Genomic DNA, 116,831 nt, shown 5'->3' on the forward strand with positions numbered 1-116,831 from the left:
TCAAAAGAGAGACTAATAAAGGAAATAGAGGAAGTAACAGCGCAAGTAGATGGTAATGGAAACTGTACTATAGAGGCACAAAATAGGTTAGAGGAATAACAAAAAGAAATGGAGGTACTTATTCAAGAATGATCAAGTGTAATGTATTACAAAAATAAAGCGAATTGGATGGAAAATGGGGGGGGGGGGGGAATGGGGTGCATTATCCTTTACCAGATCTAATGTGTTATATTCTCCTACAATAATTTCACATTTCCACAAACTTCAAAGTGTTTCCTTTAAAATGGTATCAAGAATATGCATATCCTGGCTTCAGGTCCTTAGATTACGGGCAGTTCTTCTGTGGTAATTTCAGTACTTCAGCATGGCGTTTCCTACAGGTTTCCTCATGTTTCTATTTAGAGTCATGTTCTCAAATTTTTCCAAGAACGTTATTAAGAAAACTTTCCATGGAAACCACAAGAAAACTTTAGTAATGTTCATAGACCGTTCCAGTAATGTATATCCCGGTTTCAGTATCAACAAACTATCCTGTTATGTGTGTTCAGGTGTGTTGGCCTCACTCCCTAATTGGCCACAGCGGAAATTAGTGCTTGTTTCCTTTGAAATGGGGTCTGTTTGAATCATAGAAAATGATAGAGGCCTCTAGTGGCCCAAAGGACATTTTAGCATGGGCAACGCCATTGAGGGCTTCGACCATTTAAATATAGTCAACTGGGTGGGACTTCCAACTTCTTTGGCTGATCCCTCCTGGTGACCCTGTTGGTGTCAACCGGGTCATCAGGAGGGATCAGCCAATCGTGAAGAAAATTGACTGCTTCAAAATGGAGATAGACTCAATGGCGCTGCCCGTGCTGTTACAGACGCTATAAATGGCACAGATAAAGATTAGTCCTCTATCTAATCTCTATGGTTTGAATAAACTAAAATGAGCAGTTTTCTTATGAGTTTAAAAAACATGGCGTACTTGCTCCATCCTGGTGGCATATTGGACTAGTTCCATGGACAGATAACAGAATATCATAGGTTTGAATCTCACTGATGCAGTGTCACAATCCCCAAAACAATGTGTTTGTATGATTAATGCCTAAGCAAAGGAATTTCCATGTCTGCTTGGAGTTCAAAACAGTTAACCTAAGCTAGCAGTATTATTAAAAGTCTTGCTGAAACATGATGTTCACTTCCATTCTCAGAACATTTAAAAAAAAGTTATCAGTGAGGAAACTTACGGCTTCATTCACAGAACCAATGGGAAACCAAAAACATATGTTCCCACAACTTCCAAGGAACCAAATGTGTTAGCCGGGCTCTTAAATTAGTAGCAAATTACTCAAACTCTTCATATTGGGCTATTAAAAGCAATGGCAAATTTACATGTACGCAGGAGTTATACACACTCATCTCAAGTCAGAAAAACCATGCTGTTCATAAGTGTGACGCTCCATTCTTTAGCCAAAACTAAATGGTTTACAACAGCACAAGAATATAATTTTTATTTTATTTAACTAGGCAAGTCAGTTAAGAACAAATTCGTATTTACAACGACGGCCTACACCGGCCAAACCTGGACGATGCTGGGCCAATTGTGCGCTGCCCTATGGGACTCCCAATCACGGCCGGTTGTGATACAGCCTGGATTCTAACCAGTGTGTCTGTAGCGATGCCTCTAGCCTTCAACCGCTGCGCCACTTGGGAGCCCCAATACTGAATCACATCCTAGGTAAGCCATGAAAATGATCTGGAACTCCCTTTTGTGATTCTATCCAAAAGCACAGGCACAATACATACATTAACAATTTATTGCTGTTTAAGGGATACACAAAATTATTTTACAAATATCTTCTAAAGTACACATACCGTACCTTAATTTGACCCAGTTTTTCACAGCAGGAAATGGGAATTATTATGTGGATTATAATTCATGGATGTTTTTTGTAGGGGTTGATACATTTTTCGTTAGGGCAAATGATGTCTGAAATTTAAAGTGGAAATTACAAACCATAGAAGTCTTTTTAAACCTGGAATACACTACAAGTTTGCATTTCCTGGAACAAGGATCAAATTAATATACAGCATCTGTAATATCTGAACATTCGGCTTAGCTAATACTACTTTGCTACTGGGTCGTTCCATACTTGCGGGTAGTAGGGGTGCTGAGGGTGCAGCACCCCCTGAAAAAGTAGTGCACTAGGCCTTTACTAGTCCTGTATTAGCAGACCGATATAGCTGTCTTTAGCCCGGGCAAAACTCCCCCACCCCCAAACGTAAGTGTAGGTGAATGGATGATCTCCGCATGTGTGGTTCCCACCGTGAAGCATGGAGGCGGCGGTGTGATGGTGCTTTGCTGGTGACACCGTCTGATTTATTTAGAATTCAGGGCACACTTAACCAGCATGGCTACCATAGCATTTTGCAGCAATACGCCATCCCATCTGGTTTGCCCTCAATGGGACTATCATTTGTTTTTCAACAGGACAATTACCCAAAACACACCTTCAGGCTGTGTAAGGGCTTTTTTTTACCAAGGAGGAGAGTGATGAGTGCTGCATCAGATGACCTGGCCTCCACAATCACCCGACCTCAACCCTACATATGGTTTGGAATGAGTTGGACCGCAGGTACGAGGAAAAGCAGCCAACAAGTGCTCAGCATATGTGGGAACCCCTACAAGAATGTTGGAAAAGCATTCCTCATGAAGTTGGTTGAGAGAATGCCAAGTGTGTGCAAAGCTGTCAACAAGGCAAAGGGTGGCTACTTTGAAGAATCTCAAATACAAAATATATATTGGTATGTTTAACACTTTTGGTTACTACATGATTCCATATGTGTTATTTCATAGTTTTGATGCCTTCACTATTATTCTACAATCTAGAAAATAAAGAAAAACCCTTAAATGAGTAGGTGTGTCAAAACCTTTGACTGGTACTAATATATATAATCTCTCTCTCCTGACAATGGATACAATAAATTATACTTGGGGAAATTCAACAGAGCCACATTGACTAATCCCATCTATACAAATTCTGGTTATGGAAACAAAATGAACTCATCATCATACACTATATATTCAACCATCCCGGAATGTTAGCATTGCTGCTTACATTAGAGGAACTTCTTATATGACAACTCGGCATTAAAATATGCTCTCAGTCACAGGTTAACACGATTACTGATATATGAAGTCAATATCAAAAACCATTGTCTCCTTGTCTAAGAGCAATCAAACGTTTACATACAAACACACCTGAGAATAACTAATTTAAAATCTCTCACCACTACTACAATAATAAAGTACCTTTACATCTAAATCACAGGTTAACACTATTACTGTAATACAAACAGAAAGCAAACAACGCTTTATATAGAAACACACCAGAGCTCTACTTTAAACTGTGTCAGCACACTAGTCTAGAGTAGCTTTACCTCTACCTGTCTCACAAGCCCACAAGCCACCCATTTTCAATGTACCTGTATCAGAGCAGGTGTCCGCGGGCCTTCCTGACGGTGATCTGACTGTTGCGACTGTGTGTCTGTCGGTGTGTGTGAGACACAGTATGGGAACCTACTGTAGTATGGGAACCTACTGTCTTGCCTTACATGGCAGGGCGAGGCTCAGTCACCAGCCCAGCCCTGTTCCACCAGACTATGCAGCTCCCACCTACAACCCAGACAGGACTAGCTCCCCCTACAGGGAGAAGAATGACGGTGCACTGGTGAACACAGTAGATGGGAGAAGAAATAGCCAGCCTCTTAAGGATCGGTGTCCCACCCTCAGGACGGTTGAGCTAACGTGCACTTACGTGATTAGCATGAAGTAACAACAACATTTCCCAGGACATATACATCTTATTTGGGCAGAAAACTTACATTTCTAACTGCACTGTCCAATTTACAGTAGCTATTACAGTGAAAACATACCATGCGATTGTTTGAGGGGAGTGCACAGATATGTACTTAAATGTATATATTGACTAATTAGGCACATTTGGGAAGACTTGATACATTTTGAACAGAAATACAATGGTACTTTTTTTCATAATTGAAAAAAGGGTTCTATCCTTAAGAGGATTTAACGTGGTTATAGACTGGCCATATTCAGATAGGCCTGGTAAAGATAAAGGTCAGGGTTGGAAGGCCACTGTAAAGGCAAGGCTTTTCTTTTTTCTTTTACTGTCACGTTGTCAGCGGAGTTGAGTGTCAGAGGGACTAAAGGCACCTGTCAAATTATTTGAGTCCATGGTGTTTCTAAGTGTCCAATGTATTAATAATTCAAAAGGAGCTTTCATACTTGGTTTCGAACTTTATTGACGTGAGGAGTGCGTAGGTGCCTTTGTTTGAGAGCGTCTGTGTCTCTTAAAACATCCCTTGAAACAAGCTGTAAATTGGCTCGTTAGGCTGTTTTCAGTTTTTATACCTGCTAAAGGAAGAGTTAAAACGTGATCAAATCAAAGGCGTTCCATCGCTACATGGTGGCAGTGGTATCGCCATGGTGCAGAATGTGGTTCTGTCACATACGTGATTAATGAAGCATCTTTATATAATAGCCCTCTGTCGTGAGATGTGCAGTGTAAACAGGACTGTGCAAGCAAAACATGTCACGGTGTCCAAGAATGTGTGTGTACCAGTATGTGAATTTAGTCTCTCTATGCGTTTGCATGAGTTTCTTTGAGTCTGTGTTGAACTTTCCATTCTTGCATGTCTGTGTGTTTAAGCATTTTATCACTTGCTTTACATTTTAGCTGACTACACTCAACAACATACGTTGGAGTTTAGCAGCGACAAGTGTGGGCGGATTGCACCTCCGACTACATTGAGTCGCTGTCAGTCGATACTTGTAAATATTTCCATTCTTTATTAATTTCCTTGTACCTGTTTGTAAATAATGCAAGTCTACGGCAGAAGCACCGTTTAAATATTATCGAATGACCACGTACAGTAATCGTATCACGCAAAAGAATTCTAGGTAGAATGTTCATCTTGGCACGTGATAATATGCCACGTAGCAGTGTAGACCCAGCCACCCTAGTGTGGATGCAGGGACAGATAGAGAAGCCGTCAAAGCAGCGCCGATGCGAAATGAATGGCTGGGTATAGCTCAGGAGATACCCCGCAGCGTCAGCAGAGACCGAGCTGTGGCGAAAACCAGTATCGCGTCATTAGTGATGATTAGATGGATCGCCTGACGTGAACAGCGGTCGCCATTGCAGGTAGCTTAACATGGAAGACAGGACAGAAAGCAGCGCTAGTTTGAGCAAGGATACCTGGCCTACCATTACCCTTCCTATTAGTTTGGGAATGCTTTACCAACAATGAACATGCGAGTGGCCATAAATCAATGAAAATAAATCGTGAGATCATGCAATTATTAAAGAAATTAATATGAATTGTATTCCCCAACCGTAAAATACCAGGAGAAAGCCATAAGCAGCTGCTTCTAATTAAAATAATTGTACGAGCCAAAACGCCCTTCCCTCAACATTAATATTTTTTTTTGTTGCATAGAGTGGGTAACCTCTTGTCATTGCCCGAAGATTGCAATTTTGAAGCCCATGAGGTGGAAGAAGCCGTCATCTTGGTGTATGAGGATATTCTACCTATGCAAAGTAGCTAATGGTCCACTGGCTGACAGAATCATGATCATATAGCAATCCCGCAAGAACTCCGGTAGGTTTCGCAATCCTCAGAATAAATTGTAACACCAGAGGATCAGAGTGAAGCCAGGATCAATTGAGGAGCAGTAGCAGATGCAGAATTGGGCGCCAATAGCTCAGAGCTAGCCGTCAGCGCTGACGAAGGAACCAGAGCCGTGATCCAGTATCTTGTCATTGGTAACCAGCATCAATGATGGACAGAGGTTCGTCGAGTGCTGCCCGAGCTCAGCATGCAGGCAGCATAACATGAGGACAAATCAGTGTTAATTATGGTGATGATGACAATGTTCCACATGAGAGGCCATAATGCAAACAGAATTTAAGAGATCATGCAAAATAAAAAAAGGGAAAGAACATTTAGTGTATTCAGACTGAAGAACGCCTAAAGCCATCATATGGACCTCTGGAAAAGAGTAATGTAAACTCAACACCGTTGCCTTAAACATGCTCAAACTTGTGCTACCGAGAGAGAGAGAGAGAGATACTCTGAAGTGCATGTTTGTTCCTTCTCCGTAGGCCATGAAGAGTAGGCAGGCAGATGGATTCTTGAACAGACTGCATGCTGAAGGGTCCTGACGCCCAATATGAACTGAATCCCTGCTATTTGCGCCTGATAAGGCATCATTTGCCTGACTGAAATTGGAATAGAAAAGGCACGTGGTTCTATAACAGCCGGCATAGTAGAGAGAAGACCATACAGTAGACTGAAGCAGAGCGGCACAGCTCAGCCATGATATACCATCACATAGTAATAATGTATGTTTTATGCTAACAAACTGAAATTGCTTAACAGTAGCAGATGCATCTTCAGCATGCACTGTGAGAGTGACCTGATAATCCAAACCTAGACCTACAAATAGTCTACTTGAGCTAAAGGCTAATGTTTATTATTATATCCTGGCAAGCCATGAGAGAAGAATAAATTATAACCTGATAATGAAATAAATAGACCCCATAGAGTACTAGATAAGCTTGCATATAAGAGTGTCTGAATAAGCTCTAACAGATCTTTCCATAAGAGGCAATGAACGCTTGATCGCCAACACTGATTGCCATGTGAGTGTTTAGCAAGCGGGTGTAGGTAATGCTAGTATCAACAGCCCATCCAACACGCTGAAACTATAGTAAGCCTTGATTAGTCGTCGAACAGCCAAATGCGTCAGCTTCCCCACTAAGGTCCAGGGTGACAACTAAAATATGCTCGTCATAAAAAGACCCAGTAAATGTTTAGCCGACGACAGACTAACGCCATTTGAGAGTAGCACAAGATATCACGCAACTTGACTGCTGAACATTTCATGTAGCGCCCACACGTTTGGACCAGCACAAGTTGGTAGATTTGAGTCAGGCTCAGTGAGCTGCATCAGGATATAAGATGCCTGCACACGCACTGTACAAGCATGCATGATAAAATGCACATAAACTTGCTTTCCACTCTCCTAAAATGATGTGCTGTCGTACTGCAATGCTCCAGCATATGCTATGGAAGGAATAGCTAGTGTTGCCCTCTAAGTACCCACAACCTCACTGTGTGCTCTTGCAATAATAGCAACCATGCCATAACACTATGTGCAGATGATACAGAACATAGTCAGCCAATGCATGAATAACACAACATCCACCTAGGTGATGTATACGGAGCCTAACCACCATGTGCTCCCATGATGAAATATTGGCACCCATGCCAGAGGAATACTGAGTGCAGAAAATGAAACATGGAATATCATCTTACACCTGAATGTGCCAGCATTCACCACAACATTAAGAATTGCAGCCTAAACACATAACTAGTATTTAAGACATGAAAATAACAAAATTAATTAATACCAGTACTAATATATGATTAGAGTGAAGTGAATGCCCAGAGCGTACTCAAAGTGCACTCTAGATTGAATTTACAAACACACTTTTCGTCTTTGGCCTAACATCTGTGCCAATATCCTCCAAACACCGGCTTCTCAGGCGTTATCACTTAAAGGGAAACTGGTGACAGTTTTTCATGGTCATGGATAGCGTAGAAACTCTGATTCATTTTTTAAATTGTATTTATTTCACCTTTATTTAACCAGGTATGCTAGTTGAGAACAAGTTCTCGTTTACAACTGTGACACACAGAGTTACACATGGAATAAACAAGCGTACAGTCGTGGCCAAAAGTTTTGAGAATGACACAAATATTAATTTCCAAAGTTTGCTGCTTCAGTGTCTTTAGATATTTGTCAGATGTTACTATTGGATACTGAAGCATAATTATAAGCATTTCATAAGTGTCAAAGGCTTTTATTGACAATTACATGAAGTTGATGCAAAGAGTCAATATTTGCTGTGTTGACCCTCTGCAATCTGCCCTGGCATGCTGTCAATTAACTTCTGGGCCACATCCTGACTGATGGCAGCCCATTCTTGCATAATCAATGCTTGGAGTTTGTGGGGTTTTGTTTGTCCACCCGCCTCTTGAGGATTGACCACAAGTTCTCAATGGGATTAAGGTCTGGAGAGTTTCCTGGCTATGGACCCAAAATATCAATATTTTGTTTCAGAGCCACTTAGTTATCACTTTTGACTTATGGCAAGGTGCTCCATCATGCTGGAAAAGGCATTGTTCATCACCAAACTATTCCTGGATGGTTGGGAGAAGTTGCTCTCGGAGGATGTGTAGGTACATTCTTTATTCATGGCTGTGTTCTTAGGCAAAATTGTGAGTGAGCCCAATCCCTTGGCTGAGAAGCAACCCCACACATGAATGGTCTCAGGATGCTTTACTGTTGGCATGACGTTGGGGACAGAGAATAAAAGGAGCAGGTTTCTGGGCATGGTAGAATAGATTCAGGGCATAATGTACAGGAAGGGGTATGGTGGGGTGCGGGTACAGTGGAGGTAAACCCAGGCATTTTGTGACAATAGAAGTTGCATCTCTGGATGTACTAGTTATGCTGCGTCAGATCACCACATGTGTGGGAGGTGGGACAAAGGAGGTATCTGAGTCATGTTGAGTGGGACTAGGGGCTCCGCAGTAAACTAAAACAATATACAAGACATATTGTCATTTGAGAGACTTAAAGCGAGGCATAAAGCAATCACAGGTGTTGATTGGGAGAGCTAGCTAAGACAGCTGATTAGCTGTTGTCTTACCCGTTAAGACAACAACAGGTAAAATGGCGATGAATGGGCAGAGAGGGTCAGTTATCTACACACAGGGCCTGAGTTCGAGGCTGGGGCCGACAGATAAACAAAGAATAAACAAAACAGAGTACCGTGATTAATGAACAGTCCAGCAGGCATCAACTATGTAGCCAAGTGATCATAGGGTCCAGTGAACAGCAATAGATGAAACAGGGAAGCCGCTGGGTATTCGTTACTACCTAGCAAGCGGGAGATACAGCGTTTAAAGTTAGCAGGCTGGGGATAGTAGAAGCGCCTGCTCCGATGGCAAAGGCCGGTTGGTGGCACAGCGGATGGAGTTACGTCTGCAGACCAGTCATGGTGGAACGGTGGCGCTTCCTGTCGACAAAAGGGTCCAGGCCAGTTGGCAAAAGAGGTATTGCGGTTGTAGTAATTTCGTTTGCTAGCCGGGAGATGCGCCTGGCTCGCGGCTATCTTGGCGTAGCAGGGCAACCATCTCTATTAAATTAGTTACACTTTATGGAAAAATAACTTATGGTCACATCCACACAAGGTCCAACATTTATTTGAAATACCAAAGTGTCAAAATACTGGTAGAACTCGAGCAGATTTCTACCACATCAAGTGTTACAATAAACAGTAGAAACTTCATAACCTGGGCAAAGTTGCCCCAGAAAGACATCTGAAAACTACCACATTCAAAGTAAAAATCTCAGCAAATGTACTTAAGGGAGAAAAGTTCATTGTACATTCACTAAAAAGGCAGACATAATGAGAAGAAATGTACTATTGCACTTCCAATCATATGATTACTCTGTTGGTAGGAAAGCAGATTCAAGCACTGACAAGTTACTCTTGAAATAACCTTTAGCTGCATCTGAAGGAAACATACAAACGCTACAAACGACAATAGTAGCAATTACAGCATCAGTATTAATAAATAACCACAACAATTACGGTAATAATTTTAAGGCATTCGAGTGAAAACATTAGCACAGACCAGCGAGATAAATACTTAAAGGAACAGGATAGAGAAAGGCTATTAAGTGAGAGGTAATGGAAAGAATAGAGATGGAGTGGGATTCACCCACAATTCAAACCATTGTGCATGTAAGCAGATTGTCATAAATATCTGATGTATACAGCAGGAAGAGTAGGAAAGTGTAAGCCCCAGAAAAGTATACAGCTCTTTGTTACAGTAGTCAATAGTAAAAATAACCACAAAGAATACCAAAACCAAAGGAAGGTGAATGTGAGCACCTGCATCTACCACCTGAAGCCACTGTACGATAAAGTACAGCTTAACATGCCCATGTAAATACAACAACATTGTACAGAAAATATCTCAACGGTCATAACAGTGACCAATATGTTTGCCACCTTTTGGTTTGAGAGTAGCATGTATCTCTTTGGTCTATCTATGTGTTGTCTCTCGATTTATGTGTGTTTTGTCCTATATTTCTATTTTATTTTTAATCCCAGCCCCCGACCCCGCAGGAGGCCTTTTGCCATTTGGTAGGCCGTCATTGTAAATAAGACTTTGTTCTTAACTGACTTTCCTAGTTAAATAAAATAAAAAGTATCGAGAGAGTGCGTGTGAACACGCATGAGCATGTGAAAAAGCTTGCCTAGAATTTAAACTATGTACTGCATTGAAACACTATTATTTCTGCTGTGTTTAATATCCCACCACAAGTCATCAGTGTAAAGGTGCCGTAAAACACTCAAGCAAGTATTCTTATAAAACATCAAAGTCAAGTTGAGGCACAGCAAAACCCTGTGATTCCAAGTTCATGAGTGTGTCCCAAATGGCACCCTATTCCCTATACAGTGCACTACTTTTGACCAGAGTTCTTTTGGCCCTTGGCTTAGTCAATCTACAAAAGATCTCATATTTCATATTTTAACTGACAAAAGAAAATAAGAAATGATGGTGCCAGGATGACAGTTGATTGTACTGGCAACCAACCTCTGACACAGCAATCTAGTTCTCATAAAACCAGAAAAATAACTGCAAATCAATTTCGTAGTGCTTGGCATGTTAGCTACTTCATGTCGAGTCCTGAGTACCTCCCTCTAACCAGCTATATTTCAATCTATTAATTTACTATATGAAAAAATCTCTCTCCCTAGCAGTTGGTGGTATGTAATTGTCCCTCAGTGAGGATGGATGTGATGCTGTTGTCGAAAAAACCGTCCTCGTCCTCAGAACTGAGGTTGGAGGCTCCCAGGACAGGTCGACGCGTCTGATACACCTTCCGCCTGAGCGAGGAAACAAGACACGGTTGTCATTAGCTCATTGACTGTAGTTGTTACTTTTTTGTTGTTGTTCACTGAACCATTCCAATGTCTGCTAATGCATTTCAATAGAGGACTAAAACAAGAAATAGGTATTTCTAAATTTGAGCAAGTTTGAGCAGTGGGCTGAGTGACATTGAAGCACCACCTGCTGGCACCGAGGGGTTTGACAACACTGGTGAAGGTGTCTGTACAGGAGTGTGGATTATAATACACTGCTCAAAAAAATAAAGGGAACACTTAAACAACACAATGTAACTCCAAGTCAATCACACTTCTGTGAAATCAAACTGTCCACTTAGGAAGCAACACTGATTGACAATAAATTTCACATGCTGTTGTACAGGTGGAAATTATAGGCAATTAGCAAGACACCCCCAATAAAGGAGTGGTTCTGCAGGTGGTGACTACAGACCACTTCTCAGTTCCTATGCTTCCTGGCTGATGTTTTGGTCACTTTTGAATGCTGGCGGTGCTTTCACTCTAGTGGTAGCATGAGACGGAGTCTACAACCCACACAAGTGGCTCAGGTAGTGCAGCTCATCCAGGATGGCACATCAATGCGAGCTGTGGCAAGGAGGTTTGCTGTGTCTGTCAGTGTAGTGTCCAGAGCATGGAGGCGCTACCAGGAGACAGGCCAGTACAGCAGGAGACGTGGAGGAGGCCGTAGGAGGGCAACAACTCAGCAGCAGGACCGCTACCTCCGCCTTTGAGCAGGAGGAGCACTGCCAGAGCCCTGCAAAATGACCTCCAGCAGGCCACAAATGTGCACGTGTCTGCTCAAACGGTCAGAAACAGACTCCATGAGGGTGGTATGAGGGCCCAACGTCCACAGGTGGGGGTTGTGCTTACAGCCCAACACCGTGCAGGACGTTTGGCATTTGCCAGAGAACACCAAGATTGGCAAATTCGCCACTGGCGCCCTGTGCTCTTCACAGATGAAAGCAGGTTCACATTGAGCAGGTGACAGACGTGACAGAGTCTGGAGACGCCGTGGAGAACGTTCTGCTGCCTGCAACATCCTCCAGCATGACCGGTTTGGTGGTGGGTCAGTCATGGTGTGGGGTGGCATTTCTTTGGGGGGCCTCCTAATGCAAGACAATGCTAGACCTCATGTGGCTGGAGTGTGTCAGCAGTTCCTGCAAGAGGAAGGCATTGATGCTATGGACTGGCCCGCCCGTTCCCCAGACCTGAATCCAATTGAGCACATCTGGGACATCATGTCTCGCTCCATCCACCAACGCCACGTTGCACCACAGACTGTCCAGGAGTTGGCGGATACTTTAGTCCAGGTCTGGGAGGAGATGCCTCAGGAGACCATCCGCCACCTCATCAGGAGCATGCCCAGGCGTTGTAGGGAGGTCATACAGGCACGTGGAGGCCACACACACTACTGAGCCTCATTTTGACTTGTTTTAAGGACATTACATCAAAGTTGGATCAGCCTGTAGTGTGGTTTTCCACTTTAATTTTGAGTGTGACTCCAAATCCAGACCTCCATGGGTTGATAAATTTGATTTCCATTGATAATTTTTGTGTGATTTTGTTGTCAGCACATTCAACTATGTAAAGAAAAAAGTATTTAATAAGAATATTTCATTCATTCAGATCTAGGATGTGTTATTTTAGTGTTCCCTTTATTTTTTTGAGCAGTGTACATAATCATCTCTGGCATAACTGGTATGACAAGATGCAACGCTGTACAGAACAGCCATATAGAGGGTATGGGATACTAAAGAATGCATTTGGTGTATACTGCTTGTATGTACTGTAGATAGATATCTGTCAGGGAGGGAACTCACTTTAGCTCACTCTCCAGTGCTGTGACTTTTGCCTGCAGATACTAAGGAATTTGTTTGTGTGTATATATTTATCAGGGAACTCACTTCTCAGACTCCAGTGCTGTGACTTTGGCCTGCAGTGCTTCCTGCAGCTCCTGCTGCTCCTCCAGGTCCCTAAGAGCCTTCCTGCGGACCCCCTCTAGTCGTTCCACCTCGCCTTCGCTCTCGTCCAGCTGACGCTTCAGGGCCTTCACACGCAGGGACAGCTGGGGACAGAGGTGGACAGGTGGTTAGGATACTGTCACACAGCACAAGGGACCAAGGAAAGGTAAAAAGGGCAGCAGGACACAGCAAGTCCGCTATTAAATGCATAGAAAAGACAACGCCCTGAAGAAATGTGCGCCTGCTTGACTTGAAGTATTTATGGTATGTAGTTGTAGAGTGAGGAAACAATAGGAATCTCCACCAAAAACCACCTAGTTCTCTGTCATTACATTCATTTTCATGCTATAGTACACATACTGTATGTACATAGACATGAATGTACTAAGGGATAATCAACAAGGGGCTATGCGTTCCCTGGAAAAGAATGAACATGGAAGGTGTGCTCCATGACGCGCTAGCTTTCAAAAGCAACTCAAACATACAGTAGAACATGTAAGAACTATAGCCATTGAATTCTACCGTGTGTTATAGGGAAATAATGCACGTTCAAGAATGCCCTTCAAGCCAAGCAAAAACTAGTATTCAACAATGCCATGCTTTAAAATAATAATATTTTAAAAAAAATACCATTTAGCAGATACTTTCATCCAAAGCGACTTAGTCATGGGTGTATACATGTTACATAATGGTGGTCCCGGGAATCGAACCCACTATCCCGGCGTTGCAACCGCCATACTCTACCAACTGAGCTACAGAGGATCAACCATATCCATTAACATGTACCTGTTCTAGTTGCTCAGCATGCTGGTTCCTCTCAAACCGTTGTGCATGAAGCAGATTGTCATAAATATCTGATGTATACAGCAGGAAGAGTAGGAAAGTGTAAGCCCCAGATAAGTATATAGCTCTTTGTTACAGTCCAGTCAATAGTAAAAATAACCACAAAGAATACCAAAACCAAAGGAAGGTGAATGTGAGCACCTGCATCTACCACCTGAAGCCACTGTACGATAAAGTACAGCTTAACATGCCCAAGTAGATACAACATTGTACAGAAAATGACTAAACCGTTAAACGTAAGTCACCAATACATTTGTCACTTTTTGGTTTGAGAGTAGCATGTATCAGAAGGAAGAGTGCATGTGTGTGAACACATACAGTACCAGTCAAAAGTTTTCAATGTGTAGGTGTGTCCAGAGTTTTTATTTGTACTATTTTCTACATTGTAGAATAATAATGAAGACATCAAAACTATGAAATAACACACATGGAATCATGTAGTGACCAAAAAAAAAAAAAAACTTAAAATCAGAATATATTTTATATTGTTCAAAGTAGCCACCCTTTGCCTTGATGACAGCTTTGCACATTCTTGGCATTCTCTCAACCAGCTTCATTCATGTCTCCTGGAATGAATTTCAATTAACAGGTGTGCCTTGTTAATTTGTGGAATTTCTTTCCTTCTTAGTGTGTTTGAGCCAATCAGTTGTGTTGTGACAAGGTAGGGGTGGTATACAGAAGATGGCCCCTATTTGATAAAATACCAAGAACAGCTCTAATAAGCAAAGAGAAACAACAGTCCATCATTACTTTAAGACATGAAGGTCAGTCAATATGGAACATTTCTAAAACTTTGAATGTTTCTTCAAGTGCAGTCGCAAAAACCAAGCGCTATGATGAAACTGGCTCTCGTGAGGACTGTCATGGTCGAATTGCTGCAAAGAAACTACTACTAAAGGACACCAATAACAAGAAGACACTTGCTAGGGCCAAGAAACACGAGCAATGGACATTAGACCGGTGGAAATCTGTCCATTGGTCTGATGAGTTAGAATTCGAAGCACACTTAACCAGCATGGCTACCAGAACATTCTGAAGCGATACACCATCCCATTTGGTTTGTGCTTAGTGGGACTATCATTTTTTCCCCCAACAGGACAATGACCCAACACACCTCCAGGCTGTGTAGGGGCTATTTGACCAAGAAGAAGTGATGGAGTGCTGCATCATAAGACCTAGCCTCCACAATCACCCGACTTCAACCCAATTGAGATGGTTTGGGATGAGTTGGAAAAGCAGCCAACAAGTGCTCAGCATATGTGGGAACTCCTTCAAGATTGTTGGAAAAGCATTCCAGGTGAAGCTGGTTGAGAGAATGCCAATAGTGTGCAAAGCTGTCATCAAGGCAAATGGTGGCTACTTTGAACAATATAAAATATATTTTGATTTGTTTAACACTTTTTTGGTTACTACATGATTCCATATGTGTTATTTCATAGTTGATGTCTTAACACTATTATTCTACAATGTAGAAAATAGTCAAAATTAAGAAAAACTCTTGAATGAGTAGGTGTGTCCAAACTTCTGAGTGGTACTGTATGTGCATTTGAAGAACCTGGCCAAGAATTCAAACTATGTACTGCATTGAAAACACTATTCCTGCTGTGTTAATATCACACCAAAATTGTCATCAGTGTAAAGGTGCTGAAAATCGAATTCAACAATGATGTTTTCAATTCGACTTTTGCTTTCAAAAGCAGCTCAAACACAGAACATGTAAAAACTATAGCCATTGAATTTTACCATGTGCTATAGGGAAATAATGCACACTTACAATGCCCTTCAAGCCAATCAGAAACAAGTATTCAACAATGCCATGGTATAAAATAATAATATATGCCATTTAGACTATTTTCTCCAAAGCAACTTACAGTTATGCGTGTAAACATTTTACATACTGGTGGTCCCGGGAATCGAACCCACAATGCTGGCATTGCAAGTGCCATGCTCTACCAACTGAGCTAGACGACCACCAGTATATATTAACATGTACCTGGTCTCGTTGCTCAGCGTGCTGGTTCCTCTCCTGGTCCAGAGTGACGATTATTTCCTTCAGCTTTCTCTCTACTCTCCTCTGGGAGGCCTGGATACTCAGCTTCTCTCTGAACACGGAGACATATCATTACACACAATACTCATACTATTCAGATCAACTATAGTATCCACAAAGCCAGGACTACTGCTAGTCAATATTATGGTGCTTGGTATGTTAGTACTTCATGCAGTGTCCATAGTACTTGAGCAGTTACTGTACACAGTTACTGTACACACCTCTCTTCACTGTGTAGCCTCTCCTCCAGCTCCTGCACTTTACCCTCTAACAAAGTGATTCCAGCGGAGGGACGGGACTGTGTCTCCATGTCTGCCACACGGGACCTCAACTCCTTCACCTGGGGAGAGCGCGTTGGCATATCAAGATGTGTTTGAGCAAAAATGTTTGAGGGTGATGACACTTAGAATTAGGCATTTTCTGTTACATAAAATGTTGGATATGAAAAGTGAAATCTGTACCTGTCTCTCTAGGACACTCTTGTCCATCTCAAGGTCGTGTACGGTTGAGCGCTCCTTCATCAGTTCTCCACGCAGCTGGTCAATCTGAGAAAGAATGGAAGAAAGAGAATTAGCAAACATTCTGAGTGACTTAGTTTGTATGGAAATCAGTACCTGCTTGCTTGTGTGTGTGTGTATTAAAGTACAGTACCTGTTCTCGACTGCGTGCAACACGATCATTGAGAAGCTCCACGCTGCTCTTCTCCTCATCCAATTCAATTTCCATCGTCTTCACTTTGTCCTGACACGCATCCACCCAAGTTGTAAACAAATTAGTTTGACCATGTCTTTTCAAGCTCTCCTCTCCTCCCCAACATCATATACTCCATGCTGATAGTCCCAGGCTAGAAGTCTTTCACATACAATTCTCAAAGCTCCCAGAAGAACCCTTGACCTCTAACCTCCATTTCCCAGACATACAGTATTTCCACACCTATAATTCACCCCAAAATCTTTGACATTTAGAGGTAATGACCTTTGACCCCTCACCTCCAGGCCTCTGAGTTCCCTGTTGCGGTCCGTCTGAGAGCTCCTCCCAGAGTCCAGTTCGCTTTCCAGATGTTTGAGGCGGCTGCTGAGCAGGTCTCTCTCCAGCTGGGCGCTGTCCCTCTCCTCCCCACACACCAGCAGCTCCTTCTTCAAACGAGAAACCTGGACCACGGAACGGGGATGGAGTCAGTGGTTCAACATTTGGAAAGGGGACATAAAATTCCCAATATATTGATAAGCCACATAAGGATCACCTCAAGTTTGTCTAAACAACTGTAACTCACTTCATACCGTATCTTTATATTTTCTTCCTTCTCTTCCCTCAATCCTTTTACTCTCCTTCCTGCTTTCTCTCTAAAATACACCTGCAAACTCTCTCCACTGTTCTCACTCCTTTCTTTGTACCTGAACACCATCTTCCTGTCCTTTCCTTTGCTCTGCTCTCCCTCCCCTCATCCTGAAGTGTCCTTAGGTTGGCCTGGGGCATCTGCAGTTCAGCCAGTCTGTCCTTTCCCTCTCCCTACTCTCTCAGTCACCTCCTCCCCCTCGCTCTCCCTCACCTCTTCCTGCAGTGTCTTCAAGTTGGCCTGGGCCCTCTGCAGTTCAGCCAGTCGGTCTTTGCACTGCCGCTGGGCATCCTGTAGGTCTCTCCTGGAGCGCTCTCTGTATTCATCCATCTGGCTCTGCAGGGCCTGCACCGACTGACGGGAGTCCCCCAGCATCACCTCCATCTGACGGGTAGAGAAAGGGTGGGTGAAAAGGGCATGGATGGGAAATAAGGTTAGGGTGATCTTTGTTAATTCAGTTTTAAAGCAATCCAAAACCCATACCAGGGCAATAGGAAATAAATACATAAAAAAGCAGATGTGCGCACACACACGCGATGCCGCACCTCCTTGCTAATCTTCTCCAGGGCCCGGTCTAACAGTCTCTTCTGCTCCTCCAGGTCACTCTTGCCCTTGCGCAGCGCGTCTCTCTCCAGATCTCTCTCCTCCAGCCGTTGGCCCAGCTCATCCCTGTCCTTGCCCAGACGGGAGAATCCTCGCCTGGCTTCCTCCAGTTGGGACCTCAGGGAGCGGTTCTCATCTTCCAGTGCCTGCTCAGCCTCTGAGCTCTGGGGCACGCTGGAGTGAAGCCTCGTCTGTGGAACAGAAAAATACCCATTTATTTAGGAGTATGTGTATTTAGGTATACCTTAACGTAATAACAGATCAGAGTTTATGAATCCATGCATTACTGTGTAGAAATTATGTGTCCTTTTCTAAGATATAAAAGTCTCACACTTGCATTTGTGCCTAGTGGTGTAGCTTATGTTTGCCGAGTGTTACTCCTGTGTGTTTTTTCCATAGCTATACATGCATGCTGCGGTTTTGGTAAGTGTATTTTACCATGCGAGTCAGTCTTTCTCTCAGCCTTGTGTTGGCTTCCTGAAGCTCCAGACTCCCCTGATCCAATGGTGAGGACCCACCTGACGACTAGAGACCGCGAGAGAGAGGTAAAAGAGTTCAACCTCACATCCATCCCACACTCAGTCAAAGTTTAGATGTATCAAGTTGATGACACCTCACCTGCTTTGCCTTCTCAAGTGCCATCTCGAGCTCATCTTTCCCCTGCCGTGATTGGTCCTTCAGCCTGTCATTCTCTGACCTCAATTCAGACTCCCGTACTTGGCTAGCCCTCCTCAGGGCTTGAAGCTCCTCCTCCTTCTCATTTAGCTCAACCTTTTGTCTGTCGACCTCCGTGCGAGCCTGCTTGATATCATCATTACAACGCTGAAGATCCTTGGAAAAAGCAAATCGTGACCAAGATGAATAAAGAGGATGAGGAACAGAATGTGTGCAACTGCCTTTTGTGCGTGTGTGTGTGTGGGAGAGAATGAGTTAGAATGTGGGTGTATTTAATTGTGTACAAAAAAAAGTATTCATACCCCTTGACTTAATCCACATTTTGTTGTGTTACAGCCTGAATTCAAAATGGATTAAATATACACTGCTCAAAAAAATAAAGGGAACACTTAAACAACACAATGTAACTCCAAGTCAATCACACTTCTGTGAAATCAAACTGTCCACTTAGGAAGCAACAATGATTGACAGTAAATTTCACATGCTGTTGTGCAAATGGAATAGACAAAAGGTGGAAATTATAGGCAATTAGCAAGACACCCCCAATAAAGGAGTGATTCTGCAGGTGGTGACCACAGACCACTTCTCAGTTCCTATGCTTCCTGGCTGATGTTTTGGTCACTTTTGAATGCTGGCGGTGCTTTCACTCTAGTGGTAGCATGAGACGGAGTCTACAACCCACACAAGTGGCTCAGGTAGTGCAGCTCATCCAGGATGGCACATCAATGCGAGCTGTGGCAAGAAGGTTTGCTGTGTCTGTCAGCGTAGTGTCCAGAGCATGGAGGCGCTACCAGGAGACATGCCAGTACATCAGGAGACGTGGAGGAGGCCGTAGGAGGGCAACAACCCAGCAGCAGGACCGCTACCTCCGCCTTTGTGCAAGGAGGAGCACTGCCAGAGCCCTGCAAAATGACCTCCAGCAGGCCACAAATGTGCATGTGTCTGCTCAAATGGTCAGAAACAGACTCCATGAGGGTGGTATGAGGGCCCGACGTCCACAGGTGGGGGTTGTGCTTACAGCCCAACACCGTGCAGGATGTTTGGCATTTGCCAGAGAACACCAATATTGGCAAATTCGCCACTGGCGCCCTGTGCTCTTCACAGATGAAAGCAGGTTCACACTGAGCACGTGACAGACGTGACAGAGTCTGGAGACGCCGTGGATAACGTTCTGCTGCCTGCAACATCCTCCAGCATGACAGGTTTGGCGGTGGGTCAGTCATGGTGTGGGGTGGCATTTCTTTGTGGGGCCGCACAGCCCTCCGTGGGCTCGCCAGAGGTAGCCTGACTGCCATTAGGTACCGAGATGAGATCCTATGCTGACACATGCACATTTGTGGCCTGCTGGAGGTCATTTTGCAGGGCTCTGGCAGTGCTCCTCCTTGCACAAAGGCGGAGGTAGCGGTCCTGCTGCTGGGTTGTTGCCCTCCTACGGCCTCCTCCACATCTCCTGATGTACTGGCATGTCTCCTGGTAGCGCCTCCATGCTCTGGACACTACGCTGACAGACACAGCAAACCTTCTTGCCACAGCTCGCATTGATGTGCCATCCTGGATGAGCTACACTACCTGAGCCACTTGTGTGGGTTGTAGACTCCGTCTCATGCTACCACTAGAGTGAGAGCACCGCCAGCATTCAAAAGTGACCAAAACATCAGCCAGGAAGCATAGGAACAGAGAAGTGGTCTGTGGTCACCACCTGCAGAATCACTCCTGTATTGGGGGTGTCTTGCTAATTGCCTATAATTTCCACCTGTTTATCTATTCCATTTGCACAACAGCATGTGAAATGTACTGTCAATCAGTGTTGCTTCCTAAGTGGACAGTTTGATTTCACAGAAGTGTGATTGACTTGGAGTTACATTGTGTTGTTTAAGTGTTCCCTTTATTTTTTTGAGCAGTGTATATACATGTTTCTCACCCATCTACACACAATACCACATAATGACAGTGAAAACATGTTAGAAATTTCAGCAAATGTATGGAAAATGAAATATGTAAAATACATTTTGTATATCTATTCACACCCCAGAGTAAATACTTAAAAACATTTTTTTAAATTTAAATATTTTTTTTGCACCTTTGGTAACAATTTCTGGGTAAGTCTCGAAGAGCTTTACACACCTGGATTGTGCAACATTTGCCTATTATTCCTTTCAAAAGTCTTCAAGCTCTGTCAAATTTGATGTTGATCATTGCTAGACAACCATTCAGGTCTTGTAGATTTAAGTCAATTTTAACTCGCCCACTCAGGAACATTCACTGTGTTCTTGGTAAGCAACTCCAGTGTAGATTTGTCCTTGTGTTTCAGGTTATTGTCCTGCTGAAAGGTGAATTAATCTCCCGATGTCTTACGGGAAGTAGACTAAACCAGATTTTCCTCTAGGATTTTGCCTGTGCTTAGCTCCATTCAGTAAATGTTTTATCCTGAAACTCCAGTCCATAACGATTACAAGCATATCCATAACATAATGCAGCCACCACTATGCTTGAAAATATGGAGAGTGGTACTCAGTAATGTGTTGTATTTGCACCAAACATAACACTTAGTATTTAGGACAAAAATGTAATTGCTTTGCAACTGTAGTGCCTTGTTGCAAACAGGATGGATGTTTTGTAATATTTTTTTTCTGTACAGTCTTCCTTCTTTTCACTCTGTCAATTAGGTTAGTATTGTGGAGTAACTACAATGTTCCTGATCCATCCTCAGTTTTCTCCCATCAAGCCATTAAACTCCGTAACTTTTAAAGTCACCATTGGCCTCATGGTGAAATCCCTGAGTGGTTTCCTTCCTCTAGGGCAACGGAGTTAGGAAGGACACCTGTATCTTTGTAGTGACTGGGTGTATGCTCAAAGTTGTATTCAATGTCTGCCGTTTTTAGTTTTACCCATCTACCAATACCAATTCTTTGTGAGGCATTGGAAAACCTCCCGTCTTTGTGGTTGAATCTGTGTTTAAAATTCACTGCTCAACTGAGGGACCTTACAGATAATTGCATGTGTGGTACAGAGATGAGGTAGTCGTTCAAAAATCATGTTAAATACTATTATTGCACACAGATTGCATGCAAGTCATTATGTGACTTAAGCATTTTTTTTTACTCCTGAACTTACTTAGGCTCGCCATAAAAAGCATTCTACTTTGACATTATGGGGTATGGTGTGTAGGCCAGAGACAAAAAAAAAAGGTCAATTGAATCCATTTTAAAATTCCAGTGTCAACACAACAAAATGTGGAAAAAGTGTGGGGTGTGAATACTTTCGGAAGGCACTGTGTGTAAGAATATGTGTATGCTCGATCTGTGACATTTTGACCATGAAGAAGCTTACCTCTGCATAAGAGTCTGCCTCGTCAAAGCCAGGCATCTGCTTCTTCATGGACATCAGTGAATCCTGAAGCTCCTTCAGCTCCCCCTCAAACTCTTCCTTCTCCAAACGCGCTCTCATGAGCCTACACAAACACAGCCAATAATTATTAAGACACACAGCATGTACGATCATCATGTGAACACAACAGCTAATGCGCAGCAAACAATGAACACTTTTTTGAATCTTCACACCGTCACAAACCTGTTGCTATCTAGGAATCTAAACAAATCTCAATACATAGGAAGTTGTATCATGTTTCATTTCAATAGTTTAGATCATATGTCTGTTTATAACATCGTTGATATGATTACTTCGACGAATCATTTGTCAAGATGGCTTGATTAATAAAAATAGCTTGAGATTCATTTGAGAAGTTATAGAAATTGGTAAATAAATCTTGATTGATCATTTGCTCAGGAGATTGTAGTTAGTATTTCTTCTTCTAATGATCAGATCATTAGTCACATCAAAACTTCAGATACGAGCATGTTATTTGAGTGACGTGTTATTTGAGGAACAGAATTCAAGTTAAAGATTTGGCCCCATGAGACTAAACTATTCTACTCAAACCAAACAGAGTCCGTTTGAGTTTCTCGCTCACGTTGGTGTGTTGCTCTGCTCCCCGTTCCTGCCCAGTAAAAAAAAAAGTTGGGGATAAAAAAAAAAAAAGGTACATGCATTAAAGGGAGGGAATAGAATAACATTTAACATTTCAGGTCAGAACCAAAGCCACTGGTCACATTACAGTTTCAACAAAAAATTGAAGTATTCAAATGCAATCCAAAATAAATAAATAAAAAAGGTGTGACCATCGGCAAACATCTTAGGAAAGTGTGACAATGCAAACTCTCGTGTTCTGAAACTGAGACTCCTATTCAAATGAAAATACTCGGGAGCAAACGGTCTCCCTTTAGCAGGGCTGGGAATTGCCAGGGACCATACAGTATTATCACAATACATAGGTGCCAATACGATACGTATTGCGATTCGCATGACTCACGATTCTATATGTACTGCAATTCGATACTCCGATTTTGTTGCAATTTTATGCTACAGACATAGTGCTTACTATGTCTGCTGGAGAGAGAGCATGAAGAAATTTGTTTTGATCAGTCCTGGAAACAAAAGGTGCTGAAACATATGGGCTCACTACTTAGAAGACGGAGAACAAAGCTATAGGATGAACATTACAGGTGTTTTGGAGCAGGTACAGCAGACTAGCGCTAGCTGAAAAGATACTATCAAATCCAATTCTATTTGTCACATGCCCCGAATACAACAGTTATTCACCTTAGTGAAATGCTTACTTACAAGGCCTTAACCAGCAATGCACTTAAGAAAAAAAATAAGAAATATACAAATAATTAAAGCGCAGCAGTAGAATAACAATAGCGAGGCTATATACAGGGGGTACTGGTACAGAGTCAATGTACGGGGGCACCGGTTTGTCGAGGTAATATATACATGTGGGTAGAGTTACGAAAGAGGGGGGGGGGGGGGGGCAATATGGAAGTAGTCTGGGTAGCCATTTGATTAGATGTTCAGTAGTCTTATGGCTTGGGGGTAGAAGCTGTTTAGAAGCCTCTTGGACCTAGACTTGCCCTCTGGTACCACTTGCAGTGCGGCAGCGGAGAGAAAAGTCTATGACTAGGGTGGCTGGAGTCTGATAATTTTTAGGGCCTTCCTCTGACACCGCCTGGTATAGAGGTCCTGGATGGCAGGCAGCTTGGCCCCAGTGATGCACTGGGCCGCACGCACTACCCTCTGTAGTGCCTTGCGGTCGGAGGCCGAGCAGTTGCCATACCAGGCAGTGATGCAACCCGTCAGGATGCTCTCGATGGTGCAGCTGTAGAACCTTTTGAGGATCTGATGACCCATGCCAAATCTTTTCAGTCTCCTGAGGGGGATTAGGTTTTGTTGTGCCCTCTTCACGACTGTCTTGGTGTGTTTGGACCATGATAGTTTGTTGGTGATGTGGACACCAATGAACTTGAAGCTCTCAACCTGCTCCACTCTCAACCTCTCCGTTGATGAGAATGGGGACGTGCTCGGTCCTCTTTTTCCTGTAGTCCACAATAATCTCCTTTGTATTGATCACGTTGAGGGAGAGGTTGTTGTCCTGGCACCACATGGCCAGGTCTCTGACCTCCTCCTTATATGCTGTCTCATCGTTGTTGGTGATCAAACCTACCACTGTTGTGTCATCGGCAAACTTAATGATGGTGTTGGAGTCGTGCCTGGCCGCGCAGTCATGAGTGAACAGGGAGTACAGGAGGGGACTGAGCACGCACCCGAGGAACCCCCATGATAAGGATCTGCGTGGCGGAGGTGTTGTTACGTATCCTTACCACCTGGGGGCGGCCTTTCAGGAAGTCCAGGATCCAGTTGCAAAGGGAGGCGTTTAGTCCCAGGGTCCATAGCTTAGTGATGAGCTTTGAGGGCACTATGGTGTTGACCGCTGAGCTGTAGTCAATGAACAGCATTCTCACATAGGTGTTCCTTTTGTCCAGGTGTGAAAGTGCAGTGTGGAGTGCAATAGAGATTGTATCATCTGGGGCTCTGTTGGGATGGTATGCAAATTGGAGTGGGTCTAGGGTTTCTGGGATAATGGTGTTGATGTGACCCATGACCAGCCTTTCAAAGCACTTCATGGCTACAGACATGAGTGCTAGAGGTCGGTAGTCAATTAGGGAGGGCAGGGCAGGCCCCCCCAAAATCAGTACTCTTTAGCAATCATATGTGTAAGTTTGCCTTAGAACAGTGTTTCCCAACCCTGGTCCTCAAGTACCCCCAACATTACACATGTGTACTGTAACTCTGGACAAGCACACGTGATTCAACTTCTCAACTAATCATGAAGTTCTCAATGAGGTGTGTTTGTCAAGGGCTACAACGAAACTGTGTAATGTTGGGGGTATTTGAGGACCAGGGTTGGTAAACACTGCCTTAGAATACCAGGTAAGGAGCTGCCACTGATAAGGTGCCACAATATCTCTGGTATTTTGGATCATAGGGCAAGACAATATAAAACTGACCTGACAAAGACTACTAGTTTAAAGCTAATATGAAGACAACTTCACAGGTGTAGACATGTGTATGACGCACCATTGATATACTACAGCCAATGAAATAATTATATATTGAGGCACTCACTCCTGCTTGGTGCTATGAAGCTCCTCTGTGGTAGTTTCCAGCTGCTTCCTCCACTGGCCTCCCTGGTCCCTGCAGCTCTCTAGCTCCTCCTCCAGACAGAGCATGGCATCATTCACCCTCTGCCTCTCCTCCTCAATCTGCTGCTGGGACTAACACATAGCAGGGAGAGAGCAGACATATGGTACATACATGCAGCTGAAGTCGGAAGTTTACTCCTTAGCCAAATACATTTAAACTCAGTTTCCCACAATTTCTGACATTTAATCTTAGTAAAAATTCCCCGTCTTAGGTCAGTTAGGATCACCACTATTTTAAGAATGTGAAATGTCAGAATAATAGTAGAGAATGATTTATTTCAGCTTTTATTTCTTTCATCACATTCCCAGTGGGTCAGAATTTTACATTCATTCAATTAGTATTTGGTTGTAATGTCTTTAAATTGTTTAACTTGGGTTAAACATTTTGGGTAGCCTTCCACAAGCTTCCCACAATAAGTTCGGTGAATTTTGGCCCATTCCTCCTGACAGAGCTGGTGTAACCGAGTCAGGTGTGTAAGGCCTCCTTGCTCGCACATGCTTTTTCAGTTCTACCCACATATTTTCTATAGGATTGAGGTCAGGGCTTTGTGATGGCCACTCCAATAACTTGACTTTGTTGTCTTTAAGCCATTTTGCTACAACTTTGGAAGTATGCTTGGGGTCATTGTCCATTTGGAAGACCCATTTGCGACCAAGCTATAACTTCCTGACTGATGTCATGAGATGTTGCTTCAATATATCCACATAATATTCCTCCCTCATGATGCCATCTATTTTGTGAAGTGCACCAGTCCCTCCTGCAGCAAAGCACCCCCACAACATGATGCTGCCACCCCTGTGCTTCATGGTTGGGATGGTGTTCTTCGGCTTGCAAGCCTCACCCTTTTTCCTCAACACATAACGATGGTCATTGTGGCCAAACATTTCTATTTTTGTTTCATCAGACCAGAGGACATTTCTCAAAAAAGTATGATCTTTTGTACTTGTTTCCTCCAGCATCTTCACAAGGTCCTTTGCTGTTGTTCTGGAAATTATTTGCACTTTTCACACCAAAGTAGATTAATCTCTAGGAGACAGAACGCGTCGTTGTGAGCGGTATGATGACTGTGTGGTCCCATGGTGTTTATACTTCCATACTATTGTTTGTACAGATGAACATGGTACCTTCAGGCATTTGGAAATTGCTCCCAAGGATGAACCAGACTTGCGGAGGTCTACAATTGTTTTTCTGAGGTTTTGGCAGATTTTTTTTGATTTTCCCACGATGTCAAGCAAAGAGGCACTGAGTTTGAAGGTAGGCCTTGAGATACATCCACAGGTACACCTCCAATTGACTCAAATTCTGTCAATTAGCCTACCAGAAGCTTCTAAAGCCATTACATCCTTTTCTGGAATTTTACAAGCTGTTTAAAGGCACAGTCAACTTAATGTATGTAAACTTCTGACCCACTGGAATTGTGATACGATTATTTCACTTATAATTTACTGTAAGTAAACAATTGTTGGAAAAATTACTTGTGTCATGCACAAAGTAGACATCCTAACCGACTTGCCAAAACCATGGCTCGTTAACAAGAATTTTATGGAGTGGTTGAAAAACAAGTTACTGACTCCAAGTGTATGTACACTTCCGACTAACTGAACATACAGTGCATTCGGAAAGTATTCAGACCCCTTGACTTTTTCCACATTTTGTTACGTTACAGCCTTATTCTAAAATGGATTAAACTGTTTTAAATCCTGTCTCGGAGCTCTACAAACAATTCCTTCGACCTCATGGCTTCGTTTTTGCTCTGACAGAGTCTCTTTCCAAATCACGTCCAAGCAATTGAATTAACCACAGGTGGACTCCATTCAAGTTGTATAAAGACCTCAAGGATGATCAATGGAAAAAAGATGCGCCTGAGCTCAATTTTCAAGTTTCATAGCAAAGGGTCTGAATACTAAGTAAGGTATTTCTGTTTTTTATTTGTAATACATTTGCAAAATGTCATTATGGGGCATTCTGTGTAGATTGATGATTTTTTTTTTTAAATTAAATTTTAGATTAAGGCTGTAACGTAAATTTGTTTGGGAAAAAGTCAAGGGGCTGGGTCTTAATACTTTCCGAATGCACTGCACATACTACAGGAGGTTGGGGGCACCTTCATTGGGGAGGACGGGCTCGTGGTAATGGCTGGAGCAGTCAGTGGAATAGTATAAAATACGTCAAACATGGTTTCATGTGTTTGATGCCATTCCATTTGCTCCGTTCCAGCAATTATGAGCCGTCCTCCCCTGATACATACAGACTGAAATAAATAAACCAGTCCTTGTTTCTCAGGGACCTCCAACCAATGCATATACTGTGTTGTTCCATTTCAGCACTACCATACCGGATTTAACTAATGAAGGGGTAAATTGGGATTGGATAGCTTAACACTGAACATTTGACATATGAAGAGTTTATTTCCAAAATGCTATATCCACCAATTTCTCATGTGTTTCTTCATCAGAAATTATTTCTTATGGGTACCTTCATGTGTGTAAAATATTACTGTTCAGTTATTTTTTAATCCATAGATTTTAGATGTGTACACATTATTTTTGGGGGGCAAAACATTATATATCCTTTGTTTAGCTGGAATGTAATGTTTGTATCCTGTATATTCAGTGTGATATGTGGTTGTCTCACATAGCCATCTTAAGATGAATGCACTTTATGTAAATTGCTCTGGATAAGAGCATCTGCTAATGACTAACATTTCAAATGTAAATGTTTTACATACAGATCTCATATTACTGTATTGAAGAATTTTTAAAACAGTGATGTCACAAATGTATACTTTGTACAGTTCCTTAATTTCGTTGTTTGTTATATTTGACCGTGTAAAACCTAGCGTACAACTTATTTCTGAGAGTTAGGCGGATATGTCAAGTGATAGATTTGAAACAAGTGTCATTGAACAACCCCATGCCATGCTTAGATCGTTTTTTCACTCTCAATTTCTTTAAACAATAAAAGCTAATTTACCAACATTTCTGAAAATGGATATATAGCATTTTGGAATGAAACTTCCACACACACACACACACACACCAACGTATCTACCTGTGACACCTGTTCCATGGTGCTCCTCAGGGTTTCCATGTCCTGGCTGTACTGCTCCCTGAGGGCCTCCATCTCCTGGTCGTGGCTCCCCACCTCTTCCTTCAGCGCCCCCTTCAGGGCCGTCAGCTCTCTCTCCCTCTGACGCAGCACCTCCTCCTGACGCTGGCGCAACATTGCCGCCTCCGCCAGGTCCGCCTGCAACGACATCACATCCTGCAAGGGAGAGAGAGGAGAAGGGGAGAGAGAGTGTAGAGTGTGTGTAAATAGCACTGAATGTCTGCCGTTCATCACCTGGGAGTTCATAAAATGCCACCATACAATGTTAAGCACTTTGAATAGTGCTACATAAATGCAAGACATCATCATCATCAGAGGCGGCAGGTAGCCTAATGGTTAGAGTGCTGGGCCAGTAACGGAAAGGTTTCTAGATCGAATCCCCGAGCTGACAAGGTACAAATCTGTCATTCTGCCCCTGAACAAGGCAGTTAACCCACTGTTCCTAGGCCCTCATTGTAAATATGAATTTGTTCTTAACTGACTAGTTAAATAAACATTTTAAAATCATCCTTGTCGTACCGTCTGCAGTGACATGGAGTCTGTTTGTGGTGTGTTCTCTGAAATTCCCCTCAGCTCCTCCTGAAGCTCAGCCAGCTGGTCTTCCTGTTGACGCACCCGAAACTCTGCCCCCTCTCTGGCCATCCGCAGCTGGGTCAACCTGACAGGGAAGACACCAATCGATACCCCAATCAATATACTCATTAACGTGTCAGTCAATTAGACAATCAATCCATCAACCGAACAATTAAAGAAGCAGGAGATTAAGGACCCTTTAATGGGCTGCTTAAAGGTGCAATCCATAGGTTCTCTATATTCTGACAACAAAACATAGAATAAATACATACGGTGACATCCCTTTTGGGGGTCTTAACACACATACACTGCAAATGCACACAGATTCCAGACACAGATTAAACCTAATCTATTTAAAAGTGCTTTTTAGACCAGGGCTAGGCCTAATCTGTGTGTGAAGCCTAGCTTACTCTTCTTGGGCCATCTGTAGTTCGGTTTTGTTGCTGTCCAGTTGTTCCTGAAGCTGGTGGTTCTCATTCAGACGCTGCTCCAACTCCTTCTTCAGATTCCCATGAGACCCTTGTTTTGGAGGAACCTGACAGAGGAGACAAGTCAATATACAGTGGGGCAAAAAAGTATTTAGTCAGCCACCAATTGTGCAAGTTCTCCCACTTGAAAAGATGAGAGAGGCCTGTAATTTTCATCATAGGTACACTTCAACTATGACAGACAAAATGAGGACAAAAAAAAATCCAGAAAATCACATTGTAGGATTCATGAATTTATTTGCAAATTTTGGTGGAAAATAAGTATTTGGTCAATAACAAAAGTTTCTCTCAATACTTTGTTATATACCCTTTGTTGGCAATGACAGAGGTCAAACGTTTTCTGTAAGTCTTCACAAGGTTTTCACACACTGTTGCTTTCACACATACAACTGTACCTACTATATATTGTTCAGGTAGCCTAGTGGTTAGAACATTAGGCCAGTAACCGAAAAGGTTGCTGGATCGAATCCCCTGAGCTGACAAGGTATAAATCTGTCGTTCTGCCTCTGAGCAAGGCAGTTAACCCACTGTTCCCCGGGGAACTGTTCCCACTGTTCCCCCAGTTAACCCACTGTTCCCTCTCTGATTCAGAGACTGACTAGGTATCCCCCTTTCAATCTACAATTCACTATCCCATCAGAAATGCCTAGAAACCTGCATTCAACACTACATTGTTGGCAACAAATAAATTGATACAGATTGGCATCAATGTTATCGCCAAAGCGCAGTATCTACAATATACACCATCAAATAGTGCTAGGGGGTGTCATTCACAGGAGGTTGGTGGCACCTTAATTGGGGAGCCTGTGCTTGTGGTAATGGCTGGAGTGGAATAAGTGGAATGGTATCAGACATGGTTTCTATGCGTTTCATGCCATTTCATTAGCGCCTTTCCAGACATTATTATGAGCCAGCGTCCACTGGTGTCAACCAAATTATTTGAAGAAATGACAATATTTCTCACATTGCTCAGTATGGTAAACATCTATCAGCGTGTCCAACTATCTGAAAGGGTAAAAAGCACCCGTATGTCTTATCCAACACCCACCCCAGCCCACTGTTTGTCAGGAGAGGTTTTTAAAACCTTGAATAAATCTTAGTCCAGTCACGTTATACTGTATAAATGGCTATGCGTCCCAAATAGCACCCTATAAAATGCACTACTCTTGACCAGCGTCCACAGTAGGGTACTATGTAGGGAATAGGTTGGCATTTGGAACACAGCCTGGATGTAGCTCAGTGACAATACAGATGGAGGGTAAAGTTTTGCCCTGCGGAACTAACATTCCTCTGACAATTTCCTCTCACATGTTATCAGTGATAGATTATGGTCTGTGCTGCAGAGATTCTGCTCTCCTCAAGGCAACTGGCAAATCACTTTGTTTTGGTTTTATCTGTTTTTAAAAGAGGGGTAATGTAGAGTTGAATTGACTATGAACTGGACAGTAGAAATAATATAATTTAGCCAATGGACAGGCCAGTTAGCTGCTAGCTATACCCTTGAGGGAAATCTGAATAACCATCGGTATAAATGAATAGTACATGAAATACTGAATATCATACAAATTAGATAACAGGTGTTCCTTCTGGCCGTAGGAGGCGGGCAAGCACACCACCTGCTTCAAGTAACCCAACACACCAGCTTATGTTCCACCACACAGGCAGCAGAGAAACTCTATACGTCTGCTATTTCACACTGATACCAGTATACCATTTAACACTGCTCTAGAGCCAGCCAAAACAACCTACTGATGTTCAGAGAGCACTTAAACACGGAGTTGAACCAACAATAATATCTAGTAGAGTGAAGAGAACACGTTATACTAGGATTGTCAAATCTCTGGCTGCTTATACTGTATGCTTAAGCAGAATTAAACTATTACTAATGGTACCAAGCTATTAAGTAATGGTGATACACTACTTGATCAAAAGTATGTGGAGACCTGCTCCAACGAACATCTCATTCCAAAATCATTGGCATTACTATGGAGTAGGTCCCCCCTTTGCTGCTAGAAAAAGCCTCCACTCACTCAGTTGTTGGAACATTCCTTGATGGGGGGGGGGGGGGGGGGGGGGGGGGCACTTGCTTCCATTCAGCCACAAGAGCATTAGTGAGGTTGTGCACCAATGTTGGGCAATTAGGCCTGGTCTGGGTCTTCCACAAACTATTGCCGAAGTTGGAAGCACAGAATCATCTAGAATATCATTGTATGCTGTAGGATTAAGATTTCCCCTCACTGCAATTTAGGTGCCTAGCCCAAACCATGAAGAAACAACCCCAGACCATTATTCCTCCTCCACCAAACTTTGCAGTTGGCACTGTGCATTGGGGCAGGTAGCGTTCTACTGTCATCCACCGAAACCCAGGTTAGTCCGTCGGACTGCCAGATGGTGAAACTTGATTCAACACTCCACAGAACGCGTTTCCACTGCGTCCAATGGCAGCAAGCTTTACACCACTCCAGCCGACACTTGGCATTCAGATGTTGATCTTAGGCTTGTGTGCGGCTGCTCGGCCATGGATACCCATTTAATGAGGCTCCCGACGAACAGTTCTTGTGCTGACGTTGCTTCCGGAGGCAGTTTGGAACTCGGTAGTGAGTGTTGCAACTGAGGACAGACGATTTTTACGCGCTTCAGCACTCTGCGATCCCGTTCTGTGAGCTTGTGTGGCCTACCACTTCGTGGCTGAGCCGCGAAGTGTTGCTCCTGGACATTGCTCCTAGATTGCATGGCGGTGTACACCTGTCAACAAGGGGTACGGCTTAAATAGCAAAATCCACTAATTTGAAGTGGTGTCCATATACTTTTGTATATAAAGTGTATAGGTGTAGTATTTAGACCTAAACTGTGTTTGAATACTCATACTAACTGCATTATTTAAGACGTAAATTGAGTATGTAGTTTGCTTATTGGTCATAGTATGGATATAAAAGGGAAAGGAGGATACCTAGTCAGTTGCACAACTATGCATTCAACTGAGTGTGTCTTCCACATTTAACCCAACCCCTCTGAATCAGAGAGGTGCAGGAGGCTGCCTTAAATCGAAATCCACATCATCAGCATCTGGGTAACAGTGGGTTAACTGCCTTACTCAAGGGCAGAACGACAGATTTTTACCTTATCAGTCCGGGGATTCGATCCAGCAATCTTTCGGTTACTGGCCCAACACTCCTACCCGCCAGGCTACCTGCCGCCCCAATATAGTTAGTATGCCAAAATTTCACGGATGTCGTACTACATTCATCAAAATACAAAGTATACAAGCAGTAGACAGTATTTCCATGCTTTTAGGGTCCATAATGAAATTCTTCAGAAAATGGGCAGGCTTCATAAGATTTTCAGATTTGAAGAACATTTCGGAAAATATGCAGCCTAAATCCGACAAGAGCGGCTACGAATTCTTGCTTTAACTAATTATGACAAATGTTAAGCAATGTAATAAAGTAATGACTTTTCAATAAGTTATGTTGGCTGACAATTTGTAGGCTAAGCTAGCCTTACGAACCGCATAGCATATCATTACAGCAGTTGCTTGTATGTACTGTTATGTTAGCTACCTAACGTTAGTTAGCTACTAAGACATGAAAATTGCCAGTATATTAACTATATGCTATCTAACTAAGTACCAAACGTTTATTAACTTGATTATTCATGTCATTCTTAGCTTAGCTAAGTGGTATAGTTGTGCTTTCTCAATGGACATTGTTAATGAAGTCGTAAGATGTCTAGCTAGTATTTGTTATGGTAACAAGCTTGGAAGACGTTGCATAGCAACAGCATCAACTTTCGGTAGACAGGCAAAGCGCTAGTACACTCAACTGAAAGGATACTGTTCCTTTACAGTATACTAAAATGAACTAATAGTATATATCAAGTGTTATACAGTATGTTAGTATGGGTATTCAAACAAAGCACTAGTCTTGAACCAGAACTAGCCTTGGGGAACAGTGGTCTTAGAAAATGGCATCTCATTATTAGAACAGTCCTATTACGTGCCAGTCCATTTACCACCCCCTCAGCCACCACAGGCCAAAATGTCTCAAGAGCCACCACTTGTGGTGATGAGTTAAGATGGCCACCCTACACAGCATCACCATGGATACCACCGTAACACTGGGCCCCACACAATTATTGATAGATCCCAATGACTGAGCTCTTCAAACAAACACTGACTGGGCCCATCCTAATCAGCTTTTCTCTTCAGATGCTGTTGTCAAGATACCCCACAGATGATTTACATGGTTAGTAGCTACAATCACACTAAAGGCTATATAATGAGATATAGCCGGGAGCCTCCCGGGTGGCGCAGTGGTCTAGGGCACTGCATTGCAGTGCTAGCTGCGCCACCAGAGTCTCTGGGTTCGCGCCCAGGCTGGGCTGGGTTCGCGCCCAGGCTCTGTCGCTGCCGGCCGCAACCGGGAGGTCCGTGGGGCGACGCACAATTGGCATAGCGTCGTCCGGGTTAGGCCGGTAGGGATATCCTTGTCTCAGTATGTAAAATGTAATAAAATGTATGCACTCTACTGTAAGTCTCTCTGGATAAGAGCGTCTGCTAAATGACTAAAATGTAAAAATAAATAAATGACAGCTCATATACATAAGTGGTCATACCTAGAGGTTGCCATGTGCACACATAAAATGAATGTCTGCATAGAATTAATACTAGGCTGTGGGTCCGTAGGTAACTGCCCTGTCCTGCCCGCCTGTATCCCTTTTCCCTACAGCTAAATTCTGAATCAAGTTCTGTGCATGTGTTTTACAAAAAATGTTGGTCATCCTCCCTTCACATTTCTCACTGTCAATCATGAATGATACGTTTTACAGGTGCATACCAACCACTTGATCTCATTCAGTTTCATGGGGATATGATTTTAGACCTTGAGTCATAGTGTTGTTTCAAAGTAGTGTAGTTTTGAATTCTGTACAGTGTGCAAAATTTAGAGCAGATGGTGTTAAAGGCCCAGTGCAGTCAAAAACGTGATTTGTCTGTGTTTTATATACATTTCCACCCTACGAGGTTGGAATAATACTATGAAATTGTGAAAAGTATGCTAATACCATTTCCGTATGAGAGCTTTTGGGGAAAAAAACACTTGAAATTTCAGCTTGTGGGATGGAGTATGGCCTGCCTGGTGACATCACCAGAAGGTACATTTGTTAATAGACCAATAAGAGAGAGTTCCAAACCCCTCTGCCAATAACAGCTAGTTTTCAGTTTTCCCCTCCCCACTCAGACCACTCCCACAGTTCTATCTCTTCGCTAAGAAGCTATTTATATTTTTTTTTAAATACAGTTTTAATTGAAAACAATCACAGTAAGCTACTTAATTGTTCCCCGAAAATTTGATATTGAGATCAAAATGGCTGCATTGGACCTTAAACTGTAGAAATACCCGTTTTGAGTTTCAAATCAAAGAACAGACTGAACAAAACTATAAAACGCAACATGTAAAGTCCCATGTTTCATGAGCTGAAATAAAAGATCACAGAAATGCTCCATATGCACAAAAAGCTTATTGCCCACAAATCTGTTTACATCACTATTAGTGAGCATTTCTTCTTTTCAGTTGTCACACAACATATTGCCACACTTCTCTCAAGTTGAGGGAGCGTGCAATTGGCATGCTGACTGCAGGAATGTCCATCAGAGATGTTACCAGATAATTGAATGTTCATTTCTCTACCATAACCTGCCTTAAACTTTGTTTTAGAGAATTTGGCAGTACGTCCAACCGGCCTCAACCACAGACCACGTGTATGGCATTGTTTGGGCTAGCGTTTGCTGATGTCAACATTGTGAACAGAGTGCCCCATGGTGGCGGTGGTTATGGTATGGGCAGACATAAGCCACAGACAACGAACACAACTGCATTTTATCGACGTGCAATTTGAATGCACAGAGATACCGTGAACGAGATCCTGAGGCCTACTAAGGTATCTGACCAACAGATGCATATCTGTATTCCCAGACCTGTGAAATCCATTGATTAGGGCCTAATGCATTTATTTCAATTGACTGATTTCCTTATCTGAACCAGAACTCAGTAAAATTGTTGAAATTTTTGTTGCATTTATATTTTTTTCTAGTGGTGCGCGTTGTTAAGTTTTGGCAACATGTGAGAAATTTTACCATTTGCACAATCATCCTAAAATCTCATAAGAAATAAAGTGATGTTCTGTCTTACAGTAACGTTATACTATTATATTCAGTTATGTAGAATACCATCTTTGTGATCTTGCAGACATTGATTCAGCTTTGATCTAACTTTATTAAAACGAGCACCATTTGCCAGACTAGCCTGTTCTCTACGAGCAGAACAGAAACTGTGCGTGAAGTAGAAAATACAGACTTTTAGCTGTCAGGAAGAGGGGTTCAGAAAAACTTGAATCCACAGCCACTCTGTAAATACCATATGCATAAAGAAAATAGGCCTATACAAAGACCGCTGTACACAAATATAGGCTACTGACCGCAGGAACAAACTGTACAGAGGAGAATACAATTTTGACAGTGCAAAAATGCTGACTGTTGCCAAAACTGACCGTATCATTTTGAATACCCTGCGAGCCGCTTGATCTAATCTCCACATTTTTGGGGTGTCAAAACGGAGCTCTTGGAGACACAGAATATTACTATAAAGGTTATATAAACTCCCTCTTATATGTACAGAGAACACACACATCCTCAAGCTGTTACACTTACATAAAGATCAAACACGCACACACACATATTTATAAACAAAAACACTTTTTCTTTGATATGAGCACACTAAAAGGGGTCAATCTCGGCTGAATAAGCACACAGTAGTACAAACACTTTCACCCCTTTTTCGTGATTATCCAATTGGTAGGTAAAGTCCCATCGCTGCAACTCCCTTATGGACTTGGGAGAGGCGAAGGTCGAGAGCCAATGCGTCCTCCGAAACACGACCCTGCCAAGCTGCACTGCTCGCTTAACCCGGAAGCCAGTTGTACCAATGTGTCGGAGGAAAACCCATCCAACTGGCGACCGAGGTCAGCTTGCAGGCGCCAAGCCCGCCACAAGGAGTCGCTAGAGCGCGATGGGACAAGGAAATCCCCGGCCAGCCAAACCCTCATGTTGGGACCAATTGTGCAGCGCCTTATGGTCTCCCAGTCACAACACAGCCTGGGATCGAACCCGGGTCTGTAGTGATGCCTCAAGCATGGCAATGCAGTGCCTTAGACTGTTGCACAACTCGGGAGGCCATCCTTTCCTTAAAAAAAAATAAACTTTCATTCTTACCTTAGCACCACTGGTCGTCTCGTAGACAAGGTTGCCTTTACGTTTGATGGATACATCACTCTCACTGGTCCTAATGCAGAGGGCAGAAAATTACATGAAGTTGTGCTTTAGTAAGATAAGGATACCTATGAATGCAAGTGATCTCCAGTGGTAAACATTAGAATTAAGCAATAAGGCCCGAGGGGGTATGGCCAACATACCACGGCTAAGGGCTGTTCTTAGGCACGACGCAAAGGTATATTAGCCATATACCACAAACCCCAGAGGTGCCTTATTGCTATTATAAACTGGTTACCAACATAATTAGAGCAGGAAAAACAAATGTTTTGTCATACCGTGGTATACGGTCTGATATACTACGGCTGTCAGCCAATCAGCATTCAGGGTTCAAACCACCCAGTATATAATTACTGATATGAGTGTAATTGTTTTCTAAGAGTACAGGACATTTTGGTACAGGAGTAACAAAATAAATAGTTTACGGTGAAACATTGCCCAATTCAAGCTTCAGTGTAGGATCTCTTGGTTTTTACCACTACCACAATAACATCTATCACAATGTAACTGCAGAGACTCGGAAACAGCCTTCTAGGTCACATGTTTGTAACTTTCTTTACCCCTCTTTCAGGATGGTGTAGACAGCTTGTTTGGTTGGTGGTTCCTCTCCACTGATGACCTCGCCAATCTGATTCCTCAGAGGGTCCGGCATCCCCTTCAAATGGTAAAAGACATTGAGGGTCAGAACAGATACATTATACTGCTCACACACACAAAACTCAACTCTGTTACTTACTGTCTTCTTTGGTGGGATGGCAGGACGGGTTTCCTTGACTAACTTCCCAGGTGACTTTATGCAGCTCAGCTTGGGGCCAGGGAGGGCTGTCACCTTGGCAACTGAGGCAGTGCTCATCCTTAGGCTACTGTATGAAGGTGTGGATGACGTGGATGAGGAGGTGGAGGAGAAGAACAAGGAGGTAGTGTTGGGAGTTGGCGAAGGAGGGGAGACCTCGGGATGAACGTCTTTGCAAGCATCCAGACTTCTGGAGCGTCTGCGTTCGTCATACTTGAGCCGCAGCCTTGTTCCGGAGCGCCCCCTGGTCTCTCCAGTAGGAGTTCCAATGTTGAACTTGCTGATCAGCTTGTTGATAGGCGCCAGGGAGGTCTTGTCGATGGCAGGAACAATCGCCTCATTGAACGACACTGGAGGAGGGGGTTCTGGGATGGACAAATCAAGTCCATTTCTGCCCAGCAAACCACCGAGCCCCACCCCATTCTGCCTGGCCCCTCTGGGACAAACAGGTTTGAGCCCTGCCTCATTCAATTCCTCCCCATTGACCCAACCTCTCTCCTTCATATCCACTCTGTAGGGTTCTGCTGCTGTGGGACTGGGTTCTTCCTTGACCTTTACCTTCATCTGTCCTTCCCTCCGGGGCCCACCCTCACCCTCTCTCTGGCTCCCAGCCTGGCCATCCCCAGGAGGTCTCTTGAAAGGACTCCCAAAGTCCTCCCTGGCCTCGCCCTCTGGTGTGGACTTTGGAGAGACCGGAAAGCTGAGCCCTGCAGGGGCGTAAGGGTTCTGGACGTTCCCCCCTTCCTTCCTCTGGGGCAGACTGTTGTAGGGCGAGGAGAGGCCTGAGTTGGGGTTCTGTGACTGGGCCTGCTGGGTTTTCAGCTGCACCCCATACGAGTCTCCCTTCTCCCCATCCTTCAGCACCACGTAGGGCTGGCCGGAGATGCCCTGTACCCGCACGGCCACCCCGTACTTGGAAGGGGGCATGGCGCCGCTGCCCCCTCTGGTCTTCTCGGGGTAGCCCCCGCCAGTGTCATGGAGGTCCTTGATGAAGCGGATCTGGACGCCGTAGTCAAGCGGAGGCTTCCTGTCTGTGGAGAGCGCCATTTTGACTTCCTGGTTGGGCAGAGGGGGAAATTCTAATCAGTCCACACACCACACACACACGTTGCAGTTGACAGCCAGCTCAACAAATAATTTTTTAAAGAACAGTTGTACAGAAGTCAAAATAATATTTGTTCTCTTTATGCTAACAAGTCTCTCCATTTCTATCAAAGCCATTGTGTTTCAGGTTCTACACCTGACGATGAGCAGGTTACTGGCACAATGCATTCCCTGAAACTGACTCGCATCACACGATTAATCATCCACTTAGTGCACCGCTTTCATTCTCACAAAGACATACTGTAGACTACACATGAAATTCACATCTCATTCTGGTGTCTCACTGTTTCTCTACTAGTCTAGAATTTGCCTGGGGCTGTTAAGTTTCCTCTTAGTCACTGCTGCCTGCCACCACAGGACGGCCATTGATGGGGTTTGCATATGACCTCCATTATACGGATTGACATCCGCTTGGATCTTTTTCATATTTCTCCTACTTCATTTCCCAGACCTTTCCTTATACTTGCACAGTGTATGACCCACTGTTGCTTAAGGACAAAAAGTATGATGCAACTGGTATAGTATGAGATATGGCATATCTTCATGATACCCTATCATATACCCTATTCTCTACAATTGCTTTTCTCACAGGATGTAAAGTATTCATTGAGACAATTATGCCACTGGGCCACTGAGCATTTCTTTGTGCTGATGTAGTCCTTTCTGTGTGGGCGTAATGTGTGAGAGAGGAGGAGAAAGATAATGACTGAAGAGAGTGGGTTTAGAGGGCCTGCGGGTCCGACAGCGATCATTGTGACGTAGTGGGAATTTTTCATGCTGCCCGCTCATAAAAGATAAGCTATATCCTATATGCAAAACGTAGCTCAAGAGAAAGTGCAAGTGTCCACGCTTATCATTCTTGGTGCCTGACGTTCAATAGCCATAGCCTATCTCTGCGTGCGAGATCAGGTGTGCACGTAGTCACAATTAAATTGAATAATAGGTTATAGCCTATGCATTGGCGGAGAAGCACACAGTTATATTTCTAAATAGGTTTCCTACATTGCCTAGAATTAAATATTGATCACCCATATTTGTCTCCATCTGAAAACCATCCCGCTCCTAAAAAAGGTAGGCTATATGCAAAACATAGCTCAAAGAGAAAGTGTCCGCTTTCTCTCCAACTTTGTTTTATGTCCACGACCCCATTTTGATATCTGAAATTTCACAACAACGTGAAAAAAAACGACCTAATTTAACAGCCAATGTTAACTTTTTTTTATTTGAATCTATGGCAGTCACTGTTAGAATGTTTCTCTATTATTTCTGATTGTCTCCTCCACATACTTTTAAATGTGGAGCTATGACAGTCAATTACAAATTAGTCTGACATACGGTCTCATCTCACCACCACTAATGAGATGGGTCTGCTTGATGCATGTCGCTTGGGAGATTCTCAAAGTCAAGGGGCGTGGTCGACAATGAGAACACTGAATCCAGCGTCATACAGATATGGTAGGCTACCCTTCGCCAGCTTATGAGTTATATGGTGCTTTGAAATCAACTGGGAAGTCGGGAAAAATACACAACGTCAAATCATGAAGTCAGTGAACTTTTGGTCGGAAAGTCAGAGCTCTATATAGAAGCCAGAGTTCCGAGTTCCTAGTTGCATCACATGTCTAAAATAACAATGCAGGACTGAGGTTGGTTTCGGGACCAGTTCTTGCATACAGAAAAATAAAGGCAGTCAGATAGTAATGAAAAGCTGAGGGTGTGGGTGAGATGAAGAAATCAGTGCCGCGCAGACCTCCAAATGGGTACTTGTTTGTGCGTAGCATAAATTACTAGCTAGATATACGACTTCAGGTGTGTTAATATACTGGCAAGTCCGATGTATTAGTAGCCAACTAACTTCACGTTAGGTACCTAGCTAACGTACCAGTACATACTGCTGTAATATGCGTTTCTTAAGACAGCTAACAAATTGTCAGACAACATAACGTGAAACGTAACCTATTTGAAAAGTCATTACATTGCTTTAACTAATTATGACAAATGTTGAGCAATACATTTACATCCACGCTCATCGGACTTTGGCTGCATATTTTCCGCCATTTACTTAAAATCTGAAAACGTTGTAAAGCCATGCCCATTTTCTGAAGAATTGCATTATGGGCCTTAAAAAGAACGGAAATAGTGTTCACTACTTGTATAATTCATATTTTGGCGAATTTAGTACGACATCTGGGAACTTTTGGCATACTAACTATTAGAGGTCGACCGATTATGATTTTTCAACGCCGATACTGATTATTGGAGGACCAAAAAAAAAGCCGATACTGATTAAATCGGACGATTTTTATATATAATTTGTAATAATGACAATTACAACAATACTGAATGAACACTTATTTTAACTTATTATAATACATAAATAAAAATCTATTTAGTCTCAAATAAATAAACATTTTCAATTTGGTTTAAATAATGCAAAAACAAAGTGTTGGAGAAGTAAAAGTGCAATACGTGCCATGTAAAAAAAAGCTAACATTAAAGTTCCTTGCTCAGAACATGAGAATATATGAAAGCTGGTGGTTCCTTTTAACATGAGTCTTCAATATTCCCAGGTAAAAAGTTTTAGGTTGTAGTTATTATAGGACTATTTCTCTCTATACTATTTGTATTTCATATACCTTTGACTATTGAATGTTCTAATAAGTACTTTAGTATTGCCAGCCAAATCTCGGGAGTTGATAGGCTTAAAGTCATAAATAGCGCAATGTTTGAAGCACAGTGAAGAGCTGCTGGCAAATGCATGAAAGTGCTGTTTGAATGAATGCTTACGAGCCTGTCTCTGCCTACCACCGCTCAGTCAGACTGCTCTATCAAATCCTAGACTTAATTATAATAACACAGAAATACGAGCCTTAGGTCATCAATATGCTCAAATCCAGAAACTATCATTTAGAAAACAAAACGTTTATTCTTTCAATGAAATACGGAACAGTTCCGTATTTTATCTAACTGGTGGCATCCATAAGTCCAAATATTGCTGTTACATTGCACAACCTTCAATGTTATGTCATAATTATGTACAATTCTGTCAAATTAATTACCGTCTGTTAGGAAGAAATGGTCTTCACACAGCTCGCAACAAACCAGGCGGCCCAAACTGCTGCATATACTCTGACTCTGCTTGCACAGAACGCAAGAAAAGTGACAATGTCCCTACTTAAAAGAAATTCATGTTAGCAGGCAATATTAACTAAATATGCAGGTTTAAAAATATATACTTGTGTATTGATTTTAAGAACGGCATTGATGTTTATGGTTAGGTACACATTGGTGCAACGACAGTGCTTTTTATGCGAATGCGCTTGTTAAATCCCTCGTTTGGCGAAGTAGGCTGTGATTCAATGACAAATTAACAGGCACCACATCGATTATATGCAACGCAGGACAAGCTAGATAACTACACATGGTTGATGATATTACTAGTTTAACTAGTGATGGTTAGGATTCATTGTTTTTTTATACGATAATTTTAATGGTAGCTAGCACCTTACCTTGGCTCCTTGCTGCACTCGCATAACAGGTAGTCAGCCTGCCTCACAGTCTCCTCGTGGAGTGCTATGTAAATCGGCCATAATCGGTGTCCAAAAATGCTGATTACCGATTGTTATGAAAACTTGAAATCGGCTCGAATGAAAAATTGATCGGTCGACCTCTACTAACTATTGCCATACTATGATCGATAAGCATACTACATACTCAATTTACATCACAAATACTATGGTTAGTATGACTATTCAAACACAGCTACATTGTTCCTTCTCAGTATCTATACACCATCTTGAGATTATTGACCATAACCTCCCGAGTGGCGCAGCGGTCTAAGGCACTGCATCTCAGTGCTAGAAGCGTCACTACAGGCCCTGGTTCGATTCCAGGCTGTATCACTGGCCGTGATTGGGAGTCCCATAGGGCAGCACACAATTGACCCAGCATCTCCTGGGTTAGGGTTTGTCTGGGTTAGGGTTTTGCCGGGGTAGGCCGTCATTGTAAATAAGAATTTGTTCTTAACTGACTTGCCTAGTTATGGCTTTTCAACCTCGGCTCTGAATCCACGATATGGCAATCTATCTAATGGCAGCATCTCTAATGTCAAACAGGTAAAGTGTGGTGTACCACAGGGCAGCTCTCTAGGTCTTTTCTATTTTTACCAATGAGCTGCCACTGGCATTAAACAAAGCATGTATGCCCATGTATGATAATGATGATTCAACCACATACGCATCAGCAACCACAGCTAATGAAGTCACTGAAACCCTTAACAAAGAGTTGCAGTCTGTTTTGGAATGGGTGCCCAGTAATAAACTGGTCCTGAACATCAAAAACTAAGAGCATTGTATTAGCTACAAGTCATTCCCTAAGCTCTAGACCTCAGCTGAATCTAGTAATGAATGGTGTGGCTGTTGAACAAGTTGACGAGACTAAATTACTTGGCGTTCCTTTAGATTGTAAACTGTCATGGTCAAAACATATAGATTCAATGGTTGTAAAGATGGGGAGAGGTCTGTTCGTAATAAAGAGATGCTCTGCTTTTTTGACACCACACTCCAAAAAGCAAGTCTGGCAGGCTCTAGTTTTATCTTATCTTGATTATTGTCCAGTTGTGTGGTCAAGCGCTGCAAGGAAATACCTAGTTAAGCTGCAGCTGGCCCAGAACAGAGTGGCACATCTTGCTCTTCATTGTAAATCAGAGGGCTGATATAAATACTATGCATGCCAATCTCTCTTGGCTAAGAGTTGAGAAGTGACTGACTGCATCACTTCTTTTCATAAAGAAGCATTGAGTTGAAAATCCCAAATTGTTTGCATAGTCAATTTACACACAGCTTTGACACACACGCCACCAGGGGTCTTTTCACAGTGACCAAAATCTAGAACAAATGCAAGAAAGCGTACAGTATTATATAGAGACATTATTGCATGGAACTCTGTTCCATCTCATATTGCTCAAATTAACAGTAAACCTAGTTTTTAAAAAAACAGATAAAGCAACACCTCACGGCACAACGCCTCTCCCCTATTTGACCTAGATAGTTTGTGTTTGTATTGATATATAGGCTACATGTGCCTTGAGCTGTTCTTGTCTATTAATGTTCTGTATTATGTAATGTTTCATGTTTTGTGTGGACCCCAGGAAGAGTAGCTGCTGCTTTTGCTACAGCTAATGGGGAGCCTAATAAAATATCAAATCCCCCCCCCCCCAAAAATGGGTAAACCATTGTTCCACCTCACCTGGAAAGTGCTTTGATTTATAAAATCAGTAGCACTCAACATGAACATCATCTTATACTGAACAAAAATATAAAAACACAACATGTAGTGTTAGTCCCATGTTTCATGAGCTGAAATAAAAGATCCCAGAAATGTTCCATATCCACAAAAAGCCAATCTCTCAAATATCCAGAAACTTCGCATAGCCAATGAATAGGAGTGAGACAACATTCCACAGGCCATGAAATCAACAGCTTGATCAACTCTATGCGAAGGAGATGTGTCGCACTGCATGAGGCAAATGATGGTCACACCAGATACTGACTGATTTTCTGATCCATGCCCCTACCTTTTTATTTTTTTATTTTTTTTATTTTTAAAAGCCATCTGTATTCCCAGTCATGTGAAATCCATAGATTTGGGCCTAATGCATTTATGTAAATTGATTTCCTTATATGAACTAACTCAGTAAAAATCATAGAAATTGTTGCGTTTATATTTTTGTTCAGTGTATATAATACATACACAATGCACACTTACAATAACCCCTAATGACAATTAATTGATGTCAATGTATCAATCATGCAATGATTTTGCTGTTTTTGATATTGTTATACTCTTGTGAATTCATGAATGGTTTTTACTAGATTACTTGTAGTTTTTCATGTTGTCTGTCTGTAATTTTTTGTAATTACTTGGTGCTGCCTATCTTGGCCAGGACGCTCTTGAAAAAGAGATTTTAAATCTCAATGAGCCCTTCCTGGTTAAATAAAGGTTAAATAAAATAAAATAAATAACATTTGGATTAGTAGTAGATAGCACATTGGACTGGAGTATGCATTGGCTGTTATAAACTGTTGTGAATGCTTATTGCTTACGACAGGTATCATGCTCTGGTTAAATTGCCGTTGTACAAGCTTTATGACACAGTTTCAGTTACATGTGGCCCATCAACCATGTAGCCTCATGTAACCATGAGCAGGGGGGGAAAGGTGGACAGGATACTCCTATTGTCCCAACTCCTTGGAGCATGATCCACCAGTGGCTATGCTAGGAATGGGCCTTTCTCCTCTCATCTCCCACAGAGCCATCTCCCACAGACTTCATAGACCCATCAGGCAGAGTGTGCACACCCTCCACCCATCTGTCTCAACACAGAAGCTGCCTCACTCCTCTTTCCTTTAATTTTCTTGCTAGTTTCGGGCTACAGATGCTGCCAAACTGCTCAAGTTTATCCCACAGCAGTTGAGTGAGGGCCGTTCTCTCGTTTTCTGATTAATTGGTAACCCGAGGTAATTAGCTATTGGTTTACACTAACAGCCCATGCCTTGACCATTAGGCATTAGGTGAGATTAACAAGTCAGCCTTTGTCTTCCAAAAAATTCTCAGGATTCCAGACATTCTCTCTATACTAAATGTTCTGCGTGAGTTTCCAGTGGTTTAAGAAGCGGATGAGGAGGAAGCTGTACAATTGGAGAATTGGGGCATCTAATGTATGAATAAGTGAAGTTTTAGTTTGAGGGTTTAAACAGAATTGATCGGAAGGGGTTAGTTAGTAAGGCTAACTGCCATCTCATTCCAAAAGCATGAGTATTAATATGCAGTTGGTCCCCCTTTGCTTCTAACAGCCTCAGTAGTGAGTGTTGCAAACGAGGACAGATGATTTTTACACGCTACGCGCTTCAGCACTCCCATTCGGTGAGCTTGTGTGGCCAACCACTTTGCTGCTGAGCCGTTGTTGCTCCTAGACGTTTCCACTTAACAATAACAGTTCTTACAGTTGACTGGGGCAGCTCTTGCAGGGCAGAAATTTGACGAACTGACTTGTTGGAAAGGTGGCATCCTATGACAGTGCCATGTTGAAAGTTACTGATCTCTTCAGTAAGGCTATTTTACTGCCAATGTTCATCTATGGAGATTGCATGGCTTTGTGCTCGATGTTATACACCTGTCAGCAACGGGTGTGGCTGAAATAGCCAAATCCACTAATTTGAAGGGGTGTCCACATACTTTTGTACATATAGTGTACTATAGGACAGAAAGTAAACATATCTATATTAAGTTAACTGACAAGTCTTATTACAGGCGAGACTCCTTGTCAAAACATGGATGAATCAACTGTGTTGTGGTACTTTGCCATTAGAGAAACTACAGGATTTTCAAAAATGGGAGATATAAGCCCGGATGGCAAAGTTTGGTGAACGTATTGGGAGGCTACGCAGTTACAACCCAGTAGCAGGCTAGGGTTTTGCTCCATTGGTCTCACTCCATCCCACTCTCTCAGACAAGGCCACGTCACAATGCATTACTATGTCAACAGAGAGCGGAATGTCACCGAACAGGACTGTTTGCCAGCCAGCCATCGTCCTTCCCTCTCCCCACGCCCCTCCCACTCGCCCTCTCTGCCCCACTTCCTCACCCATGCCGTTTGCCCTATATGTGAAAAAGCACCACCACTGGAGTTAAAATACTTTTTTTTATCCATCCATACTGTATGGGGGTTTGAATTTTATTTTATTTTTTATTTCACCTTTATTTAACCAGGTAGGCTAGTTGAGAACAAGTTCTCATTTGCAACTGCGACCTGGCCAAGATAAAGCATAGCAGTGTGAACAGACAACACAGAGTTACACATGGAGTAAACAATAAACAAGTCAATAACATGGTAGGAAAAAGAGAATCTATATACAATGTGTGCAAAAGGCATGAGGTAGGCAATAAATCGAATAATTACAATTTAGCAGATTAACACTGGAGTGATAAATCATCAGATGATCATGTGCAAGAAGAGATACTGGTGTGCAAAAGAGCAGAAAAGTAAATAAATAAAAGTAGTATGGGGGTGAGGTAGGTAAATTGGGTGGGTAGTTTACAGATGGACTATGTACAGCTGCAGCGATCGGTTAGCTGCTCGGATCGCAGATTTTTAAAGTTGTTGAGGGAGATAAGTCTCCAACTTCAGAGATTGTTGCAATTCGTTCCAGTCGCAGGCAGCAGAGAACTGGAAGGAAAGGCGTCCAAATGAGGTTTTGGCTTTAGGGATGATCAGTGAGATACACCTGCTGGAGCGCGTGCTACGGGTGGGTGTAGCCATCGTGACCAGTGAACTGAGATAAGGCGGCACTTTACCTAGCATAGCCTTGTAGATGACCTGGAGCCAGTGGGTCTGACGACGAACATGTAGCGAGGGCCAGCCGACTAGGGCATACAGGTCGCAGTGGTGGGTCGTATAAGGTGCTTTAGTAACAAAACGGATGGCACTGTGATAAACTGCATCCAGTTTGCTAAGTAGAGTATTGGAAGCTATTTTGTAGATGACATCGCCGAAGTCGAGGATCGGTAGGATAGTCAGTTTTACTAGGGTAAGTTTGGCGGCGTGAGTGAAGGAGGCTTTGTTCCGGAATAGAAAGCCGACTCTAGATTTGATTTTGGATTGGAGATGTTTGATATGAGTCTGGAAGGAGAGTTTACAGTCTAGCCAGACACCTAGGTACTTATAGATGTCCACATATTCTAGGTCGGAACCGTCCAGGGTGGTGATGCTAGTCGGGCGTGCGGGTGCAGGCAGCGAACGGTTGAAAAGCATGCATTTGGTTTTACTAGCATTTAAGAGCAGTTGGAGGCCACGGAAGGAGTGTTGTATGGCATTGAAGCTCATTTGGAGGTTAGATAGCACAGTGTCCATCCAGGGAAGGGCCGGAAGTATACAGAATGGTGTCGTCTGCGTAGAGGTGGATCAGGGAATCGCCCGCAGCAAGAGCAACATCATTAATGTATACAGAGAAAAGAGTCGGCCCGAGAATTGAACCCTGTGGTACCCCCATAGAGACTGCCAGAGGACCGGACAACATGTCCTCCGATTTGACACACTGAACTCTGTCTGCAAAGTAGTTGGTGAACCAGGCAAGGCAGTCATTAGAAAAACCGAGGCTATTGAGTCTGCCGATAAGAATATGGTGATTGACAGAGTCGAAAGCCTTGGCCAGGTCGATGAAGACGGCTGCACAGTAATGTCTTTTATCGATGGCGGTTATGATATCGTTTAGTACCTTGAGCGTGGCTGAGGTGCACCCGTGACCGGCTCGGAAACCGGATTGCACAGCGGAGAAGGTACGGTGGGATTCGAGATGGTCAGTGATCTGTTTGTTGACTTGGCTTTCGAAGACCTTAGCTAGGCAGGGCAGGATGGATATAGGTCTGTAACAGTTTGGATCCAGGGTGTCTCCCCCTTTGAAGAGGGGAATGACAGCGGCAGCTTTCCAATCCTTGGGGATCTCAGATGATACGAAGGAGAGGTTGAACAGGCTGGTAATAGGGGGTGCGACAATGGCGGCGGACAGTTTCAGAAATAGGGGGTCCAGATTGTCAAGCCCAGCTGATTTGTATGGGTCCAGGTTTTCCAGCTCTTTCAGAACATCTGCTATCTGGATATGGGTAAAGGAGAAGCTGGGGACGCTTGGGCGAGTAGGAGCGGGCCGGGCGGGGCTGCTGGCCAAGGTTGGAGTCGCCAGGTGGAAGGCATGGCCAGCCATTGAGAAATGTTTGTTGAAGTTTTCGATTATCACGGACTTATCAGTGGTGACCGTGTTATCTAGCCTCAGTGCAGTGGGCAGCTGGGAGGAGGTGCTCTTGTTTTCCATGGACTTTACAGTATCCCAGAACTTTTTGGAGTTAGAGCTACAGGATGCAAATTTCTGCTTGAAAAAGCTGGCCTTTGCTTTCCTGACTGACTGCGTGTATTGGTTCCTGACTTCCCTGAACAGTTGCATAACACGGGGGCTCTTCGATGCTATCGCAGTTCGCCACAGGATGTTTTTGTGCTGGTCGAGGGCAGTCAGGTCTGGAGTGAACCAAGGGCTATATCTGTTCTTGGTTCTGCATTTTTTGAACGGAGCATGCTTGTCTAATATGGTGAGGAAGTAACTTTTAAAGAATGACCAGGCATCCTCAACTGACGGGATGAGGTCAATATCCTTCCAGGGTACCCGGGCCAGGTCGATTAGAAAGGCCTGCTCGCAGAAGTGTTTCAGGGAGCGTTTGACAGTGATGAGGGGTGGTCGTTTGACCGTGGACCCGTGGCGGATACAGGCAATGAGGCAGTGATCGCTGAGATCTTGATTGAAGACAGCAGAGGTGTATTTGGAGGGCAAGTTGGTCAGGATAATGTCTATTAGAGTGCCCATGTTTACGGATTTGGGGTTGTACCTGGTGGGTTCCTTGATGATTTGTGTGAGATTGAGGGCATCAAGCTTAGATTGTAGGACTGCCGGGGTGTTAAGCATATCCCAGTTTAGGTCACCTAACAGAACAAACTCTGAAGCTAGATGGGGAGCGATCAATTCACAGATGGTGTCCAGGGCACAGCTGGGAGCTGAGGGGGGTCGGTAGCAGGCAGCAACAGTGAGAGATTTATTTCTGGAGAGATTAATTTTTAAAATTAGAAGTTCAAACTGTTTGGGCATAGACTTGGAAAGTATGACAGAACTTTGCAGGCTATCTCTGCAGTGGATTGCAACTCCTCCCCCTTTGGCAGTTCTATCTTGACGGCAAGTGTTATAGTTGGGTATGGAAATCTCAGAGTTTTTGGTGGCCTTCCTAAGCCAGGATTCAGACACGGCAAGGACATCAGGGTTGGCAGAGTGTGCTAAAGCGGTGAGTAAGGCAAACTTAGGCAGGAGGCTTCTGATGTTGACATGCATGAGGCCAAGGCTTTTTCGATCACAGAAGTCAACAAATGAGGGTGACTGGGGACATGCAGGGCCTGGGTTTACCTCCACATCACCCGAGGAACAGAGGAGCAGTAGGATGAGGGTGCGGCTAAAGGCTATCAAAACTGGTCGCCTAGAGCGTTGGGGACAAGGATTAAAAGGTGCAGATTTATGGGCGTGGTAGAATAGATTCTGGGCATAATGTGCAGACCAGGGTATGGTGGGTCACGGGTACAGCGGAGGCAAGCCCAGGCACTGGGTGATGATAAGAGAGGTTGTATCTCTGGACATGCTGGTCTCAATGGGTGAGGTCACCGCATGTGTGGGGGGTGGGACAAAGGAGGTATCAGAGGTACGGAGAGTGGAACTACGGGGTTCATTGCAAACCAAAACAATGATAACTAGCCTGAACAACAGTATGCAAGGCATATTGATATTTGAGAGAGACATACAATAAGGCATAAAGTGATTGCAGGTCATGATTGGGAGAGCTAGCTAAAACAGCAGGTCAGATAACAGCAGCTAGTCGGCTAACACAGCAACAGAAGGTAAAAAATGGCGACGACTGGGCAGAGAGGGTCGGATTAACTACACACAGATCCTGAGTTAAGGCACAGAGCCGACAGATAAAACACAAATAAACAGAATGGAGTACCGTGAATTAATGGACAGTCAAGCAGGCATAAGCTATGTAGCCAAGTGATCATAGTGTCCAGGGGCCAGCCGTAGATGAAGTAGTGAGGCCTCCACTAAGCTAGCCCGCGGCGTTTAAAGTTAGTAGCCCGGGGGGGGTGGTCTGCTCAGACGGAGGGGGTCTGCTCAGACGGAGGCCGGTTGAGGGCACAGCGGATGGGGTATTTGTCTGCAGACCAGACGTGGTCGTGTCGACAGAGAATCCAAGCCGGATGGCGGTGGCGAAAGAGAGGTTGTGAGTTGTAGAATTGTGTTTGCTAACTGGTGCTAGCTTCGTGATTCAGACAGCTAGTCATGGGTAGCAAGCTAGCAGAAGATGGAGGTCTGTTTTTAGCCACGCCGTGCAATTCCGTCGGTAGATTAGTGGGGTTCCGTGTGGTAGAGGGGACCAATCCAGTTGTCAAAATAGTTATAGTGGCCTAAGAAGATTGTTCGATAGACCTGTTCAGATAGCAGCCGATATGCTCAAGACAGCTAACGATTAGCGGGCCGCAGTTAGTATATGGACGTTCAGGTTACGTCGCGATGGAGGGGCCGGTTGAAATACTCCCTCGGGCAGATAACGTCGGTATCCCAGTCGTGAAGGCCCGGTGGGGCTCCGCATCGGCAGTAAAACGGGTCCGGATAGGTGATTGTAGCCCAGGAGTGGCTGATGGCACTCTTCAGCTGGCTAGCTCCGGGATAATTGGTGTTTGCTCCGGAATTGATGTTAGCCGATAGTCACTCGGATAGCAGCTAGTTAGCTGCAAGATCCAGGTGTAAATGTCCAGAGCTTGAGGTAAAAATCCGGGGATATGGAGAGAAAAATAGGTCTGGTATGCTCTGGTCTGAGTCGCGTTGTACAAAACTGGCAATAGTTTTCCGAGCTAAAGGATAGCTGATGAGCGCTAGCTGTGGTTAGCTGAACTATTAACGTTAGCTACTAACGTTAGCTTGTGAGCTGGCTAACTTCTGGTTAGCTTGTTAGCTTCTGTTGTAGATTTCGGATACGAGGTGAATAATACTTTTGAGGAAGAAAAAAAACAGATCCGCACCACATTTGGTGAGGTGGGTTGCAGGAGAGTGTTTTGAAGTTGAGTTTAAGAAGAAAATAATATATATATAAAAAAGATATGCGAAGAAAAATATATATACACGGGACAAGACGAGGACAATGGACATCTGACTGCTACGCCCTCTGACTAAATTACATATAAAAAAATATCACAACTACTTTATAATCACAACCCTTGGAACACAAGGGAGTAAACTAATTCAAATCTACACAACCCTAAAGCCTGAAAAGGTGAGATTTCATTTTTTTAAATTCAAAGAACACCTGGATTGTACAATATTTTCACAAGCTCTCAAGTTGGTTGTTATTCATTACTTGACAGCCATTTAACCTGTTTGGGCTGCAGGGGCAGTATTGAGTATCCGGATAAAAGGTGCCCATTTCAAACGGCCTCGTACTCAATTCTTGCTCGTACAATATGCATATTATTATTACTATTGGATAGAAAACTCTAGTTTCTAAAACCGTTTGAATTATATCTGTGAGTAAAACAAAACTCATTTTGCAGTAAACTTCCTGACAGGAAGTGGAAAATCTGAAATCGATGCTCTGTTCTAGGGCCTGCCTATAAAGGTCCTTGATATTTATTAGAATACATGCACTTCATACGTCTCCACTAGATGTCGACAGGCAGTGAGAGAAGAAATGGAGTGTATAACTTGATCTGGGGTCGAATAAAAGCTCTCGGCATGACGTGTCACCAGTTTCCTGTTTTCTGGAGAGCGCGTGAAGGGACCTGGTTTTGCCTTCTGATAAGCTGTCGTTATAGACGACTAATATCTCCGGCTTTGATTTTATTTGATACATGTGACAATATCATCGTAAAGTATGTTTTTTCAATATAGTTTTATTAGATTATTGAAATTTATTCGGGACGTTAGGCGTGTTGCGTTGTGTGCCTTTGTTCAGGAAGGAGAGCTTCGCGCTACTTTGCTAGCTTTCCGTGCTAATTGACTGGAGAAGAGGACATTCTAAATCCAAACAACGATTGTTCCCGACAAAGGACCCCTTGTACAACATTCTGATGAAAGATCATCAAAAGTAGGACCCATTTTATGATGCCATTTCATATATCTGTCGAACATGTGAAATAGTCGTTTGCGCCCAGATTTTGGGTACTCTCTCGCTATACCTAAGCTGGATGTCGTAATGAAGTTATTTTTAGAATTCTAACATGGCGATTGCATTAAGAACTAGTGTATCTATCATTTCCTATACAACATGTATTTTTTAGTAACGTTTATGTATAGTTATTTGGTCAGAATAGTTGAGTGCCATAAAAATATCTGCACATTCTGGGAAAAAGATGCTACATTAGCACAATGTATAACCACTGATTTCAGCTCTAAATATGCACATTTTCGAACAAAACATAAGTGTATGTATAACCTGATGTTATAGGACTGTCATCTGATGAAGCTTATCAAGGTTAGTCAAAAATTATATATCTTTTGCTGGCTTATTCGCTATCGCTAATGTGCCTATTGCTATTGCTAACGTGCCTTGATGAATGAATGCGGTAGTGTGGTAGGCTATTGTAGTAAGCTAATATAATGCTATTGTGTTTTCGCTGTAAAACACTTAAAAAAAAAAAATCGGAAATATTGGCTGGATTCACAAGATGTTTGTCTTTAATTTGCTATACACCATCGATTTTTCAGAAATGTTTTATGATGAGTATTTAGGTATTTGACGTTTGTGTCTGTAATTACTCTGGCTGCTTCGGTCCTATTTGTGACGGTAGCTGTGATGGTAGCTGCAATGTAAAACTGATTTATACCTCAAATATGCACATTTTTCGAACAAAACATAGATTTATTGTATAACATGTTATAAGACTGTCATCTGATGAAGTTGTTTCTTGGTTAGTTAGGTTGGCTTTGTGCATGCTACCTGTGCTGTGAAAAATGTCTGTCCTTTTTTGTATTTGGTGGTGAGCTAACAAATATACGTGGTGTTTTCGCTGTAAAACATTTTAAAAATCAGACATGTTGGCTGGATTCACAAGATGTTTATCTTTCATATGCTGTATTGGACTTGTTAATGTGTGAAAGTTAAATATTTCTAAAAAATATATTTTGAATTTCGCGCCCTGCACTTGAAGTGGCTGTTGTCATATTGTGCCCGGCTTCGGGCTTGCAGCCAGAAGAAGTTAAGTCTTGACAGATTTTCAAGACGATTTAGGTCCAAACTGTAACTAGGCCACTCAGGAACATTCAATGCCATCTTGGTAAGCAACTCCAGAGTATATTTGGCCTTGTGTTTTAGGTCATCATCCTGCTGAATTTGAATTTGTTACCCAGTATCTACTGAAAAACAGAACCAGGCTTTCCTTTAGGATTTTGCCTGTGTTTCGCTGTATTGTTACTTTGTATCCTTTTTTTTTTTTTTTTTTTTTTTACTCCCGGAGTCCTTGCCGATGACAAGCATACCCATAACATGATGCAGTCACCCCCATGCTTGAAAATATGAAAGCGGTACTCAGTAACGTGTTGGATTTGCCCCCACACATAACGCTTTGTATTCAGAACATAAAGTTCATTTCTTTGCCACATTTCTTGCAGTTTTACTTTAGCGCAACAGGATGCATGTTTTGGAATAAAACATTCTGTAGAGGCCTCAACTACAATGTTGATCCATCCTCAGTTTAATTGCTGTGATAAGAGAAAACAAACTGTTTTAAAGTCAGTATTAGGCTGATGGTGAAATTCTTGAGCACTTTCTTTCCTCTCTGGCAACAGTTAGGAAAGACCCCTGTATATTTCTAGTGACATCTACCGATAGGTGCCCTTCTTTGCGAGGCATTGGGAAAGCTCCCTGGTTTTGTGGTTGATTCTGTGTTAGTTGAACAGTGTATTTCAGAGGGACCTTGCAGCTTGATGTGCACCCACACTGCCCGTTTATCATGACACAATTAATAAGAAATTATGGCATAGCACTGGGAGTCATTACTTGAATGTCACCCCTGTATGGGATTGTCCCTTATTGCCCGTTTCCACCTAAGTGGAAAACCTGAGTCTCAACTTGCACACATAATTATCTGAGAAGTTCATGTGGAGGACCATCTAATTAATATTCTCTTTGATGTATCTGAACTGAACTGGGGAATCCAGTGGTAGTGTTGACTGCCATTCTCCTCCAGCTCTCTGTTGAACTCTTTAAATCAACTCCCCTATGATTCCTATTTTGTTTCTTTACACAGTTTTTAATAGTTCTTATCCCCAACTGCGACATATTCTCTCTGCCAGTGCTCCCATGTGGCCTTTATTAGGGTTGTGATCAGCAAACTGTACTTCATCGAAGCAACATTCAGTGCATTCACGGCGCATGCATTTGTCCTCTTTATTATACGTTATACTTGACAGGAGTGGGGACAGACTTTTAGTAAGAACCATGTCTCCGTTTGCCAAACTGTCAATGAGAAGATTCTGGTACTTATGTGGATGGCATGCACACGTACTGCGGTCACTAGGCTTAGTCTCGAACATAGAATGGCCTGTATCTTCTGAACCGTCTGTAGGACAAGCGGTGTTGCCTCACACTTCTGAGTGTAGTCCTTGTGCAGTATTCTCTTATCTTTCTTCTTTCCTTCCAAAAGTGTCTCTTCCCTGGGAGCAGAATGATGTTTTTTTTGCTTTTCACTGGTAGATTTATTTTTCTGTTGCATGACGGGCAATGGTATTCCTCACTGACCGTTGACGTTACTTCTGTAGTCCTTTTTTCTGTACCTCAGGCGTTCATCTCTAATTCATTTCATCAGCATCTTATTTTTGCTCTAAGGTTTTTGCATCTCCCCTTTGAGTTTCACTCGCTCTGCCAGGGCCTAGTGTTGATCTTTGTCTGTTCCTTGGTAGGATAGGTGAATGCTCTGGTGTGCTGCATTGTACAAGGGCTGGGTCTCCCTGGATTTCCTGCTCTTAGATTAATTAGTTCATGAAAGTTCTCTTTTCACTACACCTCTTCTTTGAGTTTCTCCATTTCTCCCGAAGCTTCACTTTACATTTCTCAACTCGATTTCTGCTCTGGATATCCCCCCCAAAATGTTTTTATTACGATCTCAAAAGTAGGACTAATATTCAATTAGGACAACAATTTAGATTTGACTTCCTCTCAGGATCAGCATTTTGTCTCTCCCTGTATCTCAGTGTTCTCTCTGCACTCAACATCTCACATCCTCAAGCTGACATGGATAAAAATAAAATTAGTCTATAGCCAACCTTTTTTTTCCAAGTACAACAGCGCCTCTTCAACCTCAGGAGGCTGAAGAAATGTGGCTTCCTGTCAGGCTGTATCACCGCCTGGTACGGCAACTGCACCAACCGCAACGCTCTCCAGAGTGTGGTGCGGTCTGCACAACGGGAACAAACTACCTGCCCTCCAGGACACCTACAGCACCCGATGTCACAGGAAGGCCAAAAAGATCATCAAGGACAACCACCCGAGCCACTGCCTGTTCACCTCGCTATCATCCAGAAGGCGAGGTCAGTACAGGTGTATCAAAGCTGGGACCGAGAGACTGAAAAACAGCTTCTATCTCAAGGCTATTAGAAAGTTAAACAGCCATTACTAGGCAGCTTCCACCGGTTACGTAACCCTGCAGCTTAGAGGCTGCTGCACTACATACATAGACTTGAAATCACTGGCCACTTTAATAAAGGAACACTAGTCGCTTTAATAATGCTGACATTTTTGCTTTACTCATATGTATGGAATACACTGTATTCTATTCTACTGTACTTTAGTCTAATCCTAATATTTATATATTCTTTAATTCCATTATTTTACTTTTAGGTTTGTGTGCATTAGATATTACTGCACTGTTAGAGCTAGAAAACACAAGCATTTTACTACACTCGCAATAACATATGCTAAACACGTGTATGTGACTAATAAAATGTTATTTGATTTCTAACTATACTGAACAAAAATATATAAATGCAACGTGCAACAATTTCAAATATTTTACCGAGTTACAGTTCATAAGGAAATCAGTCAATTTGAATAAATGCACGTGGCAGTAATCTATGGATTTCACATGACTGGGAATACAGACATGCATCATTTGGTCAAAGATACCTTAAAAAAGGAAGGGGTGTGGATACATTTTTATAAAGTCAATACCTGGTGTGACCACTATTTGCCTCATGCAGTAGGACATCTCCTTTGCATTGAGTTGATCAAGCTGATGATTGTGGCCTGTGGGAAAGATGTCCCACTCCTTTTCAATGGCTGTGAGAAGTTGCTGGATATTGGCGGAAACTGGAACATGCCGTTGTACACCTTGATCCAGAGCATCCCAAACATGCTCAATGGGTGACATGTCTGGCGAGTATACAGGCCATGGAAGAACTGGGACATTTTCAGCTTCCAGGAATTGTGTACAGATCTTTGCGACATTGGTTTGTGCATTATCATGCTGAAACATGAGGTGACAGGGGCAGACGAATGGCACGACAATGGGCCTCAGGATCTCATCACGGTATCTCTGTGCATTCAAATTGCCATCGATAAAATGCAATTGTGTTTGTTGTCTGTAGCTTATGTCTGTCCATACCATAACCCCACCATGGGGCACTGTTCAAAGTTGACATCAGCAAACTGCTCGCCCACACGACGCCATACACGTACGTGGCCTGCGGTTGATCATGATTGGACATGATTTGGAAAGGCACACACCTGTCTATATAAAGGTCCCACAGTTGACAGTGCATGTCAGAGCAAAAACCATGCCATGAGGTCGAGGGAATTGTCCATAGAGCTTGTTCAATTGTATCGAAGCACAGATCTGGGGAAGGGTACCACCAAAAAATGTCTGCAACATTGGTCCAAGAACACAGTGGCCTCGATCATTCTTAAATGGAAGAAGTTTGGAACCACCAAGACTCTTTCTAGAGCTGGCCGCCCGGCCAAACTGAGCAATCGGTGGAGGAAGGCCTTGGTCAAGGAGGTGACCAAGAACCCAATGGTCACTCCGACAGAGCTCTAGAGTTCCTCTGTGGAGATGGGAGAACCTTCTAGAAGGACAACCATGTCTGCAGCACTCCACCAATCAGGCCGTCATGGTAGAGGCCAGACGGAAGCCACCCCTCAGTATAAGGCACAACGGCCCGCTTGTAGTTTGCCAAAAGGCACCTAAAGACTCTCAGACCATGAGAAACAAGATTCTCTGGTCTGATGAAACCAAGATTCCACACTTTGACCTCAATGCAAAGCGTCACGTCTGGAGAAAACCTGGCATCATCCCTAGGGTGAAGCACGGTGGTGGCAGCATCATGCTGTGGGGATGTTATTCAGCAGCAGGGACTGGGAGACTAGTCAAGATCGAGGCAAAGATGAACTGAGCAAAGTACAGAGCCGATGTATTTACTGCTGAACCTCAGGACAAAACATCAATCCAGTGGAGGCTGGATTGACTGGAGAAAAGAAAAATTGAGGAGGATGAGAGACCCATGATATAGGCTGCATTATGGGGTATTGTGTGTAGATTTATGGGGGTGGGGGTGGGGGACTAATCAATTTTAGAATAAGGCTGTAATGTAACAAAATGAGGAAAAAGTCAAGGGTTCTGAATATTTTCTGAATGCACTGTACGGCTACTATATCTAGGGAAAGCAAAGTTCCAAAGGCTGGGCCTTATATAGTGTATAAGAGGTCATACAAGACGTTTTGTAGTGATTCCTATGTTGTTGATGTAAAGAATATTTGTCGGTCCGTGGTGTGTAATAAGGAGCAAACAGACGTTGCAGTTGACATGAAATTGCTTTCCCCAGTTACTAATAAGCATGCACACATTAAGAAAATGACTATAAAAACTTGAATCCCTGTGGATTGATGAGGAATAGAAAAACTATGGTTGAAAGGGATGAAGCAAAAATAAAATGGCAAATAGGTCTGGCTGAACAACCAATTGGCAAACGTACTGCAATTGAGAAATCATGTGACTAAACTGAATTTAAAAAAGTAAGTTAACTGTTCCTGGACCATCATTGAAAATAAGAATAGTTAAATAAAAAATATATAATTTTGGGGAAAAAGGCAGACTTCTGATTCATTGTGATTCACTGATTCGTCACAAAACCGACTCATATTGCTACTTTAATTACTTTTTCATTGCCAAGATCAGCATAATGAAGCGTGACATGCCAACAACAAATGCTGACACTACACATCCAAGTATATCTGACCGAATTTTGAATTCCGTAAAGTGAGTGTGGAAGAGGTGAAACAATTGTGTACCAACAATGACAAGGCACCGGGGATTGACAACTTGGATGGAAAATGACTGAGGATAATAGTGGATGATATTGCCAGTCTTATTTGCGTTATCTACAATTTAAGACTACATATATCTACAATTTAAGACTACATATATCTACAATTTAAGCCTCCTCTCAGGCCTGAAGAAGCAAAAGTAATTAAATTATCCAAGAATAGTAAAGCCCCCTTTACTGGCTCAAATAGCCGACCAATCAGCCTGTTACCAACCCTTAGCAAACTTTTGGAAAAAATTGTGTTTGACGCGATGCATTTACAGTAAAACATTTTTTTAAACAAACGTTCAGCATGCTTATAGGGTAGGACATTCAACAAGCACAGCACACAAATAACTGATGATTTCCTGAAAGAAATGAATGATAAAAAGATTGCAGGGGCTGTTTTGTTAGACTTCAGTGTGGCCTTTGACAATATTGATCAAAGTCTGCTGCTGGAAAAATGTACAGTTGAAGTTGGAAGTTAACATACAATTAGGTTGGAGTCATTAAAACTCGTTTTTCAACCACTCCACAAACGTATTCTTAACAAACTATAGTTTTGGCAAGTCGGTTAGGACATCTACTTTGTGCATGACAAGTAATATTTCCAACAATTGTTGACAGATTATTTCAGTGGGCTAGAAGTTTACATATCCTAAGTTGACTGTGCTTTTAAACAGCTTGGAATATTCCAAAAAATGAGGTCATGGCTTTAGAAGCTTCTGACTAATTGACATCCTTTGAGTCAATTGGAGGTGTACCTGTAGATGTATTCAAGGCCTACCTTCAAACTCAGTGCCTCTTTGTTTGACATCATAGGAAAATCAAAAGATATCAGCCAAGACATCAGAAAAATAATTGTAGACCTCCACAAGTCTGGTTCATCCTTGGGAACAATTTCCAAACACCTGAAGGTACCACGTTCATCTGTACAAACAATAGTACGCAAATATAAACACCATGGGACCACAGTCGTCATACCACTCAGGAACAAGACGCGTTCTGTCTCAGAGATTAACGCATTTTGGTGCGAAAAGTGCAAATCAATCCCAGAACAACAGCAAAGGACCTTGTGAAGATGCTGGAGGAAACAGTTAAAAGTATCTTATGCATCTGCAGGTAGCTAAAGAGCTAACTAACTAGGTTCAATGTTAGCCAGCTAACATTAGGCTATAACTAGCAATGCAAATGGATTTCTGATTCGAACAATATTACTACACATATCATACAAGTAGCTAGTCTGCAAGCTAACTTTCGCTAGCTAACAGTCATTTTCATTGCAAGTTCAAGTGTACTATCTGACAAAATTAGAAATGTAAATCTGACAATGTAGCTAGCCAGACTGGAACCATTTTGTTGTAGCCAGTGTTGTCAAGTCACTCCGGTTGTATTTATAATGGATCCCCATTAGCTGCTGCCAAGACAGGGTACAGAAAAATTAAGGCAGTTATACAATTTAAAAAAAACATTACATTCATAACATTTCACAGCACACTGTGTGCCCTCAGGCCCTACTCCACTACCACATATCTACAACACAAAATTAATGTGGACGTCTGTGTAGTTTAGTAGCTTCCCACAACAAGGTGGTTGAATTTTGGCCCATTTCTCCTAACAGAGCTGGTGTAACTGAGTCAGGTTTGTACGCCTCCTTGCTCGCACACGCTTTTTCTGTTCTGCCCACAAATTTTCTACAGGATTGAGGTCAGGGCTTTGTGATGGCCACTCCAATACCTTGACTTTGTTATCCTTAAGCCATTTTGCCACAACTTTGGAAGTATGCTTGGGGTCATTGTACATTTGGAAGACCCACTTGCGACCAAGCTTTAACTTCCTGACTGATGTCTTGAGATACTGCTTCAATATATCCACAATTTTCCTCCCTCATAATGCCATCTATTTTGTGAAGTACACCAGTCCTTCCTGCAGAAAAGCACCCCCACAACATGATGCTGCCACCCCTGTGCTTCACGGTTGGGATGGTGTTCTTCGGCTTGCAAGCCTCCCCCTTTTTTCTCCAAACATAATGATGGTCATTACGGCCAAACAGTTATTTTTGTTTCATCAAACCAGAGCACCGAAAAGTACGATCTTTGTCCCCATGTGCAGTTGCAAACCGTAGTCTGGCTTTTTAATGGCGGTTTTGGAGCAGTGGCTTCCTTTTACTGTGGAAGCCACTAAAAAGACCAGATTGAGGCTGTCGTTCACACGAGATGGGGAGACAGGCAAATGGGAGAAACAGTGGTTGAAGTAGGGATTGCTCCCTGTTCTCAGGTGGAAAGTTGTATGACACGTGCAGGAAATTCTAATATTAAATGGTTGATGGCAGTGGGTAACCAAATCACAGATTTCATTCGCCTTGTCCAAACATTTTGGGATGGCTGATCTACGTTTCCCAAGTGCTGGGTGTTTGAAAGCATTCTTGTTATCACAATTTCTCCCAACAAAAAAAATAATAAAAAAATAAATAAAACAAAAGTCGCCCAACCTAGAAAAATCAAATGAATTTCAATATTCAGACGGTTTGTGCCTACTAGTTGAAAATCCTTGCCATCTTCTTACTCTACATAGACAAAATATGCGTTTTTGAGTTGTGCACAATAATAAATTGTCAAATTATATTTGAGGCCTGGAGCATTTAATATCCAATGATTATTTGTATGACTTATTTAACTGTCCATGGTGAATGGCTGGAAAAATACAACCGCAATTCATTTTCAAAGTATGTAATCAAATATGATCACACTTGCAGGCGGCTGATGTAAAAAATAAAAAAAAATGACCAATGTCACAAAAATTACTTTAAAAATCCTGTGCCTAATTGAATTTAAGAATTCTGCATGACCTACTTCTAATCTTGAAGCATCATTTTCTACACTGATCTCTGAGTGAAGCAATTTAAGGATCCTATGGTTCTAACAATGAAATTAGCTTTAAGATGCATTTGGGAAACCGGGCCCTGGGCCCGTTGTGGAAAGGTACTCATGGGAAAGCACATTTGATACTTATTGACAATTTGTCCTATAGGAGGTAATCATTTCATTACAACATGAATTGATATGTGACCTGTTTCAGGAAACTAGGCATATGTCGCAAGTCACAAATTCACAGGAGCCATTTGAACGTAAAATAATTGTTTTCTTGAACATGTGAACTTTCATGTGCCTTAATACATTTTTATGCCATCTGTACAAGACTGTAACTACTACCAATTGGATACCACGAAATTAGGGAGAAAATATATAAAAATAAACAAAATAAAAAAAGAATTCAGAGGCTAGTTGGTTTAGCCAAAGAAAAAGGAAGGGACCTTCCTGCTAGCCATGATTGGCTGAGATAATGAGTGGGCTGGAGTTTCAGATTGGTCTGTGGCGTAGCATCGGGTCTATAAAATGAGCTGCTCGTTATGCGTACATAATCCTTTCTACTGCAGTTTTTTGAAAAATATAACATTAGCCATGGAGAACTGCAAATATGTTGCTACTGCTCTCAATAACATTGCTGCCCTTAATTTATCAGGCGCTAATCGACAAAGCTCAGTGGGAAAAATGTGATTGACTACCTTCTGGAGGACGATTGTGCCATGCACAATCCCTGATTTAGGTAAAAATCAGGGATTTGTAGTCTTCTGATGAATGAAAAACACACAACCATTAACAGTACACCCTCCATATAATTCATAACATAGGCCTAATAGTACTGTATAGTTATTTTTACTTGCACACATTATAGCTGGGTCACCCCGTCCTGCTCCAACCCAACACACCCCAATCAGCTTTAGGATCTTAGTGAAACATTCATTGGTTTCAGGTGTGTTAGGCCAAGGCCAGAGTGACAACAGTACGGCAGACTCCCAGGGAAAGGACTGAGCAGCCCAGCAGCTAGGGATTGCGTAAATAGGTATCGCCACTGACGTGGGCTTGTCTTCAATACAGACTCCTTTTGTTGCACAGTATTCCATATAAGGCATCCAGCCAGACCTTATGAAAGTTGCACAGTATACCCTTAATCTTTAAAACAAATCTAGTGATATTGTACATAACTTCATATTTCTTCCATGCATTGTGGCTGGATAACCAATAACATTCCAATCAATGGCAATTTATTTAATAGCCAACAAATGCTAGGTTGTACAATTTCTTCTGATAATTGCGTAAATAAATCACTCTACTATTATTCTGACATTTCACATTCTTAAAATAAAGTGGTGATCCTAACTGACATAAGACAGTTAGGCTCTCCAGTATCAACATTTCCCAGCAAACAAAAACATGGAGTAGAGAGAACCTGTAGACATGCTGAGAAAAGAACTTACTCTTTGCCGGAATTCAGCCAGCCTTCACAAGAACACAACATACAGTTGAAGTCGGAAGTTTACATACACCTTACCAAATACATTTAAACTCAGTTTCACACTTCCTTACATTTAATCATAGTAAAAATTCCCTGTCTTAGGTCAGTTAGGATTTCCTTTGATTTTCCCATGATGTCAAGCAAAGAGGCACTGAGTTTGAAGGCAGGCCTTGAAATACATCCGCAGGTACACCTCCAATTGACTCAAATGATATGAGAAGCTTCTAAAGCCATTACATAATTTTCTGACATTTTCCAAGTTGTTTAAAGGCACAGTCAACTTAGTGTATGTAACTTCAGACCCACTGGAATTGTGATACAGTGAATTAATCTGTCAACAATTGTTGGGAAAATTACTTCTGTCATGCACAAAGTAGATGTCCTAACCGACTTGCCAAAACTAGTTTGTTAATTAGAAATTTGTGGAGTGGTTGAAAAACGAGTTAATGACTCCAACCTAAGTGCATGTAAACTTCCGACTTCAACTGTATGTCCCCTTGTGCTTTACACCTCCAGCAGAATAATCATATTTCTGAGTGCATGATTTTCAATTTCACTGGCATATAGAACGTTCTATGGAGGGTTCTTAAATTGCAGTCATTTAGCTGAGATTATATGAACATGTCTGGGCATTCTAACATATCTGTACCCATTCATCATCAACAGCGTCTCCCAGGTCTTCCTCACAGGTTTTGTTTTACATGGTTGTGTGTCATCGGGAAAAGCCTCGATCGACCCTTCATAAAGTTTGGAAATCAACTTGAGGTTTGTCAAGACTTCCATAAAATAGGATCTGGACAATCCAGCAAACATTGGACAGACTGGTCTTCCCTGGCTGCCTGACCCTGCTGAGACCCCTATCAACATCTAATCCTCCTAAAATGAGGTGTGACAAAGAATGACCTTGGTGTACATTTATACATTATATTAACCCAGAACAGAATCAATGGTTCAATAATTGAAATTACCATTATTCCCAGATCCCAGAATGTAGCTTTAAGCTTCAGCTGCTGTCCTATAGCTACTGAATGTTCACCCATCAACGCAAGATGGAACTTTGTTTCATTCACTGAATATACTGCACAATCACATTGCAGTTACCGTGAATATGAAAAAAAAAAAAATATGATTACCCTGTAGTTTACTAGTGTCTGTAAATAAATATTGATAATGAAAAGGGTGCTCAACCAACGTAAGTAGAAGTGCAATCAAAACATTTAATCATTAGAAACAGCACAACGCGCACATAGGTTAGGCTACTATGGTGAGCGAGCATTGCGCCTTTTCATTTTCAATAAGTATGGATTTATTACCCATTTATTTGTCTTTGCTTGCAAATCGTCCTCCTAAAAAAGTTAGGGTATATCCTATAGGACTCTGAGCTGTGTCAGACATGCATAAAATAACATTGCAGGACTGCGGTTGGGGTTTGGGACCAGTTCTTGCGGTAGCGGGTGGTAGTCCATAGAAATCCAGCAGGTGTGGGTGGGATGAAGAAAATGGTCTGCGCAGACCTCTACTGTGCACGATGACAGTGAAGCCTGTAATGTTAGAGCTGTTTGTTACTGTGTCCGTGTGAAAAGGGAATTAGCTAGGGAAACTGACAGATATATCACGTTACATTGACATAATGACTAATACGACTCACATTGCACTGAGAAAACAGATAATCAATCTTCAATCGTTACACTGATGGTTTCATCGTTTGATTCAGGTCTAGTTTGATTGAGGAAAAAAATTGTTAATATAGGCCAACTTTTGGCCAGCTCTCTCCCGCTTGCCAAGTTAATTTACTTCTGAAACAGGACAAAACAAAGTTCAAACATTTCCATACATTTTCTAACTGTTGTTAGATAGGGATGCTAGTGCTGACCTGGCTGTGGTAGTTACTCACTAGCATAGCTTGTCATTCACTAGCATAGCTTGTCATTCATCTCAGTCGAGAAAGGATGAAACATTAGCTGACGTCACGTCAGTTACAATTCTAGCTCAACACTGCGAATAAACACTAGTTAACAGATTTTTTTTTTATTAGTTAAACAGCAGTTACATGGCCAGCTACATCAGTCAACTAAAGAGTAGCCATTTTCTGTTCTGCATCCTTTCACAACTTGGTGAAAGAGCACAACGCATACACACGGAACTATGCTCAACTCTCCCGTACTGGTCCAGCCAGCCTTCCAGAAGTTGCCTTCACACAGCCCGGTCCTAAATCCAGTCAGATAAACACGCCAAACAGCCTACCCGACCGCTCGGAGGCATCCACATGGTCCTAAAGCACACTGTCCCCCCATCCCCAGTGAAAGACGCACGCCTTTGTTTTTGTAATTCAATCCGCTCAGTTTGCGAATATCAAATTAATCTTTGCCTGGCTATTTCTGGTGGGCCCATGAACCATTTGACAGATATCTAGTTTTGTCATGACTGCTTTAAGCCTACTTTTGCCAGGGTTGTCCATCCAGTTGATATTGAAGTCCCCAAAAACCAGCCATGCAGACTTGGATTTAAGAGATTTAAGTAGTTCTTCTAATTTTGCATAATATTGTACATCACATCCAGGGGGATTATACCCAACTAGAATATAAAAATGCATTTGTGATGACAGGAACACATTTACACCAAGACATTCCATAGGCGGCTCACTTCCCAGGAGCACTTCTTCGCACTTAATGGAGTCCTTGATGTATATGAAAACACCCCATTCTCTCCCAGTGGTTCTCTCTCTTTAAAACATTTGTATCCAGCAACATCAATCATATTAATTAAAATGTTACTATGAAGCCAGGTTTCTGTAAGGCAAAACAAATCTAGATTCAACCCAGGAAGCAATGATCTAATCTCATCACTACTTATATTCAGATGTCCTCCAAATATGCCGTTAGGATTTACTCTGGGATCCCAGAACACTTTAGCACAATTAAACATATCGATCTAGCAGTGTTCTTCAACCATGACAACCGTACTGTCAATCCACAGCCAATCAATACTGTTCACACTACTTCAGTACTGGGAGAGAATGGGTTTGGGCAAAGTGGGATGGGCAGGCTGGGTTGTGTAAAACAACATTGCAGTGAAAGTTTCACATTGTAGCTCTACGTATCTGTTTAACCAGTTTCTCATTGTAGCTCTACGTATCCGTTTAACCATACACTTTCTATTGAGCTATGAATGTCAGCCCTTAAGCACAGGTTTTAGGCCAAGTTCTTCTGTATTAACACAATTTGCTTAGAATTTGTGTTAAAATGTAGCCTACTGGTAGCAACACTTCACCCTCCAACACTGCACCCATTCTCCTATCAGATTGGAAGAGATACGAAAGGAAGATTAGAAGAGGACACAGGTATCATCATGCCCAGGTGATAGTGAAGTGTGGTGTTGAATGTTTACAGGGAAACTATATTATCATAATACAGGCTACACCAGCAAATCAAATCTTTGTCACATGTGCCGAATAGAACAGCTGTAGACCATACAGTGAAATGATTACTTACTAAACTTCTTAGGGCTAGGCACCTTTTTCTCCACTTCCTGCCTGAATGACATGTCCAAAGTAAACTGCCTGTAGCTCAGGCCCTGAAGCCAGGATATGCATATAATTGGTACCATTGGAAAGAAATGTTAAAATAATGTAGGAGAATATAACACATAACACTCCCTGGATGCAATTCATATGGCTTCCACAGGGTGTCAGCAGCCTATGTTCAAGGTTTCAGGCTTGTAAATTCAAAAACGAACAAGAAATAAAAGTTTTAGTAGAGGGTAGAGGTCGACCGATTAATCGGAATGGCCGATTAAATCGGGGCCGATTTCAAGGTTTCATAACAATCGGAAATCGGTATTTTTGTATTTTTTACACCTTTATTTAATCTTTATTTAACTAGGCAAGTCAGTTAAGAACACATTCTTATTTTCAATGACGGCCTAGGAACGTTCTGCCTCGTTCAGGGGCAGAAAGACAGATTTTTAACCTTGTCAGCTCGGGGGATCCAATCTTGAAACCTTACAGTTAACTAGTCCAATGCTCTAACACCTGATTACATTGCACTCCATGAGGAGCCTGCCTGTTAGCTTACTGCATTCGCTAATGTAAGTTGCTAGCTAGCATTAAACTTATCTTATAAAAAACAATCAATCAATGACTGTCATTGCTCCACTGTGTACTTAACCATAAACATCAATACACAAGTATATATTTTTAAACATGCATATTTAGCTAAAAGAAATCCAGGTTAGCAGGCAATATTAACCAGGTGAAATTGTGTCATTTCTCTTGCGTTCATTGCAAGCAGAGTCAGGGTATTTGCAACAGTTTGGGCCGCCTGGCTTTTTGCGAACTAATTTGCCAGAATTTTACGTAATTATGACAACATTGAAGGTTGTGCAATGTAACAGGAATATTTAGACTCGTGGATGCCACCCGTTAGATAAAATACGGAACGGAATAAACGTTTTGTTTGAGGTGATATTTTCCGGATTAGTCAAAGGTATATGGTTAGAGAGAAATAGTCCACTCGTTATAATTCCTGTAATAACTTGCGGCTGAACTTGACAGGGGTTCCTTCGTTATTTTACCGTTCATGTCTTCCATAGAGAATGTCTTGATCTACTTCAAATAAGGTCTGTGTTTCGTGCAGGCTTAAACCGCTTCGACGTTTTGATACCCGTGTAAATCTCACTAGGATAAGGTAACGTTTGTCAACATATTTTCATAAATCCACTCTACACATTTTTTTTATCTTCGCTTATATTTAGCCAATGTTGATCAGAGTTACCTTGTCCTATGGATATCTACACAGTTATAAAATTGGCACGGTGATGTAAGCCTACACGAAACACAGACCTTAATTTAAGTGAATCTAAAAATATCCTATGGAATAAATTAAGGAACCGCTTTTCAGATTTTGCTAGGTGTCATGGGAATTATGACTCGCACTTTGGTTGTCAATTCTTACCATGCCCATTATTAAAATAGGATTTCCTGCATATAGAAATGACAGTTTTTGTTTTCAACATTCAACATTAAACAGTTGAGAGTATTTGTCTCCTAAGCAGACTCTTCAGTATCATTGTCACTTCAGAGCTGTGTGTGTGTGTGTATTTATATATTATATTAAGTTAAAATAAAAAAGTGTTCATTGAGTATCGTTGCAATTGTCATTACAAAAATGTGTGTGTGTGTGTTTGTGTGTGTGTTTGTGTGTGTATGATATATATATATAATATTAAAATATATATTTTTAAATAAATCGTCCGATTAATCGGTATCGGATTTTTTGTCCTCCAATAATCGGTATCGGTATTGAAAAATCATAATCGGTCGACCTCTAGTAGAGGGGCACAGCTACTGTAAATTGGAGTTAGCAGTTAGATTAACAAGAATTTAAGCTTTCAGCCGATAAGACACATGTGATGATTTATGATTATTTATTTGAATTGCGCGCCCTCCAGTTAGCGGGACACCTAGCCTTAACCAACAATGCAGTTTTTAAAAAATGAGTAAGAATAAGAAATAAAAGTAACAAGTAATTAAAGAGCAGCAGTAAAATAACAATAGAGAGACTATACACAGGGGGGTACCGGTAGAGTCAATGTGCGGGGACACCGGTTAGTTGAGGTAATATGTACATGTAGGTAGAGTTATTAAAGTGAATATGCATAGATAACAACAGAGTAGCAGCCATGTAAAAGAGGGGGGGGTAATGCAAATAGTCTGGGTAGCCATTTGATAAGATGTTCAGGAGTTCAGGCTTGGGGGTAGAAGCTGTTTAGAAGCATCTTGGACCTAGACTTGGCGCTCCGGTACCGCTTGCCGTGGGGTAGCAGAGAGAACAGTCAGTCTAGGATGGCTGGAGTCTGACCATTTTTAGGGCCTTCCTTTGACATCTCCATGGTGTAGAGGTCCTGGACGGCAGGAAGCTTAGCCCCTGTGATGTACTGGGCCGTACGCACTACCTTGTGTAGTGCCTTGCGGTCGGAGGCCGAAAAGTTGCCATACCAGGCAGTGATGCAACCAGTCAGGATGCTCTCGATGGTGCAGCTGTAGAACCTTTTGAGGATCTGAGGACTCATGCCAAATCTTTTCAGTCTCCTGAGGGGGAATAGATTTTTTTTCTGCCCTCTTCACAACTGTCTTGGTGTGCTCGGACCATGATAGTTTGTTGGTGATGTGGACACCAATGAACTTGAAGCTCTCAACCTGCTCCACTGCAGCCCCGTCGATGTGAATGGGGGCGTGCTCTGTCCTCATTTTCCTGTAGTCCAAAATCATCTCCTTTGTCTTGATCAAGTTGAGGGAGATGTTGTCCTGGTACCACACAGAATACAGCTCATTCAGTGTGGTCTTAGTGCCAGCATCAGTCTGTGGTGGTATGTAGACAGCTACGAAAAATACAGATGACCACACTATCTACCTAGAGAGTTTTACAGATTATCATGAGATACTCTACCTCAGGCGAGCAAAACCTCGAGACTTCCTTAGATGTCATGCACCAGCTGTTATTTACAAAAATATAGCCGCTGTTCTGTCCTGCCAATACAGAGCCAACCAGCCAGCCATGTTGATAATTTCGTTGTTCAGCCACAACTCCGCAAAGCATCAGATATTACAGTTTTGAATGTCCCAGTCGTAGTTTAATTTTCTGCATAGGTCATCGATTTTATTTTCCAAAGATTGCACATTTGCTAGCAGAATGGAAGGAAGTGGGGGTTTATTCGATCACCTACGAATTCTCAGAAGGCAGCTTGCCCTCTGACCCCTTTTTCTCCACCTTCTCTTCACGCAAATGACGGGATCTGGTCTGGGCCTGTTCCCGGGGAAGCAGTATATCATTCACGTCGGGCTTGTCGGACTCAATAAAGGAAAATAAGGATTCTGCCAGTCCTGGGGAGTAATCGCAGTTCTGATGCCCAGAAGTTATGTTCTGTCATAAGAGAAGGTAGCAGCAACATTATGTATCAAATAGGTAAAAAAAGTTCAGCGCAAAGAAACAAACAAAAAACACTATTGGTTAGGAATATGTAAAATGTCAGCCTTGTTCTCTGGTGCCATCTTAAAAAGGTAAACTTCAAAGGAGTCATTGTTAACATACAGAGTAGGCCTAACTCAATTTGACCTGAATTATTTTCATATGTTCAAAATCTTTATAAGGTGACAGGAATAACCACATGCAAACTCTGCTAATTAGGGAAACAATAATAATTTCTCAAATTTCCTCAGAACATCCACACGTAGCTTATTATTTAGCAGACAGTTGCTTTTAGATATATATAAAAATGCTGTTTATGTTATAGGCCTATGACAAATAAAATAAGCATTATTGAGGGCCTAAAGACTAACTGTCACCTGACCTAATCGAATTAATTGCGTCACACCCACCCACCCAGTATCCGTGTGAACGAAACTAGGGATGCGTGTGTGGCACGATGACCACAAGAGAAGCGGGAAGAGACTCTAATATGACCAGATATATCAGCCTGTATCACGTAACACTTGCGACCTACACGGAGATATGTGTTCACTACTCTATCTACAAAATGCTCAGGGTAGGCTACTATTGCCTATCGACCCCTATATGCCGTTTATAGGCTACGTGTCAATATGCATACAATTACAGCGCGATAATAGGATTTCCATCACCAGTCTGTAGTTGTGGCCAGGAAAAGCGGAGTATAAGTAAGACTGCTGCCAACGCACCACAAAGCCACAGGTGTCCCCTCTCTGTGCTTATCCCAAATGAACGCTCGCTCTCCAAAACGCTGATCAGCGAAATGCAGAGAGGCTATTTAATACGAACGATTCAACAATTCCCTTTGGCGTTCCTTTACTGACCCCGACCGACGCCAATGACAAATAGACAATAACCTAAGCAAATAATAAGTAGGCTACCCCAGTATCTGTGCGTTACAAATGTCGACGATGAGTAGGCTATGACGCGTAGGCTATCGTTGACGTCTCTAACGCATATACTGGAGCAAATAAGTAGCGTCGCTGAATGCAGCCACGTTGTTATACTCTTACCTGCTAGAATGGAGGAAGGTCCAGGCGAGATATCAGAAGCGACGTCTAAAGTACCCTTTGATTATCGAGAGATGCGTGTGCTCACTTGCGGTGTTGTAGCCCAGAATATGTTTCACAATACACTGCAGACATGAACAAACTCCTCCTGGTTCGGCTGCTGCTGCCCGCTGCTAAAGCAACCTGTTTGCCAGTAGGCTACGTCAGATAATATCGCCCCGCCCTCGAAACAAGCCGATTGGCGCGGCCCATATTGAACGTAAGGTCTTTTCTATATCGGCGGGACAGTGCTGCCAATCAAAGGTCTATCTATTACGATTATTTAACGCCCATTTGCGCTCCATGGCTCCATTTGCTACAGGCTACATGAGTACATTAATGCGGTTCATTTGCATTAGACTAAAGTAGGTTGTAGGGCTATTCTCAGATAGTCTAGAGATATATGATCATGTATTGATCAGCAATGATCATTGATTGATCACAATTCATATTATAATTAAATATCACAGTTGAATACAACAGGAGAAATCTGGCAGTAGTTTAACATGCGTGTTTACGCTACACAATTATATAAAGTGTCCTGTACTCCGAGCATGCGCTGATCACCTGGCAAGTTGGGCGGCAGGTAGCCTAGTGGTTAGCGCGTTGGGTCAGTAACCGAAATGTTACTAGATCGAATCCCTGAGCTAACAAGGTAAACATCTGTTGTTCTGCCCCTGAACAAGGCTGTTAACCCACTGTTCCTATGCCGTCATTGTAAATAAGAATGTGTTCTTAACTGACTTGCCTAGTTAAACAAAAAAGTGTCTTCACCTACATTTTCAACTTGTCCCTGACTGAGTCTGTCATAACAACATGTTTCAAGTAGACCACCATAGTCCCTGTGCCCAAGAACACTAAGGTAACCTGCCTTGAAAGGCTGGTCAAGGCTCACATCAACACCATTATCCCAGAAACCCTAGACCCACTCCAATTTGCATACCACCCCCACAGATGATGCAATCTCTATTGCACTCAACACTGCCCTTTCCCACCTGGACAAAAGGAACACCTATGTGGGGATGCTATTCATTGACAGCGTTCAACACCATAGCACAGCGTTCAATGTAGCAGTATAACTTTAGTCCGTCCCCTCGCCCCGACTCGGGCGCGAACCAGGGACCCTCTATTAGCGCGCACCACCGCTAACTAGCTAGACATTTCACATCCGTTACACTCACCCCCCTTTCGACCTCCTCCTTTTCCGCAGCAACCAGTGATCCGGGTCACGGCACCAATGTAACAGTATAACTTTAGTCCGTCCCCTCGACCTGGGTGCAACAGTATAACTTTAGTACGTCCCCTCGCCCCGACACGGGCGCGAACCAGGGACCCTCTGCACACAACAACAACTGACACCCACGAAGCATCGTTACCCATCGCTCCACGAAAGCCGCGGCCCTTGCAGAGCAAGGGGCAACACTACTTCTAGGTTTCAGAGCAAGTGACGTAACTGATTGAAACGCTTACTAGCGCATACCCGCTAACTAGCTAGCCATTTCACATCCGTTACACTCACCCCCCTTTCAACCTCCTCCTGTTCCGCAGCAACCAGTGATCCGGGTCAACAGCATCAATGTAACAGTATAACTTTACGTCGTCCCCTCGCCCCGACACGGGCGCGAACCAGGGACCCTCTGCACACATCAACAACTGACACCCACGAAGCGTCGTTACCCATCGCTCCACAAAAGCCACGGCCCTTGCAGAGCAAGGGGCAACCCTACTTAATGTCTCAGAGCAAGTGACGTAACTGATTGAAATGCTACTAGCGCGCACCCGCTAACTAGCTAGCCATTTCACATCCGTTACACGGGCACGAACCAGGAACCCTCTGCACACATCAACAACAGTCACCCACGACGCATCGTTACCCATTGCTCCACAAAGGCCACGGCCCTTGCAGAGCAAGGGAAACCACTACTTCAAGGTCTCAGAGCAAGTGACGTCACTGATTGAAAGGCTATTAGCACGCACCACCGCTAACTAGCTAGCCATTTCACATCCGTTACACTCACCCCCCTTTCGACCTCCTCCTTTTCCGCAGCAACCAGTGATCCGGGTCAAAAGCATCAATGTAACAGTTTAACTTTAGTCCGTCCCCTCGCCCTGAACCCGGGCGCGAACCAGGGACCCTCTGCACACATCAACAACAGTCACCCACGAAGCCGATTGAAAGGCTATTAGCGCGCACCACCGCTAACTAGCTAGCCATTTCACATCCGTTACATAGGCATGATCACCAACAACGATGAGACGGCCAGGTCTCTGACCTCCCCATAGGCTATGTGGTGCCAGGCACACAACCTCTCTCTCAATGTGAATCCTCAACAGGTTCTACAGCTGCACCATCGAGAGCACCCTGACTGGTTGCATAACTGCCTGGTATGGCAACTGCTCGGCCTCCGACCGCAAGGCACTACAGAGGGTAGTGCGTACGGCCCAGTACCTTACTGGGGCCAAGCTTCCTGCCATCCAGGAACTCCATACCAGGCTGTGTCAGAAGGCGGCCCTGAAAAATTGTCAAAAACTCCAGCCACCCTAATCATAGACTGTTCTATCTGCTACCGCACGGCAAGCGTACCAGAGCGCCAAGTCCAGGTCCAAAAGGCTTCTTAACAGCTTCTACCCCCAAGCCATAAGACTCCTGAACAGCTAATCACATGGCTACCCAGACCCTAGTTTTACACTGCTGCTACTGTTTATCTATGTATGGTCACTTTAACTCTACCTATGTGTACATATTACCTCAATTACATTGACTAACCGGTGCCCCCGCACATTGACTCTGTACTGGTACCCCCTGTATATAGCCTCGCTATTGTTATTTTACAGCTGCTGTTTATTATTTATATTTTTTGTCTATTTTTTCCTTCTCAAAGTATTGTTGGTTAAGGGCTTGTCAGCAAACGTTTCACTAAGGTCTACTACACCTATTGTATTCGGCGCATGTGACAAATACAATCTGATTTGATAAGGTTGCAGTTCCCCTGTGACCATATCAGGTATGGATTTGAGGTGATTTTTGCGTGAATGCAACTAAGGGTTCATTTAGTTTTTGGTCATGAATGGTAATATAGTTGTTGGAGTGCAGATTCTCCTGGCCCATAGACTACTTACATCATGCCATGGTAATAAACAAATCTCATTAACATGATGACATTTCTTCATAGCTCGCCTACTACCAAAAATAAGTTCCGTTGGATTGTTACGCATCAGTGCAAAGTTATGAACTCAATACATTTCCGCAGAACAACATTCTGTTTCTCAGACATCAAGAGTGCATTTAGATGGATATAATCCCCAAGATAGACACTGAAGGATGGACATAGCATAATGGTTATCAATGCTCATGTGAGGGTTGGTCAGTAATGTCCAGGGTTTGGGTAAAAAAAAATATATATATTCACTCAAATCACTCTCAGAAATCCCAGACCTAGGGCAACAGGACTACCGGTATATGTACTGTATGTCAGAACATTGTGGGAGGCAACCCATCTGCCTAGGGCTGGGTTCCCGTACTGACCCCCCAAGGTCTTTGAGCAAATACATACTTACAGTCTTATGTCCAACAACAAAAAAATGTAAGGAAAACATTTTAATTTTGGAAATCTTTTCCAAATTATTCCCATGGATAGATATGATCGTATGCCAATGTAGGATTTTTTTTAAAGGAAAATGTATATTTCAGTTTACTTCCTGAATTGACTGATTTGAAAGGGAAATGACTCAACCCTGGTACTGCCATTAGACAATTTGAAGTAACTAGACTAGAGTAGCAGCATATGTTTTAGCAGGTTTAGTGTATCCCCATGTTTAATACAACAAATGCCACAAATAAAAAGATTTGACAAGGGCGAGTACAAAAACAATTCTCTTTACTTCTTCAGAGTTCAGTACCTTCCCCCCCCTGTGTGGGCTGCTGGTCAGTCCCTCAGGTTCCCACCAGAGGGCGCCTGAGTAGAGCACATTATTATACAGCAGATAGCAGTACAAAAAATGTGAATGGGGTGAGAAAAAGGCAACTTGGACAGAATGTTTTTTTTTTTTGTTTTTTTTTTAAGAAGGAAAATTACAAACACCTGACATGACAATAATATGAACATTGATATTTTTCGCTCTGTTATTTGGTCTACTTCGAGGCCTCTAGCAGAGACCAAATTACAAATAAAAACAGATTGGACAAAGTTACTGCATTTGTTCACATGCATTCCCAAAAGACTAGTACACACATTGGATATGACCATGATGTCACTACTTGTAGCTATTCCAACACCATCCAACAGCACTGATATCACAACTTCTGTGTCCAGTGAAGAATAGATATAAAAATGGTTGATTCAATGTATAAAAACAAAAAGTCCATTGACATATCCAAGACATAATATAATTACATTTTTTTGTTCATTGGTTGATTCTCCTGCATTCCAAGATGGACAGAGGCGTGTTTTGGGCAAACGTTCAGGCTGCATATCTACAAATTTTTCTGTGGCGCCATTCTTTTCTCTCTGGAGGTGTGGGTGGGAGGACAGTCTAGTACATTGAGGAGTGGCCTGGGTCTCCTTTGGATTCATCTACTCTGGGTCAAAACCAGGTATGTATGCATGTATGTATGTATGTAAGTAAGATGACCACGCTCCCACCAGGGGTCAGTCAAGTCAGTCTGTCAGTGAGGAGTCTGTGTTGGTCAGTCACAAAGTATGAGGTAGTGTGTTGGTGTCAGTGCTTTGCTTGTCGCCAGGCCAAATGTCTGGGGGGGGAGGGGGGATAATGTGGACAGGGCATTGTCATGTATGGGGAAATCAGTTGTTCAGTCCAAAAGAGTCAAAGTGCTTCATGTACTCACTAGCCAGTTTATTAGGTACACACATCTAGTACCGGGTCGTACACAGCTTTGCTTCCAGAACAACCTGAATGTTCCATGAAATGTTTTCCACTCAATTGTCCAATGTTGGTGATCACGTGCCCACTGAAGTTGCTTCTTTTTGTTTTTAGCTGATAGGAGTGGAATCCGGTGTGGTCATCTGCTGCAACAGCCCATCCTTGACAAGGATTAATGAATTGTGGGTTCCGAGATGCCATTCTGCCCTTCACTGTTGTACTGCGCGGTTATTTGTCTGTTTGTGGCCCACCTGATAGCTTGCACGATTCTGGATGTTTTGTTTGTCACACCATTCTCGGTAAACCCTAGACACTGTTGTGCGTGAAAAGCCCAGGAGGGAGTCTGTGATCCTGGATCCGGTGCGCCCGGCACCGACAATCATACTACGCTCAAAGTCACTTGCTTAGGTCACTTGTTTTACCCATTCTAACGTTCAATCGAACAGTAACTGAATGACTTGATGCCGGTCTGCCTACTTTACATGGCAGGCCACATGACTCATTGTCTATAGGAGCGATCCGTTTTCCTGTACCCAATAAACTGGCCAGTGGGTGTAAGTGTGTTTATGTATGTAAAAGAGAGATTTGGGCATTGTAAACGGCTTATCAGATAAGGTTGGGTGAGAGAGATCAGAGCAGTCATTGTCTCTTCCCCTGCACCCCTCCCAGTCTCTCCTCCTCCGCCTCCAGTTCCTCAGCCTTCATTGGCAGCCACCAGCTGGCCCAGGCCCTGGCGGACGTACACAGCCTGGATCTCCTTGGTTTTGAGGCAGAAGTCGCAGGCCCAGACGGCAGAGCTCTCCCGGGTCAGCAGCCCGTAGGCCGGCTCAGTCAGGCCCGTGCAGTCACGGTGGAACCAGCGCTGGCACGAAGCCTCGCACAAGATGGCATCCTGGTCATCGTGCACCTCTGACAGGCAGAAGCCACAGGGGAACACCATGCCCGGGCCCCCCAGCTTTCCTGGACCGGTGCCTGGGCCCGTGGAGGTGTTGGCGGGGCCGGGGGGCAGCGGCGACTGGGTGTTGGGAGTGGAGTTGGAAGGGGGGTTAGGGTTGCTGGCGGGGGTGTTGCCCCCACTGTTGGTCAAGTTGTTCTGGGCAGAGTTGGGGGGAGCATTGGGCATGGGGCATCCACCAGGAGTGTTGTTCTGCTGGTTGTAAGGGGTGGAGCCGGGGGCAGAATTGGGCAGAGTCGACTGCTGCTGGGACGGGTTATTGGAAGAGGGAGTGTTGGTAGAGTTGGGCCCCTGCAGCTGATTCGGCGGCAGCTGCTGAGGCTGGGATCCGTTGAGGGGGCCGGTGGGGGAGGAGTTAGGGTTGGGCTGGGGCGGTGCTGAGGGGGGCTGGCCGGGTGTGTTGGGGTTGGGATGCTGGTCAGGGTGTCCAGGGAAGCCTCCTCCAGGCTGGGGAGGGCCAGAGTTGGGAGGCCCGGGGGGAGTGTTGTTTGGACCTGGGGGACCAGAGGAGTTTAAATTAGGCTGCTGCTGCTGAGGAGGCCCAGACTGGGGCCCGCCTCCACCAAAGTTCTTCCCATCCTCATTTCCTGGGCCCGGGGGGCTGGGGCCTGGGTAGGGCCCATCTTGTGAAGGAGGGAACTGTCCTTGAGGGGGTAGACTTGGCGTCCCTCCCATGTTTCCTCCGGGGCCACCTCCCATGGCCCCCATCATGTTCATCCCTCCAGGCATGCCCCCCATGGGGTTCATGGGGCCATGGGGGGGTCCCCTGGGGCCTCCGCCACCTGTTAAAGGGGGGCTGTTGAAGGGGTGCCCACCCTGTCCGTGCTGTTGCTGCGGGGGCATCCCAAACCGAGGGTGCGGTGGCCCCCCTCCTCCAGGACCCCCCATACCACCAGGGGACAGCATGGGGTTGAACGCCGGTCCAGGGTGCATGGGGGGACTGAAATTGGGGGGCATGTTAAATTGCGACGGACCCCCAGGCCCAGGGAAACCTCCTCCACCACCTCCACCCCCGAAGCCAGGCATTCCCCCAAAGCCCAGCTGGTGGTGCGGTCCTGCGTTGGGTGGTCCTGGGCCGAAAGGCGGTCTCCGACCTGGACCTCCTACGGGTCCTCCGGGGCCCCCCATGAAGCCCATGCCCCCGGGGCCCATCCTGCCTCCACCCCCATACGGCCCTCCTCCTCCACCTGCCCCGGGGCTGGGGAGGAAGGGACCCCCTCCTGGACCTCCAGCCCCACCGGGTCGGGACGGCAGTGACGGGGGGCCAAAGTCATCGTCAAAAGGGTTGGAGGCAACCAGGTGGTCCACCATGGGGGTGGGAGGGGGCGCAAACTCAGAGAGGTGGGAGAACGCGCCACCAGGCCCCTGAAACACACAATGAATAGAGACAAGAGAGAATGGATTATTGAGATTGAACGAGGTGAGTTTGGTAAGAGCAGAGAAGCTACACATAGTGTAGAATGGTTGAATAGTAAACTAGTGAAACCACTGATCGATGTAACAAGTGGTCAACTATGTTACCACACATTTTTTTTTTTTTACTTAAGTTTAGATCATGCTTAAATGTGTAACAAATCATAAGACCAGCACAAGAAAAAGTGAACACAACAAGTAAAACCTTCTCCCAGACAAGCCCACCAGTCAAACACGGCAAACATGTTTACATTAAGGAAGAATGTCTTCAGATCAGAATCGCCAAGGCAGTCGTTACCTGAGCATTGGATTTCCTCTTCTTCTTCTCTGGGCTCTTCATCTGTCCACCTAAAGAGGGGAAGACAAAGAGGAGAACATGAAAGATAAAGAGGGACATTCTAGCAGTATCTTTCCGGTTTACAGATGAACATACACATGGTCTATTTTTCCTAATTCCCTAAGAAATGCTTTTTGTGAGGGTGGGTTTGGAGTAAGTAGTGTGAAGATTAACCATGTTGACATTGCAATAAATACAACGCAATACTGTACATTTGTAACACAGAAACCAGATGTAAAGATCAAAGTCCAGAACCAGGAGGGGACAGAAACAACATTCCTGACTGACTGGCATGAGGACAGTGTGTGGAGGTGAGGACCACAGTCACCCAAGCCACAGACTGTTCACTCAGCTACATTCAGACAGATGGAGTCAGCACAGGTGCATTAGAGCAAAGACAGAGAATAAAAACAGCTTCTATTACCAGGCCATCAGACTGTTGAACAGCCATTACTAGCCGTCTACCAGGTGATGCACACTCACAAAAAAAATATATATAGATATACATAAAAACACCTCATACTGCTTAACATACCATTAGTATCTCGTGTAAAAAGACAGAACAACTGACTACAGTCCTGTAGACACGTGGATTTGCAGCAGTGGTAACTAGTGGTCTGAGACAGACGGGATGGATAAATTATCAAAATCCTACCTTTGCCTCGCTTTCCTTGGCCTTGTCCTGCCAGGAGTCTCCCCGATTCGGCAGCCATTAATATGACTGTTGGTGCTGTGCAATGTCACCGTTCATATCATGTAAGAAAAATGTAAAATTACGAATAGTCTTGAGAATTTGGACCCGAGCAATACTAGAAAGTGGAGTCAAACAGTCTTTGGATTTGAGGACAGTTTCTATACATAGATAAGTAATGTGCGTCTTCCCTTGCAATTTACAACTCGATATCTTGTTCCCCACACTTTGACTGTCACGGGGTCTGCTGGCCAACACACTTGCTCAAAAACTGTGGCTAGCCAGGGTTACTTTCAGCAGCCAGCTTGTACAAAATGAAGAGCCGGGCTGAATGAAACTGAACACTCCCCCCTCCTCCCTCTAAAAATGATCACTTACAGATGTGTAACGTTAGCAATTAAGCTAGCTAGCTGGATAGCAACGTTAGCTATTACATTTGGGTAACATTAATCGTTAGTTAACTATGTTTTTTTTTATAGATTACATGTAGATTATGATTTACAACAATGAATAACCTACATTCAATTTGTTTAATTTACACATTTCGCCTCTAAGATAGCCAGCGGCACAAAATAACCGGTCTCTAGTTAATAAAATGTTGATTAACGTTAGCTAGCTAGCCTGTTAGCGTTATTGGGACGCAAACTATACCCTTTCTCCGTTGCTTGCTCTGTAGTCGTTAATATGAACCTCTCCAGTGTGTCATTGCCGATATACCAGTCCTCACACGGTATATGCTTTCTGTTGTGGTACAGCTTAAAATAATAATTGATACAAACACGCACATTTTGCCATATTAATCACGGCCTACTGTCGCCGCCGGACAAAGAGGGCCAGGCAGGAGAGACGCGCATCCGGGAACATTACAACTCAGAGGGAAAGTAGGGTTGTCCTAAAACGAGTTTTCTAATTGAAGTCACTTTATGCATCTAGATTAACAATAGACGTAATAACACTTCTCAATCATTTTAAGTGTAGTTTAACGGATTTATTTTGTGTAGTAAATAGCACACATGATATAATAAATTTGTTCATTTCTTGATTAGCACCCCTTTAATTTCAGGTTATGGAGCAGTCTAGAACGGACCACTTTCAACGCTGAGGTAGGGATGGACACACAAGGTGTTCCGTTTTACAATGCAATCTGGGATCCTTGGGACGTCCCTAACCTAAACCCCAACGCTAACCTTAAAGGTAGCTGTAACCTTACCATTAACATTTCAACTTTAATGGGGCAGGACGTCCCAAGGGTCCCGGATAGCAAGGACCATGATCTATCAATCATAGGGCAAGGTACATATCAATCATAGGGCAAGGTATCAAGTGGCTCCTGCAACTTATACTTAGTCTACTCTACTGTCCATATATATATATTGTTCACAGCATTTTAAGTGTTCATAATTATTTATCTGTTTTGATATATTCTCTTTTTTGGGGTTAAAATTGGGTTAAAATTTGGGTTTGAATATTTCAGAAAAGCTGTGCCACCTGGTACCTATGTCACGCAATGCTGCTATGTAGCTTTTTTCATAGGCTACTGTGTATAAATCATAAAACTGCATAAGAATGTCATATATAGGCCTATTCATGACTGAGTCTGTTTTTCGCAGAGGTTTATAGGCCCAGGTCAGCCTGGTCTCATAGACTAGATGTAACATAGTAAACGCCAATCTGAGACACTAAAATGAGTATGATATAAAAATCAAATCAAATCAAATGTTATTTGTCACATGCGCCACATTTCACCTTACAGTGAAACCTTACACCTTACAGTGCAGTTTTAGGAAAAATACAAAAAAAAAATTAAATAATGAAAAGTAGCAAATAATGAAAAAGCAGCAGCAAAATAACAAAAGTGAGAACATGTAATTGAGGTGATAATGTACATGTAGGTAGAGTTATTAAAGTGACTTATGCATAGATAATAACAGAGAGTTGCAGCAGCGTAAAAGGGGGGTCTGGGTAGCCCCCTTTTACATTGCCGGGGGAGTGGTAATGCAAATAAGTCAGAAGATTAGATTAGGGTTGATGGGTGGTAACATATTGTACAAATTGCAATTTGTAACATATCATACAAATTGTAAATAATAACACATCATACAAAATGGATGATGGACATCCACAAATTAAAACATACCATACTATGTAACTGTAGTGTCCTGGATTTACATTTACTATGTTTTGTCTACCCCTGAGTCCAGGTTGCCCTAGTGAGGGCAACACTACAAAACAAGGTTGTTGAGAAGGATGAAGTAGTCTAGCCAATCTTTTGGTCCAAGCTATAAACATCATGGACAAAAAATTTAAGAAAATTGGTTCCCCATCTTGCATCCATGACACAGGCAGCCAGGATAGTAGACCACTCTAGAAAAAATCACCTCCCACTGTAGGCTAGTCTGTGTTCCTGCTATGTTACCCCACCCCTCTTTCCCACCCCTCTCAACTTCTGGCCACAGTCAGTGGGCTACATTGTAAGAATAGACAGCCACAAGATTTGACACTCTGGGAATGGGATCACTAATAAGAACCAAGAAAAACGTTCGATTCTTTCGAGTTTTCCCACTCCAAAGACTTCTCTTCATTCAAAGGGAATAACTCTACATGCAGCTAAATGGAAGAGGGATAATACCTGACTTAAAGAAAATCACAAATGGGATAAAAGTAGGAAGAAATCTTCCAATATAGGCTACAGCAGGTTTTCATTTTGTTATAAGCTATCACATGAAGGGTATTTGTTATTTATTTCATGTTGGTTTTATCTTGTGGCCTTTATTAGAAAACGAAATTTAACATGCCTATTAAGTTCGCCTAATCAATGTTTCATCGGATTATCAAATGAAAAAAATCATATTCTATTTAATTTGGAATTTCTTATAGCCTATAATTAGACAATTTGACTATGATAACAATATCCGCTTTTTTTCAAAGTAAAAGATAAGCCAGTGAAGGCTTTGGACTACATGCAGAACATCTCAAAAAACAGCCTTGTGTTGAAGCAACGGAAGTCTTTTGTGTCAGAAAGCCTACTCTGATTTCTAAAGGTGCGTCTTTGGGGCTGGCAAAGTGCATGGCGCATAAAGGTGTTGGACCAAAGAGAGTATTAGCTTTATACAGAAACCATGGCAAAGTGGTTCAAAGAATTCCCCATCAATTTGAAGAACGGTACTGATAGGATCCGCTCAGCTTCAGAATCAGGTTCCCAATCCAGGGGTAAACTTGGACTGGTAGCTGGCATTGGCACCAAAGTAACCAGCTCCAAAGTGAGTTCGAGCAAAAACTCGGGAATGGATAGTAGTGGCGGTGGTGGAGGCGTCGGTGCTCTACTGCCTGGAAGAAATAGAAAAAATTCTGCCATCGAACTGGGAAGGAATGGCACACGTTCGATAAAGGATGGAAACGTTTGGGATAGCCTTATAGGTAAAAGTCGCAAAAATTCCAAAGCAGAAACGCCAGTGTTTGATGAGCACCAGCCACTGAAAAGTTCCAGTTCTGCGAATGCCTACATCAGTCGTCTGATTAAAGTCGATAAGAAGGACAAGAGCCCAAACTTCAACAGCAGCCCAGTGGTACTCGATACAGAGAAATCACAGCCACTGTGCAAAACAGAAACGGTAAGAAAGGTTGAAGCACTTTAGAAATTGTAGACTATTTCTAGTTTCAACTGGATGTGATGCTGGACTCAGGGCTAGACCTAACATTGTAAATGTAAATCTGTCTCCCTACATTTAGTATGATATGTTACGTTTCGTATGGTATGTACAATGCCTTCAGAAAGTATTCACCCTTTACCTTTTCCACATTTTGTTGTGTTACAGCCTGAATTGAAAATGGACTAAATTGAACTTTTGTGTCACTGAACAACACACAATACGTCATAGTGTCGAAGTGGAATTTAGTTTGTAGAACATTTAAGAAATTAATACAAAATGAAAAAACTGAAATGTCTTGAGTCTATAAGTATTCAACCCCTTTGTTATGGCAAGCCTAACTAAGTTCAGGAATAAAAATGTGCTTCACAAATCGCATAATAAGTTGCATGAACTTATTCCGGGTTCAATAATAGTGGATAACACGATTTTTGAATAACTGCCCCATCTCTGTACTCCACACATACAACAATCTGGAAGGTCTGTCAAATCATCAAATCAAATCAAAGTTTATTTGTCACATGTATCGAATACAACAGGTGTAGACCTTACAGTGAAATGCTTACTTACAAGCCCTTAGCCCTTAACAAATAATGCAGGTTTAAGAAAAATAAGTCTTAAGAAGTATTTACTAAAATAAACTGAATAAATATAAAAAATAAATAAAAAATAATGAAGAGCAACAATAAAATAACAGTAGCGAGACTATATACAGTGGGTACCGGTCAATGTGCTGGGGCACAGTTTAGTTGAGGTAATTGAGGTAATATATACATGTAGGTAGAGGTAAAGTGACTATGCATAGATAATAAACAGAGTAGCAGCAGGGTAAAAATGGGGGTGGGGGATGTCAATGCAAATAGTTCGGGTAGCTATTTGATTAGCTGTTCAGGAGTCTTATGGCTTGGGCGTTGAAGCCTTTTCGACCTAGACTTGGCACTAGGCGTGCGGTAGCAGAATGAACAGTCTATGACCAGGGTGGCTGGAACCTTTGGCAATTTTTAGGGCCTTCCTCTGACACTGCCTGGTACAGAGATCCTGGATGGCAGGAAGCTTGGCCCCAGTGATGTACTGGGCCGTACTCACTACCTGTATGCACTATCCACTAGTGCCTTGCGGTCGGAGGCGAGCAGTTGCCATACCAGGTGGTGATGCAGCCAGTCAGGATGCTCTTGATGTTGCAGATGTAGAACGTTTTGAGGATCTGAGGACCCATGCCAAATATTTTCAGTCTCCCGAGGGGGAATAGGCATTGTCGTGCCCTCTTCACAACTGTCTTGGTGTGACAGTCTTTCACAAATCCTGACATTTATTCACAGCAAAAATTCCCTCTCTTAGGTCAGTTAGGATCACCACATTATTTTAAGAATGTTAAATGTCAGAATAATAGTAGAGAGAATGATTTACTTCAGCTTTTATTTATTCCATCACATTCCCAGTGGGCCAGAAGTTTACATACACTCAATTAGTATTTGGTAGCATTGCCTTTAAATTGTCTAACTCGGCTCAAACGTTTCGGGTAGCCTTCCACAAGCTTCCCACAATAAGTTGGGTGAATTCCTGGCCCATTCCTCCTGACAGAGCTGGTGCAACTGAGTCAGGTTTGTAGGCCTCCTTGCGCGCACACGCTTTTTCAGTTCTGCCCACAAGTTTTCTATATGATTGAGGTCAGGGCTTTGTGATGGCCACTCCAATACCTTGATTTTGTTGTCCTTAAGCCATTTTGCCACAACTTTGGAAGTATGCTTGGGGTCATTGTCCATTTGGAAGACCCATTTGCGACCAAGCTTTAACTTCCTGACTGATGTCTAGAGTTGTTGCTTCAATATATCCACATAATATTCCTACCTCATGATGCCATCTATTTTGTGAAGTGCACCAGTCCCTCTTGCAGCAAAGCACCACCACAACATGATGCTGCCACCCCCGTGCTTCACGGTTGGGATGGTGTTCTTCAGCTTGCAAGCATTCCCCTTTTTCCTCCAAACATAATGATGTTCATTATGGCCAAACAGTTCTATTTTTGTTTCATCAGACCAGAGGACATTTCTCCAAAAAGTATGATCTTTGTCCCCATGCGCAGTTACAAACCGTAGTTTGGCTTTTTTATGGCGGTTTTGGAGCAGTGGTTTCTTCCTTGCTGAGCGGCCTTTCAGGTTATGTCGATATAGGACTCGTTTTACTGTGGATATAGATACTTTTGTACCTGTTTCCTCCAGCATCTTCACAAGGTCCTTTGCTGTTGTTCTGGGATTGATTTGCACTTTTCGTAACCCAAAGCAAGTTCATCTCTAGGAGACAGAACGCATCTCCTTCCTGAGCGGTATGCGTGGTCCCATGCTGTTTATACTTGCGTACTATTGTTTGTACAGATGAACGTGGTACCTTCAGGTGTTTGGAAATTGCTCCCAAGGATGAACCGGGCTTGTGGAGGTCTACAATGTTTTCTGAGGTCTGGGCTGATTTCTTTTGATTTTCCCACGATGTCAAGCAGAGAGGCACTGAGTTTGAAGGTAGGCCTTGAAATAAATCAACAGGTACACCTCCAATTGACTCAAATGATGTCAATTACCCTATTAAAAGCTTCTAAAGCCATGAAATATTTTTTTTATTTTCCAAGCTGTTTAAAGGCACAGTCAACTTAGTGTATGTAAACTTCTGACCCACTGGAATTGTGATCCAGTGAATTATAAGTGAAATAATCTGTCTGTAAACAATTGTTGGAAAAATTACTTGTGTCATGCACAAAGTAGATGTCCTAACCGACATGAAAAAGCTACTTTGTTAACAAGAAATTTGTGGAGTGGTTGAAAAACGAGTTTGAATGACTCCAACCTAAGTGTATGTAAACTTCCGACTTCAACCGTAGGTAGGAATAAAGTATAAATATATCAATGATGTCGCTCTTCCTGCTGGTGATTCTTCGATCCACCTCTACGCATACGACACCATTCTGTTTACCTCTGGCCCTTCTTTGGACACTGTGTTAACAAACCTCCAGACGAGCGTCAATGCCATACAACACTCCTTCCATGGCCTCCAACTGCTCTTAAATGCTTGTAAAACCCAATGCATGCTCTTCAACCGATCGCTGCCCGCACCCGCCCACCCGACAAGCATCACTACTCTGGACGGTTCTGACTTAGAATATGTGGACAACTGCATATACCTAGGTGTCTGGTTAGACTGCAAACTCTCCTTCCAGACTCACATTGTGCATCTCCAATCCAAAATTAAATCTAGAATCGGCTTCCTATTTCGCAACAAAGCCTCCTTCACTCATCCTGCCGAACATACCCTCGTAAAACTGACTATCCGACCGATCCTTGACTTTGGCGATGTCATTTACAAAATAGCCTCCAACACTCTCCTCAGCAAAGATGTAGCCTATCACAGTGCCATCCGTTTTGTCACCAAAACCCCATATACTACACACCACTGCGACCTGTATGCTCTCGTTGGCTGGCCCTCGCTTCATACTCGTTGCCAAACCCACTGCCCACTGGCTCCAGGTCATCTAAAAGTCTTTGCTTGGTAAAGCCCCGCCTTATCTCAGCTCACTGGTCACCATAGCAACACCCGCCCATAGCACGCGCTCCAGCAGGTATATTTCACTGGTCATCCCCAAAGCCAACTCCTCCTTTGGCCGCCTTTCCTTCCATTTCTTTGCTGCCAATGACTTGAACGAATTGCAAAAATCACTGAAGCTGGAGACTTATATCTCCCTTTCTAACTTTTAGCATCAGCTGTCAGAGCAGCTTACCGATCACTGCACCTGTACACAACCCATCTGTAAGTAGCCCACCCAACTACCTCATTCAAATAAATTGTTATTTATTTTTTCTCTCTTTGCACCCCAGTATCTCTACTTGCACATCATCATCTTCACATCTATCACTCCAGGGTTAATGCTATATTGTAATTATTTCACCACTATGGCCTATTTATTGCCTTACCTCTCTAATCTTACTACATTTGCACACACTGTACATAGATTTTTCTATCATGTTAGTGACTGTATGTTTGTTTATTCCATGTGTAACTCTGTGTTGTTTTTGTCGCACTGCTTTGCTTTATCTTCGCCAGGTCGCAGTTGTACATGAGAACTTGTTCTCAACTGGCCTACCTGGTTAAATAAAGGTGAAAAAAAGTGAATAGGCAACAGGATATATAGTAAACAGTAACAGCAGCGTATGTGATGAGTCAAAAGGGTCAATGCAGATAGTCCCGGTAGCTCTTTTAACTAACTATTTAGTAGTCTTATTGCTTGGGGGTTGAAGCTGTTCAGGGTCCTGTTGGTTCTAAACTTGGTGCGTTAGCAAAGAGAACAGTCTATGACTTGGGTGGCTGGAGTCTTTGACCATTTTTATGGCCTTCTTCTGACACCGCCTGGTATAGAGGTCCTGTATTCCAGGGAGCTCGGCCCCAGTGTGATGCTAATGATAAATTCTAATAATGCATTTGATAATTAGTCTTTATTTGTTTGTTTGTTTAGCTTGCAATACGTTTTATTTTGGGGGTATAGGCCTATGTGGCAGTAATTGTATGAGGGCCGGGGTGTATAATGACTACAAATTCAAAGTATAAACTTGAACTTCATTTGAATAACTATCAATGAATGAATGAAGCATAACTATTATATTATATTAACAGCCATGAGTATTATAAGCCATAGTAGGCTGCAACACAAATCCTACTCAAAAATAACATGTGGTGTCATTAATACTGTTGACACTGAAAAGCAAAGGAACAGTCGAAGCTGTGAAAGTTGATATCATTGTTTCAGTTTTCCTCCCTCCCCTTTGTCTCTGAATCTCATTGTATCTACTCCTCCTTGTCTGCCTCTCTTTCCCTTCCTTTCCATCTCCCTCTAAGTTCAATTCAATTCAAAGGGCTTTATTGGCATGGGAAACATATGTGTACAAGTGAAATAGATAATAAACAAAAGTGAAATAAACCATACAAAATGAACAGTAAACATTACACTCACAAAAGTTCCAATGGAATAAAGACATTTCACATTTTCACCCCTATTGAAAGTTATCCCTCCAATCCCTTCTGTTCCTGGCACAGTGTTCCCCCTCTCTCACCCCTCCACCTCCACCTCATCCTTCTCTTTTCTCTCTTTCAAGCCCCAGGTGAAGGCTATCATGTTGTAAAAAGCATTGTGTGCTAATCCAGGTCCCCTCTGGCTAGGCTTTGAAAATAAAAAAGCGAGTGAAAACGATGTAGAGAAAAAAAAACATAAAAGAGGGAGGAGAAATAGAGAGTTTTATGTTTTGAGGGGTAAATCCCTTCCCTGACTCCTGAGTGCCCCAGTCGCTGGGGTTGTCAATCTGCCTGTCTTTGTTTGGCTTTGAAAGGGGAATCTCTCAGGGGCCTCAGAGGAAGTTACAGTTTTGCAGCATTTCCATTATAAGACTTTATCCCGGTGTTTGGCATAAAGACACAGACTTTTGTGTTTCCACCTATGAGGTCTGGCCCCCCAAAAAGTATACACGGCCCTAAAAAGACCTAACCTGACATGGGGCTGAGTAACTCATGGTGTGATAAATTGTAGCCAATATATAATTTCGCTTATCCTACGCACCATATTGTGGTCAGGTCACAGGAAGTGCTAAAGCATGTGTGTGTGAGCAAGAGAGAGACAGAGATTGTGTCTGTGTGTGTTGTTGGAGTTGTCCCTAAAAGTGCTAAAGCAATCACCAGTTGAATCAGATTTGGCATACTCTGTGCTATTAGATCTTGGTAGAAGGATGGATGGACGCATTGGGGCTTACAGATGTAGGATCTTAATTTGATCAGTCTTTTGTTGATGAGAATTTTCCAGGCACAGCAGGAAATGCACACTTGTAGTGTATTCAAGTTTTAAAAAGTTTGTAATTTCCACTTTAACATTTCAGACTTGATTTGCCCTAACGTAAAATGTTTAATTTCCCTACAAAAAATGTCCATGAATTATGATCCACATAATTATTCACATTTCCTGTTGTAACAGGAATATTTTCCTGCTGTCGAAAACTGATTCAATTTAATATCCTACATCTGTATCAGTCATTGACCATCATCATGCTTGCATGACTAGAGATTACTTGATCTTGTTCACCAGCCGGCTCGCTATATATATATATATATATGTTTTTAAATAACCTTTATTTAACTAGACAAGTCAGTTAAGAACATATTCTGATTTACAATGACAGCCTACACCGGCCAAACCCAGACGATGCTGGGCCAATTGTGCGCCGCCCTATGGGACTCCCAATTACAGTAGGATATGATACAGCCTGGATTCAAACCAGGGACTGTAGTGACGCCTCTTGCACTGAGATGCAGTCCCTTAGACCGCTGCGCCACATGGGAGCCCAGGTTAGAGATGACAGAACAAGAACACTTATTACAGCAAAACGACCCCCTGTACAGACACTGACCTGGTATCTATAGCCAGTGAGAAACTTGAAAGGCCTTGGCACTAAAAAAAAGACAGAGCAGAGCAGTCAAGTGTGAATGAATTCCTTTTGCAATGGTGGAATTTAACAGATACTGTAGGTGGTGTTGTTAGGATAATGGTTCTGGGACAAAGAAGATGCTGTCACTTTCATCATAAGGAGTAGACCAAGATGCAGTGTGGTATGTTTCCATCCTTTTATTATGGAATAGAAAACGTCAAACAACAACAACGAACAAACGAACCGCTATAATAATGCTGACTTGGCAACTAAACATAGACAAGATCCCACAAAGCACAATGGGAAAATGGCTACCTATATATGATCCCCAATCTGAGACAACGATAAACAGCTGCCTCTGATTGGGAACCATACTAGGCCAACATAGAAATATAATTCACCTAGATAACCCACACTTAAATAACACCCCTACCAAACCAACTTAGAGAATAAAAGCATTCTATGGTCAGGGCGTGACAGATGCAACAATGATACCGCTGTACTCTCTTTGAACATTGACAATAGATGGGCCTGATTGGGTACTGCTTTGTATCACTGATGATATAAGTATGTTTGATCTCTTTGGGAAGCAGGGCAATTTAGATAATATATAAGATAATGTCACCAAAAACCCCTTGATGTCTCTTTGTTGTTATCTCACCTCTTCCTTTCCCTCTGGTGAATCATACTTCTACTCTGTGGGCACAGATTAAGACTAGTCTTGGCCTGTAAAGCATGCTCAATGGATAATCTCAATTGAAATAGTTTTGAAATCTAGGACTAGCCTTAATATGTGTCTGGGAAACCAGAGTCTTTGAGTAGTTTTCATGCGTATTCATTTTGCTGTGCTCCTTTGCTTCAGGTGATCATTCTTGAGGACTATGCAGATCCCTTTGACGCCCACAAGACTCGGGAGCAGAGGGATGCGGAGAGAGAGGGGGAAAATGATGGATACATGGAGCCTTACGATGCGCAGCAGATGATCACAGGTGACACATACTATTCAGTATTTTAGCCTACTAAAATTTGGATAACAAGCATTGATTTTGGATCAGGTCCCATCTTTGAGGATGAGGGATTGGCCTTTGGTAATCTGATCTGATATCAGTGGCCAGGAAAGAGCAGAGTTTGTGGCTGTTTTTTAAATTGTTGTTCGTATGCATATTTTTTGTTTTAGTTCTATGTGTGTTGGTTTGTGCAGGCATGTGTGCGCCAGGCCTCATTGGCTGTATTCTATGTATGTGTGTCTTTCATGGGTGAATGATTGGACTGCCATTTTTAGTCTAGCCAGAAAAGAGCGATTAGAAATGTTGAAGAACTTGAACTCAATCGCCTAGCACTGGAGGTTGCTATGGCAACTGTGTTGTGCTAGGACAATGGGTGAAGTTTCCTGTCTCTGCTTCCTTTTTCCTGTCTCTGTTTCCTTGTACTTTTCTCCTGAAAGGAAGTTTGCCCTCAGTGACTACTCCCCCTCCGCTCTCCTCAGACAGAGCCCCTGCATGGCCCCCTATATGCGCAGGCTCTGACCATTTCTCAAAACATCCAGGAAGACAACTGGTCAGTCGACCAATCACTTGACATCCTTTGATTCTGTCGCTTCATTGTTTTACCCAAAATGGTACAATACACTGCTGTGACACTGAAAATGGCCTGTTACTAGGGTGACCAGACGTCCCCGTTTTCCGGGGACAGTCCCCGTTTTTGGTGGCCTGTCCCTGGCTGGAGCTGTGCCCGGAAATGTCCCCGTTTTTAACTGTGCGTTAAAAACAGACTGCAAAGTGAAATAATATTTTACGTGGCAAGAAAGACCGGGCAGCAGAGCCTACCGGTTTACGTCTCAATCGGTTGGGCTTGTTTTGTCCAGCAGAGGGGGCTGCTCGCTATATCAGCTTCATTCACTCTTCTTCGACTAACTACTTGCTCGCGCTAGTTTTAGAAAAAACTGCTGTGGAAAACTTTGCTAGAAGCTAGCAAGTGTCAAGTGAATCTATAACATCACCACAAAATTATTTTCAAGCCAGGTACTAGCTAATAGATACTAGCTAATGATGTTACAATGTCACAATTTATTATATAGATAGATGATCTGCTTTATAAGGTTTTAAATAGGTTATGCTAGATAACATTAGCTATGTCGACTAAGTTAATGTTATCTAGCTAGGTTAGCTAGCTACTTTCATGGTAACGTAAACTCTTACATCGCCTTGGTCCATACAATTGCCCTTATTTTAGCGCCCCAAAAACGTAATACTTCCAGATCAACTGTAATGTCAATACCATTATAATGCACAATTTCTCCCCTTTCCAACAAAATCAATTACATGACCTAAACACGGCCTGTTTCTGCATAATTCAAGCAGGCAATGAGCCCCGTCGGGTCTTTTTAAAAATGGCGGGTGGGGAAGCGAAACTAATGCGTTATAGTGAGAAGGACAGATGTCGTGTGGGAAAATTGCTTTTTTCACTCGATCTGTCCAACTTATCACCTTATCGCCTCTAAAATTTAAATAAAACACTATAAAGAGTTTATATAATGTGTCATTACATACCTATTTGAAGGTTTGTGTCGAATTTGAATCGGGTTTTTAGGGCGGTGCTAAAGTGATCTTGAGAATGATGATCACATGCAATGATGACGAAAAAAATGACTAGGTATCCCCCCGTACCCCCGTCACTGTCCCTTTCTTGTTTTTAAACGATGAGAGAAGTGCTACACCTGGTGGAGAGAGATTGTAAGACAGAAATAGTTGCTTTATGCGTGCTGTACGTTACGACATGACACGTCAAGATGTAACGGAGGGTCAATTTTTTCAACTTTTCTCCAATACTATAGAGCCATTACCATGTCGATCAATGCTTGAATAGAAACCTAGTTCACACCCCCGATTTTGAAGTCAACATTAGTTGATAGTCCCATTAGTTTTCTTTGTAGCCTCGTTTGAATGTCGCGGTTACGCACATTTGTACAGAATGGGGTGAGTTTACGTTAGCTAGGTTAAAAAACGTTCACATGTAAACATGCAGTGGACGGGCTATTTTGAAAATATGATTATATTAAATTAATGCATAATTCTGAGAATATTTATTTGTAGATTACAATTTTAATGGTTTGGCATTATAAGTAGTGTGAAAATACATTTAGAAATTTTCATGGATAACATTAACATAATGTTTTCTGTTAGAGAGTGGAGAGGAGGAAAACTGGAAAGGAAGAAGAGTGAAAGAGAGAGAGGAGGAAACGTAAAGATACGATTGTCAATTTATTATTACAAACAATGTTTTTGAGATAAAATACAAAAATGAGGCAAGCAATGCGAATCTGTTAACCAAAGTATTTTATCTAATAGTGTACTATTTATTATTAAAGATTAGAGAGGAAGGAGAAGGAAAAATTAAGGGAGTAAAAAGAGTGAAGCGAGGAGAGTGTGGAAGAGTGAGGTAGAAAGAAAGAAAGAGCAGGAAGACGAGTGAAGAAAAGAGGAGAAAGATTGGAGGAGAAGAAAAAGTTAAGAGAGTAAGAAGAGTGACACAAAGAGAGTGAAGAAGAGCAGACAGGAGGTACAATGGCTCTTACCAAGAAACGGAAATGCCATTTTAATGACAACATGATGAGAGAATGTCCATTTATACGCTCAGGTCAAGACGATAGAATGGTTAACTGCACCCTTTGTAATTCCTCTTTTTCAATTGGCAGTGGGGGAAGAACGGCAGTGGTAGAACATCAACAGACGAAAAAGCGTAAAGCCTCTCTGGTTGCCCGTGTTGGTATGCCCTCTGTCACCACATTCTTCAAGTGCCGACAGAGATGGCCGCCTCGTTTCGCGTTCCTAGGAAACTATGCAGTATTCTGTTTTTTTATGTGTTATTTATTACATTGGTACCCCAGGTAATCTTAGGTTTTATTACATACAGTCGGGAGGAACTACTGGATATAAGAGCAACGTCAACTCACCATCATTACGACCAGGAATATGACTTTCCCGAAGCGGATCCTGTGTTTTGCCCACCACCCGGGACAATGGATCGGATCCCAGCCGGCGAACCAATACAACGACGCCGTAAAAGGGGCAGACGAAGCGATCTTCTGGTCAGGCTCCGGAGACGGGCACATCGCGCACCGCTCCCGAGCATACTACTCGCCAATGTCCAGTCTCTTGACAACAAGGTTGATGAAATCCGAGCAAGGGTAGCATTCCAGAGAGTCATCAGAGACTGTAACGTTCTTTGCTTCACGGAAACATGGCTCACTCGAGACACGCTATCGGAGTCGGTACAGCCAGCTGGTTTCTTCACGCATCACGCCGACAGAAACGAGCCTATTTCTGGTAAGAAGAAGGGCGGGGGAGTATGCCTTATGATTAATGAGACGTGGTGTGACCATAACAACATACAGGAACTCAAGTCCTTCTGTTCACCTGACTTAGAATTCTTCACAATCAAATATCGACCGCATTATCTACCAGGAGAATTCTCTTCGATTATAATCACAGCCGCATATATTCCCCCCCAAGCAGACACATCGATGGCCCTGAACGAACTTCATTTGACTCTATGTAAACTGGAAACCACATATCCTGAGGCTGCGTTCATTGTAGCTGGGGATTTTAACAAGGCTAATCTGAAAACAAGACTCGCTAAATTCTATCAGCATATCGATTGTGCTACCTGGGCTGGTAAAGCCCTGGATCATTGTTATTCTAACTTCCGCGACGCATATAAGGCCCTCCCCCGCCCTCCTTTCGGAAAAGCTGACCACGACTCCATTTTGTTGCTTCCAGCCTATAGACAGAAACTAAAACAGGAAGCTCCCGCTCTCAGGTCTGTTCAACGCTGGTCCGACCAATCTGATTCCACGCTTCAAGATTGCTTCGATCACGTGGATTGGGATATGTTCCGCATTGCGTCAAACAACAACATTGACGAATACGCTGATTCGGTGAGCGAGTTCATTAGCAAGTGCATTGGCGATGTCGTACCCACAGCAACTATTAAAACATTCCCCAACCAGAAACCGTGGATTGATGGCAGCATTCGTGCGAAACTGAAAGCGCGAACCACTGCTTTAACCAGGGCAAGGTGACCGGAAACATGACCGAATACAAACAGTGTAGCTATTCCCTCCGCAAGGCAATCAAACAAGCTAAGCGTCAGTATAGAGACAAAGTAGAGTCGCAATTCAACGGCTCAGACACAAGAGGTATGTGGCAGGGTCTACAGTCAATCACGGATTACAGAAAGAAAACCAGCCCTGTCGCGGACCAGGATGTCTTGCTCCCAGACAGACTAAACAACTTCTTTGCTCGCTTTGAGGACAATACAGTGCCACTGACACGGCCCGCTACCAAAACCTGCGGACTCTCCTTCACTGCAGCCGACGTGAGTAAAGCATTATAAACTTGTTAACCCTCGCAAGGCTGCAGGCCCACGGGGCATCCCCAGCCGCGTCCTCAGAGCATGCGCAGACCAGCTGGCTGGTGTGTTTACGGACATATTCAATCAATCCTTATCCCAGTCTGCTGTTCCCACATGTTTCAAGAAGACCACCATTGTTCCTGTTCCCAAGAAAGCTAAGGTAACGGCTAAACGACTACCGCCCCTTTGCACTCACTTCCGTCATCATGAAGTGCTTTGAGAGACTAGTCAAGGACCATATCACCTATGTGAGAATGCTGTTCATCGACTACAGCTCAGCATTTAACACCATAGTACCCTCCAAACTCATCATCAAGCTCGAGACCCTGGGTCTCGACCCCGCCCTGTGCAACTGGGTACTGGACTTCCTGACGGGCCGCCCCCAGGTGGTGAGGGTAGGTAACAACATCTCCACCCCGCTGATCCTCAACACTGGGGCCCCACAAGGGTGTGTTCTGAGCCCTCTCCTGTACTCCCTGTTCACCCACGACTGCGTGGCCATGCACGCCTCCAACTCAATCATCAAGTTTGCGGACGACACTACAGTGGTAGGCTTGATTACCAACAACGACGAGACGGCCTACAGGGAGGAGGTGAGGGCCCCCGGAGTGTGGTGTCAGGAAAATAACCTCACACTCAATGTCAACAAAACAAAGGAGATGATGGTGGACTTCAGGAAACAGCAGAGGGAGCACCCCCCTATCCACATCGACGGGACAGTAGTGGAGAGGGTAGAAAGTTTTAAGTTCCTCGGCGTACACATCACGGACAAACTGAATTGGTCCACCCACACAGCAGCAAGAAATAGGTTCACTGTTCCAACCATCAAGGCCATGCTTATTGTGAAGACAAACTTCAACCTCCCCTGCCAGGAGTTCACGGAGAAGCTGGCCAAAGACAGAGCAATCCTGAAGAAGATACATTCTTCTGAGAAATATACAGATTAGGTTGGTATAAGTATACAATGTAGGTACGAACCTCATCATCGTCTTATTTCTTTATTATGTTGTTAACTATTTCACATATACTATTGCCTGTTTTTTTAAATTTTGCTCATGTTCTCTTCTGCTCTTATTCTACCCAGACTACCAGGACCACTGAATGGCTGTTCAGATCGGACAGTTCTGTCTTGTCTGTAGTGTTTCTGTAATATAGTTGTTTTCTCTATCACAGTGTGCCTGTTAGACTAAATACACGAAACTGGAATTGTCCCCCTTTTTTATTACATAGATAATAACATTGAATGATATATTGACCGCCGAACTGGAAATGTCCCCGGTTTTAATTTCAGAAATCGGGTCACCTTATGTTACACACGAATCATCAAGGCTTTACCAATGTATATCTTTCTACCTGGCTAAGTTGGGAAAGCCCGTTTATAGTACCCTGGGGAATATGGCTGACCGCAGATAACAACATTTTAGTAGTGTGTCATACTTAAGTACATTCTCATATTGAAGTGGTGCAGGAACAGATGTGACCAGTGGATTGTGACATACAGTATTAAACAGTGGTTTAAGTATTTTGTGACAGTCCAAGCTCAGCACATAATGTTTTGGCATTGACAACATACAACAGCTGACATCACTCATCAGCTGCATGCTATGTCAAGTGAATAACTCAATTGCTCAACTGTTCAAAGCCCATTTACGCTTATTATATTATTATTTATTACATTTTATAAACACACGTTTTCTTTAAACACATCATGCTTTCTCTATTCCTCAGTGTTGCACTGACCATAATTGGTAGTTCTGTTCTAGGATCAGTTAACCAACATTTATCAGATACTGATATGGATGTGTGAGGCAAAATACTGGCCTAGGATCAGATGTCTGGGAATGGTAACTCTAGCTGTTGCCTGAATTGTTGGGTTGGACACACCGTGACGACGAACAGCTAAAAGCTGGGTGCCGGCGAACGGTGGCTCCTTGTTACTGATTCAACATGTAGAATAATCTGAAAATGAACAGAAAATGGCGGCCAATACTCTAGTCAGAGGCACTCTGGTGTGTTTCCTCTCTAACAAGAGTCGCTGCTTTTTTTAAAACAGAGATCAGACGGAGGGGTTCCAAGGACATGCTGAAGATGTGTGTCCTGCTGGAGGGGGTTGAGGGGGAGGTGGAGGAGGGGCGACCCGTGCCCCCCCAGATCTACGACATGACCTATGAGGGTGGTGTGGAGGGTGACGGAGGGAGCGTGAAGACCCCGGTCACCAGGCCAGAGTTAGATCCCCGGCTCCCTGCTGAGAACCAGCTGCCCTGGGAGTGGAAGAAGGAACAGACTGTCAAGGCTCTGCCTGGTACTATAGTTGAGACAAGACCTACTGCACAATCATACACAATTCTAGCACACTACCACTGGCTATGCAGCTATGCAATCCCTATCACAACAATCTGCTGATGCAATGATGCATCTATTAAGTGGCTGACCCCTCAAGTTCTAAAGTCTATAATGTAATTAGACATTCTAAACCAGTACACCAGATCAATATCAATATACAGTATTTGCTACACAGAAGTTGACCACCCCTTTTACATATTTTCTCCCTCTGCTCTGACTCCTCCTTGTCCGCAGCCCAGTTTGACAGCCCTGAGCACCCCACCCCAACCAAAGAGGATCCCCCCGCCCTCACCCTCACACGGCAGCCCCAGCAGCAGCCCCAACAGCAGCAGCAGCATCTGCGACAAAAGAGCTGGAGCCAGAAGATCCTGAAGTCCTCTCCTACTTTCTTACCCTCCCTCTCCTCCCCACCCAGCATCAGCCCTGAGGCAGAGGTGTGCCGGGTGGACCCCACCCTGCCCCTGGAGAAACAGAGGTGAGGAGGGGAGACAAGGGAGACAGGGTTTAGAGGTCAATGGCAGGGACAGATGCAATAGATTGTTGCTTTAAAAAAAACTCATCTTCAGTTTTTTTCTGCAGCACATAACAATACATTTGATATGTAGATATGTACCTGTCACTCTTTCCATGTACCGGTAGGGGAGAGTGGGGTAAGTTGAGTCATTTTTACATTCAGCATCACCATGTCAAGGGAAATATAGTGCTTTTTCTAACAAAGGTATCTACATATATTTCAGAATGTTGTGTATCTCTAGAAATAATCAGAATTCATGTGAACATAACAGTTTTGAAAACATATCTTACCCCAGGTATGGGGTAAGTTGAGCATAGGGAAAGGGTAGGTTGAGCTGACTTGGGGTTGTTGTCCTTGTGCCTCTGCTACTCTATCATAGCCTTTTTTCATATTTTTTTTTCTTCTTTGTCAATGTGTCTCTTCCGTGTCATTCAGTCAATTTCTTTCATCCCTTGCTGCTGCTCAAATGGACTTCTTCCCTTCTCTCACTTCCTTGGCTGCTCTGGACCCCTGCTTGTTTTATGTTTGTGTATACGGGGCATGATGATGTCTGCTCTGTAACAATACATATTTTGAGTTCGTATGCCTATGCTATGCATATACTATGCATAAACTGGACAAAATGTAATCACCCATTGGCTCAACTTAACATTTTGACTATATTAGCCCACACAGCTACAAGGATGCACTTGAATGCTATTTTTAGGACCTCATATTGTAGCTTATAGAGACCCCAAGTGATGTATAAAACAATCTTAAAATTATCTACTTTGGTTTAAATACAAGCATCATGAAACCTATAACACTAATTAATTTGACTTTGTGAAAATCCGTTTTTTTTTGGACCTAACTTGCTTACCAATTTTTTTGTATGTGTTTTTTCTGTCACAAATAACATGAAATAATGATCTCTTCCTAAACCTTTGGTCACATGATTCATTTAGTGTTGGGTTTCCTAGGAACAAGTGGTGGCACATCCAGGGGAGAACGACGGCCCCCTCTGATTGAAGCCACGGAAGTTCAAGGCCAACTGCGCTACTGCAGGCATTGTTGGCAGAAAACAGGACTCCCCAAATATAGTGAATAGAAAAATGGCAATCTTTGAGTAAATATTTTTTTTTTACAAAGACAATCACGGTACCAATAATTTATTTGAATACAGCAGATGTATGTAATTGAACAGACTATTTAAAATTTCACACAGAAGGATAATTTAATAAGGATAATTTAGTTGGTAATGTCAGCCTGCAGTTCCCCGGTCGGCCTTCAACTTGAGAGACTCATTTAGAAGACGTAGCACTGAGATAGCCTGCAACGGCACTTCCTGGAGTAGGTCAAACTGTGCACGTTATATTTCCATGAGACGCCATCTTTAACCGACTTCATTTGGCTTCAATACGCTATAGTCTTCACATAGGAATGAATGGTGTCACGTGACCGATGGCTTTGTCCATTCATATATACAGTCAACGAACCCTTTAGCTCAACCTACCCCACTCTCGCCTATACCTTGCAGTTATACCTTGGTTTGAATCCAGGCTGTATCACAACCAGCCGTGATTGGGAGTCCCATAGGGCGGCATCCGGGTTTAGCCGGGGTAGGCCGTCATTGTAAATAAGAATTTGTTCTTAACTGACTTGCCTAGTTCAATGAAGGCTCAATATAAAAATCCTCCTCTCATTTCTGACCCCTGTGCCTTCCGTTCCCTCTGTCCTTCGGTTGCTCTAGCTGGTACCATGGCTGTGTAACACGCCAGGAGGCAGAGTCTCAGCTCCAGTCCTGCAAAGAGGCCAGTTTCCTGGTGAGGAACAGTGAATCAGGAACCAGCAAATACTCCATTGCGTTAAAGTGAGTATACTAGTCACTAGTACATCTGTTTATTCTCTTCAGAGCTGATACCATACATAATATGTCCAAAAATAATTGCAGTTGATGCATTGGATCCCTTAATGCTAATTTAAGGCTACATATTATGAATTGTGTGGAATAGCGAGCCAGGGTTTGAATTTGAGATTTCAATTAAGTAATCAATCCTTTTTACCTCTGTACCTTTTTTTACTCACTCTCTCTCAGGACAAGCCAGGGCTGTGTTCACATCATTGTTGCCCAAACAAAGGAGAATGGCTACACGCTGGACCAGAGTAGCTGTGTGTTTCCCAGCATTCCAGAGGTGGTGCACCACTACGGCACTCAGCGGCTGCCTTTCAATGGGGCCGAGCACATGGCCCTGCTGTACCCCGTGCCACGCCTTTATTGACTCCACCCCCACCACACTCAGGTGTACCTCAACAACCCCATGCCTCTGCATCTGCATGAAATCATCCTCAACGAACTCCAATCTAATGCTGGCCCCCAACAGCCTCAATACATATATCTCTTTATCTATTATCATTCACTCTTCAGTCCCTCTCTCTTTAATGTTATTTAATCCATCAAAACGACTTATTTTCTCCTGGATCAACAGAAGACAGCAAGCTCAGAGACCTGGGTATTGCTCTTGCTGTACAATGATTCCCTCACCTTTCATATGCAGCTAATGCAAAACACCCAGGCTTCTGTTTTGCATGTGAAACTTGGGAGAAACTCAACTCATGCCTTGATTGTGCAAATGGGGCAGAAATGAATGATCAAATGAGTCAGAGCCCTGCCAGTTAGAATTTAGTCAGAATTTCTACTCTCAATTCAAAGATGTGTAGAGAATACAGTATCATTAATCATAATTTTGGTTTAAGCTGCAAAGGGATAAAGCTAGTGCTTTGTTCGAATGAAAAACAGTAAAGTGACTCTCTCACCCTCTGGTGGATGTGCTGGCTCACTACACCAACTGTACACAACCCTGTGGAGAACAACAACTACTGTACCTGACAAAGACTACTATAGGGAAAGGGTGATACCTAGTCAGTTGTACAACTGAATGCATTCAACTGAAATGTGTCTTCTGTATTTAACCCAACCCCTCTGAATCAAAGAGGTGCTGGGGGCTACCTTAATCGACATCCACATCATCGGTGCCCGGGGAACAGTGGGTTAGCTGCCTTGCTCAGGGGCAGAACGACAAATTTTTACCTTGTCAGCTCGGGGATTCGATCCAGCAACATTTCGGTTACTGGCCCAACGCTATCCAACACTGTACAAAGACTACTTCAACGTCTACGCTCACAGCAAACATTTAACTTATGTTCTTAGCCTTCTTTTTTATATAAAGGAGAGACATCCTCCCATCACCCAATTTTCCTCATCTTATCTACTGTACAGTGAACAGTGACAGTTGTGTGGCTATCTGTACCACCTGCACTGTGAACCATTGAGTGATTCACCCTAATGTAATGCGCCATGGGTTAGGCTAGCGTCACCCTATGGGATTGAATATCCCTTGATAATTAGATTAAACCGCAGGCTCCTAATCCTGGTCTTCAAGTACCCACATGTATGCCGGTTTTCACCTCATATGATGTCTGCATCATTAATAGAATTGTTGTTTGAGCACTCATATGACTGGTTTGATTTTTGTGGTCTGTCGCTGTAAAACCCTGACCGTGGCCAATTTTCCATAAAGTCAGTGACTGTAAAACTGAGCATCAACAACTAGTTAAGATGTTGTTGGGAAGCTGATGGGGTTGTTCCATGTGTTAACTGCTGACTGAAACAAACCAAGAAACAAAATACTTGATTTAGATGCACAGCGCTGTGGAATATGACTGAAAATGTGTCAACAGACCCCATGTTAATTTCCAATGTAAATTGGTGAGATATTTGGTGGAGGAAAAAAATCTGATGTTTGATCTGTGCCTTTACCTTCCCTGTCACATTGCACCACCTGGTGCTAACAAATGGACCAACAAAATATAAAGTGGCGATGCATGCTTGCTTTGATTTGATACTACGTTGTCTCGCTCACCTGCCGGCTCTTTCTACAATTCGAGCCTGGGGACGAGGTTAGATACCATGTAACCCTAGATAATGACTTGTGTGTGTACTCGTTATGAAAAGATATGCTAATACCATTGTCAATCCTACTTTGTCTTTTGGTGTGAAACAAGAATGAGTTTCTGATGTGGCTGATTTAAATAAAATGTCCTTAGTCAGTGGTTGTTTACCTATATCCTGGGGACATTTGTAGTCTCTCTTTTATTATTATTCAAGTGGAGCATACACGTAGGAATCTCAAATGATTATTATACACTTGGTTAAATAGCCAATTGTCTAGTTGCTATTATTGACAGCTCTGATCGACATGTTCAATTGGCATGGCTGGTGTGACGTTCCCCTGTGGGGTTATATAGGTTCCTCCCAACTTGTCCTACTCAAGGCTCTGATGAAGGCGAACTCCACCGAAACGTATGCCTGTTTGTTTGTCCCGTTAATAAATCAATCAGATCTTTATTTCCCTGTATAGTCATCTGTTGAAGTGTCCTGGGGTAAGGAATGTTTTTTTGGATTGAGTGGTGTGGGTTTTGGGATTTTACTGCCTTAAAAGCGGATCATACGTGAAGAAAGTCATACTGTATGGGATCAAGATGTTGTGATGGTAGTGCATGCGGCCATATGGAGGCGTGCTATTGGATGATCAAGGTCAGCACAGGCAACTCTATACACATCTGTGAATCCAAATGCACACAGTTCATTAGTGACTAAAGTTTTGTCTGTGACCGTTTCAAAGATCCTAGGCATATTGTAATATAATCTGCTTCGTTTAAAGAATACAGCTATTTAGACGTTGTCCACTTACTATATTTCCCACACCAATTCCCTGTAGGCTTTTGTATACCCTTGCCCCATCACTGCTGCTGTCTATGTCGCTGAAAAATGTATAACTTTGTCAGTATCGGGTGTGCTGCAGAGTGCATTCAATTGGTCAGCTTTCAAGCAGCTTCTATTGCCGTATTTAAATGTGTAGTTCAGAGTGTAAAGGGAAAGAGTCTGGGGATGGATTGGGTGTAGCGTGGACTCAGCAGAGAGAGGATCGGGTGTAAGGGTTAGGCCTGGGACAAACCGTTAAGGTAGAGGTTAAGAGCAGGGGCACCCAGGCCACTTTGCGTGCAATTGAGGTAAATGCATCACAAAGAAATGCATAAGTGTAACATCATTACACCCAGTGGTATCAGGGATCCTTAACGAGAAGGAAGGAAGAACACCATCCCTCTCTCTGTCCTTGACTGTCTGTTTCTCCCCCTCTCCTTTATCACTCCATCACTGTGATATCTGAGTCTGATAATCTATCAACAGAATCACCTTGTCTTATTGAGAGGGCATTCCATATGTGTTGGTCCTGAGTCAGGTTGACGTGAACATTGAGATGGTTAGAGTTTCAAGTCCACTTGTGAATGCAAGTCCTGGGACCTAAGGTTGGGTATACTATTCCTGAAAGAAACACAGACTAAGCACAATGTTTTTGTACCTCAGTTGTCTGGTACCTCAATTGTCTGCATTCTTATAATACATGCCATTTAGCAGATGCTTTGATCCAAAGCAACTTACAGTTATGCGTGCATCCATTTTTTTACATATGGGTGGTCCCAGGAATCAAACCCACTATCCCGTCGTTGCAAGAGCCATGCTCTACCAACTGAACTACAGAGGAACACTTCTTAGAAAATCCTACATCTAGCTAGTTAGTTCAGGTTAACTTAATAAAGCAGGTAAGGTAACCAAAGCACCATTTAAACAAAAATTCAATACAGCAGTTATGGTCCTAAATTGTCCTGGTCATTGAGTCCTTTGGCACAACATTATAGTGCACAACTCAAGTGGCCATAAGAGACATCAACATGTTCTACTTATGAACTGCTTATACATGATCAAGGTGTGCCTTTTTGAATTCTACTTGAGTGATACAGTAAGATAAGTGCTAGATATACATTTGGATGGGGTCCTAGTCTAGAGCGGTAGTTGGGCTACAGTTGGATGAATATACAGGATACAGAATATCTATTTTCTTTGTGTTTGATTCCATCTTTCCCTCACGCTATCTCAGCCCCTCCGGCTTCTTCGGCTTGCGTGACAGACAGGACCGTCTGACTGTGACTGATGGACGGGGCAGTTTGTCATCTTGTTGTCGCTTGACCTGGCCCGCCGGTAACCGAAGTGTCCCTATCGTCCTTATCTGCCTGTGCTGTCTGCTTCCCCAGTGACAGGACCAGGATCTGTGTCCCACTTCTCCTTACCTTACCCAGGCTGGCCCAGCCATGTGTGTCTCATAAAGGCCGAGTGAAAGGTCCAAGGTCAAATGTGTATTTGATACAATTATTTTGTATGAGGCGCTGGTTCAGTTGTTTTGGTTTGTAAAATAGCTAGGCAATCGCTCTGTGTGTCCAAGAGATGTACCGTAAGACTTCAATTAATAGCCCAGTTTTAATCACTGAACACAACCGGTGCTAATTAGAGACAGGCTGAGACAGGATTCTATTTCCTTAATGCACACAGCTAATGCACACAGCTTTTGCAGAATAAAATTGTGAAAGACTACCACACTGTTTATTGTTACCAGTGTGACCGGTATAAACATTATAATAACAAATCCATCACAGACTTGCAAGGACTAGGAGGCCCATCATACCCCCACGATTTTATGCTTCAGCACCATTCTCTCACTCGTTGCGCTTCTTGTATACACCGTAGTTGCGGTGACCATGTCAAACCACACTGCTGTCTCATCCATGGCAGTGACGTTGCGCTCCTCTAACTGGGCACACACAACGTCCTGTCACTGGGTACACACTGTTTGAATCAACGTTGTTTCCACGTCATCGCAATAAAATCATGCTGAACCAACGTGAAATTGACATTGAATTGACGTCTGTGCCCAGTGATCTGTATCTTCTTTTGCGCAATCTTTACCATACTCGCTGAAGTTCACTGATAAACAATTCATTCCAGTGTTTATTTGAAACAAAGTATTTATTTGCTAAACTGTCTGCCGATGCCCGGCTATTAAAAGGGACAGGCGGCTATTTAGACTATTTAGAATTTAAGTTTTACAATATTACTCAACTTATCACTTGTAGATTAAGACTTAAGACATATGTGTCCTATACCCAATTACAGTGTCTCCTGATATCATAGTGGTTGGCTAAGGTATACTATGATCAAAGTAAATCTGTCAATTCTGTGTTATGTACAGTGGGGCAAAAAAGTATTTAGTCAGCCACCATTTGTGCAAGTTCTCCCACTTAAAAAGATGAGAGAGGCCTGTAATTTTCATCTTAGGTACACTTCAACTATGACAGACAAAATGAGAAAAAAAAATCCAGATAATCACAATGTAGGATTTTTAATGAATTTATTTGCAAATTATAGTGGAAAATAAGTATTTGGTATTTGGTCAATAACAAAAGTTTATCTCAATACTTTGTTATATTGTCACGTTCTTGACCTTATTTCCTTTATTTTGTCTTTGTTTAGTATGGTCAGGACGTGAGCTGGGTGGGCATTCTATGTTATGTGTTTCTATGTTTAGGTTCATTGTTAATTAGCCTGATATGGTTTATCTCAATACTACAATGTGATTTTCTGGATTTTTTCCCCCCATTTTGTCTGTCATAGTTGAAGTGTACCTATGATGAAAATTACAGGCCTCTCTCATCTTTTTAAGTGGGAGAACTTGCACAATTGGTGGCTGACTAAATACTTTTTTTGCCCCACTGTAAGTGTTCATCCTCACCGAACAGACAGTGACTTTATGCTACATTCTCCAGAGCCTGCATTTGAGTGTAATGCTATGTTTCACCTATAGTGATATCATACCTTTGAGGCTAAATATTTGCTTTTGAAGGAATGAATGTCCTCTATCTTTTTCACTGAGCAAAACACAGTCTGACGTATTTGAAACATCCAATGACTAAAGACCTCTGAACACTCCTGTGACCAAGTGGAATGAGATTGAGATACTCAAGCAGGAAGGGGAGGGTCTGTCTCTGTGGTCAAAACATGTTTTCACTGCACACCATTCCTTTCACATACACACCTGGACAAAAGGAACACCTATGTGAGAATGCTATTCATTGACGACAGCTCAGCGTTCAACACCATAGTGCCCTCAAAGCTCATCACTATCAATCAATCAAATGTATTTAGAAAGCCATTTTAAATCAGCTGATGTCACAAAGTGCTGTACAGAAACCCAGCCTAAAACCCCAAACAGCAAGAAATGCAGGTGTAGAAGCATGGTGACTAGGAAAAACTCCCTAGAAAGGCCAGAACCTAGGAAGAAACCTAGAGAGGAACCAGGCTATAAGGGGTGGCCAGTCCTCTTCTGGCTGTGCCGGGTGGAGATTATAACAGAACATGGCCAAGATGTTCAAATGCTCATAGATGACCAGCAGGTTCAAATAATAATAATCACAGTGGTTGTAGAGGGTGCAACAGGTCAGCACCTCAGGAGTAAATGTCAGTTGGCTTTTCATAGCCGATCATTCAGAGTATCTCTACCGCTCCTGCTGTCTCTAGAGAGTTGAATAAAGCAGGTCTGGGACAGGTAGCACGTCCGGTAACTTCCGTAATAGGAAGCCAGTGTAGAGAGGCTAGCGCTGGAGTAATATGATCAAATGTTTTGGTTCTAGTCAAGATTCTAGCAGCCGTGTTTAGCACAAACTGACGTATATTTATTGCTTTATCCGGGTAGCTGGAAAGTAGAGCATTGCAGTAGTCTAAAGCATGGATACATTTTTCTGCTTCATTTTTGGACAGAAAGTTTCTGATTTTTGCAATGTTACAAAGATGGGAAAAGTAAGTAAGCATTTCACTGTTAAGGACTACACCTATTGTATTCGGCGCGTGTGACAAATAAAATTTGATTTGATCAGATTTACGGACAGCTATGAAAGCCAATGAGGCATAGAGGGATATGCTGATTGTAGTTTAGATGTAGACTATAGTATGAAAGCATCCATTAGGCAATTATACTATAGATTTCCAGACAATATAGTTCACTGATAAGCTGAAGTTTTCACGCCTACATTTATACCTTTTTGTTATCACCCATCACACACACGATCTTCTGAGGCAGTTTATCCGCCGCAGGTCCGAGTCAAACATCTGGGTCAATTTACAGTACATCTGGTCGAGCAGGACTTGCAGGATATAGTTGGCAGGATGTGTGTGCTGGAGCAGTTTACTCTGCGTGAATCCCCTCTCCGCGCGCACACACACACATGGGGTGGCAGGTAGCCTAGTGGTTAGAGCATTGGGCCAGTAACTGAAAGATCAAATCCCCAAGCCCACAAGGTAAAAAAATCTGTAATTCTGTTGCTGAACAAGGCAGTTAACCCATTGTTCCTAGGCTGTCATTGTAATTAAGAATTTGTTCCTAACTGACTTGCCTAGTTAAATAAACATGCGCAGGAATGTTTTGGGTCATGAGAAGTTGAAGAAGGACAGATAGGTGGTGGACGGTTCGAATGAAGAGAAAACGATGTATTAAAAATCCATGAATGTATCATTCATATCTATATTGAGGTTTTTCTTTCGTTATTTTTTTTATCTGCCATTAGTGTGTGAGCCTAAGCTTGCCTAGGTCACACCTACAGCGTCATTGCGTTTTGGTACACCAGAAGTAAGCCCTACATTCATTTCCAATGGAACGCTGCATTTGCGTTGCGTTGCAGAGGCAGTGGCGGTGTGTTCTGTGTAGTGCATTCGTTGGATTTATCCAATGTACAGTGCGTTCAGGAAGTATTCATACCCCTTGACTTATTCCACATTTAGTTGTGTTACAGGCTGTATTAAAAATTGATTTAAAAACAATTCTCACCCATCTACATGCTATACCTCATAGTGACAAAGTGAAAACATATTTTAGACATTTGAGGCCAGTTGAGGACTTGTGAGACGTCTGTTTCTCAAACTAGACACTCTAATGTACTTGTCCTCTTGCTCAGTTGTGCACCGGGGCCTCCCGCTCCTCTTTCTATTCTGGTTAGAGCCTGTTCTGTGAAGGGAGTAGTACACAGCATTGTATGAGATCTTCAGTTTCATGGCAATTTCTCGCGTGGAATAGACTTCATTTCTCAGAACAAGAATAGACTGACGACTCAGAAGAAAGGTCTTAGTTTTTGGCCATTTTGAGCCTACAATCGAACTCCAGATACTCAACTAGACTAAAGAAGGCCAGTTTTATTGCTTCTTAATCAGAACAACAGTTTTCAGCTGTGCTAACATAATTGCGAAAGGGTTTTCGAATGATCAATTAGCCTTTTAAAATGATAAACTTGGGTAAGCTCGCACAACGTGCCATTGGAACACATGGTTGCTGATAATGGGCCTCTGTACGCCTATGTAGATATTTCAAAAAAAATCTGCCGTTTCCAGCTACAATAGTCATTTACAACATGAACAATGTCTACACTGTATTTCTGATAAATTTGATGTTATTTTAATGGACACACTTTTGAACGGTAGTGTAAATACTTTCTAAATATATTTTAATCTAATTATAAAATTACTAACTATAACATTTCACCTTCCTTAGAACTGTAAAAATGAAACATCTGCCTCCTTCGCTGTGAATGGCTTCCTGAAGTCCTTAGGAATTCGCCTTTCATTTCATATGAATCTTGTCTGTCTATGACAAACAGAACGTTTTTTTTTAAATTGCTGGCTATAAATCGATCTCTGAATGTGCCACAGTGATGAAACCACTCTCTCCTTCTGGCCTCTGGTGTAAGGATTACAGGCTGTGTCAGTGGCTGGGAAGTAGGGTTCGGCCAGGAGTTGATGGAAAGTCGGAAGAGCGAATGAAATGGTAGGAGGGACATCCCAGCTTAAAGTGGTTTAAGATTTCACATCCTACCTCACACAGGCTGAGAAAATATATAACTTGTTCTGTGGGAACCAGAGCTGTTGCTCAATGCAAGCCATTTCGGTGTCCACAGATCAAATGTATAAGCTAAAATGTCAATTGGAACCGGTACCAGAACCACGCAGGTCCCCTTAACAGAGGACTTTACATCTAAGAGGTTTTAAATAGGCTATGTCTAAATACAGTTACAGGCACCGTAATTGCTCCCCGTGGGCATATAATACAGACAAGGCAACTATGGAGGGTTTTACGCACATCCAATCTTTTCACAGGAGCTGGATAAAGAACCATTATAAATTGAAAGGGTGAACGTCCACTCACCATTATACCGCTCACAAATGTAATGTTTCTAAACATCATGGAACCATCTTACAGATCCTATTTGCACTTCTAGCTGACGAAATTGCATTGCATGTAGCCTACGTTCTGACCATAAACCCATGGACAGGGAATTTATTTAATAAATATGTTTTTTAAATTAAACAGAAAACATTCGACCTGTTCTTTAAACAAACAACAATATTTATAAATAGGATCGGGTCAGAAGCATGATATCATAAATTGTTTCTCTCAATCCATGGCACTATGTGCACACTTATGCCTACCTGGTTTTGCGCATAACATCATACTCCAAAACAAACTACTAGGCCCCTGTCAATTGTATCGTTGCCTGAGTGTGAGCCAGGTTCTCAAACAGAAATCTGCCGTTAAGGCATTGTCGTTTGAAAATGGGGATGGATAGCTTACTCGAACAAGCAAAATGAACATTGCAGGTATGTGAATTGGGAATAATGAAAAGGCATGAGGGCAAAATTTTTGAAGCACTCTCAATAGACCATTTCAAACATTCAAAGGCTAGTTGGTTTAGGGCCAGGGGAAAAAAAGACGCAGTGCGCAGATATCAGCCTGTTGTTGTGATTCTGGATGGCCAGATTGCTAGCAAGAATGACAAGAAACTGCTATGTGGAGAGGGGCTCATTTCAGCTTGTTTCATCTTTGTATTGATACCAGATGTGTTTTGACTGATTTCATGGCAATGTTAATATGGCACAAAATGCACATCTCTCTTCCATGGGCACTGTGCATCATGGCTGGATAGGCTGCACTTCCGCTCTCAAAATCCATGCCATTATCAACTGCGCAGTAGCGGTGTGTGGGTAAAATGGCTTGGGAAGCCTTGCCAGAAAAAAAGCCTTATTACAACCTATGTGTTTGCTCTATAACCTGTTAGTACATATGCCTTGCCACAGTGATATACAGGCCTAAGGCCAAGACAATTAGAAGACACGGTAGCAGAATAAATTCAACCACACCTTTGTTTCATCACAAAACGGGAGAGCAACCTCTGTCAGGTGAAGTCCACAAAGCATATTGCAGGTAACAAACAGTTACATGACCTACAGTATGGTCAAGCAAGTTAATGTTTCTGACATTTTCGGACTACAAAACAACTATTGATTTAGAACCACGGAGAGTTACCGCAAGTCACAAAGAAAACAGGAGCTGCCTCCACTATTCCATGCACCATTTCAACATCATCAAATCACCTATGCTTAGTCTAATAGTGACAACTGAAAGATACCCAAACAATTTAGTTCAGTCAACGTAAGCTAAATATGATGTGGCTGTCCATGGTTCTGATTCCTCTGTGTGTGTGTGAGTGCGTGTTCGTGCAAGAAAAAACATGCTGACTCACCCTACTTGTAGAGAAATGCCAATGCCATCCTCCTCTCTTTCATGTTGATGAAACGGTTTGTGGCTGTCATACAGTACACGCTTTTAGTTTTAGTTTTCCTAGGCTACCTGGCTAAAATGCTTGCTCGCTAGTCTAACTTCCTTTCATGGGTAACGATGATTCAGCTAGTTAACATTAGCCTACTACATCTAGCTTCATATTGAATTTCCATGCTCTCAGGCCAGGGGCACGACATATGAATTTATGGTTGGAACAGAATCACTGTTATAATCATTGGCCTGTACGAAGAATTAAGTAAAACCAGTCCAAATCCCTATCTCCATCCATGGCTAATTTAGGAAAGGACCAATGTTAGCTAGCTAGCTAGCAACCAGAGGACAACAACACAACGAGATGAAAAAAATGCATGTTTTTTTTCTGTCAATTTTGATGTGATGTGATTGGTGTGAATTGAAGGACAATTATGAAACACGGACAGACGAAAGATACATTATTTTATATGTTTTGTATTTTTTGTATAATTGGTCAATTATTTGGTAAGCCTGGCTTCCCTTGGCAACTATAAATACATGGCACTGCAACTACTGTTAAGACCAGATTTTTGTGGGTCTTAAAACATAGCGCTGCATGAAATTATCACTTTTGTGCATTATTTTAAGGACACACCTCAAATGAGATGATGTTAGACAGGTAAATTGCCGTACCTGGCGTTAGGGCTGGAAAATGCCAGTGTCACGACTTCGACCGAGGCAGGCTCTCCTTCCCGTTCAGGTGGCGTTCGGCGGTCGTCGTCACCGGCCTATTAGCTGCCACTGATCCTTTTCTCCCCCTCCCTATGTGTTTATTGGGTGCACCTGTTTTGTATGAGGGTGTAATTAGTTGGGCTTATTTAGTCAGCCGGCCCGCACGTTTCTTTGTGCGGGATTGTTTGTATGTAAGTGTGGTGTTGGTTTTGTGCTTCACGTTATTCTGGACTGTGTTCATTTTCCCCCGTGTCTGGGGTAGTTTATAGTGGACTCCCAGTGTGTTAGTAGAGTGGCCTATTTTGTTACGTGTTCATTAAAGAACATTTGTATTTGCACCTGCTGCTCCTGCGCTTTTCCTTCACACTCCGACACCCAGGCCTTACAGCCAGTGCACCAGTTTTTACATGACAAGATTGGTGCGTTTGACACCAAAAATAGAGCCCTGAGAGTTGAAAATAAAGAGAAGCGAGAGCAAGAACAGTACCCTAATGTTTGGGAAAGATGTAACGTGTGATGATTGTGAGGCGCTATACCGGGGCTCTCCAGCGATGTTCCTGGAGAGCTACCCTCCTCTAGGTTTTTGCTTCAATCCCAGTTGTAACTAACCTGATTCAGATTATCAACAAACTAATTATTAGAATCCGGTGCGCTAGATTACAGTTGAAGCGAAAACCTACTGGATGGTAGCTCTCCAAGAACAGGGTTGGAGAGCCCTGCACTATACACATTTGACAGTCACAGGGACTTCAAATATGGCACGTCAAGGGAACTGTACTGTTCAGATGGGTTAAATGAAATAGTAACTGAAATCTGGACGCTGACTGTAGGCCTATAACCTCTAACATAGCCTAATATTATATTAACTCCTGAAGAATTAAGCAGTTTTTGCAGTAAAATGATACATGCACATTTTGACTCGGGAACAGGAGGGGAGGAATATGATTTATTTCTTTCAGCATCTTGAGAGAATGTGAACGGGCACTTAGAGAACGTCTGTAAAGGTGCAGTCTTTATCAGCATCATAATAGATGATATTAGGCCTATTTCATGGTGTTAAGAATTTTAAAAATTCAGGTGAGAGGAATAGACTTGAACGCAAGACTTAACTAGATGCCTTGAACACAGCTCCTGTAACGGCATTCCTCCTCCTCTTCATACGAAGAGGAGGAGTAGTGATTCGACCAAAGTGCAGCGGGTTGTGAATACATAATGATTTATTAAAGCAAACGACGAAACACGAAAACAAACACTTGGAAGGATTACAAAATAACAAAAACGAATGTAGACTGACCTAAACCATGAGAACTTACATATAACACGAAGCACGTAGGAACAGGTACAGACTATAACAAACGAACGAACAAACGCTACAGTCCCGTGTGGTGCGCAGACACAGACACGGACGACAACCACCCACAAACAAACAGTGTGAAAACACCTACCTTAATATGATTCTCAATCAGAGGAGATGAAAACCACCTGCCTCTAATTGAGAACCATATCAGGTACCCAAAACCAACATAGAAACAGAAAACATAGACTGCCCACCCAAAACTCACGCCCTGACCAATAAACACATACCAAACAACAGAAAACAGGTCAGGAACGTGACAGCTCCCTAAAATCTCAACAAGCACCAGCTGCTAACCATTGCCAAATCAGCTTCTTCTACTGTTTGCAACACTTAACTAGTTGCCATGAATGTAATGTAACAGGGTTGGTTATGTTTCCACTTGCCTCTAAAGAAATGTGTATTTAATGTTCAAGCATTCTTATTGGTTAGTTCAACTCTGATGACAATAAGGTGTGATGTGATTGGCCCCGCTTGCAGATAGGGGGAGATCGCGAACGTCAGGTCTTCCCAGTAGGAAAATGTGATGCAAGGGGTAGGTCACGTTCTGAATACTGTTTTCTATTTTCTATTTTACAATGTGTACAAGTTTGCTGTACGTTACTGATTTATACATGTGTGGGTATATGGTACCTGTCAGGGATTGACGGGCTTTCTGGGATGTGCTTTGGCATATGATTGCTGTAAATAAGTGTGTTAGCTAGCATACACCGATGTCATGGTCACATAAGCCACTGCTAACACAGTTGTCTTCATGCTACATATTTTGCCATCGACAGCCATCAATACTGTTAAGCCCTGCACAACTTACGTGCTGTTTCCCATTTAACAACAGAAATAAATGATGCTCAACTGGGACCACTGGCCGAAGTTATTTTGAGAAAACACAACGCATGGAGAGTACATTATACATCTGTTACAGTAGCTCCTCAAACAAGCTACAGGTGCTATTAACTGTTAATCAGCCTCCACATTGGTTCTCACTCTCCTTAATCACCACTACCACCCTATTTAAACCCAACCAAATACTCATTCTTCCTCCTGGTTTTGCTTCTCATGCGAGACGAGCCTTGATTTACCAAAGGTCTATGCAAAGGTTAGTTACTTAAGAGAACTTCCTTAGTTTACAATGGCAATTGATCTCACCGCCTCGGATTCTGAGATGTTTTCAGAACGTCTCCCCTCTTTTTCCGCTTCCACCTCTGAGGCACCCAAATCCAGGCCTCCAGTGCTGTCGGACTGGACTGTTTCCAGGCTACAGAAGAAACTCTGGGAAAGTGGTATCCGTTTCCGTCCCAATGACAACGTTGAGCTGTTCTGCCTGTACGTGGGCTCTCTGGGGGGTAAATATCCCGGATGCTATGTCTCTGCCACCTGCCAAGGGCCTTCCACCTCTCTGTGTCCTCCTATCCCCCCCAACCCCTTGTCTACTTTATCTTCAGCTTTTCCCACACTCCATCCTGCCCTCCCTGCCCTTGTCTCCTCCTCTGCCAGCAGTGGCCTCCCCACATTGTACACCTCTACTTCCTTTCCTCTTGCTCCTACTTTCTCTCTGGCCTCGCTGGCTCCATGACCCACTCTCTCTGCCCTCTTGCTCTCAGCATAATGCTTCCTTTATTCCCCACCTCTCACTGTCTCCGCTTGCATCGCAACTGGTCTTCCAGTTGCCCGCTCTGGCCTCCTGGCTATTTGCCCCTTCCCTTCCCCACCATTTTCCACTTTCAGCCACCTTGGCGTACCTCTCTCCAAGGAGAAGACGGAAGGCCCCTCCACTCACCTCAATTTTCTCGGCATCATGCTGGACAATCTCCTTTCAGGCCTCCCTGCCTCAATCTTCAGCGCACTTCCCTCCTGACCAATTACTCGGAAACGCCCAACTGCACTAAACATAAGCTGCTTTCACTGCTGGCCACCCAAATTATTCCATCAGGATCATCACTCAAGGCTGCTCCCTCCTGTCCCACCTTCTCTCCCAGGCCGTCTCCATGCTGCCGCTGCTTCACACTGTGGTCTTCAACCTCGTGTCACTCAGAGCTCAGGTTTTGGCACCTCAGTCATTGGAACTGTATCACCTTTTTCTATGATGACTGTCTCTTCTCTTGAATACTTACAGCTGTTCTTTGACACTGTCCCTTCCATCAAGTACGGGGGGTTCTACAACGGTTGTTGGTTTGCTGCCGCATGGCCCCCAACTTGCCTCTCTGTGGCCTCCTCCGCCCTGTTGGAGTTGTACCCCATCGTCGTAGCTGCCCTTCTGTGGTACACATCATAAACGAGGGCTATTCTGACTCCCTATTGATTTTCCTAAGACGTTCTCTGGCTATCCGGCACCCATCAGTTCCTTCTCAGAGCTGCACATGTACAGTACCTGGCCAATGTAACTCAATCGCTGATTCTTTGTCCCGTCTCCAATTTCAGAGAATCAGGTGCTTGCAGAACCCCTACCAACCGCGGCCCCTCCTTATTCCATGATAACCTTCCAGGCAACCATCCACTCCTTCGCCTCATCTCCCAGTCATGAAATTACATCCTATTAGCTGTTGCACCAAGTACCTAGTATTCTTACTGGACGACCTGGAGATGCTTCCAGATGCATACCTTCTATCACCTGCCTTTTCCCTCTGATGACTTGGTCATCATGTCTGCCTTCAACACCCATATCAGGTCATCCCTCCCCATGCAGACATCCTCCCTTCAGACTTACCTGGCCGAGATCAGTTCCTATCTAAAGTTACTTACTGGGTCTCCATGTTACTCCTCTCACCTGCAACTCTCCCTTTTCCTCAAGTGTCTCCAACGCACAAGTCCGCCAGCCAATCACACTCGACATCCCGTCTGCCTGCGTCAAAACGGTTTATGATTGGGCCCTCCCACTCTGGTCTGGTTACATATCCATTGCATTCTCTTCCACGCTACAGTCAATGTTATTTTTTGGGGATTCCTGAGATGTTCAGAGTTTACTTCCTCATCTACAACATTCTTGTCATCCCAATGTGTCAGATGTCACCATCCTCTACAAATATATCCTAATCTTTACCATCAAATACAGCAAAACCGATCAGTTTGGCAGAACCACACCAGTCTACCTGTTCCGGCTACCTTCTACCCTCAGCCCTTACGAACCATTTACCTACTTCCTGCAGCTCAGAATCTCAACAAGCCTCACCATCCGATCCACTATTCACCTACGATTCTAGTTCCATCGCCTCTTGCCAATGGTTCCGTTTCCCTCCATGGCATCCAAACCACACTGCAACTCCTCGGCCGCTGGTCCTCTCAAGCCTATCATTCCTACATCCGCTCTGACATCAACATCACGACAGCCCACAACATGCTTGTCTCTCAGAACCTGCATTAACACAAGCACAGACCAGTCTCTGCCTCATTTACGGACACCATCTACCTCTCACATTGTATCCTACCCAACCAGCCATAAGAGGATTGGCTCCCTAGCTGAGCCTGGTTCCTCAAGGTTTTCTTCCTTCAAGGGAGTTTTTTTTTCTTGCCATCAGTCCTGCTTGCTCTCCTGGGGTCTAAGGTTGGTTCACTCTGGGCATCTCGTCCGTATGCCTGTACTACCTCCACTATATCGTATATCAACTATTCAGTACCTGCAGTCCAGAACAGCTCACTTCCCCTCCAGGGTCAAACTAACTTGGACTTCTCTTTTTGGGGATTGCCTTCACCACAGCAGCCTAACTACCACACCATGACAGGGATACCTACCTGAGACTCCAAGCCAAACCCTACAGTCAACCCTTCCGGATCTTTCATCTGCAGCCCTTGGCTTCATCCGGTCCATTTCCATTCCTCTCCTGGATCCTCATTCTCACATCCATTTCCTTAAATATTCTACATTTCATGTCTGGTCCCTAAACTCGTGAAATGGTGTTAAGAATGATCAAACATTCAGCAGCGAGGACCAGACTTGAATGCAAACCCTTAACTAGTTGCCTTGAACACAGCTCCCTAAACTCAACAAGCACCAGCTGCTAACCATTGCCAATCAGTCTCCGCTACTGTTTGCAACACTTAATTAGTTGCCTTGAACACTTCTCCTCAAACTAGCTCCAGTTGCTGTTCCCACTCTCCTTAATCACCACTTCCACCCTATTTAAACCTGACCAAACAGTCATTCCTCTGTCACATCCCTTCTCCAGCTAACTACCATGGCATGATGGTGATGTCTACCTGAGATGCCATGCCAAACCCTACAGAGTCAACCCCTCCGGCTCCATCTGCAGCCCTTGGCTTCATCCGGTCTGTTCTCCTCCTGGATACTCATTCTCACATCCATTCCATTTCCTCAAATATTCTACATTTTTTTTAATCGTCTGGTCCTTAAACTTGTGAGAACCACAAAATATGCATCCAAGCTGAAACGAAATTCTTATCAGAAACATGTTGGGTTGTTTTCACAGCTTTTTGGGTTATGGGTGTCACATGGAATGTGGGGTTGGTTTTCACAATCAACTCAATTATAAAACATTTTGGGGGCTGGTTGTGTGACGTTCCATGGTAACAGAACTACATCATTGGTCCCTGATCTGTAATATACAGAAGTGCATAATTATGAATGTCATAATTTTTATAGTGATGTAGCCTGAATAGGTATACCAAACAGAAATGTAGAACTCTCCTTTGCATGTTTGAGTATCATTCTACACATTGCTATTATTCTAATGAGCATTCAAGACCAATTCTGGTTGGACCGGACCAAATCTGTACCAATCATAGACGTTTGGACAGCA

General features: G+C 43.0%; 3 protein-coding genes across 5 annotated transcripts; 1 reads left to right on the forward strand and 2 right to left on the reverse strand.

Annotated features, from left to right (window-relative positions):
• Window positions 1–9,323: 9,323 nt before the first annotated feature.
• On the reverse strand, window positions 9,324–70,993 carry cgnb (cingulin b). 2 transcript variants are annotated; one of them, XM_055875851.1, is made up of 21 exons: window positions 70,814–70,993; window positions 37,352–38,464; window positions 37,176–37,270; window positions 36,559–36,628; window positions 29,214–29,338; window positions 28,750–28,888; window positions 28,174–28,386; window positions 25,045–25,193; window positions 22,493–22,519; window positions 21,853–21,973; window positions 18,466–18,678; window positions 18,286–18,372; window positions 17,790–18,038; window positions 17,458–17,628; window positions 16,898–17,059; window positions 16,560–16,649; window positions 16,370–16,453; window positions 16,130–16,248; window positions 15,852–15,960; window positions 12,959–13,119; window positions 9,324–11,036 (listed from the first exon to the last, which is right to left on the reverse strand). In XM_055875851.1, exons 2-21 carry the CDS (start codon window positions 38,453–38,455, stop codon window positions 10,904–10,906), a joined length of 3,621 nt encoding a protein of 1,206 aa, XP_055731826.1. In that variant the 5' UTR covers window positions 38,456–38,464; window positions 70,814–70,993; the 3' UTR covers window positions 9,324–10,903. The 2 variants fall into 2 exon arrangements, with proteins under 2 accessions (XP_055731826.1, XP_055731828.1); XM_055875853.1 differs by lacking the exon at window positions 22,493–22,519.
• A 3,717-nt stretch (window positions 70,994–74,710) lies between these two features.
• pygo2 (pygopus homolog 2 (Drosophila)) lies at window positions 74,711–79,973 on the reverse strand. Of its 2 annotated transcripts, XM_055875855.1 has the most exons (4): window positions 79,778–79,973; window positions 79,091–79,165; window positions 78,397–78,446; window positions 74,711–78,050 (listed from the first exon to the last, which is right to left on the reverse strand). In XM_055875855.1, exons 2-4 carry the CDS (start codon window positions 79,146–79,148, stop codon window positions 76,425–76,427), a joined length of 1,734 nt encoding a protein of 577 aa, XP_055731830.1. In that variant the 5' UTR covers window positions 79,149–79,165; window positions 79,778–79,973; the 3' UTR covers window positions 74,711–76,424. The 2 variants fall into 2 exon arrangements, with proteins under 2 accessions (XP_055731830.1, XP_055731829.1); XM_055875854.1 differs by having other exon boundaries at window positions 79,091–79,973.
• Window positions 79,974–81,595: 1,622 nt separating this feature from the next.
• Window positions 81,596–101,875, forward strand: LOC129819523 (SH2 domain-containing adapter protein E-like). Its single transcript, XM_055875856.1, has 6 exons — window positions 81,596–82,737; window positions 90,085–90,211; window positions 96,688–96,936; window positions 97,212–97,452; window positions 99,221–99,340; window positions 99,566–101,875. Exons 1-6 carry the CDS (start codon window positions 82,246–82,248, stop codon window positions 99,747–99,749), a joined length of 1,413 nt encoding a protein of 470 aa, XP_055731831.1. The 5' UTR covers window positions 81,596–82,245; the 3' UTR covers window positions 99,750–101,875.
• Window positions 101,876–116,831: the final 14,956 nt, after the last annotated feature.

Source organism: Salvelinus fontinalis, chromosome 22, assembly GCF_029448725.1.
Source record: "Salvelinus fontinalis isolate EN_2023a chromosome 22, ASM2944872v1, whole genome shotgun sequence".
Classification (NCBI taxonomy): domain Eukaryota; kingdom Metazoa; phylum Chordata; class Actinopteri; order Salmoniformes; family Salmonidae; genus Salvelinus; species Salvelinus fontinalis.

What these genes read in the sequence shown, in the direction of transcription:
- pygo2 (XM_055875855.1), bottom strand. Translation starts at nt 79,148, where the DNA reads ATGGCTGCCGAATCGGGGAGACTCCTGGCAGGACAAGGCCAAGGAAAG. An exon ending in CCAAGGAAAGCGAGGCAAAG is followed by an intron (nt 78,447 to 79,090) that starts GTAGGATTTTGA and finishes TCCCCTCTTTAG; the next exon opens with GTGGACAGATGAAGAGCCCA. An exon ending in AGAGGAAATCCAATGCTCAG is followed by an intron (nt 78,051 to 78,396) that starts GTAACGACTGCC and finishes TGTGTGTTTCAG; the next exon opens with GGGCCTGGTGGCGCGTTCTC.
- LOC129819523 (XM_055875856.1), top strand. Translation starts at nt 82,246, where the DNA reads ATGGCAAAGTGGTTCAAAGAATTCCCCATCAATTTGAAGAACGGTACT. An exon ending in GACTGTCAAGGCTCTGCCTG is followed by an intron (nt 96,937 to 97,211) that starts GTACTATAGTTG and finishes CCTTGTCCGCAG; the next exon opens with CCCAGTTTGACAGCCCTGAG. An exon ending in CTGCCCCTGGAGAAACAGAG is followed by an intron (nt 97,453 to 99,220) that starts GTGAGGAGGGGA and finishes CGGTTGCTCTAG; the next exon opens with CTGGTACCATGGCTGTGTAA.
- cgnb (XM_055875851.1), bottom strand. Translation starts at nt 38,455, where the DNA reads ATGGCGCTCTCCACAGACAGGAAGCCTCCGCTTGACTACGGCGTCCAG. An exon ending in TACACCATCCTGAAAGAGGG is followed by an intron (nt 36,629 to 37,175) that starts GTAAAGAAAGTT and finishes CCTCTGCATTAG; the next exon opens with GACCAGTGAGAGTGATGTAT. An exon ending in TGGAGAAGATTAGCAAGGAG is followed by an intron (nt 17,629 to 17,789) that starts GTGCGGCATCGC and finishes TCTACCCGTCAG; the next exon opens with ATGGAGGTGATGCTGGGGGA.